Raw genomic sequence first — 144,179 nt, 5'->3', positions numbered from 1 at the left:
GTATTTTTTGACTCTATGTCACAATGGTGGGAAGAGGCTAAGAAGTCATTCCGCTCCTTCTTCCGTAAACTATCTGTTATACGGGAGGGAAATAAATACAAGAAGTACCTGTCCCTACGTAGGAAGCTGGAGTCCTTGATTTCGGATGGGGTGGTGGGGGAGAAAGTTTCCCAGCTGAAACGCTTGATCAGGCAGCATCAGTACAGTCGCTACAGGTCTCTGGTTCTGGAGAGGGATTATGGAGGCTTTCATTCCCCAGATCCCTTTCGGAATTGTAGGGAAGCTGTAGCAAAGAAATTAATTGTTGGTTTGAGGGACTCCCAGGGTGTTGTTCAGAAATCAAAGGGTGGGATCCTGGAAGTTGTTCGAACCTACTATGCTGACCTGTTTAAGAGTAAAGCTTTGGACAGGGAAAGGATGAAAGCTTTCCTGGAGGGAACCCCGGGCCCTGGTCTGCATGATTTGGACTTTTCATCTTTGGTAGCTGACATTTTGGAGGACGAGGTCAGGAAGGCAATAGATCAACTGAAGTTAAAAAAAGCCCCAGGCCCAGACGGCCTCACAGCCGAATTTTATAAGACCTTTAAAGATCTCTTGGCCCCAATTCTCGTGGAGGTCTTTAGAGACTGTCTGGGTGGAGGTATCTTACCTCCCTCCATGAGATTGTCCTCCTTGGTGTTGCTATCAAAGGGCAAGGATCCTTCAGAAGTCAAGAATTGGAGGCCTATTGCCCTCTTGAACACCGATAGAAAGCTTCTTGCAAAGGTGCTTTTTTCTAGATTAATTTTGTTTTCAGGCACTTTATTGTCCCGTGAACAATTCTGCACGGTGAAAGGGCGGAGCATCTTTGGGGCACTCTTGTCTGTACGCGAAGTGTTTGAAACATGCAAAGCCCATAATAGGGGAAAATATGTTTTAGGTCTTGATCAGGCAAAAGCCTTTGATAGAGTAGATCATGAGTACCTATGGGCTACTTTGCGTAAGTACGGCATCCCGGAACAATTTACCAATTGGCTTGCTGCTTTGTACAGGGAGGGAGAGAGCTTTCCGCTTGTTAATGGTTGGCGTGGTCAAAACTTTGGGGTTGAGGCGGGAGTGCGTCAGGGTTGTCCTCTGAGTCCATTGCTGTATGTGTTTGCGATTGATCCGTTCCTACGTAGCGTGCAAGCTTTGGACTTGGAGGGCTTTCGGGCCCCTCACTGCCTGCCCCTAAAGTTAGTGGCCTATGCGGACGATGTCTCGGTCGTCATCTCACAGCCTGAGGAGGTTGGGATGTTGATGGGGGCCATCGGAAGTTACTCAGAGGCCTCTGGGTCTCTGGTCAACACTGACAAGTCGGAAGCTTTCTGGACTCTGGACGGGGAGCCAGATTTCCCAATTCATGAATTCCAGGTAGCCTCCACCGAAATAAAAATCTTAGGGGTCAAATTCGGGAGGGATGATAATGCCAGGCTAAATTGGAAGTCAAAACTGGATGCTGCAGACGTAAAGGTACAGCAGTGGAAGAAATGGAAGCTGTCCTATAGAGAAAGGGTGAAGCTCATCAAGGCCTACCTGGTCCCTCTCCTCCTGTATGTGTCTTATGTTTACCCTTTGCCAAAAGCTTTCTATGTGAGGATTCACAGTCTGTTCTTCAGATGCTCTGGGGGAGCAGGCTGAACCCTGTAAAAAGAGGGATAACTTACCTGCGGACAAAAGAGGGTGGGTTGGACATGTTGTGTCCTGTGGCTTTCTTTGGCACCATTTTCCTAAAGTTTAACTTTGGGCACCTGGGTCAAAGAACAAGTGTCCCGTGGGAAAGCAGTGTCAGGGCCTGGGCATTCCCTTTTGTAGGAGACTGGTTACAGGGCGATAGGGTGAAGCAGGTGCGGGTGCGACATGGTCGTTTCCCTCCATACCTCGTCCTGGCACTGAAGCTTTTGAGAGTTTGGGACATCCGAATAGATGAACTTGGCACATCCTCCAGGCGTGATCTTTATATGAGGGTGCGGGGGGTCTATTTTGTTGTTCCAATGGTTTTGAAGGACTGCATTGGGGGGACTTTGAAGGAAAGTCTCCGTTTCTTAAACAGCCACAGGTTACCTCCCAAGTTCTTTGATCTGGCATGGCTCTCACTTCAGGGAAGGCTCTTTGTGAGGGGGAATGTAAAATATCTTTCTGTTGTCGATAGGAACTGCCCTTGGGGTTGTGGAGTAGAGGAGTCGCAGGAGCATTTCCTTCACCAGTGCCCCCTGGCAAACAGTGTGCTCTCACAGGTATCCCGGGCACTATGCGCCCCGTTCCTGGGCACCCTTTCTTATGCTGAATTGGCATACGGTGTCTCAGACAGGAGGCACAATCACCACCGCGAGACAGTGTACCTTGTAATAACAGCAGTAAAGTACCACCTATGGCTGGGGAGATGTCGCTACACAATGGGGGTAGATGTGACTCCTGAGGGGATAAGGAAAATTATTGTAGAAGAGTTGCGCTTCATTAGAGCGTCAGAACAAACGCGCCCCCACTTCTCTGCATCACAATGGAGGGGTTTCACCTTTTAGAGTCCAACCTGAGTTATGTGTTACTCTGTTTTGCTTTTTGCTTTTGTTTTTTCCAAGAGCGTGATACTGCTCTGTTTCTTTTCCTTAGGTTCATGTTTGGTGGAATTTTCTCAGCACCTCGGCAGATGCCTACAATTTTATTTGTTTCCTTGGGGTCTATCTCATCTATTTTTGGGTGGGGGACGGGGTTAGGGTGGGCTGTGGTTCTCAAAGACAATATAAGCAAACTGTCCTGGATTTGGTCTTTTCTGTGGGGGTGGGGAGGGAACCAACAAGGACAGAGGATGGACTGTGACAATCGGTTGTCTTATGAAGGGTGGGGGCGGAGGTGGTGTGGTTATATTGTAAATATATACATATGGACTGACCCAAGGACTTTGCTCATTTAGTAGCAATTTGATGTTTGTTTTTGTTTGATTGAGGTGTGTACTTCTTTATGAACACTGTTTATTTTATAATAATAAAGAAAAATTCCTATCTGATCCCCCCCATTGTAAGCAGCAGTCCTGCCCTGCTTTATGGCTGAGATTCTAGCTATCTGTATAACAGAGCATTCTGTCACAGTGGCACAGATCCTATCTGATCCCCCCATTGTAAGCAGCAGTCCTGCCCTGCTTTATGGCTGAGATTCTAGCTATCTGTATAACAGAGCATTCTGTCACAGTGGCACAGATCCTATCTGATCCCCCCCATTGTAAGCAGCAGTCCTGCCCTGCTTTATGGCTGAGATTCTAGCTATCTGTATAACAGAGCATTCTGTCACAGTGGCACAGATCCTATCTGATCCCCCCATTGTAAGCAGCAGTCCTGCCCTGCTTTATGGCTGAGATTCTAGCTATCTGTATAACAGAGCATTCTGTCACAGTGGCACAGATCCTATCTGATCCCTCCATTGTAAGCAGCAGTCCTGCCCTGCTTTATGGCTGAGATTCTAGCTATCTGTATAACAGAGCATTCTGTCACAGTGGCACAGATCCTATCTGATCCCCCCCATTGTAAGCAGCAGTCCTGCCCTGCTTTATGGCTGAGATTCTAGCTATCTGTATAACAGAGCATTCTGTCACAGTGGCACAGATCCTATCTGATCCCCCCATTGTAAGCAGCAGTCCTGCCCTGCTTTATGGCTGAGATTCTAGCTATCTGTATAACAGGACATTCTGTCACAGTGGCACAGATCTTACCTTTATTAATTCCTGGACCTAAATGAAATGTCAGTGTTTTTCACCTTTACCTCAATACATCCTGTTTATTTATCTGCCCCGGCTCCTCCCCCTGGGCAGTTATCAGGGTAATTGCAGCAGGTATATGAGAGGTGGGGGTGGGGGGGTATTGTTACTACAGATATAGATATTTATTGGGTTATATTGCCATTATAAATACACAGGGAAAGGAACGAGCGCAGATAAAGGGGTCACTGGGTTCGTTACGTTCGGCCAAAGTCACAGAACGTAAATATGTTTGGGTTCAGGACAAGATCAAGGGGAAATAACCTCACGGCCAGTGATGCGCAGGGATTGGTTGTAAATAACTGACCTGGGAGTTGGATACGGAGGTGAGGTTTAGTTCTACAGCAACTCGGCCCAGAATTCTCCTATAATGAATGAGATCCAATGTCTCCAACTGCTGCCGGTGCGGCACATTCATCTCTATTGTTTTATGGTATCTCTCTGTACAGGCTATGGGCAAACTTAGGGGGCTGTTCCTGCTGAATTGTGCTTAGTACAGGGGAATCCCTATGTGCCATAGTTTTATGGTATCTCTCTGTACAGGCTATGGGCAAACTAAGGGGGCTGTTCCTGCTGAATTGTGCTTAGTACAGGGAATCCCTATGTGCCATAGTTTTATGGTATCTCTCTGTACAGGCTATGAGAGCAAGACATAGGGGACTCGTTACTGACTGAATGCTGCTTAGGCTACAGGTGATCCCTAGGCGCATAGTTTTATGGTTCTCTGTACAGGTAATAGACTTAGGGGCTGTATCCTGCTGAATTGTGTTAGTACAGGGGATCCCTATGTGCCATAGTTTCTATGGTATCTCTCTGTACAAGGCTATGAGCAAACTTAGGGCTGTTCTGCTGAATTGTGCTTAGTAAGGGAATCCTCATGTGCCTAGTTTAATGTGTACTCTCTGTACAGACTATGAGCAAACTTAGGGGGCTGTTCCTGCTGAATGTGCTTAGTACAGGGGAAATCCTAGTGCCATAGTTTTATGGTATCTCTCTGTAACAGACTATGAGCAACACTTAGGGGGCTGTCCTGCTGAGATGTAGCTAGTACAGGGGAATCCCTATGGGCTATAGTTTTATAGGTATCTCTCTGTACAGGCTATGGGCAAACTAAGGGGCTTTCCTGCTGAATTGTGTCTACTAGTACAGGGGAATCCCTATGTGCTATAGTTTTTATGGTATCTCTCTGTACAGGCTATGGGCAAACTAAGGGGGCTGTTCCTGCTGAATTGTGCTTAGTACAGGGGAATCCCTATGTGCCATAGTTTTATGGTATCTCCTCTGTACAGGCTATGGGCAACTTAGGGGGCTGTTCCTGCTGAATTGTGCTTAGTACAGGGGAATCCCTATGTACCATAGTTTTATGGTATCTCTCTGTACAGGCTATGGGCAAACTTAGGGGGCTGTTCCTGCTGAATTGTGCTTAGTACAGGGGAATCCCTATGTGCCATAGTGTTATGGTATCTCTCTGTACAGGCTATGGGCAAACTCAGGATCGGAGTGGGGGGGATGTAGGGCCGACTGAGGCTGCCACCGTAGGGGCCCTGCACCCCCCCAAGGGACCCCCGCCATGGTCCCCCACATGCATAACCCCCCTAGGCAGGGGCAGTTACAGAAGGAGGGATATCTCTCCCTGGAAGTACTACTCCTGCATCAGCCAATCAGAAGCCTCCTGCCTGATTCTGTGGGTAAATAAATTGCACTTTCCTTCTTTTTCCATGGTTCTGAGTGGGGAATTTGCGCCAGTAACGATCCAATCCCGATGCATCGCGTATAGCGGCGTCTCCAATCCAATTAGTGCAGCAAATAATATCCCCCCCCCCCCCCATATATCACTATTATTGCAGCCCGGAGGCACCACAAAGGGTTAAGGGTTGGTGTCAGCACATTGCTCAGTAGGATCCCGGCCCAGTGACCCCGGAATTGACGCTCGGAGCTGTCAATCATTCCAAATATGATCATAAAACGGAATAATACTCCTTACCCAGAATGCCGTGCTGTTACTCGCCGACCTTGGCCTTTGGCAAAGCTGTAAAGGAATGAAACGAATGGACTTTCACTGGGAGCAGCAACTTGTCTGGGATCTTTGGATCAACCCAACGGCGGTCTCCTCCATCTTGTTCCAATGTTTCTCTTTATTTCTCTTTATTCTGCCCCTGGGGGTAAGAACACACTGACCCCCCCCCCCCCCCACTGAGCCTCTGGGAAACTTCCCAACAATCACATCTCTGTCTCTAAAAGCTCTTCCTCCGTCCCAAGGGAACCACTAGAGTGAGTCTGGCAGTCTCTTCTATACACGGTCGCCCCAAAGCCTCATCCCTAGCAACTGCTTTGTCTCCCAAATTGTGTCCCTCACAGAGGCCTGAGAGCAACTGTGTTAGTCTCTACTGTCTCCATCTTGCCCTACTGTCCCCATCTTGCCCTACTGTCTCCATCTTGTCCTACTGTCCCCATCTTGCCCTATTGTCTCCATCTTGCCCTACTGTCTCCATCTTGCCTACTGTCCCCATCTTGCCCTACTGTCCCCATCTTGCCCTACTGTCTCCATCTTGCCCTACTGTCTCCATCTTGCCCTACTGTCTCCATCTTGCCCTACTGTCTCCATCTTGCCCTACTGTCTCCATCTTGCCCTACTCTCTCCATCTTGCCCTACTGTCTCCATCTTCTCCTACTGTCTCCGTCTTGCCCTACTGTCTCCATCTTGTCCTACTGTCTCCGTCTTGCCCTACTGTCTCCGTCTTGCCCTACTGTCCCCGTCTTGCCCTACTGTCCCGCGTCTTGCCCTACTGTCCCCATCTTGCCCTACTGTTTCCATCTTGCCCTACTGTCCCCATCTTGCCCTACTTGTCTCCATCTTGCCCTACTGTCTCCATCTTGCCCTACTGTCTCCATCTTGCCCTACGTGTCTCCATCTTGTCCTACGGTCTCCATCTTGCCCTACTGTCCATCTTGTCCTACTGTCTCCATCTTGTCCTACTTGTCCCCATCTTGCCCTACTGTCTCATCTTGTCCTACTGTCTCCATCTTGCGCCTACTGTCCCCATCTTGTCCTACTGTCTCCATCTTGCCCTACTGTCTCCATCTTGCCCTACTGTCCCCATCTTCCTATGTCCTCTGTCTCCATCTTGCTCCTACTGTCCCCATCTTGTCCTACTGTCTCCATCTGCCCTACTGTCTCCATCTTGCCCTACTGTCTCCATCTTGTCCTACTGTCTCCATCTTGTCCTACTGTCCCCCATCTTGCCCTACTGTCTCCATCTTGCCCTACTGTCTCCATCTTGTCCTACTGTCTCCATCTTGCCCTACTGTCTCCATCTTGCCTACTGTCTCCATCTGTCCTACTGTCTCCATCTTGCCCTACTGTCTCCATCTTGTCCTACTGTCTCCATCTTGCCCTACTGTCTCCATCTTGCCCTACTATCTCCATCTTGCCCTACTGTCTCCATCTTGGCCCTACTGTCTCCATCTTGTCCTACTGTCCCCATCTTGCCCTACTGTCTCCATCTTGCCCTACTGTCTCCATCTTGTCCTACTGTCTCCCATCTTGCCCTACTGTCTCCATCTTGCCCTACTGTCTCCATCTTGCCCTACTATCTCCATCTTGCCCTACTGTCTCCATCTTGCCCTACTGTCTCCCATCTTGCCCTACTGTCTCCATCTTGCCCTACTATCTCCATCTTGCCCTACTGTCTCCATCTTGTCCTACTGTCTCCATCTTGCCCTACTGTTCTCCATCTTGCCCTACTGTCTCCATCTTGCCCTACTGTCTCCATCTTGCCCTACTGTCTCCATCTTGTCCTACTGTTTCCCCATCTTGCCCTACTGGTCTCCATCTTGTCCTACTGTCTCCATCTTGCCCTACTGTCTCCATCTTGTCCTACTGTCTCCATCTTGTCCTACTGTCTCCATCTTGCCCCTACTGTCTCCATCTTGCCCTACTGTTCTCCATCTTGCCCTACTGTCTCCATCTTGCCCTACTTTCCCCATCTTGTTCCTACTGTCTCCATCTTGCCCTACTGTCCCCATGTTGCCCCTACTGTCCCCATCTTGTCCTACTGTCTCCATCTTTGTTCCTACTGTCTCCAGCTTGTCCTACTGTCTCCATCTTGCCCTAATGTCCCATCTTGTCCTACTGTCTCCATCTTGTCCTACTGTCTCCAGCTTGTCCTACTGTCTCCATCTTGCCCCTACTGTCCCCATCTTGCCCTACTGTCTCCATCTTGCCCTACTGTCTCCATCTTGCCCTACTGTCCCCATCTTTGCCCTACTGTCCCCATCTTGCCCTACCGTCTCCATCTTGCCCTACTGTCTCCATCTTGCCCTACTGTCCCCATCTTGTCCTACTGTCTCCATCTTGTCCCACTGTCTCCAGCTTGCCCTACTGTCTCCATCTTGCCCTACTGTCTCCATCTTGCCCTACTGTCCCATCTTGTCCTACTGTCTCCATCTTGCTCTACTGTCCCCATCTTGTTCCTACTGTCTCCATCTTGTCCCACTGTCTCCAGCTTGTCCCACTGTCTCCATCTTGCCCCACTGTCTCCATCTTGCCTACTGTCCCCATCTTGTCCTACTGTCCCCATCTTGTCCTACTGTCTCCAGCTTGTCCTACTGTCTCCCATCTGTCCTACTGTCTCCATCTTGTCCTACTGTCTCCAGCTTGTCCTACTGTCTCCATCTTGTCCCACTGTCTCCATCTTGCCCTACTTGTCCCCATCTTGTCCTACTGTCTCCATCTTGCCCTACTGTCCCCATCTTGCCCTACTGTCCCCATCTTGCCCTACTGTCTCCATCTTGTCCTACTGTCTCCAGCTTGTCCCACTGTCTCCATCTTGCCCTACTGTCTCCATCTTGTCCTACTGTCTCCAGCTTGTCCCACTGTCTCCATCTTGCCCTACTGTCTCCATCTTGCCCTACTGGTCCCCATCTTGTCCTACTGTCTCCATCATTGTCCTACTGTCTCCAGCTTGTTCCTACTGTCTCCAGCTTGTCCTACTTGTCTCCATCTTGCCCTACTGTCCCCATCTTGCCCTACTGTCCCCATCTTGTCCCACTGTCTCCAGCTTGTCCTACTGTCTCCATCTTGCCCTACTGTCCCCATCTTGCCCTACTGTCTCCATCTTGCCCTACTGTCCCCATCTTGTCCCACTGTCCCCATCTTGTCCTACTGTCTCCATCTTGCCCTACTGTCCCCATCTTGCCCTACTGTCTCCATCTTGTCCCACTGTCTCCAGCTTGTCCCCACTGTCTCCATCTTGCCCTACTGTCTCCATCTTGCCCTACTGTCCCCATCTTGTCCTACTGTCCCATCTTAGTCCTACTGTCTCCATCTTGCCCTACTGTCCCCATCTTGCCCTACTGTCTCCATCTTGCCCTACTGTCTCCATCTTGCCCTACTGTCTCCATCTTACCCTACTGTCCCCATCTTGTCCTACTGTCTCCATCTTGCCCTACTGTCTCCATCTTGCCCTACTGTCCCCATCTTGCCCAACTATATGCCCAATGTGGAGCCAACTGTGCCCGCAGAACATTGGCATCCCCAAAACTGCCTTACTATTGTGTAGGGGGAGAATGAGGGCAGAAAGCTGGAACTTGCCCCACGTGCCACTGTCCCATTGTAACTCACACCCTCAGTTAACAAATAAATTGGGGGTGGGATATTGATAGACTTGTGGGCCCCCAAGAGAATTATCCTCTCACCCTTAACGTAATGGTTTTTTGGTTTGTTTAAGCCCCGCCCCTGAGGAGCCCAGTTCTTATATCTTGCACTGGTGGGTACAGACTGGACCTGCGCTATTGGTTCTGATGTTTGAGTTGGACCCAGATCCTAAAGTTTGCATGTCTCCACCCATAATGCCACAAGTGAGGGTTAAAAAATGTTGTGTTCAGTTCTGGGCCGGCGCTGGTGCCGCTGCCATGGGTTGTGCTGTGCAATTTGCCCTACAGGGGGCTCCCCGGCTGCTGTTGCCCCTCCCTGCGCAGTCAATAATATTACAGACATCACTGCCCCGGGATTTACTGCCCCTCGGCCTCATTGTCTTTATTGCCCACAGAGCAGAACCTCATAAAATTCTAACTGTCCATAATCAGATGTTACAGCGTCCGAGATCCAATTGACTGGGCTTTATGGTTCCCCAGCGGGGCCCGAGCAGGAACCCAGAGCTTCCCAGGAATCTCTCCCGACCGCTCCATAGATGCACTCACTGTCTGTCCCTTCCCCTTCCCTGCACTGCTGGTTCTGACTCCTGATACAACTCCCCAATATCCATTCATCCCTCATTCTCACTGGGTTTATAGTTATGTGTAACTGTCACTGTGTCTGTCCCTTTCCCTTCCCTGCACTGCTGGTTCTGACTCCTGATACAACTCCCCAATACCCATTCATTCCTCATTCTCACTGGGTTTATAGTTATGTGTAACTGTCACTGTGTCTGTCCCTTTCCCTTCCCTGCACTGCTGGTTCTGACTCCTGATACAACTCCCCAATATCCATTCATCCCTCATTCTCACTGGGTTTATAGTTATGTGTAACTGTCACTGTGTCTGTCCCTTTCCCTTCCCTGCTGGTTCTGACTCCTGATACAACTCCCCAATATCCATTCATTCCTCATTCTCACTGGGTTTATAGTTATGTGTAACTGTCACTGTGTCTGTCCTTTCCCTTCCCTGCACTGCTGGTTCTGACTCCTGATACAACTCCCCAATATCCATTCATTCCTCATTCTCACTGGGTTTATAGTTATATGTAACTGTCACTGTGTCTGTCCCTTTCCCTTCCCTGCACTGCTGGTTCTGACTCCTGATACAACTCCCCAATATCCATTCATTCCTCATTCTCACTGGGTTTATAGTTATATGTAACTGTCACTGTGTCTGTCCCTTTCCCTTCCCTGCACTGCTGGTTCTGACTCCTGATACAACTCCCCAATACCCATTCATTCCTCATTCTCACTGGGTTTATAGTTATGTGTAACTGTCACTGTGTCTGTCCCTTTCCCTTCTCTGCACTGCTGGTTCTGACTCCTGATACAACTCCCCAATATCCATTCATTCCTCATTCTCACTGGGTTTATAGTTATGTGTAACTGTCACTGTGTCGTCCCTTTCCCTTCCCTGCACTGCTGGTTCTGACTCCTGATACAACTCCCCAATATCCATTCATTCCTCATTCTCACTGGGTTTATAGTTATGTGTAACTGTCACTGTCTGTCCCTTTCCCTTCCCTGCGCTGCTGGTTCTGACTCCTGATACAACTCCCCAATATCCATTCATTCCTCATTCTCACTGGGTTTATAGTTATGTGTAACTGTCACTGTGCCTGTCCCTTTCCCTTCCCTGCACTGCTGGTTCTGACTCCTGATACAACTCCCCAATATCCATTCATCCCTCATTCTCACTGGGTTTATAGTTATGTGTAACTGTCCACTGTGTCTGTCCCTTTCCCTTCCCTGCACTGCTGGTTCTGACTCCTGATACAACTCCCCAATATCCATTCATTCCCTCATTCTCACTGGGTTTATAGTTATGTGTAACTGTCACTGTGTCTGTCCCTTTCCCTTCCCTGCACTGCTGGTTCTGACTCCTGATACAACTCCCCAATACCCATTCATCCCTCATTCTCACTGGGTTTATAGTTATGTGTAACTGTCACTGTGCCTGTCCCTTTCCCTTCCCTGCACTGCTGGTTCTGACTCCTGATACAACTCCCCTACGTGCCGTATGACACTGAGATCTGCGCCATTCATTTCTTTACGACCCTGATTATCGGCTTGGGGCGCAGTAAAGGCTGCAGGATACAGTGACTCTCAGGGAAAAGCCTTGAACTGTTTTATTCACGTGAACTGTTATCTGCGCTGATACATTGTGCCAATAACAACCTACTGCCCAGTTACTCCAGTACCAGACCAGTAAAAGGATCCGCCCCTACCGTAGGCTTTATCTCTGAAGTATCAATAAGTGAAAGATACTCTCCCATTGCTTCCAGCTGTGATTCCATTCACTGAGATCCGACTGTGTCCCCTGAGGCACATTGTCACCAGCGCCCAGAACCCACGTACTGTCTCCAACTGGGTTTAACGAGTTCTGTTTGGGTTAAATATGAACTGCCTAGCATTTGCCCCAATAGGACCCTCCCCCTGGGTAAGTGAATCCAATCTCCCCCCAGTACTTACCCAGGTACAGAGCTCTGATTCTCTGTACTTCCTGCTCCTGGGCTGCTCTCTTTCCCATGGTCAGGCAGGAACCTCCCCCTGGGTAAGTGAATCCAATCTCCCCCCAGTACTTACCCAGGTACAGAGCTCTGATTCTCTGTACTTCCTGCTCCTGGGCTGCTCTCTTTCCCATGGTCAGGCAGGAACCCCCCCCTGGGTAAGTGAATCCAATCTCCCCCCAGTACTTACCCAGGTACAGAGCTCTGATTCTCTGTACTTCCTGCTCCTGGGCTGCTCTCTTTCCCATGGTCAGGCAGGAACCTCCCCCTGGGTAAGTGAATCCAATCTCCCCCCAGTACTTACCCAGGTACAGAGCTCTGATTCCTCTGTACTTCCTGCTCCTGGGCTGCTCTCTTTCCCATGGTCAGGCAGGAACCTCCCCTGGGTAAGTGAATCCAATCTCCCCCCAGTACTTACCCAGGTACAGAGCTCTGATTCTCTGTACTTCCTGCTCCTGGGCTGCTCTCTTTCCATGGTCAGGCAGGAACCTCCCCCTGGGTAAGTGAATCCAATCTCCCCCCAGTACTTACCCAGGTACAGAGCTCTGATTCTCTGTACTTCCTGCTCCTGGGCTGCTCTCTTTCCCATGGTCAGACAGGAACCTCCCCCTGGGTAAGTGAATCCAATCTCCCCCCAGTACTTACCCAGGTACAGAGCTCTGATTCTCTTGTACTTCCTGCTCCTGGGCTGCTCTCTTTCCCATGGTCAGACAGGAACCCCCCCCTGGGGTAAGTGAATCCAAATCTCCCCCCCAGTACTTACCCAGGTACAGAGCTCTGATTCTCTGTACTTCCTGCTCCTGGGCTGCTCTCTTTCCCATGGTCAGGCAGGAACCCCCCTGAGTAAGTGAATCCAATCTCCCCCCAGTACTTACCCAGGTACAGAGCTCTGATTCTCTGTACTTCCTGCTCCTGGGCTGCTCTCTTTCCTCATGGTCAGGCAGGAACCCCCCTGAGTAAGTGAATCCAATCTCCCCCCAGTACTTACCCAGGTACAGAGCTCTGATTCTCTGTACTTCCTGCTCCTGGGCTGCTCTCTTTCCCATGGTCAGACAGGAACCCCCCCCTGGGTAAGTGAATCCAATCTCCCCCCAGTACTTACCCAGGTACAGAGCTTTGAACCTTTTCTCCTTGCCCGGTGGTTGATTGGGGCAAATGGAAATATTCCCAGGTTTATTTAATGTGCACTTACCCTTTAATCGAGCTACAAAGCCTATGAAGCCTACAGAGCCGTATGAGCCAGTCTTTGCCTTTTACTTGTTAAACGATTGTCGGGTGCCCTGGGAGGGACGGGTACACCTCTGACTGCCAAACACCTGTTCTTTTCCTCTCGGGGCAGCAGGAATGGAAATGTCTCTGTGGCTGCTGCTATGGATTCTGGTCACGGATCAGTACCGGTGTCAGAGATAATTACCTTCATCTCGGAGACTCTGCATTCTGCTCACACCAATAAAGGGAGTCGGATCCCCGAGTGGCGACTGTTTGACGGCGATGGCGCCGGGGTCAGGCCGCTAAACAAGGTGAAATGGGCCCTATTATTTCTATGGAGTGGGTCTCAGCGCCCCCTGGCAGGGCCCAGGCCACACCCCTGCTTCCCCTTGTACATGGGAACAGTAAAGCAGTAGGAGCTCCCTCTAGTGGCCAAAGTAAAGACCAACTGAGAGAAGCAACATGGCAGCTTTATGGCAGTGGAACAGAAGGGACCTACCCCCCCCCCCCCCCGGGGTGTAAGAAGATTTTGCAGCAGAAATAGATTTGATTAAAGAAATTCCAGTGGGAAATGGCTGTTCCAGTAACCATTTTCCATTTTATAAAGGAATTAATAGGCCGATGGGGTTACGGTGCTTTGCCCCAGGATTACCCTCCTGTGAAGGTGGAAACTATAAATTCCCTGGGGGGGCGTTTATAAAAAAAACTGCCCTTTGCAGACCCTTATTAACCCTCCTGTCAGTCTCTAGAGATTTGTGTTTTACTATAAACCTCCTGCAGCCATAAAGTGAGACTGAACTGCTGCGCTTTTACAGGAAGGAGTCACATGACAAGATTTAGTATAAAAGCAGAATAAAAGTGCATCTTTATGATAAAGTCCATTTTCAGTCCCATTCGTCTTCCTCACAAACAGAACTGTGAGTTTTCCAGCAACAAATAGCAGCGCAGTCGGGTCACAGCGTTCTGAAGCTCCAGCCGGGAGTCTGAATGTTTTATTATAGGGCTGCGCGGAATAAATCCCCTGTAATAGCCCCGAGCGTTAGAGTCACCTTTCCAGGCGGCTGGTTACAGTTCTACCCCCACGCGCCAACTCCCCCAAATGGCACGGGATAATGGGCCGAACATAACAAGGAATTACAAGGCATTTGGGAGGTTAGTGCAGATTATCGGGGGCTCGCGGGGTACTGGGACTGAGCCACATTGTCCCTTATGATATGTAGGTCAGTGTTTTTCAACCTTTTTTGGGCAAAGGCACACTTGTTTCATGAAAAAAATCACGAGGCACACCACCATTAGAAAATGTTAAAAAATTTAACTCTGTGCCCAGCAGCAGTGCCCCCCTAGTACATTGGTGCCCAGCAGCAGTGCCCCCTAGTACATTGGTGCCAAGAGCAGTGCCCCCCTAGTACATTGGTGCCCAGCAGCAGTGCCCCCTAGTACATTGGTGCCCAGCAGCAGTGCCCCCTAGTACATTGGTGCCCAGCAGCAGTGCCCCCTAGTACATTGGTGCCAAGAGCAGTGCCCCCCTAGTACATTGGTGCCCAGCAGCAGTGCCCCCCTAGTACATTGGTGCCAAGAGCAGTGCCCCCCTAGTACATTGGTGCCCAGCAGCAGTGCCCCCTAGTACATTGGTGCCAAGAGCAGTGCCCCCCTAGTACATTGGTGCCCTGCCTACGGCACACCAGGCAACATCTCGCGGCACACTAGTGTGCCGCGGAACAGTGGTTGAAAAACGCTGATGTAGGTGGCTCTGCGAGGGGATAATGACAAACTGCCACAATCTGCTTCATGACAACTTGCAATTTGTGATTATGGATCTGACTGAACAAATCTCCTGCAGTTCTGACCTGAATAAATGGGCCACAGTCTGAGACTGAAAGTAGTTCCGTTGTATCTGTATAACCCGGAGCGGAAGTAGTTCCGTTATATATATACAGGAATCAGACCCCTTATACGGAAACCCATTATCCAGAAAGTTCTGAATTACGGAATAGACTCCATTATAAGCAAATAATTCAAATTTTTAAAAATGATTCCCTTTTCTCTGTAATAATAAAACAGTACCTGTACTTGATCCCAACTAAGATATAATTACCCCTTATTGGGGCAGAACAGCCCTATTGGGTTTATTTCATGGTTAAATGATTCCCTTTTCTCTGTAATAATAAACAGTACCTGTACTTGATCCCAACTAAGATATAATTACCCCTTATTGGGGCAGAACAGCCCTATTGGGTTTATTTCATGGTTAAATGATTCCCTTTTCTCTGTAATAATAAACAGTAACCTGTACTTGAATCCCAATAAAGATTATAATTACCCCTTATTGGGGCAGAACAGCCCTATTGGGTTTATTTAATGGTTAAATGATTCCCTTTTCTCTGTAATAATAACAGTATCTGTACTTGATCCCAACTAAGATATAATTACCCTTATTGGGCAGAACAGCCCTATTGGGTTTATTTAATGGTTAAATGATTTTTCTTGTAATAATAAACAGTAGCCTGTAGATTCCAAATAAGATAAAATTACCCCTTATTCAGAAGCAGCCCTATTGGGTTTATTCTGGTAATGGATTCCCTTTTTCTCTGTAATAATAAAACAGTAAAACTTGATCGCCAACTAAGATATAATTACCCCTTATTGGGGCAGAAACAAGGTATCCTGTATAATCAGTTCTTTACCTACAGAAACCAATATCTCTATCAGCACAAACTCATGTTCCCACCAGACAGTTACAGGGCAGTTCCCTATGGGACTCACTCTCAGGCTCCTGCTGCCCCCTAGAGGCGCCTCGGGGAGCAGCCGGGCTGGTTACATGAGACGTATCCCTACGCTGTAATGTAACAATTCTCTGTATCGGTCTCTGCTCTCAGAATGTCAAGGTCTCACTCCAAAGACTCAGCAAGTCATAAGCCCATAAAAATACATTTATGTATTATTTAACATTATCAGTTGGTTATTTTATTTTAAATGTCAAGGGCTGCTCTCCTTCCCATGTACAGCCTGTAAGTTGTGGAGCTGAGATCTGAAAGGGCTACTAGTCACATGGAGAACTGAACTGGGCAGAACTGCAAGTTATCTTTCCATTGAGCTGCTTGGCCCTTAGAGAGCAAAGAATCAGAGCTCTGTACCTGGGTAAGTACTGGGGGGAGATTGGATTCACTTACCCAGGGGGAGGTTCCTGTCTGACCATGGGAAAGAGAGCAGCCCAGGAGCAGGAAGTACAGAGAATCAGAGCTCTGTACCTGGGTAAGTACTGGGGGGAGATTGGATTCACTTACCCAGGGGGAGGTTCCTGCCTGACCATGGGAAAGAGAGCAGCCCAGGAGCAGGAAGTACAGAGAATCAGAGCTCTGTACCTGGGTAAATACTGGGGGGGAGATTGGATTCACTTACCCAGGGGGAGGTTCCTGTCTGACCATGGAAAGAGAGCAGCCCAGGAGCAGGAAGTACAGAGAATCAGAGCTCTGTACCTGGGTAAATACTGGGGGGAGATTGGATTCACTTACCCAGGGGGAGGTTCCTGCCTGACCATGGGAAGAGAGCAGCCGCAGGAGCAGGAAGTACAGAGAATCAGAGCTCTGTACCTGGGTAAATACTGGGGGGAGATTGGATTCACTTACCCAGGGGGAGGTTCCTGTCTGACCATGGGAAAGAGAGCAGCCAGGAGCAAGGAAGTACAGAGAATCAGAGCTCTGTACCTGGGTAAATACTGGGGGGGAGATTGGATTCACTTACCCGAGGGGGAGGTTCCTGCCTGACCATGGGAAAGAGAGCAGCCCAGGAGGCAGGAAGTACAGAGAATCAGAGCTCTGTACCTGGGTAAGTACTGGGGGGAGTTTGGATTCACTTACCCAAGGGGGGGGGGTTCCTGTCTGACCATGGGAAAGAGAGCAGCCCAGGAGCAGGAAGTACAGAGAATCAGAGCTCTGTACCTGGGTAAGTACTGGGGGGAGTTTGGATTCACTTACCCAGGGGGGGGGGGGTTCCTGTCCTGACCATGGGAAAGAGAGCAGCCCAGAGCAGGAAGTCAGAGATCAGAGCTCTGTACCTGGGTAAGTACTGGGGGGAGATTGGATTCACTTACCCAGGGGGAGGTTCCTGCCTGACCATGGGAAAGAGAGGCAGGCCCAGGAGCAAAGGAAGTACAAGAGAATCAGAGCTCTGTACCTGGGTAAGTACTGGGGGGGGGGAGATTGGATTCCTTACCAGCAGGGGGAGGTTCCTGCCTGACCATGGGACTGTTTAGAGGCAGCGCAGGAGCAAGGAAGGTACAAAAGAAATATCAGAGTCTGTACTAGGTAAGTACTGGGGGGGAAGATTGGATTCACTTACCCAGGGGGAGGTTCCTTGGCCTGACCCATGGGAAAAGAGAGCAGCCCAGGTAGTCAGGAAGTACATAGAGAATCAGAGCTCTGTACGCTGGGTAAGTACTGGGGGAGATTGGATTCACTTAACCAGGGGAGGTTCCTGCCCCTATGACCATGGAAGAGAAGGCAGCCCAGGAGCAGGAAGTACAGAGAATCAAGAGCTCTGTACCTGGGTAAGTACTGGGGGGAGATTGGATTCACTTACCCGGGGAGGTTCTGCCTACCAATGGGAAAGAGAGCAGCCCAGGAGGCAGGAAGTAACAGAGAAATCAGAGCTCTGTACCTGGGTAAGTACTGGGGGAGATTTGGATTCACTTAACCCGGGGGGGGGGGGGGTCCTGCCTGACCATGGGAAAGAGAGAGCCCAGGAGCAGGAAAGTACAGAGAATCAGAGCTCTGTACCTGGGTAAGTACTGGGGGGAGATTGGATTCATTAGCCCAGGGGGGTTTCCTGTCTGACCATGGAAAGAGAGCAGCCCAAGGAGGCAGGAAGTACAAAGAATCAGAGCTCTGTACTGGGTAGTACTGGGGGGGGAGATTGGATTCCACTTACCCAGGGGGAAGGTTCCTGCCTGACCATGGAAAGAGAGCAGCCAGGAGCAGGAAGTTACAGAGAATCAGAGCTCTGTACCTGGGTAAGTAACTGGGGGCGATTGGATTCACTTACCGCGGGGGAGGTTCCTGGCCTGACATGGGAAAGAGAGCAGCCCAGGAGCAGGAAGTACAAAGAATCGAGGTTGTACCTAGGTAAGTACTGGGGAGATTGGATTCACTTACCCAGGGGGGAGGTTCCTGCCTGACCATGGGAGAGAGCAAGCCGCAGGAGCAGGAAGTACAGAGAAATCAAAGCTCTGTACCTGGGTAAGTACTGGGGGGAGATTGGAATTCCAGCTTAGCCCAGGGGGGAGGTTCGCTGCCTGACCATGGGAAAGAGAGCAAGCCCCCCAGGAGCAGGAAGTTACAAAGACATCAGAGGTCTGTAAACCTGGGTAAGTACTGGGGGGAGATTTGGATTCACTTACCCAGGGGGAGGTTCGCTGTCTGCCATGGGAAAGAGAGCAGCCGCAGGAGCAGGAAGTACAGAGAATCGAGCTCTGTACCTGGGTAAGTACTGGGAAGGAGATTGGATTCACTTACCCAGGGGGAGGTTCCTGTCTGACCATGGGAAAGAGTAGCAGCCCAGGAGCAGGAAGTAACAGAGAAATCAGAGCTCTGTACCTGGGTAAGTACTGGGGGAGATTGGATTCACCTTACCCAGGGGGTAGGTTCCTGCCTGACCATGGGAAAGAGAGCAGCCCAGGGAGCAGGAAGTACAGAGAATGCAGAGCTCTGTACCTGGGTAAGTACTGGGGGGAGGATTGGATTCACTTACCCAGGGGGCAGGTTCCTGCCTGACCATGGGAAAGAGAGCAGCCCAAGGAGCAGGTAAGTACAGAGAAATCAGAGCTCTGTACCTGGGTAAGGTACTGGGGGAGATTTGGATTCACTTAACCCAGGAGCAGGTTCTTGCCTGACATGGGAAAGAGAGCAGCCGCAGGAGCAGGAAGTACAGGAATCAGAGGCTCTGTGCGCTGGGTAAGTACGGGGGGGGAGATTGGATTCACTTACCCAGTGGGGGGGGGGGGGTTCCTGTTTGACCATGGGACTAAAGACGAGACAGACCAGGAGGTCACTAGGAAGTACAGAAGACTCAGCAGCTCTGTACCGCACTGGGATATAGTTTACTCGATTGAAGAGCGCGATGATGTGGAATGGATTCGACTCTCATCTCCAGGGGGGGGAGCTTTTCACTCGCTGGATACCACCTTGGGATATAGGAGAGCAGTGCTGAGGTAGCACGGAAGATAGCAGTCTTGAGAGTGCAGAGAGCAGTCGCCTGTACTGTGGGTAATGTATACCTGTTTGGTGGTGAGTACTTAGAGAGCAAATCATTAACTTTGCTAGTGCGCAGTAGTTCCTGTGGTCCACTATAGACCATTCTTGGCGTATATTCCGCAAGTCAGCCCCTCATCCAGAATGAGCCAGGAAGATACAATGCAGAGTTCAGAAGGCCTTCCCCTCTGCTCCCAGGTGTGAATCAGTTGTCTCCGGGACTTGAGGAAGTATCACGCTTGCATTACTTTACTACTTGTGGCGTTATAGAAATGGGTGGGGGTGAGGGTTGGTCTTCGCATTCGCTGTAGTATTTGTGATGACGCACCCTCATTCTTTCTGCCTCCCACAACATTGTGAGTCGGTGATTTTTACTATCTAAAAGTCAATAAGCGGCGATATTGTGTTCTGGGCCACATTATGCACATAGCTACCCACTCATGAGGTACCAATTGATACCAAGAGCAATGAGACTTCACAGCTATACTTAACTCCACGACATAATACATTTTCTCCCTGCGCTCACAGGTAAATGGACTCGACTCTCGCTCGCTCATTCATTGTTGATTAACTAATATATATCTAGGCTGCCAGTGCAATGCTACTTGGGAGTCGTTGTAGTGTTCAATGTTTTAACATAGTATATTCTATTCCAGTTCTGCTTTTCTTTCGATTGTTAATCAGCGTGTCAGTTTACAAAAGGATTGTCAGAGTATGTTCTGGTCAGTTTGTGAATAAAACAATTGTCCGGTTGCCGCGGAGCGCATATGAAGCATTATCTTAGCCTATTATAAATCTATATGTTGTTAGTTATGATCTTATTATTTTTGAGCGGCCCAACGAGTGTCCTCACATCCTACTTGCAGCTGGCCTTGATTATCTTATTATATTCTGCCAACGGCTCTGATAATTGCTCCATGTACGTCTTGAATTCACGGAGTCCTGCTGGTCGATTGAAATAGTCTGGCACGTTGGGTAGGGTAGACAGAAAGAGGTGTACATGTACGTGTAGGTGGAGGGGAAAACCTAGATAGGAAGCCCAATTCTAGTCTACGTCTAAATTTTTGTATGTTACTAATGCTCATTAATACATGCGAATTGTAATTCACATTTTAATGTCTCATAGATATAACGTAGCTGAAGCATAGTCTTCTGTTATTCCAATGCAACCTGTTCTGCGCTCATGTAAGTCACACAAATACATGGAGTCCTGAGAACCCTTCATGTCGCATATCTATCCTTGGTTGCGATGAGGTAGCCCAGATAAACCGGGTCCATTTTGGCTCCAACTCTGTCGAGATGCGCTATACGATTTAGAAACGCTCATTCGTGTGGAGACTTACGGCGTATAGTAGCAAGGATAGACAGATGCCTTGTGGATAAACGAGGCAGGGGTCAACATTACAGCGCTCATAGCGCGCAGCGCCATTTACGTGAGGATCCTGAAGCCGCTTGCACTAGCATGTCAAGTGCAATGACCATCTTGGGCTCGTCTCCGGTTGCAGCAACAAGGCGCTCAATCATGGCAGCTGTCGACGCTCAACTAAGCAAGAAAACTAACGCGATGACACTCACTCGTCCTAATTACATAAACGTAGTTTTGACGTTGTGTAGATGGACTCTACATTAATTAACACCCCACCACTCGAGATGTGAATGACAGCCACCATGCGCCCGTGGTAGCTCAGACCTATATATTAATGAAAATCGTCGCCTATGATTTAACAAGTATTAGAGCAAGAAGAAGATGCACGACATTTATAGGTGTGATAAAATCATACTGATTTCTCTGTTGAATACATATAATGCTTTACTCTTTTAGCAGTGACATGCACGCTCTCTTTCCCATGTCTCGCATTCAAAGACTCCCAGCGAACCCTGCCTCTCAGTAGCAGATGATACAGAAGGTAGAAATAAGTACGATGTTCCCGTTTCGCTAGTCTTACCCTCTCACTAGTATCCTTCATTGATACCCAAGGTACAGAGGCATCACTCTGTATCTCTCATAGTATACTTCCTGCTCCTGGGCGGCTCTCTTTCCCATGGTCATGACAGGAGCATTCTCCACTGTGGTATTCACCATGTATCGTATGCTCAATCTCTCTCACAGTTAAAGCTTTTACTCACCTATATACACACAACTACACAGGGTGTACAATGAGGCATCATTAGGATTTATTCCTCGATAACACTAGTCCACATTAATCTCTGCATGCACAGCTCTGCCGTGAGTTCTTAGCCGATGACTACGGTTCTCTCCACTTCCATTGAGATGTCAGCAGTACAGAGTAACCATTTTCTCTCTTCTCTTAGAGTTTATTGATTTGATATCCTTTTCTAAATCTCCTTGCTCCAGCTACATGATAAACTAGTGCCTTGTACTTGTATCTGCCAAGAGATACAATCCTAACTAAGATATAGAAGTCTCTATGAATTAATCTGTACGCGTTGGCTGACTAACAGGACACTGTTCTCTTTGCCACATCTAGTGATCAGACAGGGAGACCGTTCTCCACCTTTGGGTAATGTGTTTGTAATCAATGCTATACTTCTTTTCTACGTCAGACCTAGCTTAGATCTTAAGTAACTCGGTGAGTTACAGAGCTTCCATAGTATAATTTGTCGATAGCTCACTTCCTGCTCCCTCCGTTGGCTCGTTCTCTTGTGCAACAGACAACTCGGCTAGAGTCTTGAGACCTCGTAGGAAAACCTTTTCTTTCCACATATATGGGTGTGGCACTCTTTGGACTATAAGTGTTATATATGAATCTCTTATACGCAGGATACATTGTATTCCACTCGCATGCATGGTCAACTGCTCCATCTCAACAATGACAGAACCTATCATACCGCAGTATATAAGTGATACAGGAGATGTAGCAGGCACCCAACCATGAAAAGCGCCTAACTAATGATATCACATTATATCGAGGATGTAACTTATCACCTGACGTCGACGTCAGACGTGCACTGCTGGTTCATCTCCTATTTTCTGGCTACTAGAGACAAGCTGTAACTTCTGTCTGCTCAGGGTAATTGAATGCCGCAATCTCCGCCAGTCTTAACCCAGGTCAGAGCTGCTGATTTATCTCACTCTCTATAGTAGATACTTGCCTTTGCTATACTAGGTGCCTGGCTCTTGTCTCTCAGTTGATCCGCATCGAGTCAGGCAGGAACGCCTCTCTCTGAGGTATAATAGTGAATACCATCTCCCGCACTATAGTAATTATATCATTACACCAGGTACCAGGGCTCTCCAGCCCCCCCTTGTTCGTGCTTTGTGGAGGGGGGGATGACAATCCTAGAGGGCCCTTTGTCCTGGCTCCAGCCTTTCTTGTAGAGTCCCATAGGCAGGTTATCAGCAACTACAACATGGAGAGAGTTTATTGGATATATGGAGTATATTGATATGGTAGTGCAGATGTGGTGGATCCAGGGCGCGGGTGGGTGCGGGGAGTCCCTGGTTCGGAGCAGAGAGATGCTTCCACGGATACTTGATCTGCCCTCATAGATAAGCGTTAGCAAGCATATTATATTAGTGTCCAGAGTGAACCAAGGATCAGCTATATTTTCCAATTTTCGCTGGAAGTTGAGGATGGGAGGCTCACAAACATGTCGAATCGAGGCTCCGGGGTTTACGCTGCTTAAATTATATCATGCTATATACACGTGGCAAGCTGCGACGGTAGAAGATACCCAACAGCTCGAACTGATGACGCCACAAGCGCGCGTTTATAAAAGTATTGGCTAGATTACACGATAGCTTGTATTCTTCCAGAGAATAGGGAGTACAGGGTATGATGGGATATTTTTCTTAGGTGCATAAGAAAGGGGGAGGTTCATAGTATAGGGAAGGGGTGAATAGCTTGAATCAAGCTAATGTATAGGGTCAGCAATTAGAGTCCAATAAAAGGGAGAGTTTATAACGAAACTGCTGGGTAACATGGGACATTATTATAATTGGATACAGCGGGGACACACAGGAAATATAGGGGGGCTCTCTCATAGGAAATATTGTGGTAGAAAGCGAAGAAGAGTGATGGCAGCGAATAACACAGTGGAAAGGGGTTGCACTACACGGTGATAAGATTGGTGAGTAGCGACGCGTTTACAAGGTTATCGCAGGCTGAGGCTTGTCCTTTCTCTCTTCTGCTTCGCTCCACAAAGAGACACGCGCTGGCAAGTGAGATGATTAAGTTAAGGAGGGCTTAGTGGACGGCAAACAGAGGGATATACCATTCTAGCACATTAATTAGTGTAATATGGAGAGTTTTCCCTTGTAATCTTTAGTAAAGAAGAAGGAAAGTACAAGATGGTAATGGAGATTTTCACACACTAGCAAGAGAGGGGGAATGGAGTTGATCACGTTCGCGGCGCGCTGAGGGGAGGTAGAAAGGTGTGATCTCACCAATCAGCTCACGCGCAAGAAGAGGTCATCGGCGTTACTGTGAGACAGTGGCACGCTACGAAGCATTATAGGGGGAGAGATATTCCCTATACCAATGGCATGAGGCGGCGGATATAAGGAGTGCATACTCATTTGTTGGTGTGTGAGGCGCACATGAAAGCGAGCTGCACTTTCTCTTAGTCCTAACGATGCAATGTGCATAAGAGCAGAGTTGGTCTGTGACTTTACCTCACTACACTGTAGAGCAACGCTGGGTGGCACGTTCACTAGTGTTATGTGAGGTTTCCTACGCAAAACGAACGAGGGGACAGATTGATTATCGCAGATGATGACTATATCAATGTAATAATAATGTTGGTGGGGGAAGGGAGGGAAAGGAAAGGATGGATGGTCAGACCGCAGATCACAAGACAATATTAAGTATTGCTAACTAGGTCTGGCGTTAGCTAGCGGGCTATCTATGAGATGTAAACAAGACACAGCATAAAAGCAGAGAGTGTGGAAGAGCGTTTGAACTGATGGATCACGTTCTACAGCTCGCGATGCCTCTTTATAGCGAATATTTCAACTTATGTCCGTTATCTATGATACTCATAACAAACACTTTCGCTCTCCTACAGAATCCACTCGAGACCGAATAAGCTGTGCTCTTCTGTTCACATAGGAACTATGTATATATTGGGGCAGTGTTAATAGAGTGTGTGGGAGAGATTCATGATTGAACTGCCTGTATGTGAGGCGCAGTGCGATGTCAGATAGATATACACCAATGGACAATGTATAAAATCCATCGGCCGTAGCCAAATTCTGACTTTAACTCACCAATTAGGAGCACGATCGGAGACACGGAATGTATGAGTCATTGCTCCCATCACCGTGCGTAACAAAGGCTTAGTTATCATGTCTTCTTTGCCTCTAAAATCATTGGCCTCCCATCATCGGGTCTCGCACCACTTAATCCAGCATAATCTTTTTATATTGCTTGTGGTTCTCCTCAGACTGGATTGAATATCTTTTTATCAAGTCACAATACTGTCACGGAGCAATGCCTAATGTGTATATTCGTGTGGTTCGGATAACGTTTGTGGCTTACGACTTTCTCTGGGACCTCAGAAATTGGTTTCTAGCCCCGGTGTGACCTGCAGATGTCATTCATTTAATATTACGCGGTTGATCCGGCACACCTAAAGACAGGGTCAGTTCTCTCTCTATACTCCTTACTATACTCCTGATAGTGAGAGACATGACAGGGGGAAACCAGGTGAGCGCTTGCTTAGGAAGCAGGAACAGCACAGAGAAAGCAGTTGAGCCCTGTTGTGGTGCTATGTTTCCACTCCCTGGTATATGCCACTTATATAAGTATGCATGCTACTCCTCACACATAAAGATATTTATTACGCCCATTGTGAAAGAACAGCAGTGTACCATCTCTATACAGCCCCTGCCCAGTAGCAAGCACTTCTACATATTCTAAGAGATCTCATTATTCCACTACTCGAGTTGCTCCTAAGCCCACGAAGGTCGATAGTGACTAACATACTTCTATGAGATTCTGTCTATACGTTTCATTGCCAGCATCGACGTTGTGTACCCAGCTGTCACGCGCTGTCGTTATACTATATTTTCTAGAGGCCAAAACTCCGCAACATCATCTCTCGACACCATCAGTCCTAGTGACTTTGTTAGACCTGTGATGACACTTTACGAGATAACTCTAAGGTCCCTATCCCCATTCCCATCATGTTGCCAGCCATTGCCCACACCTAGTGGAGCTTATCAAATGTTATTTGTCGCCATTTCCGATTCAGCCGCACATCTATCTCGAGATATCCCTGCTGGATTCTTTACGCAATCGAGAACGTTGATCGTACTTCGCTCGACTAGGTCATCTCTGATTCGCTGCCGATGTCCAATGGGAACTAAGAGATATGCTACTGCACCGCCAGTGGAGCTTACAATCTAAGGTCCCTATCCCAGTATGGTCAGCCGATCAGTCCCTGAGCAAACTAGTGAGCTCTCACAAGAGTACTAAGTCCACTATCAGCTGCGCATCAGCCGCCCTAGTCAGCCCAGTGCCGTATCAATGATACTGCAAGGTTACCTCCATATATTGAGTTACAAAATACATCTATGAGACAGCCATTGCCACAACTCTACAGAGTGATGTCTTGTGAACAATATTCTCACTAGATCCCTAATACACCAGTTCCTATAACAGTCCCTGCCCCAGTGAGCTTACAATCTGGACTAAAGGTCGCTCCATACCATTCCATCGTCCCTCGGAGCCCGAGATGATGACTGTACCCACTCTAGGTCGCCTATCCCATTCGCATCAGCCCTGATCCCATGAGCTTAGCAATCTTAAGGGTCCCTATCCCATCATATACATCGTGTGTATACTTCTCTGTCGCTCAACGCTGAGTTACCAATCTAAGGTCCCTTCATTCCGTCTCGAGAATCCTAGTCCTAGACTCGCCATGTTGATGTTCTATAAAATCGGTTCTAGGTCCTATCGCTCGCTTTTCTCGTAGCAGCGACGATCCATTAGACTTGAGTGGATGTTACAATTGACAGATTCCTTAGATCACATTTCCTATAGAGATATACTCTGGCCTCGCATGTGAGGAGACTATCTATTCGGCTAACCGATTCCGTCAGATCTGCACTCTCGTCAGCAGTCCTCTGCTGCTCTACAGCCGAAGCCTTATACGCACGATATATCATATAGCAGGACGGACCCTATATACCCATTCCATTCGGTTCCGCTGTGCCCCGAGTTGGGAGTTTGACACTAAAATCAAATAGGTCCCTATCCGCGACTTACTCACCCATACAATCCCGTCTCCATCCAGTGCAACATCAAGATCGTGATGTCCTTTCTAAAGGCCATAAAAGCTGAAATCGTCTTGTACGACATATCTAAGATGTCTCTGATCTAACTTTCTTTCTAGTACGAGATGTCCTGCGCGATTCCAGACAGAGCTCACCTGCCGAGCAATGCCAGTGAGCTACTAATCTAAGGCCCGCACCGATTGATTTCCTACTGTGCAGATTGCCACATGGACGAGCCACACCTGAAACGCACCTCAGTGTATAGTCTCTTAACATATCATTAAGGGTCCCGATCTTTGACACTTGCGCGCCTTCATCCTATTCCCATGCGGCCGAGTGAAGACGATTAGAGATCCTACCAGTGATGCCCACTAATAAGGGGATCATGGTGCTCAGGGCTTTACACCTCCAGCTAGCCCAGTGAGGAGACGCTTAACTGATTATCTACACGAGTCATCGCTTAAACTACCATTCCCCAATCAGACGGGTTACTCTACTTGCCAGGAGCGCGTGTCAAGCTTACCAATCTTGAAGGTCCCTCTAGTCCTTCTCATTGTCCAGTATAATATCAGACACACGTGCACCTTCCAGTGAGAGTATTTAAATAAACAATAACTAGAAAGAGTACTCTCTATCAACGTTCCCATCAGCCTGCCCCAGTGATAGCTTACAATCTGAGGTCCCTATGCACGGCGTTCCCCTCTCGATACAGAGACCCACACTAGTCGCTGATGAAGCGAACAAGTAGAGTGCTTAACACAATATATATGAGGATCCCCCACATTATTGCAGGCAACGATATGTTACCCAATTAGCCATCCCTGCCTGCAAAGGTTTTTTTTACAAAACCTCGGCGACCAGTGGACGTGCATTACAATACATGAGACGATCCCTATCGCCAGTTCCCATCAGCCCTGCCCAGTGGGAACCACATAGTAACATATGCGAAATAATGTGCTTAACCTATACAGTTTCTCACCTCTCTACTCACATCTCTCAGGCCCTTGCACGCTTCCCACAGATGAGCGCAGCCTCTAGCTAACAATACACTAGCCAGGTCCCTATCCATTATCTCGATTCATCAGCTCTCTCTCTCGATAAGCCTACACGTTGAGTCATTATACAGCTATCATAGTACGCTGAGTCTCTATAGCCTACACTCAACATTCCGCATATAGTACAAAGCACAACTTCTAGCCTGTACTCTATCAGATAGAGAACATATACGATAGCTTATGGTCACTTTACATCACGATATAATAAAGGCGACACATCTTAGTGCACTCAACACCTAGCACCTGTGTATACAGACCAAGCCTTACAGCTCTAAGAGCCTTTTGACCTAGTGACAGTAGACATATGGCTCAGTTACTCATCATGGCTACATGACCCGACAAGTGGGGCGTTGATACGTAATAAAGGATCCCCTATTGCACAACTTTTATAACTATCACCCATAATCAGTACACCAGACCGCCAGATAGCTAACTCACACAGGATAAGTAAGGTGTAGCAGTCTGCAACATTCAGACCAGTCAAGTCTCTAGTTCCTTAATAATCAGAGTGTAGTCTCGTCTAATCACAAATACTCACGAGTACAGGCGTGCCTATTCCCATAGGCATCTCCAGCCCCTGCTCCATGACCACAGTGAGCTTTACAATATCGCTTAATAAGGTCCCTATATATCTAATTATAGATTATATCTCTTCCAATCAAGTTGCCATGGCTGCGTTCTACCATAGTGATATAGCTTACATCGCTAAGGTCCATCATCAAGTGGCATAACCCATTTACACATCACACTAGTACCTATCATTCCTGATTATAACTCAAGTGTATTAGACTCTTATTACTCTTATTTATGTCTTAAGTTTGTGTCTCCAGTATCCCCAGCAAGCTCACTCAGATTGCACAAGTCAGTCCTCCATACCATCTAGTGATGCCTCTAGATCTTAATGACTAAAGAGTATCTTATCCTCCGTCCGGACTATCTCTTCAATATTATTTTTAGCCCCTGCCCAGTGAGCTTACAATCTAGGCCCCTATCCATTCCCATCGCCGCCTGCCCCAGTGAGCTTCATCTGGGCCGCCTGAAAGAAAACTACTTAAAGAATTGGGATTCCCTAATACCTCAAGTCCCATCTTCTCGAGTTCTCTTGGGTCCAGGATATGAGGGGCTACTTACAACTGAATTATTTGCACCAGGGTACGGGCCACTAATTATCACTTCTCACATTTCAAACTCCACTTGCTATCAGCCCCTTATGTCATCCATCCAACTCCAGTAGATGTGTGCTCTATTACACATGTATAAGGTCCCTATCTTGACATCTCTGGCTTGTTGCCTCCTGTCCTGGTCTAGCTAAGTGAGCTCGATCTCATGCTATAAGGTCCTATCGCTGTACCACTGTCCTGCTGGAATATTTTACTCTGGCAAACAATGAGATACAGCATATAGGCACAACCATTTTGGGTGCAAAAATGTTTAAGACGCTCACTGCGGGCTCGACCAGATGGAAAGCATGATAAACAAGGATTATCTTAAGGCTCACCGATACTACCATTGGTGTTACAACGAATTACAGAACCCTGACATTCCACAGTGCCTATTACTATATATTCAACATAGTTCATTGCGTGTACCACTCCATCAAGACCTGTAACCAACCATCTCTGAGAACCTGAGCAACAGCTCCTCTGCTACAGTGACACAGCAAGATGCTAGAGCGTATTCGCCACAAGGGGTGCACCCAAACTTAAGTAATTGAGAGCTGGCTGATCTGCAGAGTACGTGAACATGCCCACACCGATGTGTTGCATCAGCAAGCTAATGGCTTTCTGTGCCCTTGACTTAACAACACGCACACTTTAAATGCTAGGCATATCCTGCCTTGAGCCTAGTTCACTACATCGTCATATATATACACCTATATTGCACTCATCTATATACGTTGAGACTAGTTGGTGGAGAAGAAGAGCATGGGAGGTCAGAACAAGACGCGTGTAGGCAGTTAAACATATTGTACCGCACGCTAAATCGCATTACATCTGAGGATACTCTCTAAAAAAAGACACCAGTGTAATATAGACACAAATGCCTGTTTCTACCTATTTACAATTTCCCAGTAGTAATAAATGTATGTAACAAAATTTCGGCATGTTAACAATTGACACCTCACCAAAACTTCATTCTCGACAATCTCTATACTCGGATCTGCATTTGGCCTAATTAGTTCAGCCCCAGAGAGAATACTAGCTTAGCGCACATATGCCTTTAGTAAATTTTCACACAACAGCATCACTGGTGAACTTCGCACCATTGATCTCTCACCGGTACACTAATACACTTAGCTCCGCCTCTGGTCGCCTCCAGCAGGTATTTTGTTACCCCGGGGACTCTGCCAAATGCTCCTGTTTGGACTTTGTCATTGCTGCAGTGGTGTGGCTCCACATGGTGGCTGCGTTTGCAACGCAGGATGAGATAAAGCGCGGGTGGAGACTCTAGAAAGCTGGATCTGCCGGGCCAAAGGAGTTCTCACGCTAGGAGTTGGATTTTTCTTGTGCGTACTCGTTGGAGATGAGGCACAAAAATGCTTAGAAATCAATACATGCAGGGCCCAATTTAAAAATATACTGTTTTTAGTTCTTCTAAGGAGAGCAGTATTTCATAGACGGCTACACCTCTTAGCGATATATTGAGTTTTAGCTAAGTTTCATGTAGAGGAATCGTTATTCAATTGTGACAAATAGAGAATTCTCTAAGATCTATTATAGATCATAGATATTTTGTGTTACTCCGCGCTTAGCTCTTCTTTTAAAACTTCCATCTCCTTCCTGAACTAGGGAAGACCGAGTATCTTATGATAGACTGCGGAGTTGTGTGCCAATACTCCATAATTATTAAATCGACATAGCGAGTCTCATCGTCGCGCTGTAAGAGTTTTTCCAGAGAAGTGAAACACCGTAGTTGGATTTTTCGAGCATGCGAACTTCCGTCTTATGTATTAGATTATTAGCATCATGTATATGCTGCAGAGAATCATTGACGTGCAATTGAAGTGTATATAGTAGTTTATCTCATCCTGATACAAGCTATTTCACTGTACCTATCGTGTGGTAACCACCCACTCATGCAAACATCCCTCCACAACAGTCTGCTCTCTTCTTCAATTTATCCTTGGAGGTGGGAGTGTATCTGCTTTCAAGCAACTACTATATTCATATTAAATCGAGCCGCTCGTCTAGGTCTATTATACACTTGCCTTATAGCTGTCTCCATGTGCTGTCTTAGTGTCTTCCATACTAAGATATCCAATACTTTGGTGACCACATAATCGTATCAGGTACTCTTCAAACTTGTCGCCACCATATAGCGCCCTCTATCGTTCTTCGATATACCTATATTGTTACATAACGTAACGTATCGGCTTGCTCTCGCCAATTATCCCTTCGCCTTACAATTGCCACACAATCTGTCTTCCTCTATCTTGTGTCCTCTTATGTCGGCTTGTCCTCATCAGTAGACACTCATTCTACCATCATAAGTACATCTCTCGTTATCATATGCCCCTACTGTCCCTACACACTTCTGAGGTCATAAACTTGTCACTTCATTACTCTATAGCCCTACTGGTTCACCTTCCATGCTTCTCTGACAAGTCTATACACTTTGTACCAACCTGTCTCATCCTCTGTTATCTCTCCGTCGAGCTACCTATTCCTTGACTCACTTGAGATCTAGTCGATTCGCTATATCTTTGCCACGCTATTAGTCTCACATGTTATGTCCCTAATCCACAAAGTTTACATGTGCCTAATCTTGTCATGCATCTCGCATTCTCCATCCCTTGTCCAGCATCTGCTTACTGCGTTACGCTCACTATCACCTATTCCCATTGTTGCGCCCGCTACTTGTCACTCTTTGCAGTCTGTGGGCACCATCCTGACAAAAACTTGTGCGCTCTAACTATGTCATGTGCCTTAGAGTAATGCTCTTGTCCCTCCATCTTGCCCACTCTCTATATTTCTAATGTTTAATCATGTACGCTCCCATTTGAATTAGCACCTATAATAGTCATCGTTCTACTCCAACTTTGCCACCTCACTAGCTATTCTCAGAGTCGCCAGGGCTCTTATGGCCTTGAGCAATGAGCTGTAGTCACGCTGCCATCACACGTTGCACGCTGAGCATGTTTTCCCACTGAGAATGATTAATTTACTGTCTCCAGTCTTGTGTCCGAGCTTTGTAACTGAATCCTTAGCGCCTATATGTAGACAAACTGTCCCATAACGATAGATAACATGAGTAATGTAACTGAATAACAATATAAGAGCTGGATTACACTCACTCAACTCTTTGTGTTACGCGAAAAGCTAAGAGATTATTCTCGCGGCATGCCATATGTTTGTTCTATGGGTGGCTTTTAGATTTCCTCTGTCTTCCTCATCACTCATTGCCATAACTGTGAGATCGTACGCCATTCTCGATTTAGTTTTCGCTCTATTTTAACTGCTTAGGCTCTTGTATCTCTACCATCTTGGTACTCCACGCTTGCTGTCATTCCATCTCTATGCGCCATTCTCTGGTCGCTAAGCATACATGCGCTGATGCTTGCAGACAGCTGCCTCTCTCATCTCCACTATCTGTCCTTTAGCTGATACCTCAATCTTTGCTCATGCTGTCTCCATTCATTGGCTTCTGGAACTTTACTCCATCTTGCCCTACTGTCTCACACAACTCCTTGTGTCCTCAGAGACACATGTGGTCTGGCCCCACATACTCTTGTTCCTGCCTGTCTCCCATCTTGCCCCTCTCGTTTTGTATTCGCATCCTTATTAGTCCGGGACTGAGTAGTCTCCTATTCCTCTTATAGCACGCCATGTTCAGTCATGTAGGCTGCCTCTTCCGATGCTTGGAGCACATCACTTAAATTTACATTAACTATTACATTAGTCATTCCTCTATTCATTAGAATGCTGCACAACATTTCGCAGGAGAGAGGCTCGTGATATCATCATACTTATATGGTCGCGGTTACCTGTACTCATGTGGCACTCTATAGCACCGTCATAATAATAAAGCACATCAAGTCATAGTCCTGCAATCTTATCAGTCATAGAGGTGACATGGAGGGGTCTCCCATCGCTCTGGTCTAATACTGTCCTCCATCTTGCGCCTGCTGTCTCCATCTTTGCCGCTACATGTCTCCAATCTTGTCTGCTGTCTCCATCCTGTCGCTAACTGTCTCCATCTTGTTCCCTACTGTCTCCATCTTGCCCTGCTGTCTCCATCATGCCCTGCTGTCTCCATCTTGTCCTGCTGTCTCCATCTTGTCCTGCTGATCTCCATCTTGCCCTGCTGTTCCCCCCTTGCCTACTGTCCCCATCTTGCCCTACTGTCCCATCTGTCCAACTGTCTCCATCTTGCCCTACCTGTCTCCATCTTGCCTACTGTCTCCATCTTGCCTACTGTCTCCATCTTGCCCTACTGTCCCCTCTTGCCCTACTGTCCCCATCTTGTCCCGACTGTCTCCATCTTGTCCTACTGTCTCCATCTTGCCCTACTGTCTCCATCTTGCCCTGCTGTCCCCATCTTGCCCTACTGTCCCCATCTTTGTCCTACTGTCTCCATCTTGTCCTACTGTCTCCCATCTTGCCCTGCCTGTCCCCATCTTGTCCTACTGTCTCCATCTTGTCCCTACTGTCTCCATCTTGCCCTACTGTCCCCACCCTTGCCCTACTGTCCCCATCTTGCCCTGCTGTCCCCACCTTTGCCCTGCTGTCCCCACTTGCCCTGCTGTCTCCATCTTGCCCTGCTGTCCCCATCTTGCCCTACTGTCCCCATCTTGTCCTACTGTCTCCATCTTGTCCTACTGTCTCCATCTTGCCCTGCTGTCCCCATCTTGTCCTACTGTCTCCATCTTGTCCTACTGTCTCCATCTTGCCCTACTGTCCCCACCTTGCCCTACTGTCCCCATCTTGCCCTGCTGTCCCCACCTTGCCCTGCTGTCCCCACCTTGCCCTACTGTCTCCATCTTGCCCTGCTGTCCCCATCTTGCCCTACTGTCCCCATCTTGCCCTACTGTCTCCATCTTGCCCTACTGTCCCCATCTTGCCCTACTGTCCCCATCTTGTCCGACTGTCTCCATCTTGTCCTGCTGTCTCCATCTTGCCCTGCTGTCCCCATCTTGCCCTGCTGTCTCCATCTTGCCCTGCTGTCCCCATCTTGCCCTACTGTCCCCATCCTTGTCCTACTGTCCTCCATCTTGTCCTACTGTCTCCATCTTGCCCTGCTGTCCCCATCTTGCCCTGCTGTCCCCATCTTGCCCTGCTGTCTCCATCTTGCCCTACTGTCCCCATCTTGCCCTACTGTCCCCATCTTGCCCTACTGTCTCCATCTTGCCCTACTGTCCCCATCTTGGCCCTACTGTCTCCATCTTGCCCTACTGTCTCCATCTTGCCCTAACTGTCCCCATCTTGCCCTACTGTCTTCCATCTTGCCCTACTGTCTCCATCTTGTCCTACTGTCTCCACCTTGCCCTACTGCCCCACCTGCCCTACTGTCCCCATCTTGCCCTACTGTCCCCATCTTGCCCTACTGTCCCCATCTTGCCCTACTGTCTCCATCTTGCCCTACTGTCTCCATCTTGCCCTACTGTCCCCATCTTGCCCTACTGTCCCCATCTTGCCCTACTGTCTCCATCTTGTCCTACTGTCTCCATCTTGCCCTACTGTCTCCATCTTGCCCGACTGTCTCTGCTTTCTCCTATGACTGTGAATCCACGTTCTACCCCGGTGGGGGCAGTTGAAGTGCCAGGCATCACTCAGGGTGAAGACACACTGGGTTACTTGTAGCAGCTACTTTTTCAAGGCTACTAAGCTCCGGAAATGACTGTGCCACAAACAGCCCAGCAGTGGGCACAGACAGTCGGGCAGTGGGCACAGGCAGGCAGCAGTGGGGGCACAGGCAGGCAGCAGTGGGGGCACAGGCAGGCAGCGGTGGGCACAGACAGGCAGCAGTGGGCACAGATGGCAGCAGTGGGGGCACAGGCAGGCAGCAGTGGGGGCACAGGCAGTTACCCAGCTGGCAGTTAGAGGGATAATAGGGAATGGGTCGGGCGCTGACATTGGCGCTGCTGAGGGCACAACCCGTTTATATAAAGAATAACGAATGGGACGCGGGGGCGCGGGGCACAAAGGGAAATCTAATCAGATGCGGCTTTTACAGCCCCCAATAAATTATTATGTTGGAGATAAAATCCCAGCACCCCCCAGAGTTCAATTTGCTCTTCACGTCGTCTGCTGCGTCTGTAGGAAAGAAATGGCCGTGTCGTAGATTTCAATGTAAGTGGCCATCTGTCTCCTGTTAGAGCCAAACGCACAGGCCGGGGCCCCCCCAGTAATTATTCCCATCAATACGGGGATGGGGGGGGGATGCCTCTCGGACAATGAGTTGCTCTTAGGGACGAGATTTCCTATAGTCTGTAATGGGGAAGCCAAGAGAGCCCCCTGGTGCCCAGAGCTGGAACTGCGCCTGCCCAGCACCATTATTATTATTATTAACATGTAGGTATAAGAGCTTACACTCTATGTTTCTAACTATAAAGGCCAAACACGTTAAGATCTGCTCATTGCCCCCCTTATTGAATTAAATCAGGCGTGGGGGGGGCCTCAGAGACAGGGCTATATCAGTGATCCCACGCGGCCCCCTAGCCAACCAATCAAACCAACCCGATCAATACTGGGCTGTTGTTTAGGCAGGGGGGCCCCATACATGGGCAGATAAGTTGCCCAATCAGTCGAAAGGACCCGAATCAGCAGATTAGATCTGCCCCTGTATGGGCACCTTAGTACATACCTGTTAGTACATAAGCCAGTTCTAGGTCAATCAGCACAAAGAAACGAAATAAAGGGGAGACTTGACATTGTCTAATGTCCTGCAGAAAGGGTTAACAGGACCTGCGTCCAGCGTTGGAACATCATTGGGCCCCGAGCGGCTGGACAGGGGCCAGTAAAGCACTCACCATATTGCCCTAATCGCTCTCAGTTCAGCCGCTCAGCGCTCAGGGCACATATTTACCTTGGCTCCGGGCCCGAGGGCAGAACAATGAGAATTTCTCTGAATGGGAACTTGCCACTGATTCCCTGGGGGGGGCAGTATCAGGGGGCACCTACCTGCCTCTCATACCCTGTCATGCACATTCCTTATACATAGGGTCTTAGTATATTTATAAAAGGTGGATATATATATCCCTGTCTGGAACCCCCCCCCCCCCCAGGAATGGTCTGACCCCCAGTACAGAGTTATCATTTTTTGCAGTACTTGCTTTTTGGCTGCTCTCTTTCCCATTGCTAGACAGGAATACATAATGCATTTCCCCCCAGTACTTACCAAGGTACAGAGCTCTGATTCTCTGTACTTCCTGCTCCTGGGCTGCTCTCTTTCCCATGGTCAGGCAGGAACCTCCCCCTGGGTAAGTGAATCCAATCTCCCCCCAGTACTTACCCAGGTACAGAGCTCTGATTCTCTGTACTTCCTGCTCCTGGGCTGCTCTCTTTCCCATGGTCAGGCAGGAACCTCCCCCTGGGTAAGTGAATCCAATCTCCCCCCAGTACTTACCCAGGTACAGAGCTCTGATTCTCTGTACTTCCTGCTCCTGGGCTGCTCTCTTTCCCATGGTCAGGCAGGAACCTCCCCCTGGGTAAGTGAATCCAATCTCCCCCCAGTACTTACCCAGGTACAGAGCTCTGATTCTCTGTACTTCCTGCTCCTGGGCTGCTCTCTTTCCCATGGTCAGGCAGGAACCTCCCCCTGGGTAAGTGAATCCAATCTCCCCCCAGTACTTACCCAGGTACAGAGCTCTGATTCTCTGTACTTCCTGCTCCTGGGTTGCTCTCTTTCCCATGGTTACACAAGATCCTCCCTCTCAGCGGGGGGGGGAGTCGGATTGGATTCACTTACCCGGGGGGGGGGCTATAGACACAGAGCCCATTTATCTTTCCTGACCACAAAATGCTGAGAGCTCAGGAGTCGGCGCTGTACCGGCCGCGTCCAATCAAATGATTAATGATGTGCCTCATTGCTACAATGTAAGTGTATATACTGTGTGTGCGTCGGTGCCGGCCCATTCGTAAGCGCCAAGCTCGTTAGCATTATGCAAATGGAACAATTTATGCAGATTCTTTGTGAGCCATAACCTCTCCTCTCCTGCAGGGCCCCCCAACACTCAGGCTCCCTGCCCCCCAACACTCAGGCTCCCTGCCCCCCAACACTCAGGCTCCTGCCCCCAACACTCAGGCTCCCTGCCCCCAACACTCAGGCTCCCTGCCCCCCCAACACTCAGGCTCCCTGCCCCCCCAACACTCAGGCTCCCTGCCCCCCAACACTCAGGCTCCCTGCCCCCAACACTCAGGCTCCCTGCCCCCCCAACACTCAGGCTCCCTGCCCCCCAACACTCAGGCTCCCTGCCCCCCCAACACTCAGGCTCCCTGCCCCCACACTCAGGCTCCCTGCCCCCCAACACTCAGGCTCCCTGCCCCCCAACACTCAGGCTCCCTGCCCCCCCAACACTCAGGCTCCCTGCCCCCCAACACTCAGGCTCCCTGCCCCCCCAACACTCAGGCTCCCTGCCCCCCCACACTCAGGCTCCCTGTGGCCCCAGAACCAACATGGCAACTCCCAGCAGCGCCTACATAGCCACACCCATAAACCCCAATTGAAAAAATTAAGCAACTCCCCAATATCCATTCATCCCTCATTCTCACTGGGTTTATAGTTATGTGTAACTGTCACTGTGTCTGTCCCTTTCCCTTCCCTGCACTGCTGGTTCTGACTCCTGATACAACTCCCCAATATCCATTCATCCCTCATTCTCACTGGGTTTATAGTTATGTGTAACTGTCACTGTGTCTGTCCCTTTCCCTTCCCTGCACTGCTGGTTCTGACTCCTGATACAACTCCCCAATATCCATTCATTCCTCATTCTCACTGGGTTTATAGTTATGTGTAACTGTCACTGTGTCTGTCCCTTTCCCTTCCCTGCACTGCTGGTTCTGACTCCTGATACAACTCCCCAATATCCATTCATTCCTCATTCTCACTGGGTTTATAGTTATGTGTAACTGTCACTGTGTCTGTCCCTTTCCCTTCCCTGCACTGCTGGTTCTGACTCCTGATACAACTCCCCAATACCCATTCATTCCTCATTCTCACTGGGTTTATAGTTATGTGTAACTGTCACTGTCCCTGTCCCTTTCCCTTCCCTGCACTGCTGGTTCTGACTCCTGATATAACTCCCCAATATCCATTCATCCCTCATTCTCATTGGGTTTATAGTTATGTGTAACTGTCACTGTGTCTGTCCCTTTCCCTTCCCTGCACTGCTGGTTCTGACTCCTGATATAACTCCCCAATATCCATTCATCCCTCATTCTCACTGGGTTTATAGTTATGTGTAACTGTCACTGTGTCTGTCCCTTTCCCTTCCCCTTCCCTGCACTGCTGGTTCTGACTCCTGATACAACTCCCCAATACCCATTCATTCCTCATTCTCACTGGGTTTATAGTTATGTGTAACTGTCACTGTGTCTGTCCCTTTCCCTTCCCTGCACTGCTGGTTCTGACTCCTGATACAACTCCCCAATATCCATTCATCCCTCATTCTCACTGGGTTTATAGTTATGTGTAACTGTCACTGTGTCTGTCCCTTTCCCTTCCCTGCACTGCTGGTTCTGACTCCTGATACAACTCCCCAATATCCATTCATCCCTCATTCTCACTGGGTTTATAGTTATGTGTAACTGTCACTGTGTCTGTCCCTTTCCCTTCCCTGCACTGCTGGTTCTGACTCCTGATACAACTCCCCAATATCCATTCATCCCTCATTCTCACTGGGTTTATAGTTATGTGTAACTGTCACTGTGTCTGTCCCTTTCCCTTCCCTGCACTGCTGGTTCTGACTCCTGATACAACTCCCCAATATCCATTCATCCCTCATTCTCACTGGGTTTATAGTTATGTGTAACTGTCACTGTGTCTGTCCCTTTCCCTTCCCTGCACTGCTGGTTCTGACTCCTGATACAACTCCCCAATATCCATTCATCCCTCATTCTCACTGGGTTTATAGTTATGTGTAACTGTCACTGTGTCTGTCCCTTTCCCTTCCCTGCACTGCTGGTTCTGACTCCTGATACAACTCCCCAATATCCATTCATCCCTCATTCTCACTGGGTTTATAGTTATGTGTAACTGTCACTGTGTCTGTCCCTTTCCCTTCCCTGCACTGCTGGTTCTGACTCCTGATACAACTCCCCAATATCCATTCATCCCTCATTCTCACTGGGTTTATAGTTATGTGTAACTGTCACTGTGTCTGTCCCTTTCCCTTCCCTGCACTGCTGGTTCTGACTCCCAACACAATGTTTTACACACCAGTTGTCCCCAAGTTGTATACACACAAGGCTTGCACTTTGATTACCCAGAGGGATCTGCAAGTGAACTTTGCCTTTAAAAGCCTATGTGCTGCCACTCCAGTATCAGGATATTGTGGGGTTCCCCAGGGCTGTGTCTTATTCATTAATATCACGGCATTTATAGGGGTCATGTAATCACACTGGGGCAGATTGCTTTCTCTCCGCTGTAACCGCCCCAAGACAAACTGCACTCACCATCTGCCCATATACAAGTATTTATTTATTTCTATTTTCTTTCTGTGGGTAAGGGAAAGTCATTTAGCTTAAAAAAAAAAAAATGAATGGGTTACCAAGTCCCAGCCTTTGCTTAACCATGGGAAAGAGAGCAGCCCAGGAGCAGGAAGTACAGAGAATCAGAGCTCTGTACCTGGGTAAGTACTGGGGGGAGATTGGATTCACTTACCCAGGGGGAGGTTCCTGCCTGACCATGGGAAAGAGAGCAGCCCAGGAGCAGGAAGTACAGAGAATCAGAGCTCTGTACCTGGGTAAGTACTGGGGGGAGATTGGATTCACTTACCCAGGGGGGGTTCCTGCCTGACCATGGGAAAGAGAGCAGCCCAGGAGCAGGAAGTACAGAGAATCAGAGCTCTGTACCTGGGTAAGTACTTGGGGGGGGGTAGGCAGAGGGGGTTTAGTGGGGTTAATTTTCTGGGTTCAGCTCAGTCAAAACAAAATGTATGTGAATGTCGCAAGAGGAAACAGAGTTCCTTTCCTACAATCATTAGCAGGACCCCTGGCTGTGGCTCCCATCGCTCTCGTTACTAATTAACCCCTCAGACTCTGCAGCCGAAGAGCCGACCAGGGATCCAGCTGATTAGAAGGAAAAGAAAAACAAAATCTGGAGGGTAAATGTTAAATAGATTTATTTGTCTTCACATTTCAGTGCGACCGATTGCGACTCCTGCAACAAACAAAGAAACGATGCAACAGTCCGTCTTTGGCCCCGGTACCGGGGGGAGGCCCAAACGGCTACGGCGGGGGGGCCCAAAGCACAAGGAATGCCGCAGAATCCCTCCGCATTTACTATCCCTGTTACGATGTGATTGGTTGATAAATAATGTGACTGTCTCCAAAAAATACCAAGCACTGCGGAGAGATGATCAGCTCCTTAACCCCCAGGCAACATTTGCAGTTGGTCTTTTTAATATTTTTTAACCTTAAACGACAAAAAAGACCAACTGCAAAGCTTAGATCGGCATGTTTCCTACTAAAACTTGATTTAAAGGTCAACTTCCCCTTTAAAATCTATCATCATTCCTTTTAGGTCTGAGTTAAAAGGGCAAGTCCAATTACAGCCAATCAGCACACTGACTAATGCACTTTGGTACAAGTTCATGAGGCGTAAGGGTGATGGCACTTGGGGGGGGGTATTTAGCTGGCAGAGACGCACCCAAACCAGTCCCATTCACTAAGAAGAATAAACAAAATGGGCGACAGTAAAAGCACCTGAGTCAGGAGTCTGACTCCCCCGGTGACATAGTTGCATTGCGTTTGGAGGAACATGTAAAGGACCCCTGAGATTTGGGGGGGGAGCCGTTGGCTGAGAGTCTGCTAACGAAGAGTTAATGGCTCCCGAGAAGAATTAAATAGTGAAACTTAATCTAAACGCCACTAAAATAACAATATTCATCGAAACCTCCGATTCTGCCGGATTCTGAGGGAGGAGGGGAAAAAAAAGAAACATTTCGCTATTCGCTCACTGATAAAGAGGCAGAACCAGGGCGCCATGGCAACGCGGCGGCGATACCCACGTATTCATCAAATACATTTGTCTTTTTTATCAAAAACCTGATAATCCGTCCCCTCCGTCACGGAGAAGAATCAGTTCTAGTGCAAATGGGGCGCTGGCTCACTACTCTGTGCCGCCCAATCCGACCGGCCAATCCTCAGTCGTCGCTGTCGCTCCCGGACTCGCTGAGCTGTAAGTCATTGCCTGAAAGAGAGGCGGAGTCAGAATGGGGGGGAAGGGCTGACCAAAGCGATAAAGTGACCAACTGTAAATGAACTTTTATGGGATTATGTAATAAAAGGGACTAAGTTTGCCCAGTAACCCATAGCAACCAGTCAACAGGTAGCATTTACTGGTCACCTGTTTAAAAGTAGTGGTTGCTATGGGTTACTGCTCCTGGGCAAACTTAGTGCCTTTTATTACATATAGGGGATAGTATGATGCACACAATCTGCCTTTGGTGCTTTTTAGTTTTTCAGCAGCTGGTTGCTAGGGTCCAATTTACCCTAGACAACATTTTGGCCGGCACCAGTAATTTGGCCGACACTTACGGACCCTGCCAGAACCCACAGACTAATGTGACAGTTGGATGCTGTGGGCGGAGCCTTTGCTCCTATAGATACATAAGAAAGGCAGGGGAGGCGTCGCTATCTTTGCCCAGAGACTGCCGCAAACTGATAATCTGCCCCCCCCCGCCGAGACTGAGCACAGGCTAATAAACACCCTATGGGAGGGGCAACTGTGCAAAAAGGAGGCGTGGTCATGCACAAACACAGAGGCGGGGCATCCGATTAAAGGGCATATCTACAAATGTTATTCAAAAATCCATGTTAAAAACATACAGACCCCCTAATGATCCGCCTTTTTTAATTTTTTGTCTCTCTCCAGCTTTCAAATGGGGGTCACTGACCCCGGCAGCCAAACCCTATTGCTCTGTGAGGCTCCAGTTTTATTGTTATTGTTACTTTTTATTACTTATCTTTCTATTCAGCCCCTCCTCTATTCATATTTCTGGCTCTCTTTCAAACCACTGTCTGGTTGCTAGGTTAAACTGGACCCTAGCAACCAGTTTGAACCCTTTACGTTAACTTTTAGTATGTTATAGAATGCCCTATTCCTAGCAGCATTGCAGTTTATTATTATTATTCACTTATTTGCCTTCCTCTTCTGTCTCTTTGCAGCTTTCAAATGGGGGTCACTGACCCCGGCAGCCAAAACCTATTGCCCTGGAGCCGTCAGTTTTATCATTGTTACTTTTTATTCCTTATTGTTATATTCATCACCTCCGCTATTCATATTCCAGTCTCTCATTCAAACCACTGCTTGGTTGCTAAGGTAAACAAGACCCTAGCAACCAGATAGCTGCTGAAATTCCAAATTGGAGAGCTGCTGAATAACAGAAAACCAATCTAGCAGGTATTGGCCCTTGATATGGCTCTCTAGATGCCAGTTACAGTAGGTCCTACAGGAGGGGGGGTAAGTGCACTTACGCAAAGTACTCATCATCTGCCCCCCGTTGTCCTGAGACCTATGCACGCTCTCTACGCTGGAGCCCGAGTTGTGCCGCTGCAGCGGCTGCTTGGAGTGGGACGACTTGTTTCGCTCGTCCTCAGAGTCGCTGGAGCTGTCGTCGCTGGAGGAGGAGCTTTTGGACTCCGAAGAACTGTCCGAACTGCTCATTTGGTCGATAACGCTGGCTTCCGCCATCAGTTCTGCGGGAGAATAGAAAAAGTCACTGGCAGCCAAATAGCATAGCGCCACCTGCTGGTCATAGCACCACATGGCCTATTGAGTGCAGCCAAACCCTCTATGTGTTCTCTCATTTCTCCTGAACTCCCAGCCAGCGACCCTGGTGAATGGTCAGCTTACGGTACCACTTACCCCTCTCTATATCATCCATTGGGGATGCCGGAGACATTTTCTCCATGGGCGAGGAAGAGTTTTTGGCGCTGTTGGGTGTTTTGCTGGCGTTGCGCATTTGCTGCTGTTGCTGCTCCAAGCGGGACTGGATCTTGCTGCTTCCTTCAGCCCTGAGAATAACAAAGTGCCATTATGTACTACCCCTGCAGGAGGGCAAATATTCCCTTTAAGTACAGTTCCTGCTGAATTGTGCTTAGTACAGGGGAATCCCTATGTGCCATAGTTTTATGGTATCTCTCTGTACAGGCTATGAGCAAACTTAGGGGGCTGTTCCTGCTGAATTGTGCTTAGTACAGGGGAATCCCTATGTGCCATAGTTTTATGGTATCTCTCTGTACAGGTTATGCGCAAACTAAGGGGGCTGTTCCTGCTGAATTGTGCTTAGTACAGGGGAATCCCTATGTGCCATAGTTTTATGGTATCTCTCTGTACAGGCTGTGAGCAAACTTAGGGGGCTGTTCCTGCTGAATTGTGCTTAGTACAGGGGAATCCCTATGTGCATTAGTTTTATGGTATCTCTCTGTACAGGCTGTGAGCAAACTTAGGGGGCTGTTCCTGCTGAATTGTGCTTAGTACAGGGGAATCCCTATGTGCATTAGTTTTATGGTATCTCTCTGTACAGGCTGTGAGCAAACTTAGGGGGCTGTTCCTGCTGAATCGGGCTTGTGTCAGTACCTGGTCTTTTTGACACTAATATTGCTGCTCAATTTCTCCAGCCGGCACTCCCCGGTGTCGTGATTCACAATCAGGATACATTCCCTTAGGTACGGCCTTTTGGAGCCTTTGAACACAGTGACTGGGGTGGTGGAACCCTGAAAGGACAAATATAAAGTTATTTAGTGCCACGGCTGGCAGGGAACTCTGGGAGTTGTAGTTTCCAGTTGGTCACACTCACCTCAATGTTGGGCAGAGTGATGGTCACCTGTTCCCCTTTCCCCGCCTCCAGGTTCCCCTCACAGGAAGTATCAATGGACGCCGGCTTGAAATCATCTGCAAAGAATGTAGTGAATATACAGTATAGAGAGGGGTGCGCAGTGCAGCCCCCCAAGAGTGGAAATGGCAATAATACTAAATACTGTGTGAGGAGAGCAGTTACACTGGGGCACAGGGGGCAAATCTCTCCCACCCCCAGGGGGCAATAATCTATATATAGTGGTATCCAAGCCGGGCAATAAAAGCTGCTAAAGTGGAAAAATTGGATTTATTCTGGAAAACAGACAATCCATTATCATGTTGCCCCATTAACCCCCAAGCACCACGTATCCTATAATAATATCTAGTCACGTGGCAGCAGAGCCAGTCTGTCAGGCGTCTGATCCACGGAGCATTCCTACCCACCCAAACACACCCACGGCCTCTGGTACTGTGTGAGCCGCCTCCAGAACCTACAGACTGTCTGACCCACATGTATAAATACAAATATACAGAGAAGGAATGTTCTGGGCACACAATAAGCTGTACCCCCATACTGTACTGTCTAAGGGAAACACTATGGCACCTCCCTCCCATATGTATAAATACAAATATACAGAGAGGGAATGTTCTGGGCACACAATAAGCTGTACCCCCATACTGTACTGTCTAAGGGAAACACTATGGCACCCCCTACCCATATGTATAAATACAAATATACAGAGAGGGAATGTTCTGGGCACACAATAAGCTGTACCCCCATACTGTACTGTCTAAGGGAAACACTATGGCTCCCCTACCCATATGTATAAATACAAATATACAGAGAAGGAATGTTCTGGGCACACAATAAGCTGTACCCCCATACTGTACTGTCTAAGGGAAACACTATGGCACCCCCTACCCATATGTATAAATACAAATATACAGAGAAGGAATGTTCTGGGCACACAATAAGCTGTACCCCCATACTGTACTGTCTAAGGGAAACACTATGGCACCCCCTACCCATATGTATAAATACAAATATACAGAGAAGGAATGTTCTGGGCACACAATAAGCTGTACCCCCATACTGTACTGTCTAAGGGAAACACTATGGCACCTCCTACCCATATGTATAAATACAAATATACAGAGAGGGAATGTTCTGGGCACACAATAAGCTGTACCCCCATACTGTCTAAGGGAAACACTATGGCACCCCCTACCCATATGTATAAATACAAATATACAGAGAGGGAATGTTCTGGGCACACAATAAGCTGTACCCCCATACTGTACTGTCTAAGGGAAACACTATGGCACCCCCTACCCATATGTATAAATACAAATATACAGGGAAGGAATGTTCTGGGCACACAATAAGCTGTACCCCCATACTGTACTGTCTAAGGGAAACACTATGGCACCCCCTACCCATATGTATAAATACAAATACACAGAGAAGGAATGTTCTGGGCACACAATAAGCTGTACCCCCATACTGTACTGTCTAAGGGAAACACTATGGCACCCCCTACCCATATGTATAAATACAAATATACAGAGAAGGAATGTTCTGGGCACACAATAAGCTGTACCCCCATACTGTACTGTCTAAGGGAAACACTATGGCACCCCCTACCCATATGTATAAATACAAATATACAGAGAAGGAATGCTCTGGGTGACTGATAGGACACAGGTAGGAAGGGAAGGAACAGCTGCTAGACGCGACTCCGCACACCTGACAGCAGAGCCACAGGACAAACCTCACAGCTCGGTGTCACGGCTCGAGCCCATATTTAGTAAATCCCCTCTCACTATGAATACGGCTATTTTGGGTAGCGCCAGGCTGCACACTCATTTCAATTTGGCGCCCCGGGCACCTCAAACCCACAGCTGTTTCCTTGGGGTCAACGAAGCGTTGAAAGCTCGAGGGCGGTGAAACCAGGGTTACAGGCAGCTACGTGCAGCCCAGGGGCCACTTCCCATCAGAAAAGCAGAGGGTGGGACACGGCCCTTGAATGACTCTGTTAGAGGATTGTGGGAGTTGTAGTTCATTATTAGATAGGGAAACAGGATAGGGAATGGCACTTATGGGGGCAGGGCAGGATACAAATAGGGTACAGGGGCATATGGCTCTGCCCACAAGTGAACAAGTTACTGCCCGGGGGCTGGAGTTGGGCACGGAACACTGATGGGGGGGGGGCATTGGTCTAGAGTTGGTGCCCCCCCAGGTTCCACCCTGTAACTGGGAACAAAAGGGGCCCATAGAGCCACACTAATAGGGATAACCCCAGCTGTCTCAGAGAGACAGACAAGAGACATGTGGGCACAGGGGCCACAGGGTAATACTAACAGGCAAGGAGAAAGGGGCCCCAGGGCCCAAGCTTAAAGTGTTATAGAGAAGGCACAGGGGCCACAGGGTAATACTAACAGGAAAGGGGCCCCGGGGCCCAAGCTTAAAGTGTTATAGAGAAGGCACAGGGGCCACAGGGTAATACTAACAGGAAAGGGGAAAGGGGCCCCGGGGCCCAAGCTTAGAGTGTTATAGAGAAGGCACAGGGGCCACAGGGTAATACTAACAGGAAAGGGGAAAGGGGCCCCGGGGCCCAAGCTTGAAGTGTTATAGAGAAGGCACAGGGGCCACAGGGTAATACTAACAGGCAAGGAGAAAGGGGCCCCAGGGCCCAAGCTTGAAGTGTTATAGAGAAGGCACAGGGGCCACAGGGTAATACTAACAGGAAAGGGGCCCCGGGGCCCAAGCTTAAAGTGTTATAGAGAAGGCACAGGGGCCACAGGGTAATACTAACAGGAAAGGGGAAAGGGGCCCCGGGGCCCAAGCTTAGAGTGTTATAGAGAAGGCACAGGGGCCACAGGGTAATACTAACAGGAAAGGGGAAAGGGGCCCCGGGGCCAAGCTTGAAGTGTATAGAGAAGGCACAGGGGCCACAGGGTAATACTAACAGGAAAGGGGAAAGGGGCCCCAGGGCCCAAGCTTGAAGTGTTATAGAGAAGGCACAGGGGCCACAGGGTAATACTAACAGGAAAGGGGCCCCAGGGCCCAAGCTTAGAGTGTTATAGAGAAGGCACAGGGGCCACAGGGTAATACTAACAGGAAAGGGGCCCCAGGGCCCAAGCTTAGAGTGTTATAGAGAAGGCACAGGGGCCACAGGGTAATACTAACAGGAAAGGGGCCCCAGGGCCCAAGCTTAGAGTGTTATAGAGAAGGCACAGGGGCCACAGGGTAATACTAACAGGAAAGGGGCCCCAGGGCCCAAGCTTAGAGTGTTATAGAGAAGGCACAGGGGCCACAGGGTAATACTAACAGGAAAGGGGCCCCAGGGCCCAAGCTTAGAGTGTTATAGAGAAGGCACAGGGGCCACAGGGTAATACTAACAGGAAAGGGGCCCCAGGGCCCAAGCTTACAGTGTTATAGAGAAGGCACAGGGGCCACAGGGTAATACTAACAGGAAAGGGGCCCCAGGGGCCACACTAAGAGGGTCAGAGAAGTGGCCCAAGGGCCCAGGAATAAAGGAAGAGAGAAGAGGATCCCAGGGGCCCTAGGGCCACAGTAAGAGTCAGACGAGAGACACTTTCCCAGGTATGAGGGAGAAGCAGGGGCCCCTCAGGGGACATTACTGACAGGGCCACTCACAGCGGATTGTGTGGTACCCGCTCCTGGGCTGCTTCTCGAAGCTCTCCCCCAGCACCAATGGCCTCTCCTTGGTATCAAACAGCGGGCAGGCAGCGCCATTCATCGTGCCGACCCCCGGGCACCTCCAACTCCCCAGCCTCTGCCCCGAACCAGCCTGGGGCTCCCAACTCAGCCTGCCAGCCGGGGGCGGAGCCAGCAACCGGAGCGCCTTCCTATTGGTTGTTGAGTGCTATACAGACGCTGATTGAGCGAACAGAGTTCAGATTAAGACTTTGCCCCTCCCCCCCGAGAGAGATACCGGCAATCAATGGTCAGTCCGCATGTAGGAAACTAAGTCCCGCCCACAAGTAATGACGCAGGAACTGAGTGGCGTCGGTGTACCCGGCAAGCATTGCGGTCCGGGCCTTGACTAGTGAGGAGCCTGATTGGAGTAGCGTAGGGTTGCTAGGCAACCCGCCCCGTTAGAGAGAAATGCTGAGCGAGCGGGCTGTGTGAGGCGCGGCACCGGAAGGTGATTCTTCATTGGGACTTTGTGTGTCTGTGGGAATGCGTCCCGTCCGGAAGCCTCGTAGTCTTAGACTTATCTACCTAGTTATATACCTACCTACCCACACTTACACACAGAGCTACCTACCTACTTATATACCTACCCACACACACACACACACACACACACACACACAGAGCTACCTACCTACCCACACACACACACAGAGCTACATACCTACCCACACACACAGGTACCTACACACACTGCCCCAGGCCCTGTATATTCTATTATAGATACTGACAAACTCATATGCCCCTCCCCATTCTCTGCACCTCAGTCTGGGCAGCCTATGGCCTCTCACTGCTGGGATTTGTAGTTCCACTAGAAGGGTCATAAGCCTCCTAAACCTCTATCAGAGCACAGACTCTTCCCTTTGGCCCCAAATCCTCTCCAGCACTGCCCCCCTCTCCGGCACTGCCCCCCCTCTCCGGCACTGCCCCCCCTCTCCGGCACTGCCCCCCCCTCTCCGGCACTGCCCCCCCCTCCGGCACTGCCCCCCCCCCTCTGGCACTGCCCCCCCCCTCTCCGGCACTGCCCCCCCCCTCTCCGGCACTGCCCCCCCCCTCTCCGGCACTGCCCCCCCCCTCTCCGGCACTGCCCCCCCCCCCTCTCCGGCACTGCCCCCCCCCTCTCCGGCAACTGCCCCCCCCTCTCCCAATCTCCATTCTGTTCCTGTCCCTTCTTTTGACTCCGACCCCTTGTCTGTTTCTACCTGCCCCCCATTCCCCTGTCTGTTTCTACCTGCCCCCCATTCCCCTGTCTGTTTCTACCTGCCCCCCATTCCCCTGTCTGTTTTCTACCTGCCCCCCATTCCCCTGTCTGTTTCTACCTGCCCCCCATTCCCCTGTCTGTTTCTACCTGCCCCCCATTCCCCTGTCTGTTTCTACCTGCCCCCCTTCCCTTGTCTGTTTCTACCTGCCCCCCCATTTCCCCTGTCTGTTTCTACCTGCCCCCATTCCCCCTGTCTGTTTCTACCTGCCCCCCATTCCCCTGTCTGTTTCTACCTGCCCCCCATTCCCTTGTCTGTTTCTACCTGCCCCCCATTCCCCTGTCTGTTTCTACCTGCCCCCCCATTCCCCTTGTCTGTTTCTACCTGCCCCCCATTCCCCTGTCTGTTTCTACTGCCCCCCCATTCCTGTCTGTTTCTACCTGCCCCCCATTCCCCTGTCTGTTTCTACCTGCCCCCATTCCCTGTCTGTTTCTACCTGCCCCCCATTCCCCTGTCTGTTTCTACCTGCCCCCCATTCCCTTGTTTTCTACCTGCCCCATTCCCTTGTCTGTTTCTACCTGCCCCCCATTCCCCTGTCTGTTTCTACCTGCCCCCCCCATTCCCCTGTCTGTTTCTACCTGCCCCCCATTCCCTTGTCTGTTTCTACCTGCCCCCCATTCCCTTGTCTGTTTCTACCTGCCCCCATTCCCCTGTCTGTTTCTACCTGCCCCCCATTCCCCTGTCTGTTTCTACCTGCCCCCCATTCCCTTGTCTGTTTCTACCTGCCCCCCCATTCCCCTGTCTGTTTCTACCTGCCCCCCATTCCCCATGTCTGTTTCTACCCTGCCCCCCATTCCCTGTCTGTTTCTACCTGCCCCCCATTCCCTTGTCTGTTTCTACTGCCCCCCATCCCCTGTTTCTACCTGCCCCCCCATTCCCCTGTCTGTTTCTACCTGCCCCCCATTCCCCTTGTCCTGCTTTTCTACCTGCCCCCCATTCCCCTGTCTGTTTCTACCTGCCCCCCATTCCCCTGTCTGTTTCTACCTGCCCCCCATTCCCTTGTCTGTTTCTACCTGCCCCCCATTCCCCTGTCTGTTCTACCTGCCCCATTCCCTTGTCTGTTTCTACCTGCCCCCATTCCCCTGTCTGTTTCTACCTGCCCCCCATTCCCTTGTCTGTTTCTACCTGCCCCCCATTCCCCTGTCTGTTTCTACCTGCCCCCCATTCCCCTGGTCTGTTTCTACCTGCCCCCCATTCCCCTGTCTGTTTCTACCTGCCCCCCATTCCCCTGTCTGTTTCTACCTGCCCCCCATTCCCCTGTCTGTTTCTACCTGCCCCCCATTCCCTGTCTGTTTCTACCTGCCCCCCCATTCCCCTGTCTGTTTCTACCTGCCCCCCCATTCCCTTGTCTGTTTCTACCTGCCCCCCATTCCCTGTCTGTTTCTACCTGCCCCCCATTCCCTTGTCTGTTTCTACCTTGCCCCCCATTCCCTTGGTCTGTTTCTACTGCCCCCCATTCCTTTGTCTTTTCTACATCCTTTTGGCCCCCATTCCCTGTCTGTTTTCTAACCTGCCCCCCATTCCCCTGTCTGTTTCTACCTGCCCCCCCATTCCCCTGTCTGTTTTCTACCTGCCCCCCATTCCCTTGTCTGTTTCTACCTGCCCCCTTCCCGTCTGTTTCTACCTGCCCCCCATCCCCTGTCTGTTTCTACCTGCCCCCCCATTCCCCTGTCTGTTTCTACCTGCCCCCCATTCCCTTGTCTGTTTCTACCTGCCCCCATTCCCCTGTCTGTTTCTACCTGCCCCCCATTCCCTGTCTGTTTCTACCTGCCCCCATTCCCCTGTCTGTTTCTACCTGCCCCCCATTCCCCTGTCTGTTTCTACCTGCCCCCATTCCCCTGTCTGTTTCTACCTGCCCCCCATTCCCCTGTCTGTTTCTACCTGCCCCCATTCCCCTGTCTGTTTCTACCTGCCCCCCCATTCCCCTGTCTGTTTCTACCTGCCCCCCATTCCCCTGTCTGTTTCTACCTGCCCCCCATTCCCTGTCTGTTTCTACCTGCCCCCCATTCCCTGTCTGTTTCTACCTGCCCCCTTCCCCTGTCTGTTTCTACCTGCCCCCCTGTTTCTACCTGCCCCCCATTCCCCGTCTGTTTCTACCTGCCCCCCATTCCCTTGTCTGTTTCTACCTGCTGCCCCCATTCCCCTGTCTGTTTCTACCTGCCCCCCATTCCCTGTCTGTTTCTACCTGTCCCCTGTCTGTTTCTACCTGCCCCCCATTCCCTTGTCTGTTTCTACCTGCCCCCCATTCCCCTGTCTGTTTCTACCCTGCCCCGCCCATTCCCCTGTCTGTTTCTACCTGCCCCCTTCCCTGTCTTTCCGGCCCCATTCCCTTGTCTGTTTCTCACCTGCCCCCCCCATTCCCCGTGTGTTTCTACCTGCCCCCCACTTCCCTGTATGTTTCCTACCTGCCCCCCATTCCCTTGTCTGTTGTTACCTGCCGCCCCCATTCCCTTGTTCTGTTTTCTACCTGCACCCCCCGATTCCCTGTCTGTTTCCTCCTGCCCCCGTCTGTTCTCCAACCCCGTTCCGTTACCCCCATACTCTCTCTCCTGTGTCTCACACTCATGTCTCCTTCTCTGTACAGAATCCTCTGCCCAGTGGGACCCACACAGGAGCGGGAAGCTGCCCACCGAAACCCTGAGCCAATGCTGCAGCTGCACGGTAAGTCTGGGTCCTGTAGGTGGCATTGCCAGCACCGGCCTATTGTGTGTGTGTGTGTGTGTGTGTGAGGGGGCAAGTGGGCAAGTTCATTCTGACTGATTTAAATGGTAAAGGGTAATACACTCTCTGGGAGATACTAAGGCACATGTAGCAAAGAAATGTCCTTCCTCTCTGGCATTGACTGCCATTCACTTTCTCTGGGCTTCCTGCTGGACCATGGGAAAGAGAGCAGCCCAGGAGCAGGAAGTACAGAGAATCAGAGCTCTGTACCTGGGTAAGTACTGGGGGGAGATTGGATTCACTTACCCAGGGGGGGGTTCCTGCCTGACCATGGGAAAGAGAGCAGCCCAGGAGCAGGAAGTACAGAGAATCAGAGCTCTGTACCTGGGTAAGTACTGGGGGGAGATTGGATTCACTTACCCAGGGGGGGGTTCCTGCCTGACCATGGGAAAGAGAGCAGCCCAGGAGCAGGAAGTACAGAGAATCAGAGCTCTGTACCTGGGTAAGTACTGGGGGGAGATTGGATTCACTTACCCAGGGGGAGGTTCCTGCCTGACCATGGGAAAGAGAGCAGCCCAGGAGCAGGAAGTACATAGAATCAGAGCTCTGTACCTGGGTAAGTACTGGGGGGAGATTGGATTCACTTACCCAGGGGGGGTTCCTGTCTGACCATGGGAAAGAGAGCAGCCCAGGAGCAGGAAGTACAGAGAATCAGAGCTCTGTACCTGGGTAAGTACTGGGGGGAGATTGGATTCACTTACCCAGGGGGGGTTCCTGTCTGACCATGGGAAAGAGAGCAGCCCAGGAGCAGGAAGTACAGAGAATCAGAGCTCTGTACCTGGGTAAGTACTGGGGGGAGATTGGATTCACTTACCCAGCGGGGGTTCCTGTCTGACCATGGGAAAGAGAGCAGCCCAGGAGCAGGAAGTACAGAGAATCAGAGCTCTGTACCTGGGTAAGTACTGGGGGGAGATTGGATTCACTTACCCAGGGGGGGTTCCTGTCTGACCATGGGAAAGAGAGCAGCCCAGGAGCAGGAAGTACAGAGAATCAGAGCTCTGTACCTGGGTAAGTACTGGGGGGAGATTGGATTCACTTACCCAGGGGGAGGTTCCTGTCTGACCATGGGAAAGAGAGCAGCCCAGGAGCAGGAAGTACAGAGAATCAGAGCTCTGTACCTGGGTAAGTACTGGGGACTATATTTGCCCTCCCTGGGTAGGTAATGGCAGTAGCTAGAATGTGCCATTGGCTACAGACAAAAGGAGAGAGCTGGATTCCCCACACACTGTACAGCCTGTAGGCTTTGCGCTTGTTGTTTTGCTCTGACTGCACAGTTGCTGTGTTCATGCAGGCGCCTCCTAATCCACATCTAAAACAATGGCCGACACTGTTGATCCCAGGATCCTGCAGCTGGCTGCTGAGTATACAGAGTGCAGCAACGAGAAGACCCCCGAATTGTTGCTTCAGCTGAAAGGTACAAAATGTAACAATTGTGGCTACTAACTGCCCCACCTGCTAGCCCACCCTCACTGAAACTTTGTGTCTGTCTAGATATTGTGAAATCAGTCCCTGCTGGGAGCGAAGAGCAGAGAAAAGTAAAGGAAGATCTGTATCATTATGGCCTGATTCAGTGCAGCGTCCTCTTCCTCATCCAGGATTATAGGCGGGTTAATGGCGGCTGGATGACAGCAGCGAGTCTTGCCGACATACTCAGGTATTATATATATATATATATTATATATAGCCTATATTCATCTTCTTATAGTAATGCAGAGTTCTACTGGCAAATCTGCACTCATAAGCTGTACCCCCATACTGTAGGGAAACACTATGGCACCCCCTACCCATATGTATAAATACAAATATACAGAGAGGGAATGTTCTGGGCACACAATAAGCTGTACCCCCATACTGTACTGTCTAAGGGAAACACTATGGCACCCCCTACCCATATGTATAAATACAAATATACAGAGAAGGAATGTTCTGGGCACACAATAAGCTGTACCCCCATACTGTACTGTCTAAGGGAAACACTATGGCACCTCCTACCCATATGTATAAATACAAATATACAGAGAGGGAATGTTCTGGGCACACAATAAGCTGTACCCCCATACTGTACTGTCTAAGGGAAACACTATGGCACCCCCTACCCATATGTATAAATACAAATATACAGAGAGGGAATGTTCTGGGCACACAATAAGCTGTACCCCCATACTGTACTGTCTAAGGGAAACACTATGGCACCCCCTACCCATATGTATAAATACAAATATACAGAGAGGGAATGTTCTGGGCACACAATAAGCTGTACCCCCATACTGTACTGTCTAAGGGAAACACTATGGCACCCCCTACCCATATGTATAAATACAAATATACAGAGAGGGAATGTTCTGGGCACACAATAAGCTGTACCCCCATACTGTACTGTCTAAGGGAAACACTATGGCACCCCCTACCCATATGTATAAATACAAATATACAGAGAAGGAATGTTCTGGGCACACAATAAGCTGTACCCCCATACTGTACTGTCTAAGGGAAACACTATGGCACCTCCTACCCATATGTATAAATACAAATATACAGAGAGGGAATGTTCTGGGCACACAATAAGCTGTACCCCCATACTGTACTGTCTAAGGGAAACACTATGGCACCCCCTACCCATATGTATAAATACAAATATACAGAGAGGGAATGTTCTGGGCACACAATAAGCTGTACCCCCATACTGTAGGGAAACACTATGGCACCCCCTACCCATATGTATAAATACAAATATACAGAGAGGGAATGTTGTGGGCACACAATAAGCTGTACCCCCATACTGTAGGGAAACACTATGGCACCCCCTACCCATATGTATAAATACAAATATACAGAGAGGGAATGTTCTGGGCACACAATAAGCTGTACCCCCATACTGTACTGTCTAAGGGAAACACTATGGCACCCCCTACCCATATGTATAATACAAATATACAGAGAGGGAATGTTCTGGGCACACAATAAGCTGTACCCCCATACTGTACTGTCTAAGGGAAACACTATGGCACCCCCTACCCATATGTATAAATACAAATATACAGAGAAGGAATGTTCTGGGCACACAATAAGCTGTACCCCCATACTGTACTGTCTAAGGGAAACACTATGGCACCCCCTACCCATATGTATAAATACAAATATACAGAGAAGGAATGTTCTGGGCAAACAATAAGCTGTACCCCCATACTGTACTGTCTAAGGGAAACACTATGGCACCTCCTACCCATATGTATAAATACAAATATACAGAGAGGGAATGTTCTGGGCACACAATAAGCTGTACCCCCATACTGTACTGTCTAAGGGAAACACTATGGCACCCCCTACCCATATGTATAAATACAAATATACAGAGAAGGAATGTTTTGTTGCCAAAATGCCCAACTCCAGGCTGATGGGTTTGGTCTCCTCTGTGCAGTTTGTGCTGTGTGGGTCTGGACCCACAGGAGGATGCAGAGGAATTCTATAACAAGCTCTTGCCCTCAGCGCTTGGGAACATGTTGCTCTTGGCCAGGCGGATTCAGGCTCGTTATGTTCGGGCAATGAAGGTAACGCTGCTGTTTCCATTAATTTATTATTTAGCCTGACTCCCTGCAGCTTATGTGTAGGGCAGTCAAAATGGATCATCAGCTCATTACTGACGCACAACTTTGTGTCAGATTTTTTACTCTTATTTCCAAACATTTGTCCCCAAAGGAGGAAGAGAGAGGAGAATTGTTCAGCAGTTTCCGTAGGGTGAGCGATTCAGTCAGCTGGTTGTTCAGCGGCCACGTACAGCTCGCCAAAGACGGTAAATATTATCGCCCATCGTTGATACAACAACCCCCCCTTCATGTTTGTGCGCAGTCAGAAAATTGTATTGTTCTGATTTGTAGTTCTGCGGATGAAGCATTTCCTTCAGTTGCTGATGGCGGATGATGAGGAAACAGAGGCTGTAGCGATGTCTGTGCTGCAGAAGGTTCTGCGAGTCGACAGGTGCATTGTGGGTGCCCAGCTCTCACTAGTATTGCCTGTGGGGCGCTGGGACGTGTAGTTTAGTAATAGCTGGGGATTTGCAGGTTGAAGCCCAAAGCTGATTGGCTACACGCATCCATTTCTTTCTCCCCCCAGCTCTGCCCCGCGCCAGTTAGATGAGGATTCTCTGCTCACCATCTTGGATGAACTTGTGTACAAACTCTCAGCGTCCTCCAATCCTGTCATTGGGCGAGCAGCGACCGGCTCTCTGCTTCTGATGCTGGAATCCAGTCCAGGCATTGGGCAGCTGGTCGGAGCCAGGTATAAGGGTAAGTAGGTTTGGGGCACTGGGGTGCTGTCAATTCTGGGCCAAACAGTTGTAGGTAAATAAAGTCATTTGTGCTCAGCATTCAGTGCAGTTATTGAAATACTTAGTTTCCCTTTAATTGCACGTGTAAATAATGTTGTTAGTGGGGCAGAAACGGACTGGGCTCTTTCCTTGTATTGATCCATGTTATGTTGCAGGTCTTAGAACACTTCTAAGCAAACAATGGACCGGCAAGGGCTTTGGGCAGGAGCTTGGGCAGCTTCTGGAAATCCTGTACTCTAGTTCTTACCAACAGGAGGACCTACAGGTAACCAGGACTTGCGATATGGGAATGTCTGTTAATGGGGTAAGTCCTGATCCGCTTGGACTTAGACCCACTAGGAACCTTCCTCTGGGTAAGAGAGACCCCAATGGCACTTCTCGCTATTTAGGGGTTTGATTGCCTCCTGTATCGGGGAGGTGGGAGACATGCCTTGTGTGTAGTTACACCTCAGAGCAGTCTGTAACTCCCGGTACCCTTTGCAGAGGCTCCACAGGGCAGCGTGCACCATTCAGGCCGTGTGGAGGGCATTTCTGGTGAGGAAGAGGATGAAGAGGCTCCCGAAGGCTGTAACTTCCCTACAGAGAAGCTTTAGGTAAATACACTGCTATATTGTGCCAAACGCCTGCCTGTCTGCCCCGTGGGCATCTATCGAAAGGTGCCCAAGTGCCCAGGAGTATTCCCTTCTCTATCACCTCTCAGGGCCAGGCGAGAGCGAGAGGTCAGTCAGCTGCAGAGACAGAGAGAGGAGGAAGCTCTACGGCAGCAGCTGCAGCTTCACAGGCTCCGGGCGATGAGACGGTTCCGAGAGAAGCAACTTGCTCTCCTGGAGATCGTGCACCCAGGTATTGGCTCTGTAATGGGGCAACAACTGTGCCCAACTGCCCCTAACTGCTTGGGAAGCACTGTCTGTGTGTGTATTGGCTCTGTAATGGGGCAACAACTGTGCACAACTGCCCCTAACTGCTTGGGAAGCACTGTCTGTGTGTGTATTGGCTCTGTAATGGGGCAACAACTGTGCACAACTGCCCCTAACTGCTTGGGAAGCACTGTCTGTGTGTGTATTGGCTCTGTAATGGGGCAACAACTGTGCACAACTGCCCCTAACTGCTTGGGAAGCACTGTCTGTGGTGTGTATTGGGCTCTTGTAATGGGGGCAACAACTGTGCACAACTGCCCATAACTGCTTGGGAAGCACTGTCTGTGTGTGTATTGGCTCTGTAATGGGGCAACAACTGCCCATAACTGCTTGGGAAGCACTGTTCTGTGTGTAATTGGCTCTGTAATGGGGCAACAACTGTGCACAACTGCCATAACTGCTTGGAAGCACTGTCTGTGTGTGTATTGGCTCTGTAATGGGGCAACAACTGGGTCAACTTGCCCGAAAACTGCTTGGGAAGCACTGTCTGTGTGTGTTGTATTGGCTCTGTAATGGGGCAACAACTGTGCACAACTGCCCCTAACTGCTTGGGAAACACTGTCTGTGTGGGTATTGGCTCTGTAATGGGGCAACAACTGTGCACAACTGCCCATAACTGCTTGGGAAGCACTGTCTGTGTGTGTATTGGCTCTGTAATGGGGCAACAACTGTGCACAACTGCCCATAACTGCTTGGGAAGCACTGTCTGTGTGTGTATTGGCTCTGTAATGGGGCAACAACTGCCCATAACTGCTTGGGAAGCACTGTCTGTGTGTGTATTGGCTCTGTAATGGGGCAACAACTGTGCACAACTGCCCATAACTGCTTGGGAAGCACTGTCTGTGTGTGTATTGGCTCTGTAATGGGGCAACAACTGTGTCCAACTGCCCGTAACTGCTTGGGAAGCACTGTCTGTGTGTGTATTGGCTCTGTAATGGGGCAACAACTGTGCACAACTGCCCATAACTGCTTGGGAAGCACTGTCTGTGTGTGTATTGGCTCTGTAATGGGGCAACAACTGTGCACAACTGCCCATAACTGCTTGGGAAGCACTGTCTGTGTGTGTATTGGCTCTGTAATGGGGCAACAACTGTGCACAACTGCCCATAACTGCTTGGGAAGCACTGTCTGTGTGTATTGGCTCTGTAATGGGGCAACAACTGTGCACAACTGCCCATAACTGCTTGGGAAGCACTGTCTGTGTGTGTATTGGCTCTGTAATGGGGCAACAACTGTGCCCAACTGCCCATAACTGCTTGGGAAGCACTGTCTGTGTGTGTATTGGCTCTGTAATGGGGCAACTACTGTCCATAACTGCTTGGAGCAAGAGTTAAAGAGATGAATTTGTGCACGTGCATGTTTGCTTTCCCTTTAAACGTAGTGTTTCCTGCAGGGCAGATGGACAAGCACTTGCGGGAGGTGCAAGAGAAGGCGGCGCAGACCATTCAGAGGATCTGGGGGGGGTACAGGGAGCGGAGGAAGTTCCATAAGCAGAAGGTGCATCTGGCACAGTACAAGGCGGCCGTCTGCATCCAGAGAGCTGTGAGTCCCTCAGTGACAGTGGGAGGGTCCCACTTGCAGGGGGTGGGGCTTAATAAGTATATGGGCCCTTGTAATTTAGCGCCAATATGAAAACTGCCGTCCCCCATACAGGCGCTCAGGTTCCTAAACAGGCGGCGGAAAATGCGCGAGTCTTTAACCCCGTGGAGGAAAACGGATCTGTCAGACGAACGTCGCCAGGAGCTTCAGCTGAGACTGGACAGTCGCCTCCATCTGCACCCTGTGAGTGACGTCCGGCATGCTCTCAATTGAAATATTGACTTATTAGCACATTAATTATTGTTACTACTGTTATGAACGGCTACTGACAGGTTATTGGGCCCCGACACTTACGCAATTTGCGTAACTTATGCACAAACTTACGTAACTTCCATATCCAGCAATGACAGAGCAGAGCAGGGGCAGGTAGGTGGGAAAGGGTTAAACTTAGGACAAACCCCACTGACCCCCAATAAACAAACTGACTTATTAACACATTAATCACTGGGACTCTTTATATGAACGGCTTATTATACAGTAACATCAGCTGTTTGTATTGGGCACACAGGGGGCGGGGCCAGAATGTTTGTACTGAGCGCTTGTGTTCAGGGGGGCCCCATATAAATAACTTGTGCCCCAATGTCTGTGAGTACTTACCTTCCTACCCAAAGCCCAACTTCTCCCTATTCACTCCTGCCTTCGGCCGTTAGAGCACTCGCCCCAATTAACAGACCAATTAAGAGACTCTTTTGCTTCGTTTGGCCCCTGGAGATCTGATTGGAAATGTATTAATCGTCTCAGTGCTGCAGGGGGTTACAAAGGAAACCTGCTGGGAGCTCCCACGGGAAGGGGCGGGGGGGGGGGGTTGTTTATGTTGAAGCAGCTCCCAAGGGCCACTTGTTTCATTTGCTGAATGAGTGTGTAAGTTCCACTTGAGTAATTAACCGTTTCTCTAATTACTGAGCATACAGAGCGGCCCCTATGGGAGTGGCCCTGCCAGCGGCACGTGGTTCTGCTCTAATGCCCTGGCACTGGCCCAGATAATAACAACTGCCTTTGCTGTATTTAGGGGTCACTGCTCTGAACTCCATATTTAATGGGGGGGGGGCACAATAATTAATGCGCTTGGCCTAGTGCTTAGAACTCGTGTCTTTCCAGGCCCCACAGATGTCAGCAGAGCAGAGCAGCGACTTACACAGCCGGGCCCAGGAAAAGCTGGGTCAGTACCTTCTGAAAAGGAGCTTCCACAGGGGATCCGAGCAACGCAGAGAGGCGCTACTGGCCCAGATTAACACTGATATTAATATGCTGATGGGTAAGGTCCAATTAATGCAGAGAGAGATGTTCTGTTGGTTCCGGGTTTGGGATTGACAGAGCTTTTCCCATTGATCTTTATGGCAATGTAAAGCAGCTCCATCTAGTGGCCGAAGTGTATAAATGCAGCTAGTCTTGTCTGTAGGGAAGAACAGTGAAAAGAACCACATTGATTGGGGTGAGAGGGGCAACAAGGAACCAAAGAGCCTTTTACACACACACAGCACTGTCAAAAAAAAAAAAATAATGGCTTTAACCATCACTAGACAGGAGTAGGAAGCGCCTCAGTCTGACCAGGGGAAAGAGAGCAGCCCCGGGAGTAGGAAGCGCCCCAGTCTGACCAGGGGAAAGAGAGCAGCCCCGGGAGTAGGAAGAGCCTCAGTCTGACCAGGGGAAAGAGAGCAGCCCCGGGAGTAGGAAGCGCCCCAGTCTGACCAGGGGAAAGAGAGCAGCCCCGGGAGTAGGCAGCGCCCCAGTCTGACCAGGGGAAAGAGAGCAGCCCCGGGAGTAGGAAGCGCCCCAGTCTGACCAGGGGAAAGAGAGCAGCCCGGGAGTAGGAAGAGCCCCAGTCTGACCAGAGGGAAAGAGAGCAGCCCCGGGAGTAGGAAGAGCCACAGTCTGACCAGGGGAAAGAGAGCAGCCCCGGGAGTAGGAAGAGCCCCAGTCTGACCAGGGGAAAGAGAGCAGCCCCGGGAGTAGGAAGAGCCCCAGTCTGACCAGGGGAAAGAGAGCAGCCCCGGGAGTAGGAAGAGCCCCAGTCTGACCAGGGGAAAGAGAGCAGCCCCGGGAGTAGGAAGAGCCTCAGTCTGACCAGGGGAAAGAGAGCAGCCCCGGGAGTAGGAAGAGCCCCAGTCTGACCAGGGGAAAGAGAGCAGCCCCGGGAGTAGGAAGAGCCTCAGTCTGACCAGGGGAAAGAGAGCAGCCCCGGGAGTAGGAAGAGCCTCAGTCTGACCAGGGGAAAGGGAGCAGCCCCGGGAGTAGGAAGCGCCCCAGTCTGACCAGGGGAAAGAGAGCAGCCCCGGGAGTAGGAAGAGCCTCAGTCTGACCAGGGGAAAGAGAGCAGCCCCGGGAGAAGGGAATAGAGATGCATGAACCCCAAGATTCAGTGAGATTCTGAGAAATACACTTGGTGCATCATTTGGTGACAAACTTTTTACCGTAATAAAGCGAATTAGGGTTCAGATTGAGTTTGGGGTTCGGCCGTAGGGGTCTCTGTATCTGCTGCTGCCTGTAACGGCCCCATCCCAGCACATACTGAGGGGTATGAAATAATATCAGTGTTACTGTAGGTTGTGTTTGTGTAGAAGGATCATGGCTCCCCCCCCCCCCCATGGGCATTATTACCCCCTCACTGACACCAGATCTTTTTACCCCCTGTTCCAGATGCCCCGGCCTTGGCACATGTGACAGAGAAGGACCTGGACAAGTTTACCAGCCGCTCGGTCCCCGTGGCCCTAAAAGCCAAACAGAGGCACAACGTGACGCTCAGGCGCAGCCGCTGGCCCTGGTGGCGGAAACTGGGGGACGAATTTATAGAAGACGACGAGGTTCTTCTCTCTGATCTTCCTGTTCCGGAGCTCGGGGCCCTGTTCCTCGCTGGCACCAAGGACTGAGAACCTCATACCTGTAATGTTCCATGTTATTATTTTTATATATATTTATCATATACTTTCATTAATAACTCTCGGCCCTTGGTTTCCCTGCTGGAGGCACCATAGCAACAGGGGGATAATGGAGCAGGTCCTGAAAGGGGAGGGGTTATGGGGAAGTGCCCCTAAGGGGGGGGGGGGGGGGTTCACCTTAAAGTTAACTTTTAGTATGCTATAGAATGTCCTATTCTCAGCAACTTTTCAATTGGTCTTCTTTTTTTTCAATATAGTTTATTTGCCTTTTTCAGCTGGAAAAATGTAGACAAAAATGGTAAATAATTACAAAAAAACTGTAACAAATAAATAATGAAGACCAAATGCAAAGTTGCCAGGAATAGAACCTTCTATAACGTACGAAAAATGATCTTAATCTTAAAGGGGCAGTTCATCTTTAAACTCACTTACCCACCGATGGGGTTAACAGAGAAGAGGCGCAAGTCTGTTTCTAGGGTTTACTGTCCCTTTAATGTGCAATGATCCAACAATGTGTGGGAAATCTTTATTGCACCAACCGACCAATGAAATAACAGAACCAAGGCGGTTTATTTGGGAGGAGTCAGCGGCAAGCAAAGTGCACAGGCAGTGGGGCGGCGGGGGCTGTGAATATTACTATAAAGGAGCCAATCAGGGCCGATATCTACCTGCCCGTTACCAAGGATTGGCCGGTTTGTACCAGTGATATACAGCAGCCATACTGCGAGGCCCCGCCCACCCCCAAAGGCTGTGTGGGGATGCTGGGAATTGTAGGCTAACAATGGAAACCCCAGGTAACAAGTTTCTCCCCGATAGTGATGGCAAATTAAAGGGGAAGATATCTAACAGTTTAGTCGGCGGCGCTGTATATTGCACTGATACCGCCAAGTGTGGGTCGGTCACGCCGCTCGCAATGTACAAAATATAGAATCTGTGGTTTCGTTGGTTTCACACTCGGATATTACAAAAAAAAAGATAAAATGTACAAAATCAGGACGTGCGTCCGGTCTGTCGCTAACGCGTTGCCGCGTGGGTGTCGGGGAAGCGACATAATAATCCATAATTGTACCGACGTCCCACCGGCGGGGTAACGAGTCCGCTGACACTTTATCCACAAAGGCCACGTTATCGTTAGTAAATATATAAATATCCGTGGAAACCGCGTGCAAAGTGCCGCCATGATACATTCCTTGGGTTCCTCCATGGAGGAAAATATCAATAAATAAATAAAGTCTCCGAGTCCTCAATCCGCTCAATGTGATATCTTTGGTCATTTAAGGAATGGCCCCGCCCACCCTTGGGGGCGGGGTTTTGGCTGTCGGAATCCTCGGAATGGGAAATACAAATGCCTCTCGCTGGGCAGAGTCTCTCCGTGTCGGCTAACTGCTGGAGGGCCCCTGGTTCAGGAAATAGGTCATCATTTCCCCCTTGCCCTTCACTTTAACCACGCCCCTGCACTCCAGCTTGTAGTTATTGGCTGCCAGGACCTGCTGGAGATCTGCCGTCACCTGATTGGGCGAAAGGAAAAAAGAGGGAGACGTTAAGAATAGTGTCGGAAAGTTGGGGCATTTGAGCAATTAAGCTACTCTGGTTGCTAGACTCTCTAACCCTAGCAACCAGGCACAAACGAGGTGGAAGAAACAGGAAAAGGAATAAATATCAGGGCAGGGAAAAGGTATTAAGATTTGAGGTGCCCCCCTCACTTGTATTCGCTCAGGCACCCCGGTACTGTCCATCCGACTGGCCACGTTAACGGTGTTCCCCCAAATGTCGTACTGTGGCTTCCTCGCCCCAATGACGCCCGCGACTACTGGCCCGATGTTCAGCCCTGCGGAAAGAACAGAGTTCTGGGTAGTGAGCAGAACTGACCCGTGGGTCGACCCGATCACCCCTATTCATATACCCACAATGGGCTTGCCCTATATCTGACATCATAAAGGGGGCCGGACATTGCAGGCAAACACCTGGTCATAGACAGGTCACAAAGGGCCCACAAATCCTGACCCCCAGTACCCAGAATCCTTTGTAAAACATCTGATTCAGCAATGAATCTGATTGGCCGCTCCGGCAGGAAGACTCACCGATCTTCATCTGGAAGTTGTTGAAGGAATGCTCGTTAATGTATTTCATCTGGTCCATCATTCTCATGGCGTAGTCGGCCAGCGCTTTAATGTGTGACTTCCCCGCCTTGTCGTAGGTGGAGTCATTGAGCCCCGAGGCCGCCATGTAGGTGCTGCCGATCGTCTTGATCTTCTCCAACTGCCGGAACTCGTCCTCACTGATTATCTGGGGGCAGAAATGAGATTGGAACAGACAGACAGTGACCCCCGGTGCATCTACTATACAGCAGATAATCCCCCAACCCTAATCCTAACCCTAACCCTAATTGTAACCCTAACCCTAATTGTAACCCTAACCCTAATTGTAACCCTAACCCTAACCCTAATCCTAACCGTAACCCTAACCCTAATTGTAACCCTAACCCCAATTGTAACCCTAACCCTAATTGTAACCCTAACCCCAACCCTAATCCTAACCGTAACCCTAATCGTAACCCTAACCCTAATTGTAACCCTAATTGTAACCCTAACCCTAATTGTAACCCTAATTGTAACCCCAACCCTAATTGTAACCCTAACCCTAATTGTAACCCTAATTGTAACCCTAACCCTAATTGTAACCCTAATTGTAACCCTAACCCTAATTGTAACCCTAATCCTAACCCTAACCCTAATCGTAACCCTAACCCTAATTGTAACCCTAATCCTAATTGTAACCCTAATCGTAACCCTAACCCTAATTGTAACCCGAACCCTAATTGTAACCCTAATCCCTAAACCGTAACCCTAATCGTAACCCTAACCCTAATTGTAACCCTTAATTGTAACCCTAACCCTAATTGTAACCCTAATTGTAACCCCAACCCTAATTGTAACCCTAATTGTAACCCTAATTGTAACCCTAACCCTAATTGTAACCCTAATTGTAACCCTAACCCTAATTGTAACCCTAACCCTAATCGTAACCCTAACCCTAATTGTAACCCTAATCCTAATTGTAACCCTAATCGTAACCCTAACCCTAATTGTAACCCTAACCCTAATTGTAACCCTAATCCTAACCGTAACCCTAATCGTAACCCTAACCCTAATTGTAACCCTAATTGTAACCCTAACCCTAATTGTAACCCTAATTGTAACCCCAACCCTAATTGTAACCCTAACCCTAATTGTAACCCTAATTGTAACCCTAACCTAATTGTAACCTAATTGTAACCCTAACCCTAATTGTAACCCTAATTGTAACCCTAACCCCTATTGTAAACCCATTAAACCCTTAATTTAAACCCTAATCCTAACCGTAACCCTAATTGTAACCCTAACCCTAATTGTAACCCTAATTGTAACCCTAACCCTAATTGTAACCCTATTGTAACCCAACCCTAATTGTAACCCTAACCCCAATTGTAACCCTAACCCTAATTGTAACCCTAACCCCAATTGTAACCCTAACCCTAATTGTAACCCTAATTGAACCCCTAACCCCAATTGTAACCCTAATTGTAACCCTAACCCTAATTGTAACCCCAATTGTAACCCTAACCCCAATTGTAACCCTAATTGTAACCCTAACCCCAATTGTAACCCTAATTTGTACCCTACCCCTAATTGTAACCCTAACCCTAATTGTAACCCTAACCCCAATTGTAACCCTAACCCTAATTGTAACCCTAACCCCAACCCTATCCTAACCGTAACCCTAATTGTAACCCTAACCCTAATTGTAACCCTAATGTAACCCAACCCTAATTGTAACCCTAATTGTAACCCAACCCTAATTGTAACCCTAACCCTAATTGTAACCCTAATTGTAACCCTAACCCTAATTGTAACCCTAATTGTAACCCTAACCCTAATTGTAACCCTAATTGTAACCCCAACCCTAATTGTAACCCTAACCCTAATTGTAACCTATGTACCCCAACCCTAATTGTAACCCTAACCCTAATTGTAACCCTAATTGAACCTACCCCAATTGTAACCCTAATTGTAACCCTAACCCCAATATGTAACCCTAACCCTAATTGTAACCCTAATTGTAACCCTAACCCTAATTGTAACCCAACCCTAAAATTGTAACCCTAACCCTAATTGTAACCCTAATTTGTAACACCTAATTGTAACCCTAACCCTAATTGTAACCCTAAAATTTATTAACCCCTAACCCTAATTGTAACCCCAACCCTAATTGAACCCTAATTATAACCCTAACCCTATTGTAACCCCAACCCTAATTGTAACCCTAATTATAACCCTAACCCTAATTGTAACCCTAACCCTAATTGTAACCCTAATTGTAACCCTAATTGTAACCCTAACCCTAATTGTAACCCTAACCCTAATTGTAACCCTAATTGTAACCCTAACCCTAATTGTAACCCTAACCCTAATTGTAACCCTAATTATAACCCTAAACCCTTAATTGTAACCCTAACCCTAATTGTAACCCTAACCCCAATTGTAACCCTAATTGTAACCCTAACCCTAATTGTAACCCTAACCCTAATTGTAACCCTAATTATAAACCCTAACCCTAATTGTAACCCTAACCCTAATTGTAACCCTAATTGTAACCCTAACCCTAATTGTAACCCTAACCCTAATTGTAACCCTAACCCTAATTGTAACCCTAATTGTAACCCTAATTGTAACCCTAATTATAACCTAACCCTAATTGTAACCCTAACCCTAATTGTAACCCTAACCCTAATTGTAACCCCAACCTAATTGTAACCCCAACCCTAATTGTAACCCTAACCCTAACCCCAATTGTAACCCTAATTGTAACCCTAACCCTAATTGTAACCCTAATTGTAACCCTAGCCCTAATTGTAACCCTAACCCCCCAATTGTAACCCTAACTCTAATTGTAACCCTAATTGTAACCCTAGCCCTAATTGTAACCCTAACCCTAATTGTAACCCTAACTCTAATTGTAACCCTAATTGTAACCCTAAGCTCCCTAATTGTAACCCTAACCCTAATTGTAACCCTAACCCCAATTGTAACCCTAACTCTAATTGTAACCCTAATTGTAACCCTAACCCTAATTGTAACCCTAATTGTAACCCTAGCCCTAATTGTAACCCTAACCCTAATTGTAACCCTAATTGTAACCCTAACCCTAATTGTAACCCTAATTGTAACCCTAACCCCAAATGTAACCCTAACCCTAATTGTAACCCTAAACCCAAATGTAACCCTAACCCTAATGTACCCTAACCCTAATTGTAACCCTAACCCTAATTGTAACCCTAATTGTACCCAAACCCTAATTGTAACCCTAATTGTAACCCTAACCCTAATTGTAACCCTAACCCCAATTGTAAACCCAATTGTTAACCCTAATTGTAACCCTAACCCTAATTGTAACCCTAATTGTAACCCTAACCCTAATTGTAACCCTAATTGTAACCCTAAACCCTAATTGTAACCCTAATTGTAACCCTAACCCCAATTGTAACCCTAACCCTTAATTGTAACCCTAATTGTAACCCTAACCCCAATTGTAACCCTAACCCTAATTGTAACCCTAACCCTAATTGTAACCCTAACCCCAATTGTAACCCTAATTGTAACCCTAACCCTAATTGTAACCCTAACCCCAATTGTAACCCTAATTGTAACCCTAACCCTAATTGTAACCCTAACCCCAATTGTAACCCTAATTGTAACCCTAACCCTAATTGTAACCCTAACCCTAATTGTAACCCTAACCCCAATTGTAACCCTAATTGTAACCCTAACCCTAATTGTAACCCTAACCCTAATTGTAACCCTAATTGTAACCCTAACCCTAATCATAACCCTAATTGTAACCCTAACTGTAACCCTAACCCTAATTGTAACCCTAACCCTAATTGTAACCCTAATTGTAACCCTAACCCTAATCATAACCCTAATTGTAACCCTAACTGTAATCATAACCCTAATTGTAACCCTAACCCTAATTGTAACCCTAATTGTAACCCTAACCCTAATCATAACCCTAATTGTAACCCTAACCCTAATTGTAACCCTAACCCCAATTGTAACCCTAATTGTAACCCTAATTGTAACCCTAACCCTAATCATAACCCTAATTGTAACCCTAACTGTAACCCTAACCCTAATTGTAACCCTAACCCTAATTGTAACCCTAATTGTAACCCTAACCCTAATTGTAACCCTAACCCTAATTGTAACCCTAATTGTAACCCTAACCCTAATTGTAACCCTAACCCTAATTGTAACCCTAACCCTAATCATAACCCTAATTGTAACCCTAATTGTAACCCTAACCCTAATTGTAACCCTAATTGTAACCCTAACCCTAATTGTAACCCTAACCCTAATCGTAACCCTAATTGTAACCCTAACCCTAATTGTAACCCTAACCCTAATTGTAACCCTAATTGTAACCCTAATTGTAACCCTAACCCTAATTGTAACCCTACCCCTAATTCGTAACCCTAACCCTAATTGTAACCCTAATTGTAACCCTAACCCTAATCATAACCCTAATTGTAACCCTAATTGTAACCCTAACCCTAATTGTAACCCTAATTGTAACCCTAACCCTAATTGTAACCCTAACCCTAATCGTAACCCTAATTGTAACCCTAACCCTAATTGTAACCCTAATTGTAACCCTAACCCTAATTGTAACCCTAATTGTAACCCTAACCCTAATTGTAACCCTAATTGTAACCCTAACCCTAATTGTAACCCTAATTGTAACCCTAACCCTAATTGTAACCCTAATTGTAACCCTAACCCTAATTGTAACCCTAATTGTAACCCTAACCCTAATTGTAACCCTAATTGTAACCCTAACCCTAATTGTAACCCTAATTGTAACCCTAACCCTAATTGTAACCCTAACCCTAATCGTAACCCTAATTGTAACCCTAACCCTAATTGTAACCCTAATTGTAACCCTAACCCTAATTGTAACCCTAACCCTAATCGTAACCCTAATTGTAACCCTAACCCTAATTGTAACCCTAATTGTAACCCTAACCCTAATCATAACCCTAATTGTAACCCTAACTGTAACCCTAACCCTAATTGTAACCCTAACCCTAATTGTAACCCTAACCCTAATTGTAACCCTAACCCTAATTGTAACCCTAACCCTAATCGTAACCCTAATTGTAACCCTAACCCTAATTGTAACCCTAACCCTAATCATAACCCTAATTGTAACCCTAACTGTAACCCTAACCCTAATTGTAACCCTAACCCTAATTGTAACCCTAATTGTAACCCTAACCCTAATCATAACCCTAATTGTAACCCTAACCCTAATTGTAACCCTAACCCTAATCGTAACCCTAATTGTAACCCTAACCCTAATTGTAACCCTAATTGTAACCCTAACCCTAATTGTAACCCTAATTGTAACCCTAACCCTAATTGTAACCCTAACCCTAATTGTAACCCTAATTGTAACCCTAACCCTAATTGTAACCCTAATTGTAACCCTAACCCTAATTGTAACCCTAACTGTAACCCTAACCCTAATTGTAACCCTAATTGTAACCCTAATTGTAACCCTAACTGTAACCCTAACCCTAATTGTAACCCTAATTGTAACCCTAATTGTAACCCTAACCCTAATTGTAACCCTAATTGTAACCCTAATTTGCTAACCCTAACCCTAATCGTAACCCTAACCCTAATCGGTAACCCTAATTGTAACCCTAATCATAACCCTAATTGTAACCCTAACCCTAATCGTAACCCTAACCCTAATCGTAACCCTAATTGTAACCCTAACCCTAATTGTAACCCTAACTGTAACCCTAACCCTAATTGTAACCCTAACCCTAATTGTAACCCCAACCCTAATTGTAACCCCAACCCTAATTGTAACCCTAACCCTAATTGTAACCCCAACCCTAATTGTAACCCTAACCCCAATTGTAACCCTAACCCTAATCGTAACCCTAATTGTAACCCTAACCCTAATTGTAACCCTAACTGTAACCCTAACCCTAATTGTAACCCTAATTGTAACCCTAATTGTAACCCTAACTGTAACCCTAACCCTAATTGTAACCCTAATTGTAACCCTAATGTGTAACCCTAACCCTAATTGTAACCCTAACCCTAATCGTAACCCTAACCCTAATCGTAACCCTAATTGTAACCCTAATCATAACCCTAATTGTAACCCTAACCCTAATCGTAACCCTAACCCTAATCGTAACCCTAATTGTAACCCTAACCCTAATTGTAACCCTAACTGTAACCCTAACCCTAATTGTAACCCTAACCCTAATTGTAACCCCAACCCTAATTGTAACCCCAACCCTAATTGTAACCCTAACCCTAATTGTAACCCTAACCCTAATTGTAACCCAACCCTAATTGTAACCCCAACCCTAATTGTAACCCTAACCCTAATTGTAACCCAACCCTAATTGTAACCCTAACCCTAATTGTACCCCAACCCTTAATTGTAACCCTAACCCCAATTGTAACCCTAACCCTAATTGTAACCCCAACCCCAATTGTAACCCTAACTGTAACCCTAATTGTAACCCTAACCCTAATTGTAACCCTAACCCTAATTGTAACCCCAACCCCAATTGTAACCCTAACTGTAACCCTAATCATAACCCTAACCCTAATTGTAACCCTAATTGTAACCCTAATTGTAACCCTAATTGTAACCCTAACCCTAATTGTAACCCTAACCCTAATTGTAACCCTAACCCAATTGTAACCCTAATTGTAACCCTAACCCTAATTGTAACCCTAACCCTAATTGTAACCCTAATTGTAACCCTAACTGTAACCCTAATTGTAACCCTAACTGTAACCCTAATTGTAACCCTAACCCTAATTGTAACCCTAATTGTAACCCTAACCCTAATTGTAACCCTAACCCTAATTGTAACCCTAATTGTAACCCTACCCTAATTGTAACCCTAACCCTAATTGTAACCCTAACCCCAATTGTAACCCTAATTGTAACCCTAATTGTAACCCTAACCCTAATCATAACCCTAATTGTAACCCTAACTGTAACCCTAACCCTAATTGTAACCCTAACCCTAATTGTAACCCTAACCCTAATTGTAACCCTAACCCTAATTGTAACCCTAACCCTAATCATAACCCTAATTGTAACCCTAACTGTAACCCTAACCCTAATTGTAACCCTAACCCTAATTGTAACCCTAACCCTAATTGTAACCCTAAACCCCAATGTTAACCCTAATTGTAACCCTAATTGTAACCTTAACCCTAATCATAACCCTAATTGTAACCTACTGTAACCCTAACCCTAATTGTAACCCTAACCCCAATTGTAACCCTAACCCTAATTGTAACCCTAACCCTAATTGTAACCCTAACCCTAATTGTAACCCTAACCCTAATTGTAACCCTAACCCCAATTGTAACCCTAATTGTAACCCTAATTGTAACCCTAATTGTAACCCTAATTGTAACCCTAATTGTAACCCTAATTGTAACCCTAACCCTAATTGTAACCCTAATTGTAACCCTAACCCTAATTGTAACCCTAATTGTAACCCTAACCCAAATTGTAACCCTAACCCTAATTGTAACCCTAATTGTAACCCTAACCCCAATTGTAACCCTAACCCTAATTGTAACCCTAACCCTAATTGTAACCCTAACCCCAATTGTAACCCTAACCCTAATTGTAACCCTAACCCTAATTGTAACCCTAACCCCAATTGTAACCCTAATTGTAACCCTAATTGTAACCCTAACCCTAATCATAACCCTAATTGTAACCCTAACCCTAACTGTAACCCTAACCCTAATTGTAACCCTAACCCTAACCCTAACCCTAATTGTAACCCTAACCCTAATTGTAACCCTAACCCTAATTGTAACCCTAACCCCAATTGTAACCCTAATTGTAACCCTAATTGTAACCCTAACCCTAATCATAACCCTAACTGTAACCCTAACCCTAACTGTAACCCTAACCCTAATTGTAACCCTAATTGTAACCCTAACCCTAATCATAACCCTAATTGTAACCCTAACCCTAATTGTAACCCTAACCCTAATTGTAACCCTAATTGTAACCCCTAAACCCTAAATAACCCTAATTGTAACCCTAACCCTAATTGTAACCCTAACCCTAATTGTAACCCTAACCCTAATTGTAACCCTAACCCTAATTGTAACCCTACTTGTAACCCTAACCCTAATCGTAACCCTACGTTGTAACCCTAACCCTAATTGTAACCCTAACCCTAATTGTAACCCTAACCCTAATTGTAACCCTAATTGTAACCCTAATTGTAACCCTAACCCTAATTGTAACCCTACTTGTAACCCTAACCCTAATTGTAACCCTAATTGTAACCCTAACCCTAATTGTAACCCTAACCCTAATTGTAACCCTAATTGTAACCCTAATTGTAACCCTAACCCTAATTGTAACCCTAACCCTAATTGTAACCCTACTTGTAACCCTAACCCTAATCGTAACCCTAATTGTAACCCTAACCCTAATTGTAACCCTAACCCTAATTGTAACCCTAACCCTAATTGTAACCCTAACCCTAATTGTAACCCTAACCCTAATTGTAACCCTAACCCTAATTGTAACCCTAACCCCAATTGTAACCCTAATTGTAACCCTAATTGTAACCCTAACCGTAACCCTAACCCTAATCATAACCCTAATTGTAACCCTAAACTGTAACCCTAACCCTAATTGTAACCCTAATTGTAACCCTAACCCTAATTGTAACCCTAATTGTAACCCTAACCCTAATTGTAACCCTAACCCTAATCGTAACCCTAATTGTAACCCTAACCCTAATTGTAACCCTAATTGTAACCCTAACCCTAATTGTAACCCTAACCCTAATGTAACCCTAATTGTAACCCTAACCCTAATTGTAACCCTAACTGTAACCCTAACCCAATTTGTAACCCTAACCCTAATTGTAACCCTACTTGTAACCCTAACCCTAATCGTAACCCTAATTGTAACCCTAACCCTAATTGTAACCCTAACCCTAATTGTAACCCTAACCCCAATTGTAACCCTAATTGTAACCCTAATTGTAACCCTAACCCTAATCATAACCCTAATTGTAACCCTAACTGTAACCCTAACCCTAATTGTAACCCTACTTGTAACCCTAACCCTAATCATAACCCTAATTGTAACCCTAACCCTAATCGTAACCCTAATTGTAACCCTAACCCTAATTGTAACCCTAACTCTAATTGTAACCCTAATTGTAACCCTAATTGTAACCCTAACCCTAATTGTAACCCTAATTGTAACCCTAACCCTAATTGTAACCTAATTGTAACCCTAACCCTAATTGTAACCCTAATTGTAACCCTAACTCTAATTGCTAACCCTAATTGTAACCCTAATTGTAACCCTAACCCTAATTGTAACCCTAATTGTAACCCTAACCCTAATTGTAACCCTAATTGTAACCCTAACCCCAATGGTAACCCTAATTGTAACCCTAACCCTAATTGTAACCCTAATTGTAACCCTTAGCGCTAATTGTTAACCCAACCCAATTGTAACCCTAATTGTAACCCTAACCCTAATTGTAACCCTAATTGTAAACCCTATTCCCTAATTGTAACCCTAAACCCAATTGTAACCCTAATTGTAACCCTAATTGTAACCCTAATTGTAACCCTAATTGTAACCCTAATTGTAACCCTAACCCCAACCCTAATCCTAACCGCTTAACCCTAATCGTAACCCTAATTGTAACCCTAACCCTAATTGTAACCCTAATTGTAACCCTAACCCTAATTGTAACCCTAATTGTAACCCTAACCCTAATTGTAACCAATTGTACCCCAACCCTAATTGTAAAAACCCCCCTAACCCCTTAATTGTAACCCTAATTGTAACCCTAACCCCAATTGTAACCCTAATTGTAACCCTAACCCTAATTGTAACCCTACCCCAATTGTAACCCTAACCCTAATTGTAACCCTAATTGTAACCCTAACCCAATTGTAACCCTAATTGTAACCCTAACCCTAATTGTAACCCCAATTGTAACCCTAACCCCAATTGTAACCCTAATTGTAACCCTAACCCCAATTGTAACCCTAACCCTAATTGTAACCCTAATTGTAACCCTAACCCTAATTGTAACCCTAATTGTAACCCCAAACCCTAATTGTAACCCTAACCCTAATTGTAACCCTAATTGTAACCCTAACCCCAATTGTAACCCTAATTGTAACCCTAACCCTAATTGTAACCCTAATTGTAACCCTTAACCCCAATTGTAACCCTAATTGTAACCCTAACCCCCAATTGTAACCCTAACCCTAATTGTAACCCTAACCCTAATTGTAACCCTAACCCCAATTGTAACCCTAAATTGTAACCCTAAACCCTAATTGTAACCCCCAACCTAATTCTAACCCTAACCCTAATTGTAACCCTAACCCCAATTGTAACCCTAATTGTAACCCTAACCCTAATTGTAACCCTAACCCTAATTGTAACCCTAATTGTAACCCTAACCCTAATTGTAACCCAAACCCTAATTGTAACCCTAAACCCTAATGTACCCTAACCCCAATTGTAACCCTAATTGTAACCCTAACCCTAATTGTAACCCCAACCCTAATTGTAACCCTAACCCCAATTGTAACCCTAACCCTAATTGTAACCCTAACCCTAATTGTAACCCTAATTGTAAACCCAACCCTAATTGTAACCCTAACCCCAATTGTAACCCTAATTGTAACCCCAACCCTAATTGTAACCCCAATAACCCCAATTGTAACCCTAACCCTAATTGTAACCCTAATTGTAACCCTAACCCCAATTGTAACCCTAATTGTAACCCTAACCCTAATTGTAACCCATTGTAACCCCTAACCCTAATTGTAACCCTAATTGTAACCCTAACCCCAATTGTAACCCTAACCCTTAATTTGTAACCCAACCCCAATTGTAACCCTAATTGTAACCCTAACCCTAATTGTAACCCTAAACCCTAATTGTAACCCTAACCCCCAATTGTAACCCTAATTGTAACCCTAACCCTAATTGTAACCCCAACCCTAATTCTAACCTAACCCTAATTGTAAACCCTAACCCTAATTGTAACCCTAATTGTAACCCTAACCCTAATTGTAACCTAACCCCAATTGTAACCCTAATTGTAACCCTAACCCTAATTGTAACCCTAACCCCAATTGTAACCCTTAATTTGTAACCCTAATTGTAACCCTAACCCTAATTGTAACCCTAACCCTAATTGTAACCCTAACCCCAATTGTAACCCTAATTGTAACCCTAACCCTAATTGTAACCCTAAACCCAAATTGTAACCCTAATGGAACCCTAACCCTAATTGTAACCCAACACCCAATTGTAACCCTAACCCTAATTGTAACCCTAACCCTAATTGTAACCCTAATTGTAACCCTAACCCTAATTGTAACCCTAACCCCAATTGTAACCCTAACCCTAATTGTAACCCTAATTGTAACCCCATAATTGTAACCCTAACCCTAATTGTAACCCTAATTGTAACCCTAACCCCAATTGTAACCCTAACTGTAACCCTAATTGTACCCAACCCTAATGTAACCCTTAATGTAACCCTAACCCCAATGAACCCTAACCCTAATTGTAACCCTAAACGCCTAATTGTAACCCTAACCCCAATTGTAACCCTAACCCTAATTGTAACCCTAATTGTAACCCTAATTGTAACCCTACCCTAATTGTAACCCTAATTGTAACCCTAACCCAATTGTAAAAACCCTAACTGTAACCCTAATGTACCCTAACCCTAATTGTAACCCTAATTGTAACCCTAACCCTACATTGTAACCCTAACCCTAATTGTAACCCTAACCCTAATTGTAACCCAACCCCTAACTTGTAAACCCTAATTGTAACCCTAAACCCCAATTGTAAACCCTACCCTAATTGTTAACCTAATTGTAAACCCCTAACCCTAATCATAACCCCAATTGTAACCCTAACCCTAATTGTAACCCTAACCCTAATTGTAACCCTAACCCTATTGTTAACCCTAACTCCAATTGTAACCCTAACCCTAATTGTAACCCTAATTTGTAACCCTAATCATAACCCCAATTGTAACCCTAACCCTAATTTGTAACCCTAACCCCAATTGTAACCCTAACCCTAATTGTAACCCTAATTGTAACCCTAACCCTTAACATAACCCCCAATTGTAAACCCTAACCCTAATTGTACCCGAACCCTAATTGTAACCCTAATTGTAACCCTAACCCTAATCATAACCCCAATTGTAACCCTAATTGTAACCCTAACCCTAATTAACCCTAATTGTAACCCTAACCCTAATTGTAACCCTAATTGTAACCCTAACCCCAATTGTAACCCTAACCCTAATTGTACCCTAATTGTAACCCTAACCCTAATCCCTAACCCTAATTGTAACCCTAATTGTAACCCTAACCCCAATTGTAACCCTAACCCTAATTGTAAACCCTAACCCTAATTGTAACCCTAACCCTAATTGTAACCCTAATGTACCCTAACCCTAATTTTAACCCTAACCCTAATTGTAACCCTAATTGTAACCTAATCATAACCCCAATTGTAACCCTAACCCTAATTGTAACCCTAATTGTAACCCTAGCCCTAATTGTAACCCTAATTGTAACCCTAACCCTAATTGTAACCCTAATTGTAACTAACCCCAATTGTAACCCTAACCCTAATTGTAACCCTACCCTAATTGTAACCCTAACCCCTAATTGTAACCCTAACCCTCATTGTAACCCTAATTGTAACCCAAACCTAATTTGTAACCCTAATTAATTGTAACCCTAACCCTAATTGTAACCCTAATTGTAACCCTAACCCTAATTGTAACCTAAACCCTCATTGTAACCCTAACCCTAATTGTAACCCTAATTGTAACCCCTAATTGTAACCCTAATTGTAACCCCAACCCTAATTGTAACCCTAATTGTAACCCTAATTGTAACCCTAACCCTAATTGTAACCCTAATTGTAAACCCTAACCCCCAATTGTAACCCTAACCCTAATTGTAAACCTAACCCTAATTGTAACCCTAACCCTAATTGTAACCCCAACCCTAATTGTAACCCTAATTGTAACCCTAACCCTAATTGGTAAACCCTAACCCTAATTGTAACCCTAAAACCCTTTAAACCCTAATTGTAACCCCTAACCCTAATTGTAACCCAAACCCTAATTGTAACCCTAATTGTAACCCTAACCCTAATTGTCAACCCCAACCCAATTGTAAACCCTAATTGAACCCTAACCCTAATTGTAACCCTAACCCTAATTGTAACCCTAATTGTAACCCTAACCCTAATTGTAACCCTAATTGTAACCTAATTGAACCCTAACCCTAATTGTAACCCTAACCCTAATTGTAACCCTAATTGTAACCCTAATTGTAACCCTAATTGTAACCCTAACCCTAATTGTAACCCTAACCCTAATTGTAACCCTAATTGTAACCCTAATTGTAACCCTAACCCTAATTGTAACCCTAATTGTAACCCTAACCCTAATTTCCCTAATTGCCTAACCCAACCCTAATTGAACCCTAACCCTAATTGTAACCCTAATTGTAAACCCTAATTGTAACCCTAATTGTAACCCTAATTGTAACCCTAATGTAACCCTAATTGTAACCCTAATTGTAACCCTAATTGTAACCCTAATTGTAACCCTAATTGTAACCCTAACCCTAATTGTAACCCTAACCCTAATTGTAACCCTAATTGTAACCCTAATTGTAACCCTAATTGTAACCCTAATTGTAACCCTAACCCTAATTGTAACCCTAATTGTAACCCTAATTGTAACCCTAACCCTAATTGTAACCCTAATTGTAACCCTAACCCTAATTGTAACCCTAACCCTAATTGTAACCCTAATTGTAACCCTAATTGTAACCCTAATTGTAACCCTAATTGTAACCCTAATTGTAACCCTAATTGTAACCCTAATTGTAACCCTAATTGTAACCCTAATTGTAACCCTAACCCTAATTGTAACCCTAATTGTAACCCTAATTGTAACCCTAATTGTAACCCTAACCCTAATTGTAACCCTAATTGTAACCCTAACCCTAATTGTAACCCTAATTGTAACCCTAACCCTAATCGTAACCCTAATTGTAACCCTAGACCCAAGGGACCTTTAGGTGTATTTTGGGGGCCAGTAATCATTCTCACCCAATGTTCCCCTACTTGGCCATTAGTCTGAGCCCCCCGTGCCCCCCAGCAGCCGGGCTGATACAGTGCCCCCCAGCAGCCGGGCTGATACAGAGCCCCCCGTGCCCCCCAGCAGCCGGGCTGATACAGAGCCCCCCGTGCCCCCCAGCAGCCGGGCTGATACAGAGCCCCCCGTGCCCCCCAGCAGCCGGGCTGATACAGAGCCCCCCGTGCCCCCCAGCAGCCGGGCTGATACAGAGCCCCCCGTGCCCCCCAGCAGCCGGGCTGATACAGAGCCCCCCGTAGCCCCCCCAGCAGCCGGGCTGATACAGAGCCCCCGTGCCCCCCAGCAGCCGCGGCTGATTACAGAGCCCCCCGTGCCCCCCCAGCAGCCGGGCTGATACAGAGCCCCCCGTGCCCCCCAGCAGCCGGGCTGATACAGAGCCCCCCGTGCCCCCCGGTGCCGGCTCCTCTCACCTCATCGAAGTCGGCAATGATCTCGTTGAGGAGCCGCAGACACTCGACGCCCTCGTTATTGGCCTCCAGTTCGACGTAGAACTCGGAGAAGTTGCTGATGGAGGCGAACATGACGGCGACGCACTCGCACGACTGGTAATAGAGCTCGTCGTTACGCCGCTCCCGCGCCAGGAAATGCGCCGCCACGTCCTTGGGCAGAATATTGTGCAGCAGCCGCCGGTTATAGGCCTGGAGCTCCTCCATCTCCTCCTTCTCCTCCGTGGCCTGAAACGGTACCCCCAACGGTCACTCATAAGGATTCTCTGGGGTACATGCCCCCAAATCTGCCCCACTGATACCCACCTGCAGCTTCCATAGGAAGTCCAACCGCGCCGTCGACTCCACCTGCTGGGCGTGTAGATACAGCGCCAACACGAACACCGTCAGGATTATGGGGGTGACGATCTTCAGGGGAACCCTGGGAACCCCCCCCGTGCTACAGAGACACAAGGAGCAAAGGTATTAGGGCTGTTACAGCCATAATCCCTAAAATACCCCAAGCAGTGCAATATGGGGCAATAGTCCCACAGTTTCTACAATGGCCTGTTATAGAGCTCTCCCTTTGACCATGGGAAAGAGAGCAGCCCAGGAGCAGGAAGTACAGAGAATCAGAGCTCTGTACCTGGGTAAGTACTGGGGGGAGATTGGATTCACTTACCCAGGGGGGGGTTCCTGTCTGACCATGGGAAAGAGAGCAGCCCAGGAGCAGGAAGTACAGAGAATCAGAGCTCTGTACCTGGGTAAGTACTGGGGGGAGATTGGATTCACTTACCCAGGGGGGGTTCCTGTCTGACCATGGGAAAGAGAGCAGCCCAGGAGCAGGACGTACAGAGAATCAGAGCTCTGTACCTGGGTAAGTACTGGGGGGAGATTGGATTCACTTACCCAGGGGGGGGGGGTTCCTGTCTGACCATGGGAAAGAGAGCAGCCCAGGAGCAGGAAGTACAGAGAATCAGAGCTCTGTACCTGGGTAAGTACTGGGGGGAGATTGGATTCACTTACCCAGGGGGGGGAGGTTCCTGTCTGACCATGGGAAAGAGAGCAGCCCAGGAGCAGGAAGTACAGAGAATCAGAGCTCTGTACCTGGGTAAGTACTGGGGGGAGATTGGATTCACTTACCCAGGGGGAGGTTCCTGCCTGACCATGGGAAAGAGAGCAGCCCAGGAGCAGGAAGTACAGAGAATCAGAGCTCTGTACCTGGGTAAGTACTGGGGGGAGATTGGATTCACTTACCCAGGGGGAGGTTCCTGCCTGACCATGGGAAAGAGAGCAGCCCAGGAGCAGGAAGTACAGAGAATCAGAGTTCTGTACCTGGGTAAGTACTGGGGGGAGATTGGATTCACTTACCCAGGGGGGGTTCCTGCCTGACCATGGGAAAGAGAGCAGCCCAGGAGCAGGAAGTACAGAGAATCAGAGTTCTGTACCTGGGTAAGTACTGGGGGGAGATTGGATTCACTTACCCAGGGGGAGGTTCCTGCCTGACCATGGGAAAGAGAGCAGCCCAGGAGCAGGAAGTACAGAGAATCAGAGCTCTGTACCTGGGTAAGTACTGGGGGGAGATTGGATTCACTTACCCAGGGGGGGGGTCCTGCCTGACCATGGGAAAGAGAGCAGCCCAGGAGCAGGAAGTACAGAGAATCAGAGCTCTGTACCTGGGTAAGTACTGGGGGGAGATTGGATTCACTTACCCAGGGGGGGTTCCTGCCTGACCATGGGGAAGAGAGCAGCCCAGGAGCAGGAAGTACAGAGAATCAGAGCTCTGTACCTGGGTAAGTACTGGGGGGAGATTGGATTCACTTACCCAGGGGGAGGTTCCTGCCTGACCATGGGAAAGAGAGCAGCCCAGGAGCAGGAAGTACAGAGAATCAGAGTTCTGTACCTGTGTGGCAAATTATTTGGTTTCTCTGGGGAGGATTCTGCTTAACCATGGGAAAGAGAGCAGCCCATTACCAGGATGTAGAAGAGAATAAAGCAATCTGACTGCCAGTTTGTTAATGTTTCCCTCCTTTCAAGACCTCACATAATATTTTAGGGACCAAAATGTCACAGTTATTTCAAGATAAAAGGAACCCTACGGCTGCTATATGTATGTATGTATGTATATATATATATGTATGTATAGTGCTTACCAGTTGAGTTCGGAACCGGCCCATTGGCTGAAACACAAAAGAGACACAAGGTCAATACACAGATTATATATAATATACTCACAGAAGAGCAGCTAGTGCAGTAATGTTATTTATACACCAGGGGGCGCTACAGACTTATGACAATTATTCCTATGTAGTGACATGGACCTTATCAGCCATTCATTTTCCTGCAAAAGTGGCAGTCAGGGGGCGTGGCCTGCATGGCGGCGGCACTTACATATCATTGGCCACAACGAGCAGATCCGCGTTATCAAAGAGCACGACCTGCGGAATCTCCACAATAAGGACATAAATCAACTCAATGATGAACATGAGGATGAGCTTCCCGATGCTGCTGATCTGCAGGAACACGGAACAGGCGAGGAGGCTCAGCAGGATGCAGTACGTGAAATACTGTGAGGGAAGGGGAAACACGACTTAGCGGGGGCCATGGGAAAGAGAGCAGCCCTATGTGCCATAGTTTTATAGTATCTCTCTGTACAGGCTATGAGCAAACTTAGGGGGCTGTTCCTGCTGAATTGTGCTTAGTACAGGGGAATCCCTATGTGCCATAGTTTTATGGTATCTCTCTGTACAGGCTATGAGCAAACTTAGGGGGCTGTTCCTGCTGAATTGTGCTTAGTACAGGGGAATCCCTATGTGCCATAGTTTTATGGTATCTCTCTGTACAGGCTATGAGCAAACTTAGGGGCTGTTCCTGCTGAATTGTGCTTAGTACAGGGGAATCCCTATGTGCCATAGTTTTTATGGTATCTCTCTGTACAGGCTATGGGCAAACTTAGGGGGCTGTTCCTGCTGAATTGTGCTTAGTACAGGGGAATCCCTATGTGCCATAGTTTTATGGTATCTCTCTGTACAGGCTATGGGCAAACTTAGAGGGCTGTTCCTGCTGAATTGTGCTTAGTACAGGGGAATCCCTATGTGCCATAGTTTTATGGTATCTCTCTGTACAGGCTATGGGCAAACTTAGGGGGCTGTTCCTGCTGAATTGTGCTTAGTACAGGGGAATCCCTATGTGCCATAGTTTTATGGTATCTCTCTGTACAGGCTATGAGCAAACTTAGGGGGCTGTTCCTGCTGAATTGTGCTTAGTACAGGGGAATCCCTATGTGCCATAGTTTTATGGTATCTCTCTGTACAGGCTATGAGCAAACTTAGGGGGCTGTTCCTGCTGAATTGTGCTTATTAGACACATTATACCTTGAACACAATTATTATTTCCCATGAGGAAACCCCCAAAGATAAAATAAAACACATTTTTGGGCCCCAATGCGTCTCCCCAGGGGCCAAATACATTGTCTCCCATTGGGGTTCGGTACCTCGGGGAAGTTGCAGTTGGGGGCCGGATCCCCACAGAACCCGCTGGGAGTGGCCAGACTGTAGTTCTGGGACAGGTTCCTGAGGAGACAGGGGGTCACGTTGGCCGCGGGGACCCCAGATTCGGAGGCGACGCAGTTGCGCAGATTCACGTTGCTGCACAGGAACTGCGGGGAAACCAGCGACACCGTCAGAACCGATTTACCTGCTGCCATTGGCTGGGCCAATTCCCTTGGGCGTGACACAGCGGGCACAGCATGGGCGTGGCACAGCGGGCACAGCATGGGCGTGGCACAGCGGGCACAGCATGGGCGTGGCACAGCGGGCACAGCATGGGCGTGGCACAGCGGGCACAGCATGGGCGGGGCACAACGGGCACAGCATGGGCGTGGCACAGCGGGCACAGCATGGGCGTGGCACAGCGGGCACAGCACAGCGGGCACAACATGGGCGTGGCACAGCGGGCACAACATGGGCGTGGCACAGCGGGCACAACATGGGCGTGGCACAGCGGGCACAACATGGGCGTGTCACAGCGGGCACAACATGGGCGTGGCACCGCGGGCACAACATGGGCGTGGCACCGCGGGCACAACATGGGCGTGGCACAGCGGGCACAACATGGCGGCTCCTTACCATGTTAATAAAGGAGGAGAGAAAGACCAGGATGATGGAGAAGATCCCCACGGCGGTGCTGTTCGCTCGGGACTGGACAATCTTTCTGGACAAGGTCTGAAGGGGGGATGGGAAAAGCTGCAGAACCAAGAGAGACAGTGAGTATGGGCCGAGTCCTGGCCCGGGGAGCTTGCAATCTAGCAGCCACAGACACTCACCCTGATGCAGGAGTAGATGAGGGAGACGCTCAGGACAGTCGTGAGGATCAGGAACGAGGCCAAATAAAAGCCCAACATGAAGGTGGAACTGAAACAGAACCAACAGAACCAGCGCACGGAGCGTTAGTCACAGGGGGGGCAATTCAGCCGGTCTGTACCCCCTTACTCTCCGGCAGGATGAGCTGAGAGCAGCAGGGGAGGTGATGTGGGGGCACATTTGATAGAATGGGGGGCAATAAGAATGGAAGGGGGGTAACTGCAGGCAAGTGTGGGGGGGTGGGGTAAGGGGGAGGGGCTACTCACTGTGGCACAATGGTGATCTGAACAAAGCAGATAAAAAGGAAGACAAGGAAGGCGCAAGCGACATACGCCCCAAAGCGATCATCCACCTGTTTGGAATACTGAAACGGGATAAATCCAGGGTTAGATCGTAAGCTCCTTGGCCACAACCCAAACTATTGCTGCTCTCTTCCTACTGAAACATGTCACTTCCCATAGCGACCCAACAGAACCGCAACGTATCACTGGCTGCAGCACCCACTGATATCCAGCACAGTAGGCGGAGTTATAGGGAGGGGTATATGGAGCAGGAGGAGGAGTTATAGGGAGGGGTATGTGGAGCAGGAGGAGGAGTTATAGGGAGGGGTATGTGGAGCAGGAGGAGGAGTTATATGGAGGGGGAGGAGGAGTTATAGGGAGGGGTATGTGGAGCAGAAGGAGGAGTTATAGGGAGGGGTATGTGGAGCAGGGGGAGGAGTTATAGGGAGGGGTATGTGGAGCAGGAGGAGGAGTTATAGGGAGGGGTATGTGGAGCAGGGGAGGAGTTATAGGGAGGGGGTATGTGGGGCAGGAGGAGGAGTTATAGGAAGGGGTATGTGGGGCAGGAGGAGGAGTTATAGGGAGGGGTATGTGGGGCAGGAGGAGGAGTTATAGGGAGGGGTATGTGGGGCAGGAGGAGGAGTTATAGGGAGGGGTATGTGGGGCAGGAGGAGGAGTTATAGGGAGGGTATGTGGGGCAGGAGGAGGAGTTATAGGGAGGGGTATGTGGGGCAGGAGGAGGAGTTATAGGGAGGGGTATGTGGGGCAGGAGGAGTTATAGGGAGGGGTATGTGGGGCAGGAGAAGGAGTTATAGGGAGGGGTATGTGGGGCAGGAGGAGGAGTTATAGGGAGGGGTATGTGGAGCAGGGGGAGGAGTTATAGGGAGGGGTATGTGGAGCAGTAGGAGGATTATGGCGAGGGGCATATAGGGCAATAGAAGGGTCCCTAGTGGGGGTCCCACAGAGGGGACATACAGGGAGTTGTTACACAGGGAACATGGAGGATAAATTACCTTTTTCTCCAGGTCGGGTTCCCGGAAGGTGAGGAGAAACTTCCGCACATGCTCAGAGCGCAGCCGGTCGATGCTCCGCGCGTCAATAGCTCGACCCAAAAACTCATCCACCTCGTCCTCTGGGTTCATGTTCTCCTGTGTGTTCCTAATGGGCAGGGGGGGCACAGAGGGGCAATTATCTCTCCCGGCTCTGCACCCCCAGGTCTCTATTGGTGCGTTCCCCCCTGCATGTCCCTACACTGGATCTGCACACAGAACCCATTCTGGGACTCCATGGACTGACCCTGGCGCGCGTGGGGGGGGGTCCCTCGCTGCCTCATTCCCAACCCAAAGGGGTTAATATGAAGTTGCCCCTCCCTTCACTGTTATAAATGCCCCTGCTCTTCTGTGTCCCAATTAGCACAGATCAGATGAGCAGCAGCACTTTACAGCATCGCGTATCTGCTTTACTGCCCACAAAATGTATCACTTACTTGTCTTTAGGGTCTTCAAATCCCTGAAAAGAGATGGAAAAATGTCAGTCAATACAATGTGTGTCCACGAGGGGCGCCAGCGAGGCGCGGAATTCCAACTGGATAGGCAGTGGCAACTGTGTTTCAGCCTTGGGGCAAATACAAGGGGGTGGGGGGGCAGTGTAAGGGCCGGAGCAAGAAAGGGGTTGGTTGGTACTGAACCAATAAGAACGAGGCGCAGGGAATTAAAGGGAAAGTGCAACCTACCATCCTTTTCATTTCCTTGGAGACCTGGTTTGAGCCCAAGTGGTTGTAGAAGGGCCGGTCGATGCCCCAATGGACTGGGTTTTGCCCCAGGGAGTTCGTTCGCTGTCGGTTCATCTTTGCAATCATCGCTTTCTCTTCTTTCTGGAATCAACAGATAAAGTGATGGATAAGAGTCCTCGATGGGGGGCACAGAACGGCCCAGTTTGGGGGGGGCTATCGGCCTTTCCAGGCTCACAGACCAATCAGACACTATCTGGCTGATCAGCTGACTGGTCCGGTACAATTAAACTGAGAGGGTTAATGGCCAAGGGACCAACTCCATCAAACTCTCTACAGATCAGGGAGAGGTGACATTTAGCCCCAACAGTGCCCCCTTGGGAGGCAAAACTGCACTAAAGCCCCCGCTCATCTCTACCCCCTAATATAATGGCCCCATATTCATTTGCCAGTTTGGGCTCCGACAACTCCCGGCCTCCCCGGTTACCTGGCAACCGGCAGATTAGGAAAATGGGAGGAGCCTATTTGTGCTGCTGACGAGTCTCCTTATTATATGTGTGTGGGGGTTGGATTTTATTATTGGCTGCGAGGGGTGAATCCAGGACACGAGGAGAAATGAGCTGGAAATCACGGTAACAATTACTGCACCTGGGGGGGTTGGTCTAGCGTGTCCTGTTCCTTCTCCTGATACCAGCTGGGTGGGGGTTAAACCCATCAGGTGCCAGTAGAGCAGGACGGGCACAGCCACATTGCTCACATTCCTCCGCCGGCCAATCAGCTACTTGGGCAGTCCTCCGCCATTAATCATTACAGGGGGAAATAAAAGCACCAGGAACGTTCAGGAGTCGGAACTAATAAAGGCAGAACTGAATTAACTCTTAACCCCTTCAGTGCCCCACACCATTTAGCAGCTCATAGGGCGGGAGACAAAGCTGCCCAGTTCCACGTAAGCGGCCCCCCTGCTCCAATGAGAGGGCACAGGGGGCACAGGGGGCGGCTGACTTACCCGCTTCTGGCTGCAGCGCACGATCAGGAAGGTTTCTATGTTGTGTTTCTTTAGATACGCGTTTCTCTCCCCCCCGGCGCCCGGCTCCACCTCGTAGTCCCCGTTCAGATAGTTCAGCGTCGCCTTTGTGATGTGAATGCGACTGCGGAATGAAGAACAAAAGTGACCAACTGCAAACGGAAATTCCCCATAGGTGGTAAAAGCAGCGGGGCAATCTCCAGGATCCCAGGGGCAGAATTAGCAGCAAGGGGGGGGAAATACTTGGGCCCTCATATACCTACCTACCCCCATTGCTAATCTATATAAACGGTTTAACCCTCTCCAGCCCTTCCCCTGCCCCACGCCTGGGTACGAGGGCAGAACACAGAGGGAATTTCTGTGCTTTCAGGAAAGTTCTTTAGTGCAGACGAATGGCCACTAGAGGGAGCTCTTGTTTCATTAATCTGCTTTCCTCTCCCTTCACCCCAAGTGGCCCCATTTCTCTCCTACGTCACCCAGGGGAAATGTGTGGGGGCTTATTACAATGTACGTATGGGGGCAAATTCAGGGTTAGATGATTATTCCTGCAGCAAACGAGTAACAAATGGGAATATAAATATAAATTATCATTTCGGGGCAATTAAAATGCAAAATGAAAATATCATTTCTAATATCATTCATGGGATATTTGCCCCCCTGACCCTCCCAGTAAGTGGCAATTAGTTCCCAATCTGCCTCCCAATTGCAGCTTTATAATGTATATAGGGTTTTCTGGCAATGAGAGGGTTACATGGGGGGGGCAACTGAATTTACCCGGCTTTGCCTCCAGCTTCCATCTGATTGGCTAGCGTCACGTCATTCGACCAAACATCAAACTGCCACTTTCGCAGCCCCAAGACGCCACAATGAACGCGGCCGCTGTGAATTCCCACGCGCATATTCACATTTACCCCGGTCACTTCCCGCACCAACCTGGGGGGCAGAAATAGCCTGGTAATTGCCCTACTGGGGCAAAACCATACTCTGTACCACTCTAGTGTGTAGCAACTAAGCTGCCATAGTTTTATGGTATCTCTCTGTACAGGCTATGGGCAAACTTAGGGGGCTGTTCCTGCTGAATTGTGCTTAGTACAGGGGAATCCCTATGTGCCATAGTTTTATGGTATCTCTCTGTACAGGCTATGGGCAAACTTAGGGGGCTGTTCCTGCTGAATTGTGCTTAGTACAGGGGAATCCCTATGTGCCATAGTTTTATGGTATCTCTCTGTACAGGCTATGAGCAAACTTAGGGGGCTGTTCCTGCTGAATTGTGCTTAGTACAGGGGAATCCCTATGTGCCATAGTTTTATGGTATCTCTCTGTACAGGCTATGAGCAAACTTAGGGGCTGTTCCTGCTGAATTGTGCTTAGTACAGGGGAATCCCTATGTGCCATAGTTTTATGGTATCTCTCTGTACAGGCTATGAGCAAACTTAGGGGGCTGTTCCTGCTGAATTGTGCTTAGTACAGGGAAAGGCCAGTAGAGTTTATACATTTTTCCTTCAGACAAATTAAAGCAGAAAACAAGATTAGGGTTTACTTGCCCTTTGGGAAGACTGGAAATAAACAAACATTTATGAGATACAAATTCCCGAGTCAGTTGACTGTAATTAAATCACAAACAGACATTGTTGCTGCTGAGACTCGTTATATAATTCTATCGGCTTCCAGAACCTTCTGCCGGGTGAGAGGCACCGACGGTATTTATTAACACTTACGATATCGCCTCGATCATATCCAGCCCCATCTCCACACAGCAATGAGCGTGATCCCCCCGAGCCTCCGGCAGCCCCGACACGCAGTAATAGCAGTCCCCCAATATCTTTATCCGCAGGCAGTGATTCTCCTACAGAGAGAAGGGACAGTCACCCCCAAATGTACTGAACCCCCTCAGTGACTGCTAATATCCTTATCATTTACAGTAGGGGGTACATTATCCCTTATAATACATGAGTGATACTCAGAGTTCCCTGTATAACTCAGCCTGCAGCCTTGTGCCTTTATATGGGGGGCACAGAACCCCTCAGTGACTGCTAATATCCTTATCATTTACAGTAGGGGGTACATTATCCCTTATAATACATGAGTGATACTCAGAGTTCCCTGTATAACTCAGCCTGCAGCCTTGTGCCTTTATATGGGGGGCACAGAACCCCTCAGTGACTGCTAATATCCTTATCACTGACAGTAGGGGGTACATTATCCCTTATAATACATGAGTGATACTCAGAGTTCCCTGTATAACTCAGCCTGCAGCCTTGTGCCTTTATATGGGGGGCACAGAACCCCTCAGTGACTGCTAATATCCTTATCACTGACAGTAGGGGGTACATTATCCCTTATAATACATGAGTGATACTCAGAGTTCCCTGTATAACTCAGCCTGCAGCCTTGTGCCTTTATATGGGGGGCACAGAACCCCTCAGTGACTGCTAATATCCTTATCATTTACAGTAGGGGGTACATTACCCCTTATAATACATGAGTGATACTCAGAGTTCCCTGTATAACTCAGCCTGCAGCCTTGTGCCTTTATATGGGGGGCACAGAACCCCTCAGTGACTGCTAATATCCTTATCATTTACAGTAGGGGGTACATTATCCCTTATAATACATGAGTGATACTCAGAGTTCCCTGTATAACTCAGCCTGCAGCCTTGTGCCTTTATATGGGGGGCACAGAACCCCTCAGTGACTGCTAATATCCTTATCATTTACAGTAGGGGGTACATTACCCCTTATAATACATGAGTGATACTCAGAGTTCCCTGTATAACTCAGCCTGCAGCCTTGTGCCTTTATATGGGCACAGAACCCCTCAGTGACTGCTAATATCCTTATCATTTACAGTAGGGGGTACATTATCCCTTATAATACATGAGTGATACTCAGAGTTCCCTGTATAACTCAGCCTGCAGCCTTGTGCCTTTATATGGGGGGCACAGAACCCCTCAGTGACTGCTAATATCCTTATCATTTACAGTAGGGGGTACATTATCCCTTATAATACATGAGTGATACTCAGAGTTCCCTGTATAACTCAGCCTGCAGCCTTGTGCCTTTATATGGGGGGCACAGAACCCCTCAGTGACTGCTAATATCCTTATCACTGACAGTAGGGGGTACATTATCCCTTATAATACATGAGTGATACTCAGAGTTCCCTGTATAACTCAGCCTGCAGCCTTGTGCCTTTATATGGGGGGCACAGAACCCCTCAGTGACTGCTAATATCCTTATCACTGACAGTAGGGGGTACATTATCCCTTATAATACATGAGTGATACTCAGAGTTCCCTGTATAACTCAGCCTGCAGCCTTGTGCCTTTATATGGGGGGCACAGAACCCCTCAGTGACTGCTAATATCCTTATCACTGACAGTAGGGGGTACATTATCCCTTATAATACATGAGTGATACTCAGAGTTCCCTGTATAACTCAGCCTGCAGCCTTGTGCCTTTATATGGGGGGCACAGAACCCCTCAGTGACTGCTAATATCCTTATCATTTACAGTAGGGGGTACATTATCCCTTATAATACATGAGTGATACTCAGAGTTCCCTGTATAACTCAGCCTGCAGCCTTGTGCCTTTATATGGGGGGCACAGAACCCCTCAGTGACTGCTAATATCCTTATCATTTACAGTAGGGGGTACATTATCCCTTATAATACGTGAGTGATACTCAGAGTTCCCTGTATAACTCAGCCTGCAGCCTTGTGCCTTTATATGGGGGGCACAGAACCCCTCAGTGACTGCTAATATCCTTATCATTTACAGTAGGGGGTACATTATCCCTTATAATACATGAGTGATACTCAGAGTTCCCTGTATAACTCAGCCTGCAGCCTTGTGCCTTTATATGGGGGGCACAGAACCCCTCAGTGACTGCTAATATCCTTATCATTTACAGTAGGGGGTACATTATCCCTTATAATACATGAGTGATACTCAGAGTTCCCTGTATAACTCAGCCTGCAGCCTTGTGCCTTTATATGGGGGGCACAGAACCCCTCAGTGACTGCTAATATCCTTATCATTTACAGTAGGGGGTACATTATCCCTTATAATACATGAGTGATACTCAGAGTTCCCTGTATAACTCAGCCTGCAGCCTTGTGCCTTTATATGGGGGGCACAGAACCCCTCAGTGACTGCTAATATCCTTATCAGTTACAGTAGGGGGTACATGATATGGCAGATATATCAGGGTGCAATGTACTCACAGCCGCCAGTTTGTCGAATCGGGCAAACAGTTCATTTAGAGTCATGACCAGTTCCTGGGCGGTGCACTGAGACGCCAGGCTGGTGAACCCCTCTATATCTGCAAAGAGGATGCTGGGAAAAAAAAGAAAGAGAAATGAGCAAATGGAACAAATGACCCCGGCTCTAACCCAACTGCCCCACTGACGTTTGCTGACAGTTAGTTGCCCCTATAGGATCAGCACAGACACTCGGTGCCCACTTTTGTGCCATTCAGACTTGATTGGCAGTTGGCACTAACAATGAAGAATTTGATTGGCTGAACCATATCCTTATGATTATATCTAATGCTCTGATTGGCTATGGCTTAATTCCAGCCCCACTCACTGCAAAACAAAGCCCCAATAGGTCGGCTCGTTAGTGTAATTGACTTAACGATAATGAGGTCCAGCAGTGTCTGCCCCCTGAGCCGGCCCCTCTATTCCCATGGCGAGCCCTTGGCCAATACCCACTCACTGATCCTTTATTATAATTGGCCAGGAGATGTTAACCCTGCATGTGCTGCCCTCACTGGGCAAACTGTAACCATAACGACGGGGGAGGCAGGGGCAGCTGGTTATTAGGATTAAAGGCCAAGTTAACATTCTCTGTGTAGCGGCCTGAAGGAGTCTCGTCAGCAGGAAAGGGTTAAACAAAGGTAGGTGCCCAGGTAGGTCCCACTGTCACTTCCCCGCACCGCCTGTGCCCGTGTGTGTGCCCTGGTACCATTAACCCCTGCTCTGCTGCAGACTCAGGTTGCCCAGTAACTACAATGGAAAACAACGCGAGGCAGAATCAGAATGTTGGGAAAGAAAGTTCTGTTTGGATCTCGGAACCCCGACCCAACCTGCCCCTGAACTGGGCCGATACCCACAATCCCCCTCTGCCCATACAGGGGCCCAGGTGCAGCAAATAACTGGGATGTTTCCTGTCCATCCTGGAACCCCCAGGGGGCAGCGATGAGCACTCACTCCGGCACTCACTCACTCACTCTAGCACATACTCACTCCGGCACACTCACTCTGACACTCACTCACTCTGACACACACTCACTCACTCCGGCACACTCACTCTGACACTCACTCACTCTGACACACACTCACTCACTCACTCCGGCACACTCACTCTGGCACTCACTCACTCTGACACACACTCACTCATTCCGGCACACTCACTCTGACACTCACTCACTCTGACACACACTCACTCACTCCGGCACACTCACTCTGACACTCACTCACTCTGACACACACTCACTCACTCAGGCACACTCACTCTGGCACACTCACTCCGGCACACACTTACTCACTCTAGCACATACTCACTCCGGCACATTCACTACGACACACACTCACTCTAGCACATACTCACTCCGGCACACTCACTCACTCTGACACACTCACTCCGGCACACTCACTCCGGCACACACACACACTCACTCCGGCACACACACACACTCACTCCGGCACACACTCACTCACTCCGGCACACACACACACTCACTCCGGCACACACACACACTCACTCCGGCACACACTCACTCACTCCGGCACACACTCACTCACTCCGGCACATTCACTCCGACACACACTCACTCACTCTAGCACATACTCACTCACTCTGACACACACTCACTCCAACACTCCCTCACTCCGGCACACTCACTCACTCTAGCACATATAATAAGTGCCCCCCCTGCATCCCACAATCCCCTCTATACTATTTACATTCAGCCTCCCTCCATTCAGTACATTATAAACATGGGAATCAATATGGCAGCTCCCCCGATATACAGACAGGAAGCTGCACCCCAATATTGTTCCCCCCAATCACACCGTGTATATTATATCCCGGTACTGATCCAGCTAAATCCTATGTATCAGGAGATGCCGAATGTGAGCTGTAGCCATGGTAACAGTGAAAGCCGTTGTCCTGGGTTACGGATAAGGATGGTTTCCTTGACCTGAGGCAGAATCAGAGCAAACATGGGCGCCTTTCCCAGAAGCCCCGGGAAGGGGATAATTATTCATTGTGAATATCGTCAGGCTGAGCCCAGAGCTAACGATCTAATTATGGGCCTCAGGGACCCGCCTCTGGGCTTGGGCGCCCGATTCCTGAGTCCCGGGCACCTGAACTGGGGAACCAAGGGGAGAATTCTGCCACCAACAGGGGCAAATACAGGGTCTCAGCGCAGCCATATAAACCCACAGTAAGGGCCCCGCCGGCCCCCCAGCAGCAGCTTGTCCTCTCCCTCATTATATGGCCGGCTAATGTGTAACCGGAATGCCAAGGCCGGGCAACTCAAACACTTGGGGGCCACTCGAGGGGTTCTGGAGAGACTCGGGTCTGGGCCAGCGAGGGGGTGAGGGGGAGTTGTATCAGGAGTCAGAACCAGCAGTGCAGGGAAGGGAAAGGGACAGACACAGTGACAGTTACACATAACTATAAACCCAGTGAGAATGAGGGATGAATGGGTATTGGGGAGTTGTATCAGGAGTCAGAACCAGCAGTGCAGGGAAGGGAAAGGGACAGACACAGTGACAGTTACACATAACTATAAACCCAGTGAGATGAGGGATGAATGGATATTGGGGAGTTGTATCAGGAGTCAGAACCAGCAGTGCAGGGAAGGGAAAGGGACAGACACAGTGACAGTTACACATAACTATAAACCCAGTGAGAATGAGGGATGAATGGATATTGGGGAGTTGTATCAGGAGTCAGAACCAGCAGTGCAGGGAAGGGAAAGGGACAGACACAGTGACAGTTACACATAACTATAAACCCAGTGAGAATGAGGGATGAATGGGTATTGGGGAGTTGTATCAGGAGTCAGAACCAGCAGTGCAGGGAAGGGAAAGGGACAGACACAGTGACAGTTACACATAACTATAAACCCAGTGAGAATGAGGGATGAATGGATATTGGGGAGTTGTATCAGGAGTCAGAACCAGCAGTGCAGGGAAGGGAAAGGGACAGACACAGTGACAGTTACACATAACTATAAACCCAGTGAGAATGAGGAATGAATGGATATTGGGGAGTTGTATCAGGAGTCAGAACCAGCAGTGCAGAGAAGGGAAAGGGACAGACACAGTGACAGTTACACATAACTATAAACCCAGTGAGAATGAGGAATGAATGGATATTGGGGAGTTGTATCAGGAGTCAGAACCAGCAGTGCAGGGAAGGGAATGAGGAATGAATGGATATTGGGGAGTTGCACAAAGTGAGATTTTATTTTATTGGGTAAATTTCCCCTTTAAAGCTCAGGGGGTTACAGTTGGTTCCCAGGGACTGTATCACTTTATCAGCCAATAGAATGTGACAGAGTGACTGTGAGGAGACCATGTGACAGCAGTTAACCCTTGCTGATCCTCTGCCCTGTGTTATTGCCCTGCAGGCCGCTCGCTGGGTTGGGGGCAGTTCAGAGGGGCAGTTGGAGTCTCAGGCCACTCAGCGAGACCGCTCCCCCCCTGGGAATCTCGCTGCACGTGACCCCAGTTCTCAGCCCCCCCATACACACAGAGGAGGAAGCGCTGGTGTTTATTCAGAACTAACAGGAAGGCTCGGCCCAACACAATGACCCGCTGGGGGCTGTTCCTTCTCAGGCTGCAGATCCAAAAATACCCACGGGGTGAGACAGGAGGTATTTATAGGCAGCGGCGGGGGGACCGGCACACTCTCACCCAACCCAGTGGGGTAATGGCCGGGGGGTGAAACTGTCCCCCAGTGGGACCCCCACATTACTGCAGCCAAACCCACAAAAGGCACCCCTACTGATTGTAATCACTTACCTGATACCCCAGAAAACTGCCCCAGCCCAGGGTATCTGTGAGTGATCCTATATATCATTCCCATCAGCCCCTGCCCCAGTGAGCTTACAATCTAAGGCCCCTATCCCATTCCCATCAGCCCCTGCCCCAGTGAGCTTACAATCTAAGGTCCCTATCCCATTCCCATCAGCCCCTGCCCCAGTGAGCTTACAATCTAAGGCCCTATCCCATTCCCATCAGCCCCTGCCCCAGTGAGCTTACAATCTAAGGTCCCTATCCCATTCCCATCAGTCCCTGCCCCAGTGAGCTTACAATCTAAGGTCCCTATCCCATTCCCATCAGCCCCTGCCCCAGTGAGCTTACAATCTAAGGTCCATATCCCATTCCCATCAGCCCCTGCCCCAGTGAGCTTACAATCTAAGGCCCCTATCCCATTCCCATCAGTCCCTGCCCCAGTGAGCTTACAATCTAAGGCCCCTATCCCATTCCCATCAGCCCCTGCCCCAGTGAGCTTACAATCTAAGGTCCCTATCCCATTCCCATCAGCCCCTGCCCCAGTGAGCTTACAATCTAAGGTCCCTATCCCATTCCCATCAGCCCCTGTCCCAGTGAGCTTACAATCTAAGGTCCCTATCCCATTCCCATCAGTCCCTGCCCCAGTGAGCTTACAATCTAAGGTCCCTATCACATTCCCATCAGTCCCTGTCCCAGTGAGCTTACAATCTAAGGTCCCTATCACATTCGGGGCGGGGAACACAGGGGGGGACACACACTATATATAACCCTGCCCTGAACATTCCTGGAAAGCTGGGTTAACCCTTAAATGCCAAGATGCCACGTGACCGGGGTCAGAGTCGCAGCCACAGGAGTCAATGCACTGAGCAGGTTTCCGCCCCGGGCCCAGCTGGGAGCCATTGTCTGGGGCCAGAGGTGGCCGAGTTTCCCCTGCGCCGGCAGCACAGATGTCAGGATTTAGCCGAGATCCGGAAGGAATTAACCCTTTAGCACCTCCCTGGATTCAGACAGACGGCCCAGGGCAGGGAGTCCCCCGGTTCTGTGGCCACTGGATCACAATGTGGACATAAATGTATCCATTCAGTTCAGCCCTATTGGACAGCTTTTTGTTCAGGAACTCTTCAGTTTACATTTTCAACAGCTATCTGGTTGCTAGGGTCCAGTTAACCTAGCAACCAGGCAGCGGCAAGAGAGAATGGAAGATAAATAGGAGAGGCCCAAATAGAATAGTGTGGGGCAATAACAATACGTTTGTAGCCTCACCGAGAAACCGTTTGTTGGCTGCCGGGGTCAGCGACCCCCATGTGAAAGTGCCAGAAGTGAAAGGCAACTAATTACATAAAAAAGAAGACCAACTGAAAAGGAGATTCTACAGCACACTAACAGTTAACTGAATAGCTTCTATGGCCAGTGTATCTATATAGTCAGGAGGGGCCCCGGTCCCACCCCTGTATCTATATAGTCAGGAGGGGCCCCAGGGCCCGGACCCACCCCGGTACCAACCTCACATTGTCGTGTTTCTGGATGTAAATCTTATGGAACATCATGTCTTCCTGCTTGGCGTTAATGTCGGCCTTCATCTCCATAGCAACGTGGCGTGGAAGCACGGACAGCAAGAGTCGCTCCTGGGGTACAAAGTGACAGCTAGTAAAGGAAAGTCCAGTACAGGGTTTATGTGAGGCATGATGGGAGAGATGGAAGTGAGGCATGATGGGACAGGTGGCAGTGAGGCATGATGGGAGAGATAGCAATGAGGCATGATGGGAAAGATGGGAGTGAGGCATGATGGGAGAGATAGCAATGAGGCATGATGGGAAAGATGGGAGTGAGGCATGATGGGAGAGATGGATGGCAGTGAGGCATGATGGGAGAGATGGCAGTGAGGCATGATGGGACAGGTGGCAGTGAGGCATGATGGGACAGGTGGCAGTGAGGCATGATGGGACAGGTGGCAGTGAGGCATGATGGGACAGGTGGCAGTGAGACATGATGGGACAGGTGGCAGTGAGGCATGATGGGACAGGTGGCAGTGAGGCATGATGGGAGAGATGGCAGTGAGGCATGATGGGACAGGTGGCAGTGAGGCATGATGGGAAAGATGGGAGTGAGGCATGATGGGAGAGATGGCAGTGAGGCATGATGGGAGAGATGGGAGTGAGGCATGATGGGAGAGATGGCAGTGAGGCATGATGGGAGAGATGGGAGTGAGGCATGATGGGAGAGATGGCAGTGAGGCATGATGGGAGAGATGGCAGTGAGGCATGATGGGAGAGATAGCAGTGAGGCATGATGGGAGAGATGGCAGTGAGGCATGATGGGAGAGATGGGAGTGAGGCATGATGGGAGAGATAGCAGTGAGGCATGATGGGACAGGTGGCAGTGAGGCATGATGGGAGAGATGGCAGTGAGGCATGATGGGAGAGATAGCAGTGAGGCATGATGGGAGAGATAGCAGTGAGGCATGATGGGAGAGATAGCAGTGAGGCATGATGGGACAGGTGGCAGTGAGGCATGATGGGAGAGATGGCAGTGAGGCATGATGGGAGAGATAGCAGTGAGGCATGATGGGAGAGATAGCAGTGAGGCATGATGGGAGAGATAGCAGTGAGGCATGATGGGACAGGTGGCAGTGAGGCATGATGGGAGAGATAGCAGTGAGGCATGATGGGAGAGATGACAGTGAGGCATGATGGGAGAGATGGGAGTGAGGCATGATGGGAGAGATAGCAGTGAGGCATGATGGGAGAGATAGCAGTGAGGCATGATGGGAGAGATAGCAGTGAGGCATGATGGGAGAGATGGGAGTGAGGCATGATGGGAGAGATGACAGTGAGGCATGATGGGAGAGATAGCAGTGAGGCATGATGGGAGAGATGGGAGTGAGGCATGATGGGAGAGATGACAGTGAGGCATGATGGGAGAGATGACAGTGAGGCATGATGGGAGAGATGGGAGTGAGGCATGATGGGAGAGATAGCAGTGAGGCATGATGGGAGAGATAGCAGTGAGGCATGATGAGAGAGATAGCAGTGAGGCATGATGGGAGAGATAGCAGTGAGACATGATGGGAGAGATGACAGTGAGGCATGATGGGACAGGTGGCAGTGAGGCATGATGGGACAGGTGGCAGTGAGGCATGATGGGACAGGTGGCAGTGAGGCATGATGGGAGAGATGACAGTGAGGCATGATGGGAGAGATGACAGTGAGGCATGATGGGAGAGATGGCAGTGAGGCATGATGGGACAGGTGGCAGTGAGGCATGATGGGACAGGTGGCAGTGAGGCATGATGGGACAGGTGGCAGTGAGGCATGATGGAACAGGTGGCAGTGAGGCATGATGGGAGTGGCCCGGCCCTACCTGTTGCTGGTTCTCTCTCTGGGAGTGCAGTCGGGCCTGGATACACTCGCGGGTCTCCTGGAACGCTTGTCTCTGGGAAACCTCGGCCGGGTAATGAGTGCAGATCCCAACGATGTTTGTGCAGGAGAAGATGAGGATGTTGGAAGTGATCTGCATAGAAAGGGGCGGGGATTGTATTAGTAATTAGCAACTGTAATCAGAAACGTGAGAATGAGCCCCCCCCCCAATAAGCACAAATATACAGTCACAGAACCCCCCCAGTGTCTCCTTATTGGGGGTGCACAGAATCCGGGATTCGGAGCCGGGTAAATCCATCCCTATGTCAGTGACATCTTATATCCTTATCATTTACAGTAGGGGGTACATTACCCCTTATAATACATGAGTGATACTCAGAGTTCCCTGTATAACTCAGCCTGCAGCCTTGTGCCTTTATATGGGCACAGAACCCCTCAGTGACTGCTAATATCCTTATCATTTACAGTAGGGGGTACATTATCCCTTATAATACATGAGTGATACTCAGAGTTCCCTGTATAACTCAGCCTGCAGCCTTGTGCCTTTATATGGGGGGCACAGAACCCCTCAGTGACTGCTAATATCCTTATCATTTACAGTAGGGGGTACATTACCCCTTATAATACATGAGTGATACTCAGAGTTCCCTGTATAACTCAGCCTGCAGCCTTGTGCCTTTATATGGGCACAGAACCCCTCAGTGACTGCTAATATCCTTATCATTTACAGTAGGGGGTACATTATCCCTTATAATACATGAGTGATACTCAGAGTTCCCTGTATAACTCAGCCTGCAGCCTTGTGCCTTTATATGGGGGGCACAGAACCCCTCAGTGACTGCTAATATCCTTATCATTTACAGTAGGGGGTACATTACCCCTTATAATACATGAGTGATACTCAGAGTTCCCTGTATAACTCAGCCTGCAGCCTTGTGCCTTTATATGGGGGGGCACAGAACCCCTCAGTGACTGCTAATATCCTTATCATTTACAGTAGGGGGTACATTATCCCTTATAATACATGAGTGATACTCAGAGTTCCCTGTATAACTCAGCCTGCAGCCTTGTGCCTTTATATGGGGGGCACAGAACCCCTCAGTGACTGCTAATATCCTTATCAGTTACAGTAGGGGGTACATTATCCCTTATAATACATGAGTGATACTCAGAGTTCCCTGTATAACTCAGCCTGCAGCCTTGTGCCTTTATATGGGCACAGAACCCCTCAGTGACTGCGAATATCCTTATCATTTACAGTAGGGGGTACATTATCCCTTATAATACATGAGTGATACTCAGAGTTCCCTGTATAACTCAGCCTGCAGCCTTGTGCCTTTATATGGGCACAGAACCCCTCAGTGACTGCGAATATCCTTATCATTTACAGTAGGGGGTACATTATCCCTTATAATACATGAGTGATACTCAGAGTTCCCTGTATAACTCAGCCTGCAGCCTTGTGCCTTTATATGGGGGGCACAGAACCCCTCAGTGACTGCGAATATCCTTCTCATTTACAGTAGGGGGTACATTATCCCTTATAATACATGAGTGATACTCAGAGTTCCCTGTATAACTCCCCTTCTAACACCGCACACAGTACAGAGGAGCTGATCCAAATTTCTGTTGCTATGGAGACGTTGTACTGTTCCCCCATAGGAAAGTGACTAGTGACCCCTGCGCCCCACTCTGTGCCACCATTGCACCCACCTGTCTGTTCCCCCCCCCCCCCCGGGGTAGTCGCATTATGTATCAGAGCCTTGGGGGGGTACAAACTGGAGTGAGTGCAGTGGGCTAGCCGCAATAATAAGGAGAGATGCAGGGCAAGGGAGAGTTGGCACAGTGGGCAAGGGAGAGTTGGCACAGTGGGCAAGGGAGAGTTGGCACAGTGGGTAAGGGAGAGTTGGCACAGTGGGCAAGGGAGAGTTGGCACAGTGGGCAAGGGAGAGTTGGCACAGTGGGCAAGGGAGAGTTGGCACAGTGGGTAAGGGAGAGTTGGCACAGTGGGCAAGGGAGAGTTGGCACAGTGGGCAAGGGAGAGTTGGCACAGTGGGTAAGAGAGTTGGCACAGTGGGCAAGGGAAAGTGGGCACAGTGGGCAAGGGAAAGTGGGCACAGTGGGCAAGGGAGAGTTGGCACAGTGGGCATGGGAGAGTCGGCACAGTGGGCAAGGGAGAGTTGGCACAGTGGGCAAGGGAGAGTTGGCACAGTGGGTAAGGGAGAGTTGGCACAGTGGGAAAGATTGTGGCATCTGAGTGGTGTCGGCTGGGGGGCACGATACATATGTATTTGGCCCCTTCAGGCCAATTGCAACACAAACGTGGCCCAGTGACGCCACGGGGAGAGGCACGGACTCTACGTTTGGTCCCAGATACCCCCAGTGCCAACTGGAACCCCCCAAACTGGGCCGCGCCAGAACCACTCTAGACAGGGGCTCAATTACTAGGGATGCACAGAATCCAGGATTGGGTTTGGAATTTGGGCAAATCCGAAAATAGTGGATTTGGTGCATCCGTATCAGTACCAACCCGATCTGTGCCCGCGGTGCCAAGTGCCAGAACCTGTTACTGTGAGAGAGACTGGAGCAGCGAGTGAGTTCAGCCCACGCAGCAATAAACGACTCAGCGACGCACAATACGGAATCAATTAGGAGACGAATCCGTGGAGCCTTTATAGCTGCGCCGCGGCCTCGCCAGCCCTGCCAACGCAAACACGGCCCACCCAGCGCCAGGGTACCAACACTCTCTGCCCAACCGGTCCTGTTCTGCGCTCACTAACGCCCTCCAACCATCATGGCAGCTTACAGTAAAGCTGGGCACACACTGGAGCGCCCTCACGTTTGGTGATATTTGCCCTGTAAGATATTTGTCTGTAAGTCAGGCAGTGGGTGAGGCTAGAATACTCTGATGCCACCGATGCCAGCCTACACACAGTGGGGCAGGGAGTCTGTAAGTCAGGCAGTGGGTGAGACTAGAATACTCTGATGCCACCGATGCCAGCCTACACACAGTGGGGCAGGGAGTCTGTAAGTCAGGCAGTGGGTGAGACTAGAATACTCTGATGCCACCGATGCCAGCCTACACACAGTGGGGCAGGGAGTCTGTAAGTCAGGCAGTGGGTGAGACTAGAATACTCTGATGACACCGATGCCAGCCTACACACAGTGGGGCAGGGAGTCTGTAAGTCAGGCAGAGGGTGAGACTAGAATACTCTGATGCCACCGATGCCAGCCTACACACAGTGGGGCAGGGAGTCTGTAAGTCAGGCAGAGGGTGAGACTAGAATACTCTGATGCCACCGATGCCAGCCTAAACACAGTGGGGCAGGGAGTCTGTAAGTCAGGCAGAGGGTGAGACTAGAATACTCTGATGCCACCGATGCCAGCCTACACACAGTGGGGCAGGGAGTCTGTAAGTCAGGCAGTGGGTGAGACTAAAATAACTCATGCCAGCCTACACACAAAGCTTACATGAATGCATACATTCTGAACATTCTATATACCCAGCTTGGTTGGCACACCCTATATAAAAGCTCTGCCTACGTATGACATGGCTGGCACCCCCATGCCCAGCACAGATACCCTCCCTGCTGCCTGTGGATAGAGCACAGGATCATGTGATTGGCCCCCAGTAGTGAGACGCTATGGAGATATGGAGTCTTTTACTTGGCACTGCCATGTTATCAGTCTGACCTGTGAAGTGGGTGCCAGGCTATTTCTATGCATTCCGCAGATGCCATCAATGTTATCACGGAAAAACACATGATACAGACACTTGGGCCCCTGGGATACTGATTTGTTATACACCCTGGTACCGCGGGGCACCGGATACCCATTCACTCTGTGCCAACCGTGGGTTCAGCCTGACGTCACCGGCAATATTATACTGTGGCACCCCGAGTCCCACTGCCATAATAACCGCTGGCTCGGGCCTTTGTCTGGGGAGACTCAGACGTGCCCAATGTTACTAAGAACAGATCCGCAGCCCCCCAGCCGTGGCAACTCCCAGCATCCCGGATATTGGTTGGGCAATAGAGTAACCAATGGGCAATGTGGGCAATAGAGTAACCAATGGGCAATGTGGGCAATAGAGTAACCAATGGGCAATGTGGGCAATAGAGTAACCAATGGGCAATGTGGGAAATAGAGTTACCAATGGGCAATGTGGGCAATAGAGTAACCAATGGGCAATGTGGGCAATAGAGTAACCAATGGGCAATGTGGGCAATAGAGTAACCAATGTCACACTCCAGTGGGCATTAATAAAGTATAATAAGAAATCAAATATTGAAGGAAATAAATTGCAAATGATATTTCTGGCGACCGCATCCCACGCCAAGTCAACTTTCCCTTTAATCCCGTTGCTGCCGATGCCCCGGGGACTGCTCTTTTGAGGCCCTTTTACCTTAAATGGGTTTCATTTCAGGCACATGGCGGTGACATGAATTATGGGGCTATTTTTACTCGTGTTGCTTTTTTCGGATTTGTTATTATTATGTGAATAGACACGGATTCGGCATCATGGAAAATGGGTTAAAAAGGCAGGGTTTCGCCATGACAGAAAAACTATTTATTTTCTCGACTGACCGACTCTGTTGTACGTACATAACGCTTTCTTAATTATTCCCAGTTACAATCACTGCATGTAATTAGCACCGAGGTACGTCACTGCGCCTAACGGCAAGCCTGCGATACACAGCACCCCCTTATCCTTATAATGACCCCCATCTCTGCCGCTGTGACAGAATGCTCTGTTATACAGATAGCTAGAATCTCAGCCATAAAGCAGGGCAGGACTGCTGCTTACAATGGGGGGATCAGATAGGATCTGTGCCACTGAGACAGAATGCTCTGTTATACAGATAGCTAGAATCTCAGCCATAAAGCAGGGCAGGACTGCTGCTTACAATGGGGGGATCAGATAGGATCTGTGCCACTGTGACAGAATGCTCTGTTATACAGATAGCTAGAATCTCAGCCATAAAGCAGGGCAGGACTGCTGCTTACAATGGGGGGGATCAGATAGGATCTGTGCCACAGTGACAGAATGCTCTGTTATACAGATAGCTAGAATCTCAGCCATAAAGCAGGGCAGGACTGCTGCTTACAATGGGGGGATCAGATAGGATCTGTGCCACTGTGACAGAATGCTCTGTTATACAGATAGCTAGAATCTCAGCCATAAAGCAGGGCAGGACTGCTGCTTACAATGGGGGGATCAGATAGGATCTGTGCCACTGTGACAGAATGCTCTGTTATACAGATAGCTAGAATCTCAGCCATAAAGCAGGGCAGGACTGCTGCTTACAATGGGGTTCTGAGTATATGACTGGGCCCTATTATTTGGACGTATTGAGTTGTAGTTCAGTCTCCTCGTTGCTCGGCCTCACAGACTGTTCCTCAGAGCCACAGGCGCATCCTGAGATCCATGTTTAGGTGTTACAGAACCTCAGATACTGGGTCGCTGCCCCCGTGATCACATCTTGGCCTTTTTTGGAGATGGCTCGGCTGCTCCCTGCAGGGGCGGCGGGAAGGATAAACAGCGAGCGGAGAGACGGCATTTTTGGGACGAGACCTGCGCTGACCCGGATTCACCTCCCATTAATCAATAACAGACAAATACATTTCATTCTGATGCCGGCAACAAAACAGCTGCTCCCACCAATGGTTGGAAAGGGCCCAACGCGAGGGATGGGGCCCCGGGGCTGTTTATAGAAGTCTCTCAGCAGCTGCAGAGGTGCCCGAGCCTCTATCTAATAAGGCCCAGTGCTCCCGACGGAACCAGCACCCTGATACCCATCATTCTATCCATATGGGTCACATGGTGTAACTGAATCAGTGCAGGCATTTGGGTCATGTCACCATTGTGTTTCAAGGATTCTGAAGTGAATATGTCTCACTATTTTATCTTTGAAGTCGCCCCCCCCCCAATGTATTTTCCATTGGATTCAATCGCTCTCAGCTGATCCCCGTTCCCCTGTGTCTGCTCTAAAGGCTCCGTTCCTTCATCTACATCAAACATTTCTGTGAAGATAAAAGGGCAAACCCACATCAAAGATGGCTGCTGCCCGGCCACTTGGTCCCTGGGAATCAAATGCAGGTGCAGACTCATCTGAGGCAGGAGTGTGAATGGGGCAATTCTTACAGGGGGATTTGCTGCCCATTTATGACAGGAACGGACCCTTATCTCCCCCATGGAACGGGATAGGTTGGCATTTCTGGTTGGGAAGCACCGAGTCCACCATTTTAGGATCTGGCAAACCTCGAATCCATTGCAAAAGAGTCAGCCGATTCCCAAACTGAATCCTAATTTGCACATGTACATTAGGACAAGGTAAGGGTGAAGGGAACCGTGGGTTAAGTGAAAAATTTTACATGGTCACGTGATTTTGAGGATTCAGATTTGGTTGAAACTGATTCCTGCTGAAAAGGCCGAATCTTGGCCAAATCCCAAACCGGATCCTGGATTCAGTGTATCCCTAATGGCCGCTCAGGGGTCGTGTCTGCAGTTTGCGCTATTTTATAGCAGGCGTTTCCCACCCTTGGCTTTGGTTTTTTGGTGCCTTTTCTGTTTCAGGGCAGGAGGTGGGTGACACACACTGGCACACACTGGCACCCTGGCACACACTGACACCCTGGCACACACTGACACACCCTGGCACACACTGACACACACTGGCGCACACACTGGCACACACTGACACCCTGGCACACACTGACACCCTGGCACACACTGACACCCTGGCACACACTGACACACCCTGGAACACACTGACACACCCTGGCACACACTGACACACCCTGGCGCACACTGACACCCTGGCACACACTGACACCCTGGCACACACTGACACACCCTGGCACACACTGACACACCCTGGCGCACACTGACACACACTGACACACCCTGGCATGCACGGACACACCCTGGCACACACTGACACACCCTGGCACACCAACACGCACTGACACACCCTGGCACATACTGGCACACACTGGCACACACGGACACACCCTGGCACACACTGACACACCCTGGCGCATACTGACATGCCCTGGCACACCCTGGCACGCCCTGACACACACTGACACACCCTGGCACACACTGACACACCCTGGCGCACACTGACATGCCCTGACACACCCTGGCACACACTGACACACCCTGGCACACACTGACACACCCTGACACAAGCTGGCACACACTGACACACCCTGGCACACACTGGCACAAGCTGGCACACACTGACACACCCCGGCACAAGATGGGGCACCCAGGCACAAGCTGGCACACTCGGGGGCTGCTTCTTAGGGGGCAAGTGATGCGTTAAAGGGGGGGTGATTAGGGTGCTAGGGTGGCACTAGTTGCGGGTAAGGCTGTTGTGGGTTGGGCAGCTTCAGGTAAGATGCATTAGACCCGTGCAGCCTGGGGGCAGTAGTCGGTAGAGGCAGAGGCAGAAGGTCGGTCGCCCTCACACACACACACACACACAGAGCCATAATTGGGCCCCTGGGAGTTCTGTGGGTCTCGTTGCTCAGAGCCGCTCTGCCCCCCCATGTTGTTTCTGTTCCGGATCAATGTGTTTCTAATCATGGGAAATATTCTAACATACAGATATATCTGGAACACATGCAGCTTGTTATTGGGCCCCAGCGTCACTTCCAGGGGCCCCACGGCGGGATCCACATGGATCATCTCAAACTTTGCCTTATTAATAATGGCATAATTCTGTCCCGGCCCTTCTGCTGAACTGTAACTCTCACACTGACACAATGCCTCCCACAAGCCCCGCCTCTCGCTCACTTCTTGTTTTCGCAGCTGCTTTCTGTTCACAGGAATTTCTCGCTGGGGATCGAGAGGTTAAAAAATGACAACACACAGAATGGAATAAGATTTAAGGGTCAAAATGGCTTTTTTCCTGCATTCCAGGAAACCCGAATTCCACATGTACAAAGGGTTAACCCTTTCAGCCCCGGCTGCAGGGACAGGGCCAGATTTTACTAGGTGAACATGAAGCGGACCCAACAGAAAATCTCACAATGTCACTGACCCACCCCAGTGCTGATTAAACTACAACTCCCAGCATTCCCTGTGCTGCCTATCCCCATAATGGGCATTATTTATAAAGCATTTTTCTCTACCAGTAGAACTGACTTGTCGATGGTCTGGGCACCACCGCTGCGGGGGGGGGGCTCCTCTCTGGCAAAGCGGAAGCCCTGCAATGTTACAAAGGTAGATTGTTAGCCTCTAGGCCAAATCCTTGTGGTGCTGAGAGTTGTAGCTTAACATCAGCTGCACGGGTGCAAGGCAAAGACTTTAAGTCGGGGGCCCAGACCACCAAAAAAATGGGGTGTAGAAAGCAGGTGTGGTCCAAAAAGGGGTGTGTCTTTCAAGAAAGCAGGTGTGGCCTGGAACAGGTCAGAGGCGTGTCTGGGAACACCTGGGTGTGGCCAAAATGTTTAATATACATGATTGGGGTAATGGCTGAACCTGCGCCCACTTAGCTAGAAGTTATGGCCAAGACATTAGAAGTGGGGTACAGAGGCTGCCGCCCTGAAAACCACTATTTAGCAGAAGAACTGACACTCAAATATTACACTTTTACTTGGCCCCACTGGTATAAGCTGTAGTTAGACTACAACTCCCAGCATCCCCCGTGCTACATTGTGTCTGCCGGGCAGGGGTGCTGCTAATTAGCTCTCGTTATTCCTGCTAATGATGGTTCAAACAGGGGGAGGAGCCTCTTACAGCTGCCAGGGGGCTTCCTACAGGGGCCATCAGAACCCCAATTTGGAGAAAAATGAGTGCGGGTTTACTAAGCAGCAAACAGAACGCAAACCACTTGGAAAATGAAGACCAACTGCAATTGGTCATGGAATACCAGGGTCTATAGCAAATCAAACATGAATTTAAAGGTATTGACGCCAAGCAGTACCACTCTCAGTACTGAACAGGTTAATTCCGGGGGCCCACAATGCTCTGCTGCTCCGAGTAAACATGCTACAAACGATAACGACGATATCACGTAGAATGGGTATATGGTTTCCATGGCAACATAACACTTGCAGGGGGGCAGTAGGTACCCATCACCACTCTAGGTGCAGCCCCCACCCCCTGGTGGCCCTCAATGATACCCAATCACTGTATAAATGATGCTGCGCTCTGCTTCCCTCTCCGCAATCACAGCCGCACCGCAACCTTTTCCGTTGCTAAACATTTTGCGGAGCCTTTCGGTTGCCTGGATACAGAATTAAAGAGACAGGGGGTCATTTATTTATATATATATACTGAGCGAATGTGCAGCTGGGCAGTAACCTATAGCAACCAATCAGTGATTAGCCCTGTTTCATCCAGCTGCAGGTTGAGCGGTGAAAGTACATACCTGATTGGTTGCCATGGGTTACTGCCCAGGTGCAAATGTGCCCAGTCTGTATAAATGACCCCCCGAGTGCCTGCTGGGGCAGTTGCACATTTACATCACCAGAGTGGCCCTAGAAAGTCTGGGGGGCCCAGGAATGTCCAGGGACAAAGACAGACCCCCCCCCCCTACCTACGTGGCACAGAAGGGGTTAAACAGTGCACGGAGCAGCTGTGAATTCATTATCTTTGCTGCCCCAGGTTACGGGTCCCCAAGCCAACGATGCTGCGCAACGTGTCCCTGTTGTCATGGCAACAGCATTATCATTACTTTTATAGAGATGAATGGAACAATGGGCGACTGATGCGCAGGGGCTGTAAGGAAATAGGGGATCAGGCGCTTTATCGTTCTGCACCGGAGAGGTGGGGCCCACACGGGGGCCACAGAAGCCTCTCAGACTGGGCACACCCCCTTTGGATCAGTCACCAACATTCAATAAAAATCTGAACAATTTAACCCCTTCTGAGGCAGCAGCTCTGCATGGCGGCATTGACCCCTGGGATTTGCAGGTTGCTGGTCACATGGTCAGTGACTTCCAATATCCTTATCATTTACAGTAGGGGGTACATTATCCCTTATAATACATGAGTGATACTCAGAGTTCCCTGTATAACTCAGCCTGTAGCCTTGTGCCTTTATATGGGGGGCACAGAAGCCCTCAGTGACTGCTAATATCCTTATCATTTACAGTAGGGGGTACAGTAACCCTTATAATACATGAGTGATACTCAGAGTTCCCTGTATAACTCAGCCTGCAGCCTTGTGCCTTTATATGGGGGGCACAGAGCCCCTCAGTGACTGCTAATATCCTTATCATTTACAGTAGGGGGTACATTATCCCTTAAAATACATGAGTGATACTCAAAGTTCCCTGTATAACTCAGCCTGCAGCCTTGTGCCTTTATATGGGGGGCACAGAACCCCTCAGTGACTGCTAATATCCTTATCATTTACAGTAGGGGGTACAGTAACCCTTATAATACATGAGTGATACTCAGAGTTCCCTGTATAACTCAGCCTGCAGCCTTGTGCCTTTATATGGGGGGCACAGAACCCCTCAGTGACTGCTAATATCCTTAGCATTTACAGTAGGGGGTACATTACCCCTTATAATACGTGAGTGATACTCAGAGTTCCCTGTATAACTCAGCCTGCAGCCTTGTGCCTTTATATGGGGGGCACAGAACCCCTCAGTGACTGCTAATATCCTTATCATTTACAGTAGGGGGTACATTATCCCTTATAATACATGAGTGATACTCAGAGTTCCCTGTATAACTCAGCCTGCAGCCTTGTGCCTTTATATGGGCACAGAACCCCTCAGTGACTGCTAATATCCTTATCATTTACAGTAGGGGGTACATTATCCCTTATAATACATGAGTGATACTCAGAGTTCCCTGTATAACTCAGCCTGCAGCCTTGTGCCTTTATATGGGGGGCACAGAACCCCTCAGTGACTGCTAATATCCTTATCATTTACAGTAGGGGGTACATTATCCCTTATAATACATGAGTGATACACAGAGTTCCCTGTATAACTCTGCTCCTTCTCCCAGAATGCCCCGCGGCTGCTGCCTCCCTATACAGACCCCCCAGTGAATTTCACTGAAGAATTCTCAGAACAACGCGGGTCCCCCCCGGGGGCCACAGATAATGTTAATGAGGCAGATACAGGTCTCATTCGCCAAATGTTCTCATTTATAATTTACGCTCCGTTAGAATCCCATTGTGAGTTGCGTGACTGGGTGGGGGGCAGATCAGTACAATGTTACAGCCAATGGCAAGTTGTATGACGCAGTAGGCGGGGCTATCACTGCATACATTAGCACTCAGGCCAATCAACTTCCAGCCAATAACAAACGGACACTAATGTGGGTTCCAAACTGAGAGAGGGACCCATATCCTCCAGCGTTTTATTTCTTATTGTTGGGCTATTTGTACCTAAAAATTCTAAAAGCTGCCTAGTTTCTAGGGACAGTAGTCCTAGCAACCAGATATCAAGATGTCAGTCCTTGGTGCCAGTGCCAGATCTGTATCTGCTCAGTATAAAAAAATGATTAACCCCTTCATGTGTTAGGGAAATAAGGGCAAAATGATGAACCCCCGGAACCTGCAGAATCGCATGAAACGGGGTAAATGCAGCAAAAAAACAGAATTTGATGTGTTTTTTCCAGACACTTTTTTTCTTGCCAAAATGAGAAAATATTGATTCACTGCAATTGTAAAGAGTAACGGAGACGTCAGTGCGGGAGAATTTCACACCCGCGGCTTCCCTGGCACCGACCTGGGGGAAAGGATTTACCCACACAGGGCAGGCTCTGGGCACAGAGAAACAGCACAGGATTTACCCACACAGGGCAGGCTCTGGGCACAGAGAAACAGCACAGGATTTACCCACACAGGGCAGGCTCTGGGCACAAAGAAACAGAACAGGATTTACCCACACAGGGCAGGCTCTGGGCACAAAGAAACAGAACAGGATTTACCCACACAGGGCAGGCTCTGGGCCCAGAGAAACAGAACAGGATTTACCCACACAGGGCAGGCTCTGGGCACAGAGAAACAGCACAGGATTTACCCACACAGGGCAGGCCCTGGGCACAAAGAAACAGAACAGGATTTACCCACACAGGGCAGGCTCTGGGCACAAAGAAACAGACAGGATTTACCCACACAGGGCAGGCTCTGGGCACAGAGAAACAGCACAGGATTTACCCACACAGGGCAGGCTCTGGGCCCAGAGAAACAGAACAGGATTTACCCACACAGAGCAGGCCCTGGGCACAAAGAAACAGACAGGATTTACCCACACAGGGCAGGCTCTGGGCACAGAGAAACAGCACAGGATTTACCCACACAGGGCAGGCTCTGGGCCCAGAGAAACAGAACAGGATTTACCCACACAGAGCAGGCCCTGGGCACAAAGAAACAGACAGGATTTACCCACACAGGGCAGGCTCTGGGCACAAAGAAACAGACAGGATTTACCCACACAGGGCAGGCTCTGGGCACAGAGAAACAGCAAGAGATTTACCCACACAGGGCAGGCTCTGGGCACAGAGAAACAGCAAGAGATTTACCAACACAGGGCAGGCTCTGGGCACAGGGAAACAGAACAGGATTTACCCACACAGGGCAGGCTCTGGGCACAGAGAAACAGCATGGGATTTACCCACACAGGGCAGGCTCTGGGCACAGAGAAACTGCACAGGATTTACCCACACAGGGCAGGCTCTGGGCACAGAGAAACAGCACAGGATTTACCCACACAGGGCAGACTCTGGGCACAGAGAAACTGCACAGGATTTACCCACACAGGGCAGGCTCTGGGCACAGAGAAACAGCACAGGATTGACCCACACAGGGCAGGCTCTGGGCACAAAGAAACAGACAGGATTTACCCACCCAGGGAAGGCTCTGGGCACAGAGAAACAGCACAGGATTGACCCACCCAGGGCAGGCTCTGGGCACAGAGAAACAGAACAGGATTTACCCACACAGGGCAGGCTCTGGGCACAGAGAAACAGAACAGGATTTACCCACACAGGGCAGGCTCTGGGCACAAAGAAACAGACAGGATTTACCCACCCAGGGCAGGCTCTGGGCACAGAGAAACAGCACAGGATTTACCCACACAGGGCAGGCGTTGGGCACAGAGAAACAGCACAGGATTTACCCACACAGGGCAGGCTCTGGGCACAGAGAAACAGAACAGGATTTACCCACACAGGGCAGGCTCTGGGCACAAAGAAACAGACAGGATTTACCCACCCAGGGCAGGCTCTGGGCACAAAGAAACAGACAGGATTTACCCACCCAGGGCAAGCTCTGGGCACAGAGCAACAGCAAGAGATTTACCCACACAGGGCAGGCTCTGGGCACAGGGAAACAGAACAGGATTTACCCACGCAGGGCAGGCTCTGGGCACAGAGAAACAGCATGGGATTTACCCACACATGGCAGGCTCTGGGCACAGAGAAACAGAACAGGATTTACCCACACAGGGCAGGCTCTGGGCACAGAGAAACAGCACAGGATTTACCCACACAGGGCAGGATCTGGGCACAGAGAAACAGCACAGGATTTACCCCCACAGGGCAGGCTCTGGGCACAGAGAAACAGAACAGGATTTACCCACACAGGGCAGGCTCTGGGCACAGAGAAACAGCACAGGATTTACCCACAAAGGGCAGGCTCTGGGCACAGAGAAACAGCACAGGATTTACCCCCCCTGAGAAACGTAAAATGGGGGTTCTAATGTATACGCCGTGCACCCCATTCTGTAACTCCTCCCAATCCTTCCTATTACCTCTGTCTCTCTCTATAGCCCACAGGCCTCTATATACCCCCTATATACAGTACCCCAATAATATAGTGAGGCAGAAGGAACTGTATCTGACCATTAGGCCTTACGGGGTCTCCCACTTATATGATGTCATTGATGACATCATAGGGGAAGTGACGTCACTACTATCCTTAAGCCCCGCCCACTACAAGGCATGTGATGTGCAGAAGCTCACTTGTCCACTTCTTGTTGGCATGGTAATGATATATTTCCCATCATGCCCAAGGTGCCCCCCTCCTGTAGTTGCGCAGATGTGGGCGCAGTGGGTGCCGCAGCCCGTTGGCACCCACGCCTCAGATAGCGGTGACTCACCGGCTGATGGAGCCATTTGGAGAAAACATCGGCTCCCAAATAAATGAGGCTTAAATGAAAAGATCAGGGTGCGGGTGAGATCACCCGTGGGTGCTAATGACGCGACGGGGAAGGCGTCAAACCATCTGAATCCAATTGTCCTTACTCAGCTGTAGGTAGGAGAATGGGCTCAGCCATGGAAGGGTTAACCCAACCTGTGCCTCACTAGATCTTGTTGAACTATCACCCCCAAGCGCCCCAGGCAGGATTAGGGCAGAAATAAAGTAAAAATGATATTTTGTATTCAGCTGTTACTATGTAACAAAGACAATGTTGCAGCATTACATATTTACTGTACATAGGGCGGCGCTCTTCTGTTGGTCTCTATGGAAGGGACCAGCCGCCAGAAGGTGAAAAGTGGTACTGCAAGTGCAACAGAAATCAGCCTCAAAGCCTTCTGGGAAATGTCCAGCCTGAGGTTTCTGTTATTAAATAAACTCATAAGCCATTTTAACCAAATCATTAATGTAAAAATCCAATGAAAATGCGAGTTAGCACCTTGCCATTAACCCCGTTCCTGCCAGCACTGGGGACTTTTCCTCTAAACCGATTCCATAGAAAGACAACTGTAATTAGCAGCTGAGAGAAGCACATCCCTCCGAGGGACTCTCCTCATTAATCATTACTACAAACGAAGGGAGAGATAATTAAATCCACGGAACGAGTAAGTGCTGACTCCGCTCCCTGCAACCAGCCTGCGGGGATTATAAATAGACAGATCCGAGTCAGATAAGCCCTTGAGTCTCACTCCCCAGACTGTCTCTTCCACTCTCTCCATCCCAACGACACAGCCAGGGGGCAACTATGGAGGCCTGTGTGCACCCCCAAAGCACCCAGAGGAGCTACTGTGGTACAATAGGGCAAAATAGAGACAGTAGGGCAAGATGGAGACAGTAGGGCAAGATGGAGACAGTAGGGCAAGATGGAGACAGTAGGGCAAGATGGAGACAGTAGGACAAGATGGAGAGAGTAGGGCAAGATGGAGAGAGTAGGGCAAGATGGAGACAGTAGGGCAAGATGGAGACAGTAGGGCAAGATGGAGACAGTAGGGCAAGATGGAGAGAGTAGGGCAAGATGGAGACAGTAGGGCAAGATGGAGACAGTAGGGCAAGATGGAGACAGTAGGGCAAGATGGAGAGAGTAGGGCAAGATGGAGACAGTAGGGCAAGATGGAGACAGTAGGGCAAGATGGGGACAGTAGGGCAAGATGGAGACAGTAGGGCAAGATGGAGAGAGTAGGGCAAGATGGAGACAGTAGGGCAAGATGGAGACAGTAGGGCAAGATGGGAGAGTAGGCAAGATGGAGAGTAGGGCAAGATGGAGACAGTAGGGCAAGATGGAGACAGTAGGGCAAGATGGGGACAGTAGGGTAAGATGGAGACAGTATGGCAAGATGGAGACAGTAGGGCAAGATGGAGACAGTAGGGCAAGATGGGGACAGTAGGGCAAGATGGAGAGAGTAGGGCAAGATGGAGACAGTAGGGCAAGATGGAGACAGTAGGGCAAGATGGAGACAGTAGGGCAAGATGGGGACAGTAGGGCAAGATGGAGACAGTAGGGCAAGATGGAGACAGTAGGGCAAGATGGAGACAGTAGGGCAAGATGGAGACAGTAGGGCAAGATGGGGACAGTAGGGCAAGATGGAGACAGTAGGGCAAGATGGAGACAGTAGGGCAAGATGGGGACAGTAGGGCAAGATGGAGACAGTAGGGCACACACGGAGCTCCGGGGACAGGATGAGCAGAAATCTCGCTATACCCCAGTGCTGTGTATGTGACGCAGTTGAAGTGGGGCGCGGCCGCCCTAAGCCTGTGTGTCCTTGCCACAAATCTGGGCCAGGGGATGCTGGGAGTTGTAGTTAAAGCTGAAGCTGTGGAACCTACATAATAATAACAGAGCCGTAACTGCTTCAGAGCCGACTAGTAGAAGGGCCAGGCTACGGGCGCAGCAGGAAGTGTCGGGGAGGCGCGGGCAGCAGCGCCGGGCACAGGATATTGTTATTGTTCCGTGTCGCACCCTCCCGGCACCCACGCTTTATAATTTAAACATTTTTTATCAGTGAGTGAAACTTCCCCTTTCGCTATCAGATTACGTGGCGTCCGGCCCATTATCGCTCCCATCATTCCCAGGGTCAGGTGATCCCTGTGCCGCCCAATAACAGAAGGCAAACATTCGAGAGTCGCAGCCTTTATTCAGCAAATTGCAGAGAAAGTTCCATATATATAGATACACTCTGGGCATATTTATTATAGTGTGTGAGCCAACATCACTGGTCTTGTTACCCATAGCAACCGATCAGATCTTTGCTTTTGTTTTCTAACTTGCAGGTGACTGTTCAAATCTAATTTCTGATTGGTTGCTATGGACAACATGACCAGTGATGTCAGCTTACACACTTTAGTATGTTATAGTATGTCCTATTCCTAGCAACTTTGCAATTGGTCTTTATTTTATATAGTTTTTATATTGTCTTCCTCTGCTACATCTTTCAATTGGGGGTCAGTAACCCCAGCAGCTAAAAAACCTATTGATCAGTGAGCATACAATCTAATTATTATTGTTGTATTTAACCCCTCTACTATTCATATTCCCATCTCTCATTCAACCCACTACCTGGTTGCTAAGGTAAACAAGACCCTAGCAACCAGATGGGGATTTTGAAGGCTGCTGGGAGTACTTCCTTTTGGGACTTGAGAATTTATTTAGTTCAGTGAACTGTGTATAAGAGGAAAGGCGGGTGATTTTGCCCCAGATATTGGCGGGTGATTTTGCCCCCAGGGGCAGTAACCAAATACAGAAAGTAAATAGTGCAACTAATCATAACCTGGGCAGTAAGGGTTAATCCTCAGTGAGTTCCGACTTCGAGGTGACAAACAATCCACCAGCATCCCCGGCTGCGGCTTCTCCTCTCGGCCGCAATCACCCTCACTAATTGCCACGGAATTAAAACAAAAGCACTTCCCAAGGAGCCCCAGTGTCTGATGGTTGCCGGTAAGTGCTCATTAGCAACGAGGCACTCGTGATGGAAACCACAGGCAGCACCTAGTGTAATGTATGGGGGGGGGGGGGGCAGGGAAAGGCAGCTGTGTGTCATTGGAAAGCAGGGAAACTGCATGTAGGGGTGTCTCACCCACATTTACACCCCCAAACATTAAAGTGACCCTACACACTCCAATACGTATCCACACAATTCAGCAGGAACAGCCCCCTAAGTTTGCTCATAGCCTGTACAGAGAGATACCATAAAACTATGGCACATAGGGGTTCCCCTGTACTAAGCACAATTCAGCAGGAACAGCCCCTAAGTTTGCTCATAGCCTGTACAGAGAGATACCATAAAACTATGGCACATAGGGGTTCCCCTGTACTAAGCACAATTCAGCAGGAACAGCCCCCTAAGTTTGCTCATAGCCTGTATAGGGAGATACCATAAAACTGTGGCACATAGGGATTCCCCTGTACTAAGCACAATTCAGCAGGAACAGCCCCCTAAGTTTGCCCATAGCCTGTACAGAGAGATACCATAAAACTATGGCACATAGGGATTCCCCTGTACTAAGCACAATTCAGCAGGAACAGCCCCCTAAGTTTGCTCATAGCCTGTACAGAGAGATACCATAAAACTATGGCACATAGGGATTCCCCTGTACTAAGCACAATTCAGCAGGAACAGCCCCCTAAGTTTGCTCATAGCCTGTACAGAGAGATACCATAAAACTATGGCACATAGGGATTCCCCTGTACTAAGCACAATTCAGCAGGAACAGCCCCCTAAGTTTGCCCATAGCCTGTACAGAGAGATACCATAAAACTATGGCACATAGGGATTCCCCTGTACTAAGCACAATTCAGCAGGAACAGCCCCCTAAGTTTGCTCATAGCCTGTACAGAGAGATACCATAAAACTATGGCACATAGGGATTCCCCTGTACTAAGCACAATTCAGCAGGAACAGCCCCCTAAGTTTGCCCATAGCCTGTACAGAGAGATACCATAAAACTATGGCACATAGGGATTCCCCTGTACTAAGCACAATTCAGCAGGAACAGACCCCTAAGTTTGCTCATAGCCTGTACAGAGAGATACCATAAAACTATGGCACATAGGGATTCCCCTGTACTAAGCACAATTCAGCAGGAACAGCCCCCTAAGTTTGCCCATAGCCTGTACAGAGAGATACCATAAAACTATGGCACATAGGGATTCCCCTGTACTAAGCACAATTCAGCAGGAACAGACCCCTAAGTTTGCTCATAGCCTGTACAGAGAGATACCATAAAACTATGGCACATAGGGATTCCCCTGTACTAAGCACAATTCAGCAGGAACAGACCCCTAAGTTTGCTCATAGCTTACAGGATGGTTTTACACTCAAGTGGGCACAGAAAATGTGATGGCTTAGTGGGTACAACACAACGGGGGGCAAGGAATGGGCAGAAATGCTTCTGATTGGGGCAGAGTGAGCGCAGGGAGAGACAGAGGCCTGAGAGACAGAGATGATAGAGACCCCGACCTTTCAACTCAAACCCTTAGACGGCCCCCACTGCCCCCCATTCCCCTGCACCCATTTTGCCGCCACTCTCTCCCTTTCTAATTTAAGAACAAAAACCCCCTAAAGAGCTGGGACCTTTCACCCGACAGTTGGGATCGGCGCGGGTTTCCCATGCCATAAAGCTGGAGCGGAGCCATCGGATCTCTCCTCCGAGAGTGGCTAAAGATAGCAGCCAAAATATCCAACTCCCGGCCGCCCAACAAGGCCATAAAAAGGAAACCGTCTGATCCCGAGTCCCCCTGTCCCACAGTCACCGGCTGTAACCCCTTCACTGCCAGCAAGGACCACAATGTGGAACATGAATTCACTTTCTAGAAGGAAAGGTTTCCCTTTAACCATTTGGCCACCAGGACCTAGCACCTTGGCACCAAGCAAAACATGGCGGAACCTTGGAACATAAACTCTGCCATTCAGGCACCCAACAGCCAAGGCCATAGTTTGGAGTTTATTTATGGGGTGCCCCCTATTGTATAATATAAGGATATTATAAGCCACATAGGTGTTACATGACCATATATAGGCACAAGGCTTTAGGCAATGGGCCATGGAACTCTGAGGTGACTTCTAATATCCTTATATTTCACAACAGGGGGTACATTATTTATAATACGCAAGTTTCGATTTAAGAACCAATAGATGATCTCTGTTTTTAAGAGCTTACAATTTAAACAGACATGCAGCCTATGGCGGTGTGCAGAAATGTATAATGGTACTGGGAGGCCACAGTGGCAGAAAGCTGGGTGCTATGGGAGAACAAAGAAGCCCCAATATCTGCCGTCGCTCTGTATTTCCACTTCTACCCCCATAGAAGCACCAATGGATTAAAGGGGAAGTTCACCTAAACATGTTGGAATCAGGCAGGAGCAACTGTAAGCAACTGTACACATTTGTTCAGAAACTGAATTATTGAATATTATTTCTATTATTTTCATTCTCCATCCTGGCATTTTAAATAAACACCTGGTTGCTAAGGTAACCTCTTCATTCTATCCAGGTTCTCTCTCATTCACTGCCTGGTTACTAGAGTGCCAGCCTAGCAGTTTAGCCCATTTGGCACCACAGATTCCTGCTTTCTGGGCTGCTCTTTCATCCATGTCGCACTTTTGTCTACGCTGAAATCTTATCTATCGACGGGGCCCTCAATCTGTGGGGCCCCTAGGGGCCCCAGGGCCTGTATTTGGGCTTCTGACCCCACTCCTTCCATTGTGGCGTCGCTGCATGCACGGACGCATCAATCCTGCGCAAGGCCGCGTTCCCAAGAGCATCTGCTCCTCCGCAGCTGGTTCCGTGGAAGGTTCTCACTGATAAATGGATCCTATTTTTATGGGGATTAGAGGTGCCCTTGGATGGGGCCATTTGTAACAATCAGACAGGAGCGATAATCCCACAACACCTGCCTTGGATCCCAAATACGGACCCTGCGCCTCCATAATCTCCTGCAAGGACGGAAGGGAAACAATTGGGATATTATTTCCCACTTTAACCTATTACTTTTTTAACCTATTTAACCTGTACTTGATCCCAACTAAGATATAATTACCCCTTATTGGGGCAGAACAGCCCTATTGGGTTTATTTAATGGTTAAATGATTCCCTTTTCTCTGTAATAATAAAACAGTACCTGTACTTGATCCCAACTAAGATATAATTACCCCTTATTGGGGGCAGAACAGCCCTATTGGGTTTATTTAATGGTTAAATGATTCCCTTTCTCTGTAATAATAAAACAGTACCTGTACTTGATCCCAACTAAGATATAATTACCCCTTATTGGGGGCAGAACAGCCCTATTGGGTTTATTTAATGGTTAAATGATTCCCTTTTCTCTGTAATAATAAAACAGTACCTGTACTTGATCCCAACTAAGATATAATTACCCCTTATTGGGGGCAGAACAGCCCTATTGGGTTTATTTAATGGTTAAATGATTCCCTTTTCTCTGTAATAATAAAACAGTACCTGTACTTGATCCCAACTAAGATATAATTACCCCTTATTGGGGGCAGAACAGCCCTATTGAGTTTATTTAATGGTTAAATGATTCCTTTTCTCTGTAATAATAAAACAGTACCTGTACTTGATCCCAACTAAGATATAATTACCCCTTATTGGGGCAGAACAGCCCTATTGGGTTTATTTAATGGTTAAATGATTCCCTTTTCTCTGTAATAATAAAACAGTACCTGTACTTGATCCCAACTAAGATATAATTACCCCTTATTGGGGGCAGAACAGCCCTATTGGGTTTAATTAATGTTTTATTGATTTTTTTAGTAGACTTAAGTTATGGAGATCCAAATTATGGAAAGACCCCTAATCCGGAATACCCTTGGTCCCTAGCATTCTGGATAACGGTCCTATACCTGTATATATATATAAACAATATAAAAGCCAGTAAAGTCCAAGTCATTACTGATGGAGTGCAGGTACTTGCACGAGTACATTTAACACTTGGCTTTCCGTGACGCTCTGAGTATTACAAGGAAAAGCCTTGTCGCATATGTTTTTTGGTGTAGCCATGATACTTTCCCTTTAACTGCTGTGGGGTACGTCATGGGTACATGATCCATGACCCATTGTGATCTCAGTGAATGACGGTACCTGTAGGGGCCAAGCCGTGCAGCTATGGGACATCCCTATTGTCACCCCTGTAACATAATGATGGCTGTCTCTGCGGGATACAATGTCCCAGTCTGGGGAGAACACTGCTTCCTATTGATCCAAACTGTCACGTGGGTTCTACAGAGTCCGTCCTAAATAACTTACTCCAGCTGCAACTGCGGCCTGAGCAGCGGCACGGGATAGTAACATACACACACAGCTTATATTTAGCTACAACTTGTCGGGAACTTGGGAAATTATAATATACCCCCTACTGTAAATGATAAGGATATTGGCAGTCACTGAGGGGTTCTGTGCCCCCCATATAAAGGCACAAGGCTGCAGGCTGAGTTATACAGGGAACTCTGAGTATCACTCATGTATTATAAGGGATAATGTACCCCCTACTGCAAATGATAAGGATATTAGCAGTCACTGAGGGGTTCTGTGCCCCCCATATAAAGGCACAAGGCTGCAGGCTGAGTTATACAGGGAACTCTGAGTATCACTCATGTATTATAAGGGATAATGTACCCCCTACTGTAAATGATAAGGATATTAGCAGTCACTGAGGGGTTCTGTGCCCCCCATATAAAGGCACAAGGCTGCAGGCTGAGTTATACAGGGAACTCTGAGTATCACTCATGTATTATAAGGGATAATGTACCCCCTACTGTAAATGATAAGGATATTAGCAGTCACTGAGGGGTTCTGTGCCCATATAAAGGCACAAGGCACAAGGCTGAGTTATACAGGGAACTCTGAGTATCACTCATGTATTATAAGGGATAATGTACCCCCTACTGTGAATGATAAGGATATTAGCAGTCACTGAGGGGTTCTGTGCCCATATAAAGGCACAAGGCACAAGGCTGAGTTATACAGGGAACTCTGAGTATCACTCATGTATTATAAGGGATAATGTACCCCCTACTGTAAATGATAAGGATATTAGCAGTCACTGAGGGGTTCTGTGCCCATATAAAGGCACAAGGCTGCAGGCTGAGTTATACAGGGAACTCTGAGTATCACTCATGTATTATAAGGGATAATGTACCCCCTACTGTAAATGATAAGGATATTAGCAGTCACTGAGGGGTTCTGTGCCCCCCATATAAAGGCACAAGGCTGCAGGCTGAGTTATACAGGGAACTCTGAGTATCACACATGTATTATAAGGGATAATGTACCCCCTACTGTAAATGATAAGGATATTAGCAGTCACTGAGGGGTTCTGTGCCCATATAAAGGCACAAGGCTGCAGGCTGAGTTATACAGGGAACTCTGAGTATCACTCATGTATTATAAGGGATAATGTACCCCCTACTGTAAATGATAAGGATATTAGCAGTCCCTGAGGGGTTCTGTGCCCCCCATATAAAGGCACAAGGCTGCAGGCTGAGTTATACAGGGAATTCTAAGGTGAACTCTTATATCCTCATATTTTAATTATAAGAGATTTATTATATTCCCTGGGTTTTTTAACCTTGGCGATACAAAGCATTTCAGTCATGTGACTAGATTGAATATAAGAATACTAATGGGGCCAGACCAACCTGTAGCCAATCACAGCTTTAGAATACTAACAAGACCAGACCAACCTGTAGCCAATCACAGCTTTAGAATACTAACAAGACCAGACCAACCTGTAGCCAGTCACAGCTTTAGAATACTAACAGACCCAGACCAACCTGTAGCCAATCACAGCTTTAGAATACTAACAAGACCAGACCAACCTGTAGCCAGTCACAGCTTTAGAATACTAACAGACCCAGACCAACCTGTAGCCAATCACAGCTTTAGAATACTAACAAGACCAGACCAACCTGTAGCCAATCACAGCTTTAGAATACTAACAAGACCAGACCAACCTGTAGCCAGTCACAGCTTTAGAATACTAACAGACCCAGACCAACCTGTAGCCAATCACAGCTTTAGAATACTAACAAGGCCAGACCAACCTGTAGCCAATCACAGCTTTAGAATACTAACAGGCCCAGACCAACCTGTAGCCAATCACAGCTTTAGAATACTAACAGACCCAGACCAACCTGTAGCCAATCACAGCTTTAGAATACTAACAGGCCCAGACCAACCTGTAGCCAATCACAGCTTTAGAACACTAACAGACCCAGACCAACCTGTAGCCAATCACAGCTTTAGAATACTAACAGGCCCAGACCAACCTGTAGCCAATCACAGCTTTAGAATACTAACAGACCCAGACCAATCTGTAGCCAATCACAGCTTTAGAAAACTAACAGACCCAGACCAACCTGTAGCCAATCACAGCTTTAGAATACTAACAGGCCCAGACCAACCTGTAGCCAATCACAGCTTTAGAACACTAACAGGCCCAGACCAACTTTTACCCCAAACCCCCAATACAAATGCCCCTTCCCCCTTAAATATTATTTTGGCTCTTTTTGTGTCTTACAAACCCCCAAATTAAATGGTTGCATTGCGGCAGGATCCCATTTTATGCCCCAAGGGAAACACCAAGGATTTTGCTCAGCAGCCCCTTGTAGGGCGTTTCCCTATCCCTAATCCCATCCCGCTGTGACTGTTCCCTTACATGGATATCGCACTGAAACGTGGATTCTCCACCATATAAATAAACAAATTAGGAGAGGACGCACTTCCCCAGCCCCCAGGAACACCTCTCTCACCCAGCCGGGCGCCCCCCCAGGGACGTATTCTCCTTATCAGCCGCACCTCACTGATACAGCTTCATAATATATACTAACGATAATTCTGATTCTATTAATATTTACTTTTTATAGTGTTTAACAGTTATTATTTGGGATATTATTTGTGACAGAATGCTCTGTTATACAGATAGCTAGAATCTCAGCCATAAAGCAGGGCAGGACTGCTGCTTACAATGGGGGGGGGGGGGGGGGGGGATCAGATAGGATCTGTGCCACTGTGACAGAATGCTCTGTTATACAGATAGCTAGAATCTCAGCCATAAAGCAGGGCAGGACTGCTGCTTACAATGGGGGGGGGGGGGGGGGGGGGGGGATCAGATAGGATCTGTGCCACTGTGACAGAATGCTCTGTTATACAGATAGCTAGAATCTCAGCCATAAAGCAGGGCAGGACTGCTGCTTACAATGGGGGGGGATCAGATAGGATCTGTGCCACTGTGACAGAATGCTCTGTTATACAGATAGCTAGAATCTCAGCCATAAAGCAGGGCAGGACTGCTGCTTACAATGGGGGGGGATCAGATAGGATCTGTGCCACTGTGACAGAATGCTCTGTTATACAGATAGCTAGAATCTCAGCCATAAAGCAGGGCAGGACTGCTGCTTACAATGGGGGGATCAGATAGGATCTGTGCCACTGTGACAGAATGCTCTGTTATACAGATAGCTAGAATCTCAGCCATAAAGCAGGGCAGGACTGCTGCTTACAATGGGGGGGGGGGGGGGGGGGGGGATCAGATAGGATCTGTGCCACTGTGACAGAATGCTCTGTTATACAGATAGCTAGAATCTCAGCCATAAAGCAGGGCAGGACTGCTGCTTACAATGGGGGGGGATCAGATAGGATCTGTGCCACTGTGACAGAATGCTCTGTTATACAGATAGCTAGAATCTCAGCCATAAAGCAGGGCAGGACTGCTGCTTACAATGGGGGGGGATCAGATAGGATCTGTGCCACTGTGACAGAATGCTCTGTTATACAGATAGCTAGAATCTCAGCCATAAAGCAGGGCAGGACTGCTGCTTACAATGCGGTGAAATAGTAACAGTCGGTATCAGTGTTGATGTACAAATGCCAGACCCAATCAACAACTGAGGGGGCTGCTTAAGGATAAGAGGCTGGAGAGTCACAGCCCCCCCTCTCCATTACACAGGCCCCGCCCCCCATATATACAGACTGTAACACAAGAGGCATAAAAATAACTTCACTGCTTTTAACTTTTTATTTGTCAGAGATATTTACAGCGCGGGCGTTTATTCCTTCTAAAAATATTTTATGGCGCCTATAAACCTCAGCAACGTGATTGTGTCAGGCGAGTGTGCAAATACGGGGGGGGGGGGGGGGACATTCCGTGTTTTTATATATTTGCTGCAGTTAGACTGCGCTTTGCAGCACTGCTGGGAGATACCATTGGGGGGTGTCTGGGCTAATGAGGGTTAAACCAACATAGATGCTATTCAGCTTCTGACTGGCTAGTCCCAAACAGGGAAGGGATTCCAGTGGAGCCGGGTATGTAGTTGGGCTACTGAGTCAGAACCAGGAAGGAAACAAGAGGGGGGGGCATGTACTTGTTCTTGGGGACCCCCGGGTATGGCACCAAAGGGGCTCTAAGGACCCCGAGGGGAGGCAAGCGTTCCTCGCCCCTTTATACCGACCCCCCATGCCTGTCGGGCAGAGGTCGGAAGCGCAGGGAAGGGATTTCCAGCCGTATCTGCAGCTCCCATTGATTTTGTGATACTTCCCAGATAACAGTATTTGACAGAATTGATTTTGTCACCTGCTGTAACACATTCTGGAGACACAATTGATTTCTGTGACACTTAACAAATAAGCACATGGAGAGGCCGGACGCCTTACAGTTATTTTAAATTCCCCCTTAAATCTGACCCTGAGGCAGTTTGGGGACATTCAGCCCCACTAGCCCTCCCGCTGTGCCACTGACTGTGCCAATGTGTGCCCGTTATTTCTACCCATCAGCCTCTTCTGCACAGACAGGTCACAGGGGCCAGGACCCCATTCAGAGTGGGAGTTGCTGCTGGAGGCCCAGCCAGTCTCCACAGTACTGAATGGGTTAAAAAGAAATCACAACCGTGCTGATATGGCACGCAGGGCGACAGAAAGGCGTATTGCCATAGAAACAGCTACAGATTAAATCGAGGCTCTGGGGAGGATGTGGCTGTGTGTGATCGGATCAGAACCAGCACCCTCGCATGGGAGACTGTCCCCTACTCACTCACACTCACACGTACATACTCACACTCACACACACTTTGACACTGACACAGACACACACCTGCTTATTATAGCAATACATTTAACCAAAGATAAAACACATTATAGGGAAGGTTAACAAGGACCAATAGGAGGAGTTATAGGGAGGGGTAATGTGGAGCAGTAGGAGGAGCTAAAGGGAGGGGTAATGCAAAGCAGTAGGAGGAGTTATAGGGAGGGGTAATGTGGAACAGTAGGAGGAGTTATAGGGAGGAGTAATGTGGAGCAGTAGGAGGAGTTATAGGGAGGAGTAATGCGGAGCAGTAGGAGGAGTTATAGGGAGAAGTAATGTGGAACAGTAGGAGGAGTTATAGGGAGGAGTAATGTGAAACAGTAGGAGGAGTTATAGGGAGGAGTAATGTGAAACAGTAGGAGGAGTTATAGGGAGGGGTAATGTGAAACAGTAGGAGGAGTTATAGGGAGGGGTAATGTGAAACAGTACGAGGAGTTATAGGGAGGGGTAATGTGAAACAGTAGGAGGAGTTATAGGGAGGGGTAATGTGGAGCACTAGGAGGAGTTATAGGGAGGGGTAATGTGGAGCAGTAGGAGGAGTTATAGGGAGGGGTAATGTGGAGCAGTAGGAGGAGTTATAGGGAGGGGTAATGTGGAGCAGTAGGAGGAGTTATAGGGAGGGGTAATGTGGAGCAGTAGGAGGAGTTATAGGGAGGGGTATATGGGGTAACAGTAGAAGTTATTAGGATAATTATAGAAGTATTAATGCTACTCTATATATAAATGGCGGCACCAAAGTGCCCAATGTCCCCTGTAAGCCACTCGCTCACACACACACACACACTAAGGTCACTAGGGCCTATTGTCTAATTGCGCCCAGAAGCACTGAATCCCCCGGGTGCAGCCCATATCCGCCAACAAACGCCGTGTCTCGTATGTCTCTGCCCCCGGGGGGGTCAGTGCTTCTGGGCGCAATCAGACAATGCACCCGAGTAACCTCGCCCTATGGGTACCCAACAGATTGCGCTGTCGCCAACGCATCACTTTGTGCTTATTCCGAGCCCATTGCGCAGTTTTAGCAAAATGATTTCCACACAAAGATAAAAACAAATTGTAGGGAACGTTGGCCCAGAACCTCCCTAATCTCTGCCCAGTGAGTCCCACGCCCTTATCTTATCTGCCCCTGGGTTCCGTGTCAGTGCGGGAAGGATTTACTGTGCCGGGTGTAGGGATAGGTGCCACAATGTCACCCTGTGTGAGAATAAATACCCACATTTATTGGCTCCTGCATTCTGCACATTCATACAGGTGCTCCTAAACTGCAACTCCCAGCATTCCCTCTACAGTCTGCAGAAAACATCATAACAGCATATGGTTCTATCAACTGTTATATAATAATAAAGATGTGTGCGTATAGTAAGGTAAGGGGTGCTAACTGTAGCATAGTGGGTATAGTAATGAGTGATAGTGCCAGGAGAAGGGGTTCCTTACTGTAAGGGCAGTCAGGTTATGGGGTTCCCTACCAAGAGAGGGGGAATGAGTGATAAATTGGGGGTGGGGAGGAAAGGGGATCTCACCATCAGCATAGGAAGGGGTTCCTTACTGTAAGGGCAGTCAGGTTATGGGATTCCCTACCAAGAAAGGGGGAATGAGTGATACATTGGGGGTGGGGAGGAAAGGGGATCTCACCATCAGCATAGGAAGGGGTTCCTTACTGTAAGGGCAGTCAGGTTATGGGGTTCCCTACCAAGAGAGGGGCAATGAGTGATACATTGGGGGTGGGGAGGAAAGGGGATCTCACCATCAGCATAGGAAGGGGTTCCTTACTGTAAGGGCAGTCAGGTTATGGGGTTCCCTACCAAGAGAGGGGGAATGAGTGATACATTGGGGGTGGGGAGGAAAGGGGATCTCACCATCAGCATAGGAAGGGGTTCCTTACTGTAAGGGCAGTCAGGTTATGGGGTTCCCTACAAAGAGAGGGGGAATGAGTGATACATTGGGGGTGGGGAGGAAAGGAGATCTTACCATCAGCATAGGAAGGAGTTCCTTACTGTAAGGGCAGTCAGGTTATGGGGTTCCCTACCAAGAGAGGGGGAATGAGTGATACATTGGGGGTGGGGAGGAAAGGGGATCTCACCATCAGCATAGGAAGGGGTTCCTTACTGTAAGGGCAGTCAGGTTATGGGGTTCCCTACCAAGAGAGGGGGAATGAGTGATTCATTGGGGGTGGGGAGGAAAGGGGATCTCACCATCAGCATAGGAAGGGGTTCCTTACTGTAAGGGCAGTCAGGTTATGGGGTTCCCTACCCAGAGAGGGGGAATGAGTGATTCATTGGGGGTGGGGAGGAAAGGGGATCTCACCATCAGCACAGGAAGGGGTTCCTTACTGTAAGGGCAGTCAGGTTATGGGATTCCCTACCAAGAGAGGGGGAATGAGTGATTCATTGGGGGTGGGGAGGAAAGGGGATCTCACCATCAGCACAGGAAGGGGTTCCTTACTGTAAGGGCAGTCAGGTTAAAGAATTTCACTATAATTCCAACTATACTTGAAAATATTCTTAAAAACAAAGAACAGTCGGAGTTTATTAAAGAAAAAATCCTCGGAAAGTTGCCAGAAAAATCTTGCCAAGTAAAAGCTGTCGAGGTTCAGTAGAATTATCTCTAACACCTTAATTTATTTATTTATTTTTTCTCAGTTATTAAAACATTCGAGTTTGTTAACCTCATCGAAATTGACACAATGTGACTGTCGCCACTGTGCGAGAATGTTCTGCATTCGAGAAGAAATAGCAGCCACGGAGGGACACTGCCTAGAGTTCCACAGCTTGTTATCCACAAATCCCCCCAAATCCGTCTCGATTAACGATTAACCCCAACTCACTCCCATTTAGTGTGTAACTCACATTTAAATTATTTCTACCAAAGGGCAGAACTTCCACTGCCCCCCCCATGTCAGTAACTTTCTGTGAGGCACTATATCAAATGCTTTAGCAAAGTCTGAGTGGATCACATCCACTGCCATCCCAGAGTCTAGGTTCCTGCTCACCTCCTCATAAAAGCCAAATAAATTAGTCTGGCAAGATCTGTTATACATAAAACCATGTGGCACAAAGTCATAGTATTGCGATTTGCAATGAATTCAAGTACCCTATCCCTTGTTACCCCTTCCATAAGCTTCCCTACCCCTGATGTCAGACTAACAGGCCTGTAGTTTTCAGGCTGAGAATGGGATCCCATTTTGAATTGCGGCACCACATTAGCAATTTGTGATTAGCAGTGCTGGGGCCCCCAATCCTGACCAGGGCAGAATCTGCAAGGCATTTGTATGTTCCCCCAGACTGTGTGGGTCTCCTCTGGGTTCCCCCCGTTTCCTCCCACACCCCAAATACACATCGGCAGGTTTGACAGACTCCTAATATCATTGGCCCTAGTGTGTGACTGTCATACACCTTTATTATTATCCTTTATTTATACAGCGCTGACTTATTGCACTACAGGTCATTCTAATCAGTCCTTGTCCCAGTGAGCTTTCAATCTAAGGTCACGATCATGTTCCTAAATATACAGTACAATACAAACATCCCAGCTCCCTCCCATATGTATAAATACAAATATACAGAGAAGGAATGTTCTGGGCACACAATAAGCTGTACCCCCATACTGTACTGTCTAAGGGAAACACTATGGCACCCCCTACCCATATGTATAAATACAAATATACAGAGAAGGAATGTTCTGGGCACACAATAAGCTGTACCCCCATACTGTACTGTCTAAGGGAAACACTATGGCACCTCCTACCCATATGTATAAATACAAATATACAGAGAGGGAATGTTCTGGGCACACAATAAGCTGTACCCCCATACTGTACTGTCTAAGGGAAACACTATGGCACCTCCTACCCATATGTATAAATACAAATATACAGAGAAGGAATGTTCTGGGCACACAATAAGCTGTACCCCCATACTGTACTGTCTAAGGGAAACACTATGGCACCCCCTACCCATATGTATAAATACAAATATACAGAGAATTCACCCACCTGCTTGAATAAGAACTCGTCGGCGCCATTGGACTTGATGGAGATGGCAAGGTGGATGACTGATAGGATAATCCCGCTGATCACGGCAGCCCTCATACGGACGGGTAACAAGGTGTAGATGGTGTAGATAAAGAAAACGGTCCACCAGATTCCATCGGAGGCGCTGCGGGGTCTGAGCAGCAGAACCCCAACAATCTGTACCATGAAGAGAACCAGGATGACAATGTAGCAGCTGATCCACATGTAGTCCTGGTGGAAGCTGCTGCGGTTGCAGATGGCTATGAGCACGATGATGATGAGGATGGCCACGGACAGGACCACCACGTAGGCCACATGGTAGTTCTCCAGAACACAGTGGAACGTCAACATGACCAGGCAGAGCAGAATGAGCACGGACATGAGCATGGTGAGGCTGCTCTGGTTCAGCCGGAAGAAGTAGCGTTGGTAGAGCCGCTCCAGCTTGTCCGACTGGAATTTCTTGGACCTGAAGATCTGCAGGACGCCGCTGCAGCACGACCCCACCGAGAAGTGCAATTCCGACCCGTTGTCCACCCATTCCTCCTTCAACTTGCCCTTCTTTTCGTCCAAGCCAAGTTCCACGGATTTGGGCCGTACCTCTGTGTCCTGAGGCTTCTGGCCGGGCGGGTTGGGTTTGTTGTTGTTCCGGACTTCTTCCCCTTGGTCTTGCCAAGCAGACTTGGACTTGAAGCCCACCTTGCCGTCTCCAGAAGAGTGGTTCCCCTGCTGTGGCTCGTAGTCCTCGTCGCTCCGCCACAAACCCATCATCCGAGAGGTCTTCTTTCTGGAGGATCGGCTGGAATAGGGGAAGCCATTAGCCCTGGACTCCGACTCTCCCCAGGCTGATCGGTGTTCCGCCCCCGCTCGGAGCACGGGGACCCCAAATCCCGGTGGGCTCACACTGTTAGACCTAGACATGTCCAAATCCCGCGGCACCCTGCGCTCCAGTCACATAGTGTCGGAACAGTCAATGCCGGCCAAAGGTTCCGTCCATTCCCATCACATCCTACTCAACCTCCAATTTGTAATCCAACCGGATTGGGTCAGTCCCCTTTTTGGGTTTTCATTTTTTACATACCGTGATTTTAGGGTCCGGCGTTCGTCTAAACACAATCCCCCCCTAACGCAGTGCCGGATATCGGGGCAAGTTGCCCGGCATTCCTGGAACAAATGGAAACGTATCAATACTGAACGGAACTCGGACCAGCACCACCCTCCCCCCCCCCCCCCAAAAAAAAGATCCGGCAGATGTTGGCTTAATCCCGGTGGGAATTATATCCACATTTCAATCCATTATCAGTCCCACGGGGCGGCAAATCCCTTAATTAGAAAAATGAAATAGAATTTGGCAAATCCGGCGAAAAGGGGGGAAGAATTACCGTAGTTTTAGCCCAGACGAGGGGCAAAGGGGATCCGGAGCCCACCTGTAGGGCAGAGTAATAAGCCAGGGATTCATGCCAACTCCAAATAAACAGCAGATGCCCCTGTGGGAGGAAGAAGAGGAGACGGCGGCATTAACCCCGTATTTGCAGCACAGTCTGGGAGTCACTGATAACGAGGAGGACGAGGAGCTGGGAGCCCCCTATGTCAGCAGTGTAAACAGAGAGTGATGCTGAAGGGGCCGAGCCTCGGAGGAGATGCTGAGAGCCACGGGGTCAGCGGGAGACATGATCCGTCCCTGGTTTCCCAGCATTGCTGCGCCCCGGCTGCCGAGTCCCTCGTAGGAACGAGTCAGATGTCAGATCCAGCCTGGGGGGGGGGGGGGAGAAAGGAGGGGAAAGAGAATCACTAACAACACTCACTGGTTGGGGGGGGGGGAGATGCTCCCACGGTTTCTCCCACAAACCCTCCTGTCTACGCAGCACCCCTACACGGAGCACCCCTACACGCAGGACCCCTCTACATGCAGCACCCCTACACGCAGCACCCCTACACGCAGCACCCCTACACGCAGCAACCCAACACGCAGCAACCCTACACGCAGGACCCCTACACGCAGGACCCCTACACGCAGCACCCCTACACGCAGCACCCCTACACGCAGCACCCCTACACGCAGCACCCCTACACGCAGCACCCCTACACGCAGCACCCCTACACGCAGCACCCCTACACGCAGGACCCCTACACGCAGCACCCCTACACGCAGGACCCCTACACGCAGCACCCCTACACGCAGGACCCCTACACGCAGCACCCCTACACGCAGGACCCCTACACGCAGCACCCCTACACGCAGGACCCCTACACGCAGCACCCTTACACGCAGCACCCCTACACGCAGGACCCCTACACGCAAGACCCCTACACATAAGACCCGTACACACAGCACCCCTACACGCAGGACCCCTACACGCAAGACCCCTACACGCAAGACCCCTACACACAAGACCCCTACACACAAGACCCGTACACGCAGCACTCCTACACACAAGACCCCTACACGCAAGACCCCTACACGCAAGGCCACTACACGCAAGGCCCCTACACGCAGGACCCCTACACGCAAGACCCCTACACGCAAGACCCCTACACGCAGCACTCCTACACACAAGACCCCTACACGCAGGACCCCTACACGCAAGACCCCTACACGCAGGACCCCTACACGCAGGACCCCTACACGCAGGACACTTGCACCCCCTGTGAAATTAAACAAGGTTACATTTTCCATATTTCCTCCCCAGAAATGATGGGGCCCAGTATAGTTGTAACAATCCCTTGGTTGCCCTGGCCCCTCCTGCACCCCCTCACCCACACAGCAAGAATTGGGGTACAGTGCTAAGAGCAATCCTGGGGGCACCTTGTGCCTAGACTTGCCACCTACAAATGCCCCTACATGTACCATTTAATTACCAACCACCACATAACCCAGAATGTACCCTACCTCCCCCCTGGCCTGCAACTACCCCTGTAGCTCCCTATCAGCACCCTTAGCCTGGAACTGTCCCTCTATGCACCCAAAATGTACCCCCAGTCTTTACCTCCCCCGCAGCGTGCCAGTAGCCCTGTATGTACTCTTACCGACCCCATATATGTACTGTAATACTGCCCCGGGGCACCCCCTAGACCTAACCCAGAATACAGGGTGTATCTGCCCCCCAGCCTGCCCCTAACCCTGTATGTACCCTTTCCCGTTACCCACCCCATATATATACTGTAATACTGCCCCAGGGCACCCCCTACATACAGGGTGTATCTGCCCCCAGCCTAACCCTGTATGTACCCTTTCCCCTTACCTACCCCAAATATGTAATGTAATACTGCCCCAGGGCACCCACTACATACAGGGTGTATCTGCCCCCCAGCCTGCCCCTAGCCCTGTATGTACCCTTTCCCCTTACCTACTCCATATATGTAATGTAATACTGCCCCAGGGCACCCACTACATACAGGGTGTATCTGCCCCCCAGCCTGCCCCTAGCCCTGTATGTACCCTTTCCCCTTACCTACCCCATATATGTAATGTAATACTGCCCCAGGGCACCCCCTACATACAGGGTGTATCTGCCCCCCAGCCTAACCCTGTATGTACCCTTTCCCCTTACCTACCCCATATATGTAATGTAATACTGCCCCAGGGCACCCCCTACATACAGGGTGTATCTGCCCCCCAGCCTGCCCCTAGCCCTGTATGTACTCTTTCCCCTTACCTACCCCATATATGTAATGTAATACTGCCCCAGGGCACCCCCTACATACAGGGTGTATCTGCCCCCCAGCCTGCCCCTAACCCTGTATGTACCCTTTCCCCTTACCTACCCCATATATGTAATGTAATACTGCCCCAGGGCACCCCCTACATACAGGGTGTATCTGCCCCCCAGCCTGCCCCTAGCCCTGTATGTACCCTTTCCCCTTACCTACCCCATATATGTAATGTAATACTGCCCCAGGGCACCCCCTACATACAGGGTGTATCTGCCCCCCAGCCTGCCCCTAGCCCTGTATGTACCCTTTCCCCTTACCTACCCCATATATGTAATGTAATACTGCCCCAGGGCACCCCCTACATACAGGGTGTATCTGCCCCCCAGCCTGCCCCTAGCCCTGTATGTACCCTTTCCCCTTACCTACCCCATATATGTAATGTAATACTGCCCCAGGGCACCCCCTACATACAGGGTGTATCTGCCCCCCAGCCTAACCCTGTATGTACCCTTTCCCCTTACCTACCCCATATATGTAATGTAATACTGCCCCAGGGCACCCCCTACATACAGGGTGTATCTGCCCCCCAGCCTGCCCCTAGCCCTGTATGTACTCTTTCCCCTTACCTACCCCATATATGTAATGTAATACTGCCCCAGGGCACCCCCTACATACAGGGTGTATCTGCCCCCAGCCTGCCCCTAACCCTGTATGTACCCTTTCCCCTTACCTACCCCATATATGTAATGTAATACTGCCCCAGGGCACCCCCTACATACAGGGTGTATCTGCCCCCCAGCCTGCCCCTAGCCCTGTATGTACCCTTTCCCCTTACCTACCCCATATATGTAATGTAATACTGCCCCAGGGCACCCCCTACATACAGGGTGTATCTGCCCCCCAGCCTGCCCCTAGCCCTGTATGTACCCTTTCCCCTTACCTACCCCATATATGTAATGTAATACTGCCCCAGGGCACCCCCTACATACAGGGTGTATCTGCCCCCCAGCCTGCCCCTAGCCCTGTATGTACCCTTTCCCCTTACCTACCCCATATATGTAATGTAATACTGCCCCAGGGCACCCCCTACATACAGGGTGTATCTGCCCCCCAGCCTAACCCTGTATGTACCCTTTCCCCTTACCTACCCCATATATGTAATGTAATACTGCCCCAGGGCACCCCCTACATACAGGGTGTATCTGCCCCCCAGCCTGCCCCTAGCCCTGTATGTACCCTTTCCCCTTACCTACCCCATATATGTAATGTAATACTGCCCCAGGGCACCCCCTACATACAGGGTGTATCTGCCCCCCAGCCTGCCCCTAGCCCTGTATGTACCCTTTCCCCTTACCTACCCCATATATGTAATGTAATACTGCCCCAGGGCACCCCCTACATACAGGGTGTATCTGCCCCCCAGCATGCAACTCCCCATAGAAGCTTCCTGTACCCCCCCCCGGCCAGTTACTGTATATACCCCTGCTCTGCGGCTTATAACTGCCCCATCCTCTATCTACCCAGCCGGTAACTACCCCTGCAAGTCTGCAACTGTAATTGCGCCATTTATTTGCCCCATGTTTAGAATAACATCGATCTGTACGTACCCCCCCAGCCAATAACTACCCCTGTATCTACCCGAAGCGTAGAACTGCCCCTGCATTCCCCCAGCAGCTCTCCCCTGTGCCCCCTATAACCCCCCCTGCCCCGGCCTTCACATATTCCACCCCCTGATACCCAAACAGCATAACTAATACACCCGGTGGGGCTGTATCGCCCCTTCCCGCCCCGATACCCACCCAGGAATTGCCCCTCGCCCCCATCTCTACCTTCCCCACCGCTCTTTGTATCTCATTCAGCCGGACTGTGGGACTGGAACCGCCTCCCTGCCCGCCCATTGGCCCAACACGCCTGTCACGGATTTCCCACGGCCTCTGATTGGCCGAGCCGTGTTTTGATGCGTCGCGATGGTTGAACACAGAGGGGCTATGAGGGGAGGGGAGGGGAGGGGAGGGGGGTGTGTAGTTATGGGGGCAGAATTCTGTGTGTGTGAGGGGAGGGGTGTGTGTGTAGTTATGGGGGCAGAATTCTGTGTGTGTGAGGGGAGGGGGTGTAGTTATGGGGGCAGAATTCTGTGTGTGTGAGGGGAGGGGTGTGTAGTTATGGGGGCAGAATTCTGTGTGTGTGAGGGGTGTGTGTAGTTATGGGGGCAGAATTCTGTGTGTATGAGGGGAGGGGGGTGTAGTTATGGGGGCAGAATTCTGTGTGTGTGAGGGGAGGGGGGGTGTAGTTATGGGGGCAGAATTCTGTGTGTGTGAGGGGTGTGTGTAGTTATGGGGGCAGAATTCTGTGTGTGTGAGGGGAGGGGGTGTAGTTATGGGGCAGAATTCTGTGTTTGAGGGGAGGGGGGGTGTAGTTATGGGGGCAGAATTCTGTGTGTGTGAGGGGAGGGGGGTGTGTAGTTATGGGGGCAGAATTCTGTGTGTGTGAGGGGAGGGGGGTGTGTGTAGTTATGGGGGCAGAATTCTGTGTGTGTGAGGGGAGGGGGTGTAGTTATGGGGGCAGAATTCTGTGTGTTGTGAGGGGAGGGGGTGTAGTTATGGGGGCAGAATTCTGTGTGTGTGAGGGGAGGGGGGGTGTAGTTATGGGGGCAGAATTCTGTGTGTGGTGAGGGGAGGGGGGGGTGTGTAGTTATGGGGGCAGATTCTGTGTGTGTGAGGGGAGGGGGGTGTAGTTATGGGGGCAGAATTCTGTGTGTATGAGGGGAGGGGGTGTAGTTATGGGGCAGAATTCTGTGTGAGGGAGGGGTGTGTAGTTTATGGGGCAGAATTCTGTGTGTATGAGGGGAGGGGGGTGTAGTTATGGGGGCAGAATTCTGTGTGTGTGAGGGGAGGGGTGTGTGTAGTTATGGGGGCAGAATTCTGTGTGTATGAGGGGAGGGGGGTGTAGTTATGGGGCAGAATTCTGTGTGTGTGAGGGGAGGGGGTGGTGTGTAGTTTATGGGGGGCAGAATTCTGTGTGTGTGAGGGAGGGGTGTGTAGTTATGGGGGCAGAATTCTGTGTGTGGTGAGGGGAGGGGTGTGTAGTTATGGGGCAGAATTCTGTGTGTGAGGGGAGGGGGGTGTAGTTATGGGGGCAGAATTCTGTGTGTGTGAGGGGAGGGGGGGTGGTGTAGTTATGGGGGCAGAATTCTGTGTGTGTGAGGGGAGGGGGGTGTAGTTATGGGGGCAGAATTCTGTGTGTGAGGGGGGTGTGTGTAGTTATGGGGGCAGAATTCTGTGTGTGTGAGGGGAGGGGGGTGTGTGTGGGGCAGAATTCTGTGTGTGTGAGGGGAGGGGGTGTGTGTAGTTATGGGGGCAGAATTCTGTGTGTGTGAGGGAGGGGGGGGTGTAGTAATGGGGGCAGAATTCTGTGTTTGTGAGGGGAGGGGGGTGTAGTTATGGGGAGAATTCTGTGTGTGTGAGGGGAGGGGGGGGGGGTGTAGTTATGGGGGCAGAATTCTGTGTGTGTGAGGGGAGGGGTGTGTGTAGTTATGGGGCAGAATTCTGTGTGTATGAGGGGAGGAGGGGGTGTAGTTATGGGGGCAGAATTCTGTGTGTGTGAGGGAGGGGGGTGTGTGTAGTTATGGGGGCAGAATTCTGTGTGTGTGAGGGGGAGGGGGGGTGTAGTTATGGGGGCAGAATTCTGTGTGTGTGAGGGGAGGGGGTGTAGTTATGGGGGCAGAATTCTGTGTTTGTGAGGGGAGGGGGGGGGTGTAGTTATGGGGGCAGAATTCTGTGTGTGTGAGGGGAGGGGTGTGTGTAGTTATGGGGGCAGAATTCTGTGTGTGTGAGGGGAGGGGGTGTGTGTAGTTATGGGGGCAGAATTCTGTGTGTGTGAGGGGAGGGGTGTGTGTAGTTATGGGGCGCAGAATTCTGTGTGTGTGAGGGGAGGGGGGGGTGTGTAGTTATGGGGGCAGAATTCTGTGTGTGTGAGGGGAGGGGTGTGTGTAGTTATGGGGCAGAATTCTGTGTGTGTGAGGGGAGGGGTGTGTGTAGTTATGGGGGCAGAATTCTGTGTGTGTGAGGGAGGGGGTGTGTGTAGTTATGGGGGCAGAATTCTGTGTGTGTGAGGGGAGGGGGTGTGTAGTTATGGGGGCAGAATTCTGTGTGTGTGAGGGGAGGGGTGTGTGTGTTATGGGGCAGAATTCTGTGTGTGTGAGGGGAGGGGTGTGTAGTTATGGGGGCAGAATTCTGTGTGTGTGAGGGGAGGGGTGTGTAGTTATGGGGCAGAATTCTGTGTGTGAGGGGAGGGGGTGTAGTTATGGGGGCAGAATTCTGTGTGTGTGAGGGGAGGGGGGTGTAGTTATGGGGGCAGAATTCTGTGTGTGTGAGGGGAGGGGGTGTGTAGTTATGGGGGCAGAATTCTGTGTGTGTGAGGGGGGGGTGTGTAGTTATGGGGGCAGAATTCTGTGTGTGTGAGGGGAGGGGGTGTGTGTAGTTATGGGGGCAGAATTCTGTGTGTGTGAGGGGAGGGGGGTGTGTGTAGTTATGGGGGCAGAATTCTGTGTGTGTGAGGGGAGGGGGGGGTGTAGTAATGGGGGCAGAATTCTGTGTTTGTGAGGGGAGGGGGGGGTGTAGTTATGGGGGCAGAATTCTGTGTGTGTGAGGGGAGGGGGGGGGTGTAGTTATGGGGGCAGAATTCTGTGTGTGTGAGGGAGGGGGTGTGTGTAGTTATGGGGGCAGAATTCTGTGTGTATGAGGGGAGGGGGGTGTAGTTATGGGGGCAGAATTCTGTGTGTGTGAGGGAGGGGTGTGTGTGTAGTTATGGGGGCAGAATTCTGTGTGTGTGAGGGGAGGGGGGGGTGTAGTTATGGGGGCAGAATTCTGTGTGTGTGAGGGGAGGGGGTGTAGTTATGGGGCAGATTCTGTGTTTGTGAGGGGAGGGGGGGGTGTAGTTATGGGGCAGAATTCTGTGTGTGTGAGGGAGGGGTGTGTGTAGTTTATGGGGCAGAATTCTGTGTGTGTGAGGGGAGGGGTGTGTGTAGTTATGGGGGCAGAATTCTGTGTGTGTGAGGGGGGGGGGGTGTAGTTATGGGGGCAGAATTCTGTGTGTGTGAGGGGAGGGGTGTGTGTAGTTATGGGGGCAGAATTCTGTGTGTGTGAGGGGAGGGGGGTGTGTGTTATGGGGGCAGAATTCTGTGTGTGTGAGGGGAGGGGGGGTGTGTGTAGTTATGGGGGCAGAATTCTGTGTGTGTGAGGGGAGGGGTGTGTGTAGTTATGGGGGCAGAATTCTGTGTGTGTGAGGGGAGGGGTGTGTGTAGTTATGGGGGCAGAATTCTGTGTGTGTGAGGGGAGGGGGGGGTGTAGTTATGGGGGCAGAATTCTGTGTGTGTGAGGGGAGGGGGGTGTAGTTATGGGGCAGAATTCTGTGTGTGTGAGGGGAGGGGGTGTGTGTAGTTATGGGGGCAGAATTCTGTGTGTGTGAGGGGAGGGTGTGTGTAGTTATGGGGCAGAATTCTGTGTGTGTGATGTGTGTAGTTATGGGGGCAGAATTCTGTGTGTGTGAGGGGAGGGGGGTGTGTGTAGTTATGGGGGCAGAATTCTGTGTGTGTGAGGGGAGGGGTGTGTGTAGTTATGGGGGCAGAATTCTGTGTGTGTGAGGGGAGGGGGGTGTGTAGTTATGGGGGCAGAATTCTGTGTGTGTGAGGGAGGGGTGTGTGTAGTTATGGGGCAGAATTCTGTGTGTGTAGGGGAGGGGTGTGGTAGTTATGGGGGCAGAATTCTGTGTGTGTGAGGGGAGGGGGGTGTGTGTAGTTATGGGGGCAGAATTCTGTGTGTGTGAGGGGAGGGTGTGTGTAGTTATGGGGGCAGAATTTCTGTGTGTGTGAGGGGAGGGGGGTGTGTAGTTATGGGGGCAGAATTCTGTGTGTGTGAGGGGAGGGGGTGTGTAGTTATGGGGGCAGAATTCTGTGTGTGTGAGGGGAGGGGGTGTGTAGTTATGGGGCAGAATTCTGTGTGTGTGAGGGGAGGGGGTGTGTGTAGTTATGGGGGCAGAATTCTGTGTTTGTGAGGGGAGGGGGGGTGTAGTTATGGGGGCAGAATTCTGTGTGTGTGAGGGGAGGGGTGTGTGTAGTTATGGGGGCAGAATTCTGTGTGTGTGAGGGGAGGGGGTGTAGTTATGGGGGCAGAATTCTGTGTGTGTGAGGGGAGGGGGTGTGTGTGTTATGGGGGCAGAATTCTGTGTGTGTGAGGGAGGGGGTGTAGTTATGGGGGCAGAATTCTGTGTGTGTGAGGGGAGGGGTGTAGTTATGGGGGCAGAATTCTGTGTGTGTGAGGGGAGGGGGGTGTGTGTAGTTATGGGGGCAGAATTCTGTGTGTGTGAGGGGAGGGGTGTGTTAGTTATGGGGGCAGAATTCTGTGTGTGTGAGGGGAGGGGGTGTAGTTATGGGGGCAGAATTCTGTGTGTATGAGGGGAGGGGGGTGTAGTTATGGGGGCAGAATTCTGTGTGTGTGAGGGGAGGGGGGGGTGTAGTTATGGGGGCAGAATTCTGTGTGTATGAGGGGAGGGGTGTGTGTAGTTATGGGGGCAGAATTCTGTGTGTGTGAGGGGAGGGGGGTGTGTGTAGTTATGGGGGCAGAATTCTGTGTGTGTGAGGGGGAGGGGGGTGTGTAGTTATGGGGGCAGAATTCTGTGTGTGTGAGGGAGGGGGGGGTGTAGTTATGGGGCAGAATTCTGTGTGTGTGAGGGGAGGGGGGTGTAGTTTGGGGCAGAATTCTGTGTGGTGTGAGGGGAGGGGGGTGGTAGTTATGGGGGCAGAATTCTGTGTGTGTGAGGGGAGGGGGGTGTGTAGTTTATGGGGGAGAATTCTGTGTGTGTGGGGGAGGGGGTGTGTGGTAGTTATGGGGCAGAATTCTGTGTGTGTGGGGGAGGGGTGTGTGTGTAGTTAATGGGGGCAGAATTCTGTGTGTGTGAGGGGAGGGGGGGTGTAGTTATGGGGGCAGAATTCTGTGTGTGTGAGGGAGGGGGGGTGTAGTTATGGGGGCAGAATTCTGTGTGTGTGAGGGGAGGGGGTGTGGTGTATGTTATGGGGGCCAGAATTTTGTGTGTGTGAGGGGAGGGGGTGTGTAGTTATGGGGGCAGAATTCTTGCGTGTTGAGGGGAGGGGGTGTGTTATGGGGCGAATTCTGTGTGTGTGAGGGGAGGGGGGTGTGTAGTTGGGGGCAGAATTCTGTGTGTGTGAGGGGAGGGGGGGTGTAGTTATGGGGCAGAATTTGTGTGTGTGAGGGGAGGGGGGTGTGTGTAGTTATGGGGCAGAATTCTGTGTGTGTGAGGGAGGGGGTGGTGTAGTTATGGGGGCAGAATTCTTGTGTGTGTGAGGGGAGGGGGGGTGTAGTTTATGGGGCAGAATTCTGTGTGTGTTGAGGGGAGGGGGGGTGTAGTTATGGGGGCGAATTCTGCTGGTGTGTGAGGGGAGGGGGGTGGTGTAGTTTATGGGGGAGAATTCTGTGTGTGTGAGGGGGGGGGGGTGTAAGTTATGGGGGCGAATTTGTGTGTGTGAGGGGAGGGGGGTGTAGTTTATGGGGGGCAGAATTCTGTGTGTGTGAGGGGAGGGGGGGTGGTAGGTTATGGGGGCAAGAATTTCTGTTGTGGTATGAGGGGAGGGAGGGGTGTAGTTATGGGGGCCAGAATTCTGTGTGTGTTGAGGGGAGGGGGGGGTGTAGTTATGGGGGCAGAATTCTGTTGTGTGTGAGGGGAGGGGGGGGTGTAGTTATTGGGGCAGAATTCTGTGTGTGTGAGGGCGGGTGTGTGTAGTTATGGGGGCAGAATTCTGTGTATGTGAGGGGGAGGGGGGGTGTAGTTATGGGGGCAGAATTCTGTGTGTGTGAGGGAGGGGGGTGTGTGTAAGTTATGGGGGCAGAATTCTGTGTGTGTGAGGGGAGGGGGGTGTGTTAGTTATGGGGGCAGAATTCTGTGTGTGTGAGGGGAGGGGGGGGTATAGTTATGGGGGCAGAATTCTGTGTGTGTGAGGGGAGGGGGGGTTGTGTTGTAGTTATGGGGGCAGAATTCTGTGTGTGGGGGGGTATCCTCCTGTGGTGCTGGGGCAAAGAGCCTGCGCTGGCACAGGGTAAATACCCCAGTATACCAAATCGGAACCCTGATTGGCACATGTAAGCTAATTACCCCCCCCAAATATCTGAATAATATTTGTTGCCTTTTTCTACAGACATTTTAGGTCACATGACTATTAGGCCTCCCTAGGGCTTTACAGAGCTTAGTTCCCCTTTATCTTGGTGAAAAGCAGGTGTCTGTGTTCTGGGGCAATTTGCAGTTGGTCTTCGTTTCTGTTATATTTTTGCAGTTACTAAAAAAAATACATTTGTTCTGGAACTCTCAGGTTTGGAATTTCAACTGCGGTTTGGTTGCTAGGGCTGAATTACTCTAACAACCAGCTTTGGGAGATGCCCCACTCTGCTTTTCTCCAATTCCCCCAACAAATACCTGTATTTATGTTTTTAGAATTATCAGTGAATATGCCCGCTAGTGGTGCAATTAAAGCACAGCAGCTCAGGACTGAGTAGGTTCTATGCTCTGCTGGATCAGAGGAAAGGGTGTTCCTTTTGGGGGACAGGGGGTTGGTTTTGGGGGGGCAAGGATGGCAGAGAGGGGTGTTGTTTGGGGTCAGCATAGTGAGCGTGAAGATTCCTGTGCAGCACCCCTGTACTCACTACTTACCCAGCACTGCCCATTCCCAGTAACTGCCCCAGCAATGACCATACTATCTTCCCAGGTCCTGTCCATACCCATTATCTGCCCAGTACCACCAATATTGACCAACTGCCCCAGCATTGCCCCAGTACTACCCATATTTGTTAACTGCTTTAGTACTACCCAGTCTTGTTAACTGCCCCTGTACCACCAATATTTACTAACTGCCTTATATATCTTGTCCCAGTACTGCCTCTACATTCTTGAGATTGGTCTTTGTTGGTGTGAACTTGCTGCAGGGTATCTGAACATCAAACCCCCAGATCTGCAAATTCAGACTGTTCCCAAATCTGTGCCCTTTCTGTAAGGTAAGTCTACTGCACATTTAAACAGAAACCATTTGTTTTGGACCCATTAGGAACCTACCTGCTCCTGGGCTGCTCTCTTTCCCATGGTCAGACAGGAACCTCCCCCTGTGTAAGTGAATCCAATCTCCCCCCAGTACTTACCCAGGTACAGAGCTCTGATTCTCTGTACTTCCTGCTCCTGGGCTGCTCTCTTTCCCATGGTCAGGCAGGAACCTCCCCCTGGGTAAGTGAATCCAATCTCCCCCCAGTACTTACCCAGGTACAGAGCTCTGATTCTCTGTACTTCCTGCTCCTGGGCTGCTCTCTTTCCCATGGTCAGGCAGGAACCTCCCCCTGGGTAAGTGAATCCAATCTCCCCCCAGTACTTACCCAGGTACAGAGCTCTGATTCTCTGTACTTCCTGCTCCTGGGCTGCTCTCTTTCCCATGGTCAGGCAGGAACCTCCCCCTGGGTAAGTGAATCCAATCTCCCCCCAGTACTTACCCAGGTACAGAGCTCTGATTCTCTGTACTTCCTGCTCCTGGGCTGCTCTCTTTCCCATGGTCAGGCAGGAACCTCCCCCTGGGTAAGTGAATCCAATCTCCCCCCAGTACTTACCCAGGTACAGAGCTCTGATTCTCTGTACTTCCTGCTCCTGTGCTGCTCTCTTTCCCATGGTCAGGCAGGAACCTCCCCCTGGGTAAGTGAATCCAATCTCCCCCCAGTACTTACCCAGGTACTGAGCTCTGATTCTCTGTACTTCCTGCTCCTGGGCTGCTCTCTTTCCCATGGTCAGGCAGGAACCTCCCCCTGGGTAAGTGAATCCAATCTCCCCCCAGTACTTACCCAGGTACAGAGCTCTGATTTTCTGCACTTCATGTTCCTGTAGGACAGCCAATTTGCAATTGGTCTTCATTTATTATTATTTATAGTTTTTGAATTATTTAGCTTTTTGTGCTCACTATTCAGTATGGAATTTCAGTATGTATCTGGTTGCTATGGTCTAAATTACTCTAGTAACCAGGCAGCAGTTTGGATGAAAGACTGGAATATGAATACAAAATAAAAAGCAAAGACCAATTGAAAAGTGGTCTTAACTTAAAGGTTAACTACCCCTTTAAGGTCTGTATCCTGCCCCCCCCCACCCCATGAGTCCCCAGACTACAGCACGAGGCAGTGGATCCCCCCGCTGACCCGACCCCCTGCACTTGCTGATGGGAGATAATAAGGAATGTTCCCCAGTCAGCAGATCTGCGGGTGAGCGGAGGGGGGGTTGTATAATGCACAATGGGGGCATTTAGTAAATGCTGATCCCTGAGCCCGAGGGGCACGTCTGGGAGTCTGATATAATCTTATCCCCAGGGTCAGGCAGGGGCATTAGGGCAGGGGGGCAGCGCCTGATACACAGGGTGTCCTTAGTGCAGCCACGCCCAACATGGGGCAACTACTACTGACTGCACTCATACCCAAGGGGTGCTGGGAGTTATAGTCCATTAACACTGGGAGGCATGAAAGTCACCACTATGGGGTTAGTAGGGGCCCCCTTACACTTTGAGGCCACACTAACCCCTCCCATCTTCATTCATCTTTTCCTTCTTCTCTCATCATTTTCTCCTCCCCCCCCCAACTGTTTGGCCTTACTCCCCCCCATCCTCCCTCTTCTCTCCCTTCTATATTTCCCCTCTCCCCCCATTTGTCTCTCTACTCCCCGAACCCCCTTTCCCTTCCCCTCTCTCCTTCTGTCTCTCATCCCCTCTCCTTTCCTTTTCTATTCCCCCCCAACTGTTTGGCCTTACTCCCCCCCATCCTCCCTCTTCTCCCCCCTTCTATATTTCCCCTCTCCCCCCATTTGTCTCTTTACTCCCCGAACCCCCTTCCCCTCTCCCCCCATTTGTCTCTTTACTCCCCGAACCCCCTTTCCCTTCCCCTCTCTCCTTCTGTCTCTCATCCCCTCTCCTTTCCTTTTCCATTACCCCCCCCCAACTGTTTGGCCTTACTCCCCCCCATCCTCCCTCTTCTCTCCCTTCTATATTTCCCCTCTCCCCCCATTTGTCTCTTTACTCCCCGAACCCCCTTCCCCTCTCCCCCCATTTGTCTCTTTACTCCCGAACCCCCTTTCCCTTCCCCTCTCTCCTTCTGTCTCTCATCCCCTCTCCTTTCCTTTTCCATTACCCCCCCCCAACTGTTTGGCCTTACTCCCCCCCATCCTCCCTCTTCTCTCCCTTCTATATTTCCCCTCTCCCCCCATTTGTCTCTCTACTCCCCGAACCCCCTTTCCCTTCCCCTCTCTCCTTCTGTCTCTCATCCCCTCTCCTTTCCTTTCTCTTCTCCCCCCCCCCAACTGTTTGGCCTTACTCCCCCCCATCCTCCCTCTTCTCTCCCTTCTATATTTCCCCTCTCCCCCCATTTGTCTCTCTACTCCCCGAACCCCCTTTCCCTTCCCCTCTCTCCTTCTGTCTCTCATCCCCTCTCCTTTCCTTTTCTATTCCCCCCCCCCCCAACTGTTTGGCCTTACTCCCCCCCCATCCTTCCTCTTCTCCCCCCTTCTATATTTCCCCTCTCCCCCCATTTGTCTCTCTACTCCCCGAACCCCCTTTCCCTTCCCCTCTCTCCTTCTGTCTCTCATCCCCTCTCCTTTCCTTTTCTCTTCTCCCCCCCCCCAACTGTTTGGCCTTACTCCCCCCCCATCCTTCCTCTTCTCCCCCCTTCTATATTTCCCCTCTCCCCCCATTTGTCTCTCTACTCCCCGAACCCCCTTTCCCTTCTCCTCTCTTTACGTTGCTCTTTAACCATTGCAGCGCCATGACCCCGGGGCAGGATGGGGCAGGACGGGGCAGGAGGGGCAGGATGGGGCAGTACAAACAGACACATTGTTGCCACAGAGGGACAGGGGTTTGTGGGAGTAGAAATGAATTTTATAGTTTTGCTTCAGTTCTTACCAAGTGACTCACAGTGACGCCCATTGTAAATTCCCGGGGTGGCGGCGCTGCTGCCATGATGGTTATGGTGCCAAAGTGCACTGCTCTCCTTATTACTTTATTACCTACATAAATCTTATTGCCCTTTCCAGTTCAGCTTTACAATTAACAGATAAATCACTGCGGGATCTTTGCTTTCCTACATTCCCTGAGTTGCCCCTGCCCTGGGCAATTACACTGTATCACTGACATGTAGAGCTTGAGTTACACTGCCACCTACTGGCCAAAATCCTATGTGCATTAGTGACGTTGGGGTCGGAAACCCTAAACCCTAAACTGACCCTTAACCCACATCCGACCCTAAACCACATGACCCTTAACCCACAATAATTGGGGCATCTTGCGGTGGGTATTGGTGGGGACTGGCAGCCATGGCTGTGGGCAGCTCAGGTCTGGGGGGCTTATATGTACAGTGTGTAGTTCCTTTATTGTATCATTTTTTAATTAAAGAGTCAATTTTATATTCAGTTGATGTGATTACGTATCTGTAAGCTCTGTCACTAATTATTTTCCCCGCGGGAGCTGCCATGGGAATAACCCTCGTTATGTAACTTAAAGGAACAGCGACACCTAATTAGAATTATAAACTGCTGTGTAACCATGGCGACAGCCAGGAAAGTTGAAATGGGAGAATAGCGCGCACACACACACACACACATATATATATATATATCTATAAACTCATACAAACTTTTTTGTTTGCCCTTTGTTGCCCCCTGCTGGGCAATAAGTAAATCTAACATCGTTTAAGCTGTGTAATTATAAAATACAGTTACCATAAAAAGAGCATTGCCTTAACCCCAAACATCCCAGTTATATCGCCGCTTATAATGGATTTAGAGGATTGCATAAAACCCAGACATGCAGATAAGATCTGAATCCATTATCTGCTGTGAGCTTACTGACCTGTCTGGGGTTAATGGAATGTTCTGAATCCATTATCTGCTGTGAGCTTACTGACCTGTTTGGGGTTAATGGAATGTTCTGAATCCATTATCTGCTGTGAGCTTACTGACCTGTTTGGGGTTAATGGAATGTTCTGAATCCATTATCTGCTGTGAGCTTACTGACGTGTCTGGGGTTAACGGAATCCTCTGAATCCATTATCTGCTATGAGCTTACAGACATGTCTGGGGTTAATGGAATCCTCTGAATCCATTATCAGCTGTGAGCTTACAGACATGTCTGGGGTTAAGGGAATCCTCTGGATCCATTATCTGCTGTGAGCTTACGGACGTGTCTGGGGTTAATGGAATCTTCTGGATCCATTATCTGCTGTGAGCTTACGGACGTGTCTGGGGTTAACGGAATCCTCTGGATCCATTATCTGCTGTGAGCTTACTGACGTGTCTGGGGTTAACCGATTCCTCAGGATCCATTATCTGCTGTGAGCTTACTGAGGTATCTGGGGTTAACGGAATCCTCTGGATCCATTATCTGCTGTGAGCTTACGGACGTGTCTGGGGTTAACGGAATCCTCTTAATCCATTATCTGCTGTGAGCTTACTGACATGTCTGGGGTTAATGGAATCCTTTGAATCCATTATCTGCTGTGAGCTTACTGACATGTCTGGGGTTGGACGTGTCTGGGGTTAACGGAATCC

At 49.1% G+C, this 144,179-nt stretch overlaps 3 protein-coding genes across 6 annotated transcripts; 1 reads left to right on the top strand and 2 right to left on the bottom strand.

Annotated features, from left to right (window-relative positions):
• Positions 1 to 39,979: 39,979 nt before the first annotated feature.
• Positions 39,980 to 47,554, bottom strand: eaf2 (ELL associated factor 2). 2 transcript variants are annotated; one of them, NM_001142133.1, is given in 7 exon segments: positions 40,010 to 40,507; positions 40,804 to 41,071; positions 42,358 to 42,579; positions 42,749 to 42,897; positions 43,463 to 43,599; positions 43,683 to 43,777; positions 47,343 to 47,554. In NM_001142133.1, coding segments are annotated over 6 exon segments (753 nt in total). In that variant the 5' UTR covers positions 47,446 to 47,554; the 3' UTR covers positions 40,010 to 40,507; positions 40,804 to 41,024.
• A 207-nt stretch (positions 47,555 to 47,761) lies between these two features.
• Positions 47,762 to 62,345, top strand: iqcb1 (IQ motif containing B1). Of its 2 annotated transcripts, none has more exon segments than NM_001079188.1 (15): positions 47,762 to 47,853; positions 51,246 to 51,322; positions 52,674 to 52,796; positions 52,874 to 53,036; positions 54,801 to 54,930; positions 55,079 to 55,172; positions 55,258 to 55,357; positions 55,493 to 55,665; positions 55,862 to 55,971; positions 56,190 to 56,299; positions 56,407 to 56,549; positions 58,017 to 58,165; positions 58,277 to 58,405; positions 59,321 to 59,477; positions 60,860 to 62,345. In NM_001079188.1, coding segments are annotated over 13 exon segments (1,785 nt in total). In that variant the 5' UTR covers positions 47,762 to 47,853; positions 51,246 to 51,322; positions 52,674 to 52,699; the 3' UTR covers positions 61,090 to 62,345.
• Positions 61,609 to 132,488, bottom strand: adcy5 (adenylate cyclase 5). 2 transcript variants are annotated; one of them, XM_031893449.1, is made up of 23 exons: positions 132,392 to 132,488; positions 128,291 to 128,660; positions 126,894 to 128,072; positions 96,622 to 96,771; positions 94,765 to 94,886; positions 89,455 to 89,566; positions 86,946 to 87,073; positions 86,002 to 86,160; positions 85,210 to 85,351; positions 84,207 to 84,347; positions 83,961 to 83,983; positions 83,488 to 83,632; positions 82,460 to 82,557; positions 82,157 to 82,244; positions 81,960 to 82,076; positions 81,326 to 81,490; positions 80,224 to 80,399; positions 79,986 to 80,012; positions 78,160 to 78,292; positions 77,818 to 78,081; positions 63,180 to 63,384; positions 62,802 to 62,926; positions 61,609 to 62,606 (listed from the first exon to the last, which is right to left on the bottom strand). In XM_031893449.1, exons 3-23 carry the CDS (start codon positions 127,827 to 127,829, stop codon positions 62,478 to 62,480), a joined length of 3,585 nt encoding a protein of 1,194 aa, XP_031749309.1. In that variant the 5' UTR covers positions 127,830 to 128,072; positions 128,291 to 128,660; positions 132,392 to 132,488; the 3' UTR covers positions 61,609 to 62,477. The 2 variants fall into 2 exon arrangements, with proteins under 2 accessions (XP_031749309.1, XP_031749310.1); XM_031893450.1 differs by lacking the exon at positions 132,392 to 132,488 and adding an exon at positions 132,362 to 132,382 and having other exon boundaries at positions 126,894 to 128,660.
• Positions 132,489 to 144,179: the final 11,691 nt, after the last annotated feature.

The sequence above is a fragment of the Xenopus tropicalis genome, chromosome 9 (assembly GCF_000004195.4).
Source record: "Xenopus tropicalis strain Nigerian chromosome 9, UCB_Xtro_10.0, whole genome shotgun sequence".
Lineage (NCBI taxonomy): Eukaryota > Metazoa > Chordata > Amphibia > Anura > Pipidae > Xenopus > Xenopus tropicalis.
The sequence above is the reverse complement of the archived record's forward strand: the minus strand, read 5'-3'. Positions and strand labels throughout refer to the sequence as shown.

Bases quoted from the DNA above. Each gene is read 5' to 3' on its own strand.
- iqcb1 (XM_031892743.1), top strand. From the start codon at position 52,700: ATGGCCGACACTGTTGATCCCAGGATCCTGCAGCTGGCTGCTGAGTAT. The intron at 56,550-58,016 runs GTATTGGCTCTG...TGTTTCCTGCAG, and splicing joins CCTGGAGATCGTGCACCCAG to GGCAGATGGACAAGCACTTG. The intron at 58,406-59,320 runs GTGAGTGACGTC...GTGTCTTTCCAG, and splicing joins GTCGCCTCCATCTGCACCCT to GCCCCACAGATGTCAGCAGA.
- eaf2 (XM_031892557.1), bottom strand. From the start codon at position 47,445: ATGAATGGCGCTGCCTGCCCGCTGTTTGATACCAAGGAGAGGCCATTG. The intron at 42,898-43,462 runs GTACTGACACAA...TGTTATTCTCAG, and splicing joins ATTAGTGTCAAAAAGACCAG to GGCTGAAGGAAGCAGCAAGA. The intron at 41,072-42,357 runs GTAAGTGCACTT...CCTCTCTTTCAG, and splicing joins GCAGATGATGAGTACTTTGC to GCAATGACTTACAGCTCAGC.
- adcy5 (XM_031893449.1), bottom strand. From the start codon at position 127,829: ATGTCTAGGTCTAACAGTGTGAGCCCACCGGGATTTGGGGTCCCCGTG. The intron at 96,772-126,893 runs GTGGGTGAATTC...CTTTCTATGCAG, and splicing joins ACGAGTTCTTATTCAAGCAG to ATCACTTCCAACATCCTCAT. The intron at 87,074-89,454 runs GTGAGTACATTG...TTCTCTCTGTAG, and splicing joins GATTCGACAAACTGGCGGCT to GAGAATCACTGCCTGCGGAT.